We start from the raw sequence: 117,199 nt of genomic DNA on the forward strand, positions 1-117,199 counted from the left end.
ATTCAGCAAGCGAGAAGACAGAACCCTCAAAAGAAAAAGCCATAGTGGTCGAACAAAAGAAGGAAAAAACGGCCAAATCTGAACTTCTTGTTAATAAGCTAGTTAACGAAGATGGGGCTAATAAGTTTCTAGAATTTCTAAAGCATAGCGAATACAGTGTTGTTGAACAACTGCATAAACAACCAGCTTGTATCTCGATGCTGGCCTTGCTTTTAAGTTCGGAAGTCTATCGCAGCACGCTGATGAAAGTTTTGAATGAAACATATGGTTCCAATGATATCTCCGTCAACAAGCTAGACCGTTTGGTTAGCAACATAAGTGCCGATAACTTTATTTTCTGCAATGACGATGAGATACCACCCGGTGGCAGGGGGTCGACTAAAGCTTTACATATCACCACACGTTGTAAGAGATATACGCTACCAGGAGTACTGATTGACAACGGGTCGGCCTTAAATGTCCTACCATTATCCACACTAAGCAGATTACCTGTAGACACTCTCACATGAAAGAGTGCCAGAATATAGTGAAGGCATTCGATGGTACGGAGAAAAGGGTGATGGGCAAAATTGAGATACCTCTTCTGATCGGACCAAACACATATGAGGTGGATTTCCTGGTGATGGATATCAAGTCTTCATACAACTGCTTATTGGGGAGGCCCTGGATACATTCAGCCGGGGCAGTGCCTTCATCGTTGCATCAAAAGTTGAAGTTAGTATCAGAGGGGCGATTGATAACAATAAATGTTGAAGAGGATATCATTGCAGCTGTAAGCAGTGATGCACCCTATTTGGAGACAGATGACGAAGTAATCGAATGCTTGTTTCCGTCTTTAGAATTTGTTAACGCAACATTCATTACTGAGTGGAGCAGGATTCTGATACCGAAATTATCCAAAACTACAATGATGAGTCTACAGTTGATGGTTGGAAAAGGAGCTCTACCGGAAAGAGGACTCGGAAGACATCTCCAAGAAAGGGTTGAAACGCCAGACTTGAAAGACAAGAGAGACCGCTTCGGCTTAGGATTTAGGCAGGATATGAGACAAAGGAGAAAGGAACTGGAAAAGAAACACGAAAGAAGGAGAGCAAGGCTGAAGGGGGAGAAAATCAAATGGGAGCCAATGATATTCCCCCATATATTGAAAACTTTTATGTCCGGAGGAATCACTCATCCCGAGCGGGGCACGCCAAGAAAGGAAGCCATAGAAGAAAAGTTGGAAGACTTAGACATCAATGCCACATATGAAGAAGGGGTAGGAGGAAGAAATTTGTCGGGCATTGGCCCCTACATACCTGGAAGTGTTCTGGATAACTGGACTGCGGAAGAGATTCCTGTAGTCTTTAGAGCTGGCTCAGAGTAATGTCCAAAACACACTTATTGCTCTAGGCCTAGGAGTAATAAGAATCTTTTGTGAAATAGGCTTATGTTCAAGAACGTTATTTCAATAAAATGCACAGTTATTATCATTTTGACCAGATATTCTTTCATTCTTTCCATTTCATTTATAATCATACTATACAAATGATTACTTTTGGATTCTTTTGTCCTTCGGACATTCTTCTAAATATTTTTTCGTTCTTCATTCATAATCGCACTATACAGATAAGTATTCTTAAATTCTTTTGGTTATTTGTATCTTCCTTCATCCTCATAATAGGTCCCCAGATATCAATGATATCAGTGACACTGCTAGTGGCTCAGAGTCTCCTTTTGAGTGAGATATGTGTTTGGAGGATTATCAGGATTTCGAGGATGACCAAGGCTGTAACCTATCTCTTGATTTGTTGAGGATGGTAGAACAAGACAAGAAACAAATCCTGCCTCACAAAGAATCGATAGAAATTGTGAGCATAGGAGAAGGACAAGAGGTGAAGATCGAAACTTGTATCACCAAGGAGATGAAGCAAGACCATATCGAATTGCTTCAAGAATTCAAAGATGTCTTCGCATGGTCATGCCAAGATATGCCCAGGTTGAACACTGATATCGTGGTGCACCGACTCCCTATAAAGGAAGAATGTAAGCCAGTTTAGCAAAAACTTCGAAAAATGAGGCCCGACGTCTTGCTAAAAATAAAAGAAGAGGTTAGAAAGTAGTTTGACGTTGGATTTTTAAAGGTGGTAAAATACTCAGAATGGGTAGCCAACATCGTCCTTGTCCCTAAAAAGGATGGAAAAGTACGAATGTGTGTAGACTACAGAGATTTGAATAAAGCCAGCCCGAAAGATAATTTCCCACTGCATTACATCGACACCTTAGTGGACAACACGGCAGGACATTCACTGTTTTCCTTCGTGGATGGTTTCTCCGGATATAACCAGATCAAGATACATCCTGAAGACATGGAGAAGACCATATTTGTAACCATGTGGGGCACGTTCTGCTACAAGGTAATGCCATTTGGACTGAAAAATATAGGGGCAACATATCAAAGGGCCATGGTAACCCTATTCCACGACATCATGCACAAAGAAATCAAAATTTATGTCAATGATATGATCGCAAAGTCCCGAACAGAGAAGGAGCATGTACAAGTCTTGAGGAAGTTGTTCTTAAGGTTGAGGAAGTTTCAGCTAAAACTCAATCCGGCCAAATATACCTTCAGAGCCAAGTCTGGAAAGCTTCTCAGATTCGTGGTTAGTGAGAAAGGGATTGAGATTGATCCAGACAAAGTCAAAACCATACAAGAGTTATTCCGCCGCGTACCGAGAAAGAGGTTCGAAGCTTTCTAGGAAGATTAAATTACATCGCTCGGTTCATCTCACAACTAACAGAGAAATGTGAGCCTATTTTCTGCCTCATCAAGAAACACAACCCAGGTGTATGGATGAAGAATACCAAAGGGCTTTAGACAAGGTCAAATGATACTTATCCAACGCTTTAGTGCTGATGCCACCTAACCCTGATAAGCCATTGATACTGTACTTGGCAGTATTTGAGAATTCCATAGGATGCGTACTTGGTCAGCATGATGAGTTAGGAAGGAAAGAAAAAGCTATTTACTATCTTAGTAAAAAGTTCACTGAATATGAGACGAGATATCCGCCGATAGAAAATTTTTGTTGTGCCCTGGTTTGGAGAACCCGAAGGTTGATGCAGTATATGTTGTATCACACTACTTGGCTCATCTCAAAACTGGACCCTTTGAAGTACATGATGGAGTCAACAGTTTTGAATGGAAGGATGGCCCGATAGCAAATTCTGCTCTCTGAATTCGACATAGTCTATGTGAACCAGAAAGCAGTAAAAGGGAGTGCAATAGCAGATTTTCTAGCCAGTAGAGCTTTGGAAGATTACGAGCCTTTGAACTTCGATTTCTCAAATAAAGACTTGATGTGTGTTGCGACCACTGAAGAAGGTGCTCTGAAAGAACTTCCCTGGAAACTAAACTTCGATGGGGCATCAAATGCTGTGGGTAATGGAATCGGGGCAGTCTTGGTATCTTCAAACGAAGATCATTATCTATTTACTAGTAAATTGGATTTTGATTATACGAATAACATGACAGAATATGAAGCATGCATCATAGATATCCGTGCAGCCATAGAGCGCAAGATTAAAGTGCTAAAGGTGTATGGAGATTCTGCGCTAGTGATTTATCAACTCAAGGGAGAATGTGAAACCAGATATCCCAAGTTGATCGATTATCGAAAACTGGTCCTTGAATTGGTTAAAAAGTTCGATGACATTACCTTCCGCTACCTTCCACGAGATGAAAATCAGATTGCCGATGCTTTGGCCACCTTAGCTTTCATGATCAAGGTGAACAAAGAAAAAGATGCCAAACCCATCCGGATGAGCATCTTTGAAACTCCGACTCACTCTTACAATATTGAAGAAGACGAAAAAAAAGATGATCACCCTTGATATCACGATATATTGCAATACGTGAGGAATCGTGAGTACCCAGACCAGGCAAGCGAGAATGACTAAAGGACACTGAGAAGATTGGCCATTGACTATGTCTTAGATGGGGAGATCCTATACAAAAGAAGAAAGGATCAAGTGTTATTAAGATGCATAGATGCTGTAGAGGCTAAGAAAATCTTGGAAGAAGCCCATGAAGGCTTCTGTGGGACACACGCTAATGACTTTACGATGGCCAAACAAATTATGAGATTCAGGTATTATTGGTCCTTCATGGAAGGAGATTGTGTCAATTACGCCAAGAAATGTCATAAATGCCAAATCTATGGAGACAAAATTCATGTGCCTCTTTCACCGCTGCATGTCATAACTTCCCCATGACCTTTCTCTATGTGGGGTATGGATGTGATTGGACCAATATCGCCAAAAGCTTCCAATGGGCATCGGTTTGTTTTTGTAGTTATCGACTACTTCACCAAATGGGTAGAAGCCGCTTCATATGCCAATGTTACAAAGTCGGCAGTGAGCAAATTGCTAAAAAAGGAGATCATATATTGATATGGAATGCCAGAGAGAATTATATCTGACAATGCGTTAAACTTGAACAACAGTAAGATAGCAGAAGTCTGCAGTTGATTCAAGATTAGACACCACAACTCATCACCATATCGCCCGAAAATGAATGGGGTAGTGGAAGCGGCCAATAAAAACATTAAGAAGATTGTGGAGAAGATGACTAAGACCTACAAAGATTAGCACGAGAAGTTACCATTTGCCCTCTTCGCTTATCGAACATCAGTCAGAACCTCAACTGGGGCAACGCCTTTCTTTTTGGTCTACGGAATGGAAGCGATTTTGCCAATCGAAGTCGAGATTCCATCCCTTCTAGTGTTTTCGGAGCTAAAGTTAGATGAAATAGAATGGATCCAGTCTCGATACGATCAATTGAACTTGATTGAAGAAAAGAGGCTAAGAGTTATCCGTCATGGTCAGATGTACCAAAAATGAATGATGTGGGTTTATGACAAAAAAGGTCCGCCCAAGAGAGTTTCATGAGGGAGATCTAGTTCTGAAAAAGATCCTTCTTATATAAAAGGATTTTAGAAGAAAATAGATGCCCAATTGGGAGGGGCCTTACGTGGTGAAGAAAGCTTTATCCAAAGGAGCATTAATTCTAGCCAAAATGGATGGTAAAAACTTGCCCAATCCCGTGAATTCAGATTCCGTCAAAAAGTATTTTACCTAAAGAGGAAGAGGCCAAGGTGAAAACTCGCAAAGGGCGCTTTGGAAAAAAAATGGAAAGGCCAATGTGAAAACCCGCAAAGACACTTTGAGACCAAATGGGTTTTGAGATAAAAACCTGAAAACAGATCAAATCTTGAATACGGGACATGTGGTAGTCTTGTCCTCCCAAATTAACAAGAGGGAAGAACTGTACATCTTGGAGACGCAACAAAATACGCGGGATCTCCTGAATACATATTTAGCTCGAAATGGCCTTTGAAAAGTTGGAATAGTGAAGCTCGTGCTGTGATATCTGGGGCCAATTCTTCTCATCTTATTCTGTACCTTAGTAGATTTGCTATCTTGTTTAATTTATTCACTCTGAGTTTTGCTCTCAATAAAATTCCATCTTGTCTATTATGATGACCCCTTTCGAGCATTTTTGTTGAAATCACGATTTTTAGACTTATAATATTCACACAAAAGAAGTTATGCATATTACTCTGGAAGGTCTCTAAATAGTTCAAGGACCTGAAATAGAGCCACTAGTTAGGACTAACCAGATTCAAAAGTTGGAAACGTTGAAAAAGAATAGTCCAAATTGTGACTATTTCTTCAAATTTTCTATCAAAGATACCGGCTAAACAAGAAGAGACGATAGCACATCAATGATAGAACCCTGATGAACTATAAGTAATGATACCTTAAGTTTTTAAAAAGGAATCACTCTCATAACATTTCTACATTTATAATCATTCATCTAGTTAGGAGCATTTAACTCATTTTGATTATGGCATCCTAATTATTTGGCGTAAACATAGGTATAGGAAACCGATTCTAAAAATCATACCCTTAGAGGACGGTGTAGCATTTGGTGAATTCACAGATCTTGTCTCCCTAAAGTTGCAGTGGAACAGATCAAAGACGGCAAGCCTTAACCCCTTAAGTAGTAGGGTAACAGGCTGAAGATTACAGATCTTGTCTCCCTAAACAGTAGTGGAGCAAATCGAATAAGCAAGCCTTAACCCCCTAAGTAGTAGGGTAACAGGCTGAAGATTGTAGATCTTGTCTCCCTGAAGCAACAGTGGAATAGATCAAACAAAGTGATCCTTAACCCCCTAAGTAGTAGGGTAACAGGTTGTAGATCTTGTCTCTCTAAGCACTAGTGGAGCAAATCAAAGACGGTGAGCCTTAACCCCCTAAGTAGTAGGGTAACAGGCCGAAGATTAGCAGATTTTATCTTCCTGAAGTTGCAGTGGAGCGGATCAAAATCACAATCCTTATCTCTCTGAAGCTGCAGTAGAGCAGGATAAAATAGACAAACCATATCTCCCTGAAGTTGCAGTGGAGCAGTTGCAGTAGAGCAGACTGAAGTTGGCAGATCTTATCTCCCTGAACTTACAGTGGAGTAGATTGGAGCTACAATTCCTATACCCTTGAAGTTGCAAAAGGATTGGAACTAAGCTAATTCGAAGAAGAAGCGCTTCAAAGAAGTCATGATTTGATGAGACCGGGCAAAATTGGTCCTCTTTGAAGTCTTTGCTCTATTCTCATTACACGACACTGAGCAAAGAGGGGCAGCTGTAATGGGCCATTTTTGTCCGGGCCCGAAGAAGAACCAAAATAAAAAATAAAAACAATAAATAAAAAGACCAAATTATAAAGTCCATCAGCCCATCAATCCAACTACAGTCCATTTACACATTAAAAGGGCCCGGATTAAAACCCAAAACTAATCAGCTCAATTAACAAATCCCTAACCCAAAAAAATACATGGCCCAATGGCCCAAAATCTAGACCTAGGTTCGGCCAAATGGAACCCTAGGTCACCCCCCTTTGCGCCGCAACCAAACAGCAGCCCTCAGCCTCCTGGCGCCACAGCCACGCTCGCGCCTCCGTACGCCAGCGCATAATCACGTACAATGCTAGCAAACTCCGTACCTGCAAGCAAATGAAAAGACACCAGCACAACAAAGAAAAGAAAACAATTTTTTTCTTTTTCGTTTTTTCTCTGTTTTCGGCTATAAAAGCCATGTAATATTCTAAGTTTTTTTTAGACATGAACGCATACTGAATACAAAAAAAGGGCATTTCGAAAGCAAATCAGAAGAGGTGACTTTTAGTTTTTATTTCGATTTGATTTTTATTTTCTTTCTTCGTGTTTTTTTATTTAGTGTATAATAAAAAAGGAAGTATCTAACCTGTGTTTGGAAGCCTTTGAATCTATGCTTGTTTCGTCATAATTGAAACTTAGTAGCGATTTAGAGCTTGCGAGTAAGACTCGCAAACTTGTGGTTCAATATGAAGCCTTGATTGACCATCGAATGGGTCGAAAGGAAAGGTAAGAGAATCGTCGATGGAGGGCTTGTCGATTGGCCGAATATTGAAGGGAAAAGCTTTGTTTTCTTTCTCCTTTTTTGAAGCGGCTAGAGGATTTACTTAGGGTAGTTTTGCTTTTATGGGGATTTACTTAGGGTTTGTTTTGGCTGCTATGGGGAATATTAAGTGACACCGTTTCAGGCTAATAATAATAGCCTCAAAACGGCATTGCTTAAAAGGGAGGGGGTATTTACACGATAGGTCCTCCCTTTCGTGTGTGCACTCGATTGCACCTTGTTTACTTTGTTTTGTTTTTTTAATTTGGTTTGGTAAGTCGTATTCATTTTCAATTGGGTCCACGCCTCAACAAGGATCTGGAATAATTCCAGTTTTAGTCATTGTGCATTTGTGCACATTACACGCCGGTCCTTATTTTGGTTTCTTTTATTTAGAAATTATCCCTTTTATTTTTAAGTTTATTTCATTAAGCTTCCTATTTGAAATATTTATTATTTTAAAATTCATTTAATACTTTTATCTATTTTATTAACTTTGCTTTGTTTTTTATTTATTTATATTATTATTTTGAAGTTGGTTTTTTCATTTAGACATTTTTGTGTATATTCGTATATATATTATTTTGGTTAGATCATTATTTTAAAATTCATCTTTTGTTTATAAAATCATTATTTTGAAAGTCATTATATCGTATTCTTTTAGTATATTAGATAGTATCTCATTTAAATGTGTTTTTTTATATATACGTAGATATATAGTAATATTAATTTAATCTTGTATGCGTTTCCATGTTATTTTTTTTAAATAATTATTTTTAAATTTATATATGATTTATAAATCTATGATATGTATGGTTTATCTCCCTAGATTATATTTCATTATATATATTTTCATTATATTTTCATATTTTATACATTATTAAATTCTCCTTTATTGTATGTATTTTTTAAAATGTTTTTAACACCTTGTATATTATTTGACTTTAAAAATCTTCATTCTATAATACACATTTTAAATGATTATATATATCTCTAGTTTTTTTAAATCCATCAATTCATTACATAATATATATTATGTACTTATCATTGTTTTAAACATGTTTTATACCATATTGCTTCTTTGATTTGCATTTTGTTTTGTGCATCTTGTATTGATCATTTTATATTATGCCATGTATGTTATCGTTGCATATTATTTATTCATTTTATTGTTATATCAATTGTCCTCCATCCATGTTTAGAAGTTCGATTACATTCGTCTTAGGCTAGTCATACTTGATTATCATTTTGTTAATTGGCATTGCATCTTATGAAATATTGCTTTATAACTCCTAACTCCTTATAGTTAATTATTTCATCTTATTTCAAGTAAAATTAATACGTTTTAAGCTATTTCTATGATTGTTTATTTGAAGATTCGTTAAAACAAAGGCAATATTTGATGTTTGGAAATTCGGGGAATAGTGCCCTATCGTTCTGGGTTTCGATTTCCCGTTTGTTCAAAATAATCAAATATTCCTTTAGAATTTTACTCGTGTTTTTCCAAACGCTAAAACAAGGCAATATCAGATGTTTCAAAATTCGGGGAATAGTGCCTTATCGTGCTGGGTTTCAATTTCCCGTTTGTTCAAAATAATCGAATATCCCTTTGGAATTTCACTCGTGTTTTCTAAAGCAAGGCAATGTTTAATGTTTGGAAATTTGAGGAATCGTGCCCTACCGTGTTGAGTTTCGGTTTTTCGTTGGACTAAATAATTGAGCATCCTTTTGTAATTTACAACATATGAACTTTTGGAAGTCGAAATTTATCATGTTTTCGAGGGTATAAAGGATCGTGTCCTATCGTGCTGGATGTGATGCTATATTCCTCTGAAACAAGAGAATTTGGACGACCAACTTGAACTATTCAAATGTTTTCAAAGGAATCATATTTCAAAAACATTTTTAAATCTTAGACATAAGGACAGTATTTAATCGATTTGGTACCAATTTTGGGCGTAGTGAGGGTGCTAATCCTTCCTCATGCGTAACCGACTCCCGAAACCGTTTTCTCAAATTTACGTAGGCCAAAATTGGTTTAAATGGAGTAAAATATTTTATTAAGGTGATCCAATCACACTGAAACAATAGATTGTTGGCGAGTCCATATTTCGTTTTCAAAGTCGATCCACGTTTTTGTTTTCAAATTTAAAAGATGGTTTCGACACATATATTTAATATTAAATAGATATTTATTATTTTATAAAAGATATTTATTAATTAAATAATTATATTATAAGATTTTATATGATAAATATATTAAATAATGACAAATGTTTCGTTATAAATGGATACAAATGTACTAATAATATACACATGAATAAATAAATAATACTTATTATTTAAATATAAATACATGTGTGTATATATATAATAAAGAAATGAAGAACGAAAAAGAGAATAGAGATGAAGAAAAAGCAAACGAAACAGAGAGCAGGGGAAGGAAGGAAAGAAAAAAAAAGAGAAAGGAGAAAAGGGAAGATTAAAGGAGTGAAGCTTGGAAGTTTAATAGGTAAGTTAATTAAGTCATTTTCTTTTAATTTTGATGTTTTAAAAGTTTTGGAATAAGGTTTTGATGAAGTTAAGTTGATATTTTGAAAGTTATTAATTTTTAGATATATTCATGTTGAATGAAATGATTGAATTAGGGATTAAATTGATAGAATTTCAAGTTAGAAGTGAAATAAGGATTGAATTGTATGAACTGTGAAATTTGGGGCAAAATAGAAATTAACATTTTGCACTAAAACAGTTTTGGACAGCAGCAGTAGTCTAACTTTGAAAATTCACCAAAAATTATAGAGATCGAATTATAGGATGAATAAAATATGAAATTAAATCTTATTAAGTCTAGTTTCTTATAGAAGAAATGGTGTAAGCAATGAAACTGTAAATCATGAGATATAATAAATTTTGTGAGATAAGGTCAGAATGATTTTGGGTCCCCCTGTACTGATTTTGGAAAATCATCAAAAATTGGAGAAAAATAATTATGGGCTTAAATAGAAACAAACGGAAACATAATTTGAATTCTATACGAGGAGATAATTAATTTTTAGTGAAGAAGAGTCAGAACTATCAGACAGCAGAACAGGGGTAAATTTAAAGAATAAACTGTACTTATTGGCTAAACCAAAAATTCTGAAAATTTTATGGTAAAAAGATATATGAGTCTAGTTTCAGGGAAAATTAGCGGATCTTAATTTGGAGTTCTATATCTCCAGATATAAATAATTTAGTGACTATGACACTGATGGACAACTTGAATATTCATAAAAGTAAATAATAAAAATTATAGATGATGTTACTTACAAGTGTGTTATATACATTAAGGATGTGGAATGGAGAGGAGGAGGAGGAAAATATATATGATATCCAGCTAGCATGGATAACTTCCATGTTTTAGGCTTAAGGACTAAATTGAATAAAAGTAAAACTTCAGGGGGCAATTTTGTAAAACTGTCAAAAATGACCAAATTAAAGGGAATGAATTGTTTTATTATCTAAATTAATAAATTGAATAAAACTGTCAATTTAAGATCGAGTGAAAATTGATATATTTGATAAAATGGGAAGAAATCCCGGTTGAATAAAATGAAATTTCAATGGATCTCTGAAAAGGAATTGACGATAAAAATGATCTAGCCCGGACGGGTGATCCTATCCTGATGTAGCCCTCTCAAAGAATATGTGTAAAACGGATTTAGCCCGGACGGGTAATCCGAATTAGGGTTTGAATTTAGCCTGGACTGGTAATTCAGATCCAAGCTCATTAGAGTAATTGTCGTTGCAGGAGATTTAGCCCGGACTGGTAATCCCGACAATACTCTATGAGTTTATATTACAGGGGATTTAGCTTGGACTGGTAATCCCACTGTAAGGATGAGGTTCGCGGGAGTGTGCTCTCTGAAATGAAATGTGTAAGACCATAGTTGAAAGATACCATGGCAACCTAATATGAAATGTGTAAGACCATGGTTGAAAGATACCATGGCAACCTGATATAAAATGTGTAAGACCATGGTTGAAAGATACCATGGCAACATGAAATAAAATGTGTGAGACCATGGTTGAAAGATATCATGGCAACGTGACATGAAAAGAATAAGACTATGGTTGAAAGATACTATGGCAACATGACGGGAATGAATAAGACCATGGTTGAAAGATACCATGGCAATGTAATATGAAATGGATAAGACCATGGTTGAAAGATACCATGGTAACCTGACAGAAAATGAGTAAGACCATAGTTGAAAGACTATGGCATCATGTCGAAGATAAATAAGACCCTGAATGGGAGATACTATGACATCAGTTGAACAATTGATATTCAGGTAATATGTATCAGATGATGAAGGGTTATACGAAATGGTTCTGTGAAATGTTTACAAGAATTGGTTATATGGAAATATATGTACAAAATAGTTGTATGAAATAATTAAGAAGATAGATAAATGAAATAAGTATAGGTACATGGAATTTAATTTATATTAAGTTTAATATGAACTATTACCGAAATAAATATACATAAGATATAAGGAAATGATGGTGCATGAAATATTCATATAACGAAATGAATGATATATGCTTATGAAGAAACAATAAGAAATTAATATGTTTTGTGACATGTACATATATAATTATCTTTGATATGTTGATACAAAGAAATTATGTAAGTTGAGATTATTATTAAATTCAAGTGTGATATGTTGAGAAAATAGGGATATCAATGTTGAATTTATATGAAATATGTACTAGTATACTAACAATGTTGCTGTTTGATGCTTATACAAGTGCCAAGTTGTTGATTGAATGGTAATATATTTATTTATATGATGCATTGAATCGGTAAGTATTTAATTAAATTTTTTTAGGTGATCTGTAAATTCTAGTAATGCTCCGAAACCCTGTTTCAACGACGGATACGGGTTAAGGGTGTTACAATTCAAATGTTTTAAAATGAACCATATTTCAAAAATAGCTTTAAATCTTAGACATAAGGACAGTGCTTAATCAATTTGGTACCAATTTTAGGCGTAGTGAGGATGCTAATCCTTCCTCATACGTAACCAGCTCCCGAACCCGTTTTCTCAAATTTACGTAGACCAAAATTGATTTTAATAAAACAAAGTGTTTTATTAGGTGACCCAATCACACTTAAATAAAATATTGGTGGCGACTCCACATTTGGTTTTCAAAAAGTCGATCCCCGTTTTGTTTTCAAATAAAAATGGTTTCGACAACATCATCTATTTAACAAAATTTTTCCCTCATTTTCTTTCTTGCCAAACACTATTTTTCTTCTTCAAAACACAACATTCTTAAACATGTTCAGTCGTTCATTGATCTAACTTCAAAATTTCCATTCTTGAACATGAAGATTGATTAAACTTTTTCATCAGATATCATGCATGCATTAAAGAAATTCCAAAGCTCTGAGTATAGATTCCAGAAATTTTCCACAATCTAATAAGATACATTAGTCTTTCTTCTAAAAATAATAAAGGAAAAAAAATGCCTAAGCAAGTAGTAGACAACAACAAACAACAACAGAATTACCTTCGAATCAAACTCTTGAACTTCTTTGACCAAATTAAAACATGAAACCCAGCAAATAGGAAGTAGATCAGAAAAATCTTTCTCTGAAAAGCTTGCATCTTCAACATGTAAACACAAAAATCTGCAGGCAGCCAGCTAAAATAACATACAACATAGTGAGTGAGTACAACAACCTTCATAAATAGATTATTATTAAGGGGCAGAGAGAGGAGGGAAACATGATGAAAAAGGAAAAGCAAACTTCTAAAAGATACCCTCACAGATAGATCTTTGTCCTGTAACAACCGTATCAAGGCACAGTATATAGGCCTCTTTGTGTCATTCTTAATCTACATGAATGCAAATATCAGAAAAGAATCATTATGAGTAACTTCCCGCAGCAACCAAAGTAGAAATTTAAGAGGAATAACAAATAATACATAGTATTATATCGACATTCAAGAATGAAAAATTTGAAGATGAAGATCAATGAACGACAAAACATGTTCAAGAATGTTGTGTTTTGAAGAGAGAAAATGAGAGAAAAAAATGGCAGCCGATAGTTGGGGGAAAAAAACAATGAATTTAAGTCGAAACTTGAAAGTGTGGGGTGGGTTTACAAAAATTACACAAAAGCATGATTATAATCATGGTAATGGAGATTTCCATATGTTTTGAAGAAGAAAAATGGTGTTTGGCAAGAGAGGAAATGAGAGAAAAAAAATGGTAGCAACCATGTGTTTTGAAAAAAAAAGTGATGTTCGGCAAGAGAGAAAATGAGAGAAGAATTTTTGTTAAACAGGTGACGTCATTTATGACGTGTGCGCTTATGTGGCATGCCACATGGGCTACTATGTTGACCTACAATTTGATTAACGGTCAACTCACATTGACCGTTAAAAGTGGACTGATTTCTGAAAAAATCGTAACATTGAGAGTGTCAATCAAAAAATAAAAAGGTTAAGGGCACAAAACCAAAAGCCCTCAAATGTTGAGGGTTTTTTTTTGCAATTATGCCTTTATTTATTCTATTGTTGGAATTGAATTATTGTTGGAATTATAATATTGAATTGAATTTTGGATTGAATAGAACGCGAGATTTGAGTACATTCGTATTTTGGTGTATGATGGTATTGGAAGGAGACAACGCCATTTTTTCCAAGTAAATCAGGGTTAAGCATTTGTTGTGAACTCTCATGTTTTACTTTCTATTTAGCTCTTATGAGCTTATGTTCACGAGTTTCTGTTCATCTTTCGAGCTTTTATTGTGTATTCAGAAAGACTAGCTCTTATGAGCTTCTGTTAACGATGTACTCTTATGAGTAAGTCATTTTTCGAATGAAAAAATTTTGGTAAGATGATTTATCTAATGAATTTGAAAGACATGTTATTATTGATATGAAAATGGATGTATTTATTAATAGAAGTTATGAATGACAAGAAATTGTCAGTGAATGATAGGGAATTGATATGAATGATTTTATTTATTTTACTTGTTATGTTAGGTTCGGTAAGATTTTTGTTTAAATCGTCGAACTTACTAAGCTTCATTAAGCTTATTTGTATTGTCTAATATCTCTATAGATTTTTAGAAGGTTGGATGATTGGATCAGCACTCAAGTCACACTATCCAGCTTATCTCGGTAGTTTTTGAAACATTAAATACGGTTTATATAGCATGTATAGGCTTTTGTTCGATTTTGGTCAAAATTTAGCTTATGTCAATGTTATGAATAATATTTTGTTTATATAACCAACATACATATTGATATGAATATAAAGTATGAGTGTGATGTTAGTATAAGTGATATATATATAATTGAGTTAAAATGAACTTTGGTAACTTAGTTAGGTAAATTAAATAGGTAAGTTTGGTTATTGGTAGACTTATTTTCAGTTGTCATTAGAGGTACTTATGAGTATATTGGTTGTATATGGTAGTATTACATGTATCAGACTTGATTTTAGCTTGTGTTGAATGTCTTGTTATGGCTTATTGATTTGTAAATTGTTGAGACCAGGTTGGTATCAATTTGGGTGAGAAATGTGGCTTAGAAAATAACCTATTTTCGTCCACATAAGCAGAGATACGGGCGTGTGTCACAATTGTGTGTGACACACGGCCAAGTGACACGGCCGTGTGCCGTGTGTCCCCTATATCAAGTCAGTATGCACACATGGCTTAGCACACGGGCGTGTGGCTTGGCTGTGTGGCCCAAGTTTAAGAGTTATACAGGCACGAACACGGGCTGGTACACGACCATGTGTCCCTATTTCAAATGCCCACACGATTGTGTGTCCCCTGCAACTTTGAAAATTTTAATGTTTTCTGAAAAATTCTTTGAGTACCCGATTTAGTCCCGACTTGTTTTTAACACGTAATTTGGGCCCCAAAGGCTCATATAAGGGATAATATGTTTGATTTTGATTAATTTTTGACATGAATGTTATATTATATAAAATGTATGTTTATTTGATCTGTAATCTCTAGTAATGCTCCGTAACCTTGCTCCGGCGATAGATACCGGTTAGAGGTGTTACAACTTAGATCCCGCAAGAAAAATATAAAAATATAAAAGTAGGATGCATTGGATTTTGATTCAAATAATTTAAAATTCAAATAAAAAAGTTTATTGTAAATGAAATATAAATCTATCTCAAGATGTTTTATTTTGCTTTGCAAAACCAAACATTGACTATGAGATATGGCATTTTAACTATAACAAAAGACTTTTAAATATTGAAATAGCAAAAGGTTGAAACTCTTTACCATATTCATAACCCCAAAAGTTTCAAAAGTAATAATTGTGGCGACTTGATATTAAGTGGAAGAGTGGGCAATGATTGGTTTTCCTTTGAAGACCAACTTGTTAGTTTTGGATCAAAATAAAGAATGTAATCAATGTTAAACTGTGATTAGTGTGATGACTTGCCTAATCCACGCTTGAATACATATAAAGATTCAGTCAAGTATTGAAGAATGCATTTTACTTCTTTGGAGCATGCATAAACTTAAGAAGTTTGGTTCATTGGAAACAATCAAATTTTGTGAAGGAAAGAGATTAGAGTTTCCCAATAGTTTATCAATATATGGTGACATCAATATGGTCAAATGCTCTTGAAGTTTATAAGGATAAGAGGAACTAATTTAAGTACAAACTCATATACTGTATTGCATCCCTCTATCATTGATAACATGCTGAATGTATTTGCTTTGCGTCATTCGGTATAATCTTATCGAATGTGCATTTATATTTATAAAAAAGTTGGTAAGTAAAGCAAAACAAATTCAATTTGGAATTGAATAACTGGCTTGCGATATGGAGAAAGGTTCTTAACAGATTTCTTTCATCCTAATACTCATGCAAGGGAGGGATTTGCACGGTTAAAATCCAAAGAATATGACGACATGATCTTTAACATAGATCAATCTCTTAATAAACTTTGTTGGAATTATAGTCCCAGGTTGATGGTCTTAAAAACTTTGCTCTCTTCTCAGCGGTACAAAATAGACTGAAAGTTCTTTATTATTCTCAAATGACAAATGCATTACTATTAAAACCACACACTAATAGTAAACAAAACACTAGAAATCAGGCATCCTTTTCCATACGAGTGGTGGAATGATCAGAAGCAGGTATTCACAAGTTCCTACTGATCATATCTTTTCATTTTTCCTAAATCAAAGTACACCCGATGGTCCCAATAACTTCTTGATTCCAGATTTCTGCTCTGCAGTTAACCTTGTTGGGAACTTAATGTTGAACTTGATTCTGAGGTTCCCTTTTTTCGATGGGTCTTTGGGAATTGGCATACCTTCCTTCGGGACTACCTCCTCATAGTTTGGATGGATCACACTGTTGATGGGGATGTTCAAGCTCCTTCCATCCAATGTTGTAAGATGAACGGTGTAGCCTGTTAATGCTTCGGCCAGCGATATCTTTTGCGTGACAACCAGGTCATTGCCATCGCGTGTGAATGTGCTGTGAGGTTTTTCATCTATTATGAAAACAAGATCTGCAGGGATTGTGTTCGGTTGTTCGTTTCCTTTCTCAGGGAAGGTAATCTTTGTTCCCTTTTTCCAACCAGGTTTGATATCAATGGTCAGGATTTCCTGCACTGGCAATGTCTTCCTGCAACACAGACAAATTTTTAAGACAACCTTGTTAGCAAGGGAACCATCAGCAGCCATGAAAATAGTTGGCATTATCAGGCATGTTACGATCTTATCTCGGATAGGTATGTTATTTAGAAACATGTACGAAATATGATCAAGACAAACTCTTCAGCTCTCTTTTACTGCTTACTTATAGACTAAAACAGATCAATTAGGAAGTTAACAAATACGCTTCAATATATCATTGAAAACCAATAATTGAATGATTAATAGTACTGCAAACATATTTCAATAAATAGATACTTCTTGTTACTTCAGAAAGATATCAACCAAATTCAATGAACGTTCAGCTGGAAACTCGAAAACACATACAAAAAGGAAGATAAGAAGTCAAATTAGTAAAATGAAGCATACCCGCTAGCATCTGCAATTTCTCTAGAAATCTTCATCTTCTTTGTGGTTCCTTTATATAAATCTTCAAGGCTACAAGGCAACGTATTTTCAATAGGAGGAGGTTTACGAGGATTCTGACTCATTGGCCTTCCTTCACCAAACGAACTGAATATATCATCACCAAACATGCCACCAAATGACCTTGAGCTACCTCTCATCCCACTGCCGCCCATTCCCCCAAAGGGGCTAGAATACCCAAAGAACTCGGCAAAGATGTCATTAGCATTTCTGGGGTTGAATCTGAACACATTTGGACTGTCTCCGGTTTGGAAAAATGTTGCTCCACCAGGTCCGCCAGCATCTTGAGGTGGTACTTGGCCTTTTAGCCCTTCTTCACCATACTGGTCATAGATAGCTCTCTTTTGTGGGTCACTCAAAACCTGCAAACATGAAAGTTGGTCATATTTTCCTCTTAAATTTTGACTTCCTATATATGTAAAGATCAAATTTTCAATTGATGAGATGGGCAATCGCATAGTTTGAATTAAGGAGACCTAGGTGACAAGCATGTGATTTTGATACAGAGTCTCAATAAGCAAAGAGAAACCACCAAACTTGATTGATGATCATCCTAATTATTAAATAAAAGCAACCCAATTTTTCCTTTGAACTTTAAGAATCCACAAAATAAATGAATTTATAAAAAACGAAAAAGGGATAAGCTTACCTCATAAGCTTCAGAGATTTGCTTGAATTTGGCCTCAGCTTCCTTTTTGTTATTTGGGTTCTTATCAGGGTGCCACTTCATGGCAAGCTTCCTATAAGCTTTCTTCAAATCATCATCTTTTGCATTCTTGTCAACTTGTAGAATCTTGTAATAATCTACACCCATCTTCTTCTTACTCAACCTCTGCTTTTATCGCAGAGCTTCTTTATTCGTTGCTGTAGCTTTGCCGCAGAAAAGATTATAAAAAATGAAAAACTTGTGAGAACCTAGAAGATAGAGTTGTGTTTGAAGGGGTTTAGTGTTTGATTTAAGGGAAAAGAAGACGATATGTCTGGAAGGCAAATGAAAATGACGAGAAGGGTGTGGAAGTTTCCAGATAAGCCCAAGGGGCTACACGATTTCTCCCGATTTTGTGTTTCTAATTTCTAAAGCAAACAAAACTACCTCTCCCTCGCCTCATTGATTAGTTTTTACAGTTACAACCCCAGTAGTCGGACCTGTTCTTGGCCCTCGCCGCTCCCTCGGGTAGTAACTATTCTTACACCCCGACATTAATCTTTCTAATTTAAACATGATCTACTCAAATTAAATATAATTTCTAAAATAAAATTATAAAATAATGTAAATACTAAATACATATGGTACACCAACTTATGGTTAATAAGAAAATTTAAAAAATAAAATTTGATCAATGGATAGATTTTTTTTTTGTCAATTAAGAAGAGAGTAAATCTTAACAATAACACAACTAGTACAACTTGAATTTAAGTCACACTCTTTTTTCTTCAAGTCTTTTTTTTTATCCAATGATGGTGTCGACTTTCGAGTTAACTATCGTCCACTTTTTTTCCCTCACATCAATCCCTTTTCTTTTCATTCACACTATGTGTGTTTTCTCTTTTTAATTTGCTGATCTATTTGTGGTATATTTGCTCTCTTCACAAGTTGTGTTGGACAAATGACAATATTTATTGTCATTGAAAATCCATCGACTACTAACAATTTTTTTTGAAAGGTGAGTGACTCTCCGTCAATTTCAAAATAATAAATGATTTCACAAGTCGGTTTGAACCCATGGTGTCTTGAATTTTATATTTTTTTCGTTGTTTAAATAGTTTTCACTTTTAGAAGCTTTTGTTTGCTCTTATAGCACATTTTTTCCTGTTGCTTATGCATATAATCTTGCTTTTGGAAGTGATTTTAAGGATGGTTTTGTCATTGTCCTTTTCTATTTGGTGAATGCTTGGGTATTTTGTCGATTTTTGTCCGTTGCTTTGGACCATCCGGTTGATTTCCTTATTATATTAAGTGCTTAAAATCACAATCACTTCAAATATGTCGTAAAAGTTGTCAATTGTCAATGTGTCTATTGATGTTGATGTTAAAGCTTTTGTTGTATTGATGGAGCTTGTCCTTAATCATCTAATACCAATGTTTATTATTTTTTCCTTAATTGTATAATTCCATTTATTAAATGAATTAATAAAATTTCCTTAAAAAAATAAACTCGTTGATTTTTAAATATTTTTATTAAAAATTGATTTTATACTAATTTTAGGGAAAACTACACAAATAGTCACCTAACTATAAAAATTTTCATTTTGGGCATCCAAAATAAAAAAGTTTACAATTTAAGCACCCATGCTATATAGTTCAGTAATTTTGGTCACTCCCGTTAAAATCACAAACGACAAGCTAACTTAATTGTTAAAAAATCGGTATAATAATAAATTTAGCCCTCAACTTTTACATATTATATCGATTTAATCATAATTTCAAAAAAATTAACTCTCAAAATTTACAAATATTCTCAATTTGATCCTAATTCTAAAAATTTAAAAAATATATAAAATACATAAGTATTTTTTAAAAATATATAATAATAAATATATAGAAATAGAAAATTGATTATTGACAAAAAATGATATATAAAAATTAAAAATATATAAAAATACATAAATATTTTTCAAAAAATATAATAATAAATTTAAAATTTATATTAGCATTAATATTAAATAAAAATATTTATATTGATATTAAACAAAATTAAAAACCCTCCCTCACCCCATCATTCTTCCCCACACCCTTTGTACTCCACTTCTCTCTTCATTTTTTGTCCCTTTCCTTCGGATCTCTTTCCAGCAGTTGAAAAACAAATAATTTTCATGTTGGTTTTATTTTTTATTTTTTTTATTTTCTTCTTCTTCTTCTTTTAATCTTGAAAGGGTAATCTTTAGTTGGAGTCATTAGATTCCTATGTGTTCAACAAGTGCGGAAGGAAGGAAGGAAGAAAATGAACTAGTGATTGTAGAATTCAACTAAAAGTGTTATCTTGGGCGTTCATTAAATGTTCATTGTTAATATTCTTGGAATGATGCTTCATCTAAAGCCTGAAGCTTTGGATGAAGACCATCGTCTTCAAAGTCCTATTGTCCTAATAGTAATACCATTAATGACAAGGAGAATGAGAATTGCAATGGTGGTAATAATGAGGTTTTATTCTACCAATCAATTGGTATGTCTTTATTTAGTTTTTACTTCTTTATTTATGCTCATGTATTTTTTTTTTAGTTTTGTAATGGTGAATGCAATATGGTTGATAGTTTTGCAGTGGAAGCTCTATTAATAGATATTTATAATGAAAAAGTAGTAAGGTTTGGAGCAAGTCAATTTCACCTGGGGATGAATCTTGTAACTTTTGTTCTTAGTTGGAGGTAATTTGCAAAAACTAATTTTATGTTCCTTAATTTGCAGCAAAGAGAGAGAGAGGGGACGCTAGTAGAGCAAGGTTCAGGGGGAGAGGGGGAGGCGGATTTTTATTCTATTTAATATTAATATAAAATTTAAATTTATTATTATATTTAAAAAAATATTTATTTATGTATTACTTTTTCTTGTCAACAATTTAATTTTATATCTTTATATTTTTTAGAAAAAATATTTATGTATTTTTATAAAAATTAGAATAAAATTGATATCACTCGTAAATTTTGAGAGTTAATTTTTAAAATTATGACTAAATTGATATAATATGTAAAAATTGAAAGCTAAAATTTTTATTATATTAATTTTGTTAACTGCCACGTCAACTTGCCGTTTGTGATTTTAACAGAGTGACCAAAATGACAAAACTATATAACACGGGTGCTTAAGTTATAACCTTTTTACTTTGAGTGCTTAAAATAAATTATTGATAATTAAGTGACTATCTGTAGTTTGCCCTTATTTCTAAACACCAAATTAATCATTTTTTTTATCATAGAAGAAGAAACACATAAATAAAATAGTTACAATTTTTGGTGTCATAACACCAATAATATCAGCACCAAGTTGATCAGTAAGACAACAATAGAAAACACTTTGCAGTGTTTGTCTCCAATCCATCGATTCTAGGCCATCAGCAAGTTTATTACCCTCCCTGTAAATATGTTGGATAACCACATCCCATTCCTTCAAATAGTCCCGAGCTTTTCGAATGAAATTGATCTCCCCATCTTTAGCATTGTTGGTTAGTACGTTAATAACATCAATGCTGTCCACTTCGAGAATCAGTCGGTGTTGTCCACTCTTCCAAGCAAGCATTAGTCTTCAACCATACCCCACATCTCTGCTTCCCGTATTGAACATGAGCCAATGAGTTTAGAAAACCCAACAACCCATTCTCTCTTCCAATTCCGTATAACACCCTCACAAGCAGACACACCAGTAAAGGACTTATGAGCACCATCAATATTCAACTTGTACCATCCCAAATCAGGTTTCCTCCAGTTAGCTGACTTCACATTCCTCGAGCGACTGCTTATGATACTATTATCAGTATACTCCATCACACCAATACATTGTTGCTGCAGTCGCAAACTCCTTTCTGATACCAATTCAAGCTCTACAAAATTACCATAAAAAGTGAATCTAGTCATATACTTCCATAGGTTCCAACATAATACTCCAAAGAGAATATTCCAACTAGCACTATCTCGAGCAAAGTAACTGAGATTAGAAAGATTCCGGTTCACCTATTCAGGAATCTGCATAGTTATGAATTCAACAAGTTTCTTCTCCCAAACCAACCATTTCCAAATTACTGAAGCTACGATATATCCACGAAGCACATGGTCTAAAGTTTGATAGATGGGTCAACAACACGCTTCTTGTATTGATACCGAAGGTAAAGAGTCCAAAAATTGCCCATCAACTAAGGCCTATTAGTTTGTGCACAGTTCTGCACAAGATAATTACAAAGGTGATTGTGAATTGATTGAAATTGTTTATGTTGAAATGGGTGTTACCAAACCAAGTGAGTTTTGTGCCGGACAGGAACATTATAGATAATATTATTATTGCTCAGGAAATTATACACTCAATGATGAGTAAGTTTGGGAAGAGAGGATGGTTAGTGATAAAAGTTGACTTAGAAAAAGCCTATGACGAGTTAGAGTGGAGATTCATTGAGGATACTTTACTCAATATTAGGATTCCGACCAAGTTGAGAACTGTCATTATGCATTGTGCTAGCTTGGTCTCAACTTGGGTGGTATGGAATGGGAAGGTGACGGATTCTTTTGTTCTGTCTCGAGGTTTTTGACAAGGTGATTTGTTATCCCCTTACCTTTTTGTTTTATGTATGGAAAGGCTAGCTTAAACTATTTGTAAATCAATGGATTTAGGTCTGTGGAAATTAATTTTTTTTACTAGAAATAGCACGAGCATCTCATATTTATTGTTTGCAAATGATCTCATTTTGTTTGTTAAGGCCTCAATGGAACAAATGAGTATTATTTATCAAATTATCAATGATTTTTGTGCTTGCTCGGGCCATAGAGTGAGTGTGCAAAAGACTGAAATTTATTTCTCAAAGAATGTTGAAGATGACCTCAAACAACAATTGAGTGATATGGTTTTGCACGAGTGAATGATCTTGGAAAGTATTTGGGTGTCCCATTACTTCACCAAAAGGTGTTTAAAGGAATGTATCAATATATTATTCAAAAATTATAGTAGAAGTTATCAGGGTGGAAAGCCAAGACTTTCTCTTTAGCTGGATGCATCACCTTGGTTAAACCAATCTTGTCAGCTTTACCGATGTACACCATACAATTAACACGGTTACTAAAGGGTATTTGTAAGGAGTTGGAGAGGATAATACATCAATTCACTTGAGACAATCTACCAAATAAAAAAGGAATTAATTTAGTTAAGTGGGAGCAGGTTTGCATGCCTACATCGGGAAGAGGGCTTGGCATAAAATGTACCCAAAACAAAATGAAGCTTTTCTTATGAAAATTGGGTTCTAGGTGATGACACATGGGGACAACTTGTGGGTGTAAGTCCTGTGTATGAAATATAGATGGAACAAAATTTTGCAACTTTTTATCAAGCGAAATAATTGCTCAAGACTTTGGAAAGGAATAGGCCAAGTACGGGAGATGATTCATCAAAGAATGGTTTGGAATATTGGAAATGGTGAAAATTTTGATTTTTGAAGGGATGCATGGATGGTTGACATTAGGCCACTGATTGATTGATTAATTAAGTTGATAAGAAGAATAGTGGCAGAATCATACATGGGTCAGTGGTTTCAATCGTTACACCAAATGGTGATTGAAATTGGAGTTTATTGAAAGATGTTTTACCATACAATATTTTGCTTAAATTAGCAATAATGCTTTCGTCGGACAAGGAGTGTAACACCCCCTACCTGTATCTACTGCTGGAATAGGGTACGAGGTATTACCGGAGTTTACTGAACATTTTCAGATAATTCTGAGTCATTTATTATTCATATTTTGAAAATAATTATAACGTCTCTCTATTGGGCCCTCGAAGCCCCAAACATACATTAGAAACCAACCGGAATTAAATCGGGATCATAGAAAAAGATTTCGCAAAATCTTAAATTTTATTTTCATCTAAGTACTTACTATTTCAATGCTCCTTATAATTAAACATGTTACCATTCAATCAATAGCTTGGCACTTGTCTAAGCGTCAAACAACATCATTGTTAGTATACTTGCACATATTTCATCTAAATTCAACATTGATATACTTATTTTCTCGACATATCGCACTTGAGTTTAATAATTGTCTCAACTTACATAATTTCCTTGTATCAACATATCAAATATAATCATATATGTACATGTCATGAAACATATCATGCTCTTACCGTTTCTTCATAAGCATATATCATTCATTTCATTATATCAATATTTCATGCTCCATCATTTCCATATATTTTATGTATATTTATTCCGGTAATAGTTTATATCAAACTTAACATAAATTATATTCCATCTACTTATACTTATTTCGTTTATCTATCTTCATAATTATTTCATACAACTATTTTGTACATATATTTCCATATGACCAGTTCTTGTAAACATTTCACACAACCATTTCATATAACCATTCGTCATCTGATACGTATTACCTGAATATCAATTGTTCAATAGATGCCATAGCGTCTCCCATCCACGGTCTTATTTATCTTTGACATAATGCCATAGTGTCTTTCAACTATGGTCTTACTCATTTTCTATCATGTTGCCATGGTATCTTTCAACCATGGCCTTATTCTTTTCATGTCACGTTACCATGGTATCTTTCAACCATGGTCTTATTCATTTCATATCACGTTGCCATGGTATCTTTCAACCATGGTCTTACACATTTCATATCAGGTTGCCATGGTATCTTTCAACCATGGTCTTACACATTTCATATCAGAGAGCACACTCCTGCGAACCTCATCCTTATAGTGGGATTACCAGTCCAGGCTAAATCCCCTGTAATATAAACTCATAGAGTATTGTCGGGATTACCAGTCCAGCCTAATTTCAGACCCTAATTCGGATTACCCGTCCGGGCTAAATCCATTTTACACGTATTCTTTGGGAGGGCTATATCAGAATAGGATCACCCGTCCGGGCTAGATCCTTTTTACCGTCAATTCCTTTTCAGAGATCCATCGAATTTTCCTTTCATTCAACTGGGATTTATTTTCAATTTATATCGAGTATTAGCAATATTTCATCAATTATCATGAATTGAACATTCAAATCATATTTTTATCACATAACCACATTTTTCAAGTATTTAAAATACAATTCAGGTTACATAAACTTACCTCATTACTTGTTTGTGTTTATAACTTCATTAATCCGATCTTTTCTTTTCCACGATCAAGTCTCATATTTGAGTCGTCCGGATCTTTATAAATAAATTTGATCATCATTTTCATTCATTTCATATTCTAATGCATTTAATTAATGCTCTAGGAAAAATTACCATTTTGCCCCTAAACTTTTAATTAATGACGATTTCATCCTTAAGGTCAGGAAAATAAAATTCTTGCAATTTAATCCTTATTTCCAGCTACTATTCTCATACATATTGATAACAATCCATGAATTCTATAAAACATCAAAATTTACAATAATTTCAAAACTTTTCAATTTAATCCCTAAAACATGTTTTCCCCCTATCTTGAATTAAATTAATAATTTCATTCAATTTTATAATTTAAATAATAAAATTAATCCATTTCATGTAATTTGATCATTTCTAAAATTTTTACAAAATTACCCATAAAGTTTTACTTTTATTCAATTTAGTCCCTGAGCCTAAAATATGCAAATTAGCCATGCTAAATGAATATTCATATATGTTTTCCTCCTCCTCCACCCCATTCCACATCCTTAATGTATATAACACACTTGTAAGTAACATTATCTATATTTTTTTATTATTTACTTTTATGAATATTCAAGCTGTCCATCTATGTCATAGTCACTAAATTATTCATATCTGGAGATATAGAACTCCAAATTAAGATCCAATAATTTTCCCTGAAACTAGACTCATGTATCTTATTACCATAAAATTTTCAGAATTTTTGGTTTAGCCAATAAGTACACCTGTTCTGCTGTCTGATAGTTCTGACCCTTCTTCACTAAAAATTAATTATCTCCTCGTACAGAATTCAAATGATGTTTTCGTTTGTTTCTATTGAAAATAAACTCATTTAGGATTCTAACCATATAAATTTAAGCTCATAATTATTTTTTTCCAATTTTTTATGATTTTCCAAATTCAAAACAGGGGAACCCGAAATCATTCTGACCTTGTCTCACAAAATTTATTATATCTCATGATTTACAATTCCATTTCTTACATAATTTCTTCTATAAGAAACTAGACTTAATAAGATTTAATTTCATATTTTATTCATCCTATAATTAGATTTTTACAATTTTTGATGATTTTTCAAAGTTAGACTACTGCTGCTGTCCAAAACTATTTTAATACAAGATATTAATTACCATGTTATAACACCCTTATTTTCTTTTTCTACACCATTTCTCATCACTTTCTCTTATTTTATCTTCACTAACATATCAAGAACATAGGATCTTATGTAAGAAAACTCTACTATAACATTATTTCCATGCTTTGTCAATAATAACAAACTTAAAAACATATTGAAATCTTGATATACTTACCTTGTTCTATTGATACTAATCTTTAACTTGATTTTCTCTTTCCTCCAGCTTCTATTTCTTGAATTCAACTTGATATTCTAACTCCCCATGGTCTCCTTAACATTTTTCTCTCTTGGTAGCTATGGAAATTCTTTTGATTTTTGGGTGAAAATGGTGAATTTTTGGTAAAAGGACCAAATTGTAAAAAAAGTAAAATTTTCTTTCTTTCTCTCTTTCTCTCACGTTAGTGCATGAGAAATATGGATGAGAATTTCTTATCTTTCTTTCTTTATATACTAATAAAATAATAATAAAATATATTATTAAAATATTAATAAAATAATATTTATCTAATTAAAAAATTATAAAATATCAAAATGTCTCTAGCATCATTATTACTTTCTAGATTTCTCTCTCTTCCAATTGACCATTTTTCCCTTCATTATCTTTTAAAATTCCATCCTTGAGTCATCATTTAATTTGGTAAAATTGTAGTTTAGTCCCTCATAGTTATTATCTATTCAATTTGGTCCTAATTCATCCATTTTCCTTAGTTTCTAGATCATTCCACCCTTAAAATGTTTACACTATTGGTCCTTCAACTTTTTCATATTTACACTTTAACCCCTCAAATTTTGAGTATTTACTCTTGTGCAATAAAACTTTTCTCACTTTTACAATTTAGTCCTTTCTTGAATTAATATATTATAATATACTTCCCAATATTGACATAACTCAAAATTTCTCTTTTTGTCACTTTATTTCCTTATTTTACTATATCACGGATAATATTTTACTGTAAAAATTTTCGGAATATTACAAGAAGGGCAATGTGGATTCTTTGGCTTGGAGATAGGATGCTAATAGGAGATTCACTGTGAAATCGACCTACTTAGTGGCGTCAAATAATTTAATGGAGGGGTGTAAGAATGGTGGAAACCAGTATAGCATTTTAGAGGACCCTAAAGAATTTGAATTTTCCTATGATTAATGTGCTTGGATAATTTGTTAATAAACAATTAAAGGAAAAGAAGGCATATATGACCATCAAGGTGCGAAGTGTGCATAATCAATTTATTTTCTAATATAATATTAGATATAGATGCTATATCTATAAAAGAAATTATATATTTAATTTTATGTTCATATCAAAAATAAAAATGATAAAAACATAGGCCTAAACATCAATATATAATAAATTATAAAACAATTTACTACATTTATTATTAGTATTTAACAACAATTAAGGTAAAAAGAAATTCATTAATCTCTCATAGTAATAGCATCGTTGAATTCAGTGCGTCGTGATTATGGGCCAAATCCATCTATCTTGGATTGGATTACCCCCCCCCCCCAACACACATCACCAAAATTTGTTGGAAAAAGATAAAATGAAAAGTGGGCATGCAGTACACGTGATATTTCCACACCTGCGACAGTCTGGCTGAAGAACGAGTTAAAATGTTAAATTTGCTAACGTGGCGTATATTTAAACTAGATCTCACGGTTATCAACTCACCTCGTTTTCGCTTCCTGCCATTTTTACTACGTTTTCACGAATCTCTAATTTTAACTAATTTTCCTCCATCTTCTTCAATGATTATGTAAAAGCCTGCAAAATCTCAGTTGTCCAGTACAATGGCTACCCTCTCCTTTTCTTCCCTCAAACCAAACACGTTATTTTCTTCTTTTCTCTTCCCTTCTAAAAACATATCTTCCCGCCCAATTATCTATACCCTTCCTGATCGGAACACTCCTCCACTCACTTTCTCTGCTGCCAAACGCCCTCCCGCCGCATCCGCAACCAATTCATCCTCTTCCGTTACCGTCGAAACCGTCTCTCCTGAAAATGACGATAACTCAACCGTTTTCGTCATCCGTGCGCGTAACCGTACCGGTCTCCTCCAAGTTATCACGCGCGTCTTCAATATCCTCGGTCTAAGCGTCGAGAAGGCCACCGTAGATTTTGAAGAAGACTATTTTGTCATGACGTTCTTCGTAACTGATTCCCGCGGCAACAAGATCGATGATCAGAAGAGCTTGGAAAGTATCAACAAGGCCTTGATCGACGCAATCGACGGTGACGATGATGCCGCCTTGTCTGTGGCTCCGTCAGATAGAGGGGTCGTGGTTAGGAAGCCTCGGTTGGATTTTGGGGAGAGGAAAGGCCAAGCTGAGAGGATGCTTGGATTGATGGATGTTTTCTTGAAGAACGACCCGATTAGCTTACAAAAGGATATTTTACATCACGTTGAGTACACGGTGGCTCGATCGCGATTTAGTTTCGATGATTTTGAAGCTTATCAAGTAAGATAAAGTTTCGTTGTTGGGTTGAGAATGAATTTTGACTTTCTTTTTAAAAATTTGGCGGGAATGTATAGTATAACTTAAGTGCGATTGTTTAACAGGCTTTGGCGCACAGTGTAAGAGATCGGTTGATTGAACGTTGGCATGATACTCTGATACATTTCAAGAAGGAAGACCCAAAGCGAGTTTACTTTCTTTCGCTTGAGTTTCTTATGGGTATACTTCTTACCTTTATGAGCCTTATAATGTTTACTCTAATTAAAATGATGGATAAGTTTAAGAGCTCTCGAGAAGTTTGGTTATGCTTTCTATTACTCTCCTAGCACCTATAGTTTATCAAATCTAGAGGATCAGACTTCGGTTTCTATTACAAGTAGAACTAGTTTTTGAATTCACATGTTATTCTGGATTTTCTTCAGTGCTTTAAATATCATTCATGCTAAACAACTATTTGCAATTTATATTTTCAGGGCGTTCGTTGTCAAATATTGTCATCAACCTTGGAATTCGCGACCAATTTGCAGATGCTTTAAGCCAGCTTGGTTTTGATTTTGAAGTTTTAGCTGAACAGGTTAACTTGACATTTGATTTTCTTCTGTACTCCTTTATTGTCCTAATCTTAGATTATTATTACTAGCATATCACGATCAGGAAAAGTAATTGTTTGTTTGCGAGGAGAATTGAATACATCAAGTATATTTATTGGAGATCATGTTGTGTGGTAGTCGGAGATTTGAATCTAGGTGAATCCAATGGATGGCCATATTCTTGGGAGCCTAGAGCCAAAAAACTGTATGATGTTAAGGTGTGCTCATCCTTTCGAAACAGTCTCTCCTTGGAATTAGAGCTCAAGGGAGATCTCTGTTTGAACAAGTTAAAAACTGAATTCTTAATCATGTTGGAAGAAAGCTTTTCTTATATATATACATTGTACACTCAGATAATTATTTACTTTCCTCTTTATCTTATTCATTATGATATTCTAAGGAAGGAGATGCTTGCCTGGGTAATGGAGGCCTTGCTCGTCTTTCAGCATGTCAAATGGATTCTCTAGCAACTTTGGACTACCCTGCAGTGGGGTATGCCTCTATTGTATATTTTTCTTGTAAGATTTGTGGAAGCATTTCAAGTTAAAAGTAATACATATAAGTCTTCCATTAAGTAGGGGTACTGAATCATTATCCATACTGGCTTTGAAACCAAAAGGATTATGGGCCGTGAAGCTGACTTGCTTATCTTCTAATTAGTATCAGCTTATTTATAATCTATGCTAGTTTTCCTTTTTCAATATCATTTAGCGAATTCTTGCATCAAAATCATGTCATTTAGTTCATGCATAACTTGTATATCCTCAAACGAGAATTGGCTTTTATGTTTAATAATCTAATTCTAGGGGATTGTTTCTGCAGCTATGGATTACGCTACCAGTATGGGTTGTTCCGTCAAGTTATAGTGGATGGATTTCAACATGAACAGCCTGATTATTGGTTAAATTTTGGAAACCCTTGGGAGATTGAGCGGATTCACATAACATATCCTGTAAAGGTTTGTAAGCACTTAGATGTGTTCAATTATCTGTGGGAATATTGGATGTTTGACTTTATCTTTCTATTCTTTTGCAATTCTGTATTGTTTACTAAACTTCTGTTCACTATGATTTTGGATGGTAAAGTTCTATGGGACAGTCACAGATGAATTTTTGAATGGAGAGAAATGTAAAGTTTGGGTTCCTGGAGAAATGGTAAGGCTGTAATTCTTTTCATAAATTGAAGCCTAGACATTTGCATAAAATTCTTTACCCATTAGTTATACTCATGGGCGATGCATGATTTAAATGAGTGCTAAATTTAAGTGAATGTGGTTGGCGTTTTTTTAGCTTAGCAATATCTTCATGTTCATAGGTTGAAGCTGTGGCATATGACAATCCAATACCTGGTTATGGAACAAGGAATACCATTAATCTTCGCCTTTGGGCTGCGAAACCAAGTGATCAACATGATATGGTAATTTTGACAAATCCAATCAGTTATGCATGAGTTCTATGTACACTTAGGTGGATTAAACTAAAGTATGAAGATCTGGCACATAAAACTAATTCTTATGATCTAGATTCGCTAGAAATGCTATAGTTGGACTGAGCTAACAATGCTGATTTGGTAGCTTAAAACATAGTCATAAATGCAATCATGTGTTTTTTTTCTTTACGGATCTCTTCTATATCCTACCCATCAAGCTCTGCTTAGACAGCGAGGGATTTGGAAATCTTTTTGAATAATTTCTTTCAATTGTTTTGGCTTAATTGTTTTGAAACATGCTTAATCCAACTGAAGTGATATCAGTTATTTGCTGTTTCAATGTGCTCATTTCTTTTATCTTTCTCTTCTTTTTTTTTTATTTCACTATTTGCATTTCGGAGAATTATATTTTGGCTAGAGCTTATATTAGTAAGGTTAGCATCTATCCTGTCTTGTATAGTCTTTGAGGCAGGTATTTGATGTCGGTTCTAGAAAGATTTCTTAATTAGTAAGAATTTTGTATATTTCAGATATTTTGTTACTTTTATTTTTAGAGATTGTAATTTTCTGTAGGTGTTATTTTGGAAAATTCTTTAAGATTTTGATTTTTGGTTTTTTATGATATTTATTGCCATACATGCTTATGGATTCTTGTTAGTATGCGACCTTGTTATGTCTTAAATTCTTGGGTTTGGAGCATGGCAATGCAGGAGTCTTTTAACACTGGGGATTATGTTGATGCTGTAGTCAATAGACAGAGGGCTGAAAGTATTAGTAGCATACTATACCCCGACGATCGTTCTTATCAGGTGTGATTGTTACATCAAGATTATAGTCTGCCTCATCAATTTTTTCATGCTTCATCTTCTAAAGTTTTTACTGCAATTGTTTGATTTATGGGAAATTAAAGGTACTTAGTCGGAGATTATTAATGTTGCATTCACTGAAAACTTGGTTGAAATGTTTGCTAGGGGTTGAACAAATATGTTTCTTTGTCTTTCTTTAGATCTACATTCATATTTCTTTTTGGTGGTTTCTTTCAGGGCAAAGAATTGCGGTTGAAACAGCAGTATTTCTTTGTATCCGCATCAGTACAAGACATCTTCAGAAGATTCAAAGACACTCATAAAAAATTTGACGAGTTTCCAGAGAAGGTTCTTAGCTGCATGTTTCATGTGTCTATTAGTGCATAAGCATATGTAGAGACCCCTCGAATGGGATTAGTTTGTACTGATCTGATCATGTAGTGAGGTGACATGGCTTGGTTCTACCTCCTGAATCTTGTGTAACATAGCTGTTCTCAAGGTTCTCTCAGGTTCTCAATGTCACATCCTTGACAATTGATTTGCTTTCAGATGATGGCAGTAGTGAGAGTTGAGTGAGGAATCTTTCTCTTTACTGAGAAGATTTTCGTTCCACTTTTATTATCATCCCTAGGTTGAGTGCTGACTGCTGCTTGACTCGTGTTCTGTCAACTCCAATTGCATTTTATATAGGTTGCACTGCAGCTGAATGACACTCATCCATCTCTTGCAATAGCTGAGGTGATGAGAGTGCTTCTGGATGAAGAGCATTTAAGCTGGCATAGAGCATGGGACATCATATGCAAAATATTTTCGTTCACAACTCATACTGTGTCACCTGAAGGACTGGAGAAAATTCCTGTGGATCTACTGGGCAACCTTCTCCCTCGACATTTGCAGGTGTGTTTTGTTTGAATTTTGCAATGTACTTTCTGCTTTGATAAAGTTTACCCGTTTCTTTGAATTACTTTATGTGATTGAAAGCCTAAGTAATTCTACTGGACAAGCTTCATCTTACAATATTCTTTCATTTATATCTGATGTCATATGGTATAAGCTTCATCTTAATAATTTTCTTAACTACAGCATCGTGCCTCCAAGGTACAGAAGCATGCATGTGGTTAATTATTATTTTCCACGTAACTCTTTCCTGTATTACCACACTCCTTTAGATTGTAATTTATTAGTTTGATTGGTTGTCAACTTGTTTCCTAATATTTTAGAAAATTGCTCTTTTCAGATTATATATGACATAAACTTCAACTTTGTGGAAGAGTTAAAGAAGATGATTGGTTTAGATTATGATCGGCTGACCAGGATGTCAATTGTTGAGGAAGGTGCTGTGAAGGTATATATCTCAAATTTTATGGGTTTCTAAAATTTATGTTGTGTTGATGGATTGCTAGAATGTTATGAAAATTGAAGTTCATAACCATCCCTTTTGTCAGAATATTCGAATGGCAAATCTATCAGTTATTTGTTCTCATACCGTGAATGGTGTGTCCAGATTACATTCAGAGTTGTTGAGAACAAAATTATTCAAGGTAAAACTTATATTTGTTTTTTCCTGCTTAAACGTTGCCTTTCCTTGTAACAAGTTTGAAATAGAACTCAGCTACGATGAATGTCTTTAATTAGTTGATCTTAATTGTTGTCCATTAATGCTTTTCAGGACTTTTATGACCTATGGCCGCACAAGTTTCAATACAAGACTAATGGGGTGACACAGGTTTAAAATAAGTTACAGTTTTTCAGTACATTAACTTACTGATAGGTTAAGTTGTTTGCTACCTGTAAATAAATTTTAGACTTGTTACTGTGATGCTGTGATGCATCTTGCCCTGATAACTAAAAGTACGCGAATAATTTAAATTCACCCGCTGTGTAGTTATTTTGATCTCTTAATATTTGGTTTCTCAGCGTCGCTGGATTGTTGTTAGCAATCCTAGTTTATGCGCTCTTATCTCAAAATGGCTTGGAACAGAAGCTTGGATCCGTGATATTGACCTTTTAATAGGCTTGAGAGATTATGCAACTAATGCTGAATTGCATCAAGAATGGAAGATGGTACTTTCATAGTTGGCATGCTTCACCTTTGAAACAAAACATATCATTGGCTAACTCATTCATTTATTGTTAAATATTATCTCATAGGTTAAGAAGGTCAACAAAATAAGGCTTGCCGAGTACATTGAAGCGATGAGTGGTTTGAAGGTTTTGAAGAAAGCTATAGTTTTTGCACCTACATTTCTTTTTCCATTTTTAAGGAGCTCTGAAATGATGTAATGTTGGTGCATTATTTGTAACGGGCAGGTCAGCTTGGATGCAATGTTTGATGTGCAGACAAAGCGAATACATGAATATAAGCGGCAGTTGCTTAATATACTTGGCATTATCCATAGATATGATTGCATCAAGGTTAACACCATCTTTGGCTGAAAGAGCCATGAAAACTTGTGGAATTTATCAAATGCTTCTTTTTATATGTGCCTTTTTGAATTGTCCTTGTAGCAAACTAACAACATAGGTTTAAGTTATTACCATCCTGTTGCTGGATGTTTGCAAGACCAACAATTCCTTACTCATTGTAATATGAGTTGATTAACCATTTCCTTAACCATCATCTTTTTGGCTTTGCATAAAGATGTTTAAGTATTAAAAATTGTGCATATTTTCGAACTTTGTAAAATAAGTTAAAAGAATGTGTAACTCAGAGGTATCTTTGCTCATGCTATTCTCATTTGGTGCAGAATATGGACAAGAATGATAGGAAAAAAGTTGTACCACGGGTCTGCATAATTGGAGGAAAAGCTGCTCCAGGATATGAAATTGCAAAGAAGGTTATAAAACTCTGTCATGCTGTGGCTGAAAAGATCAACAATGATAATGATATTGGAGATCTTTTAAAGTTGGTAAGCTAGTATTTATTTTATCTAGAAGTTCAATGGAACTCTGAAGCGTGTATTGTTTACTAAGAAGGGTGAGTAATTTACCCTTAAAACAGATATAATCAGCAACCATGATGATGAATTAAAGCTGCAAGGACCTTTATATTTGTCTTCTAATAACATATCTGTCTTTCTAAGTCATTAAGTACTATTGCAGGTCTTTATCCCTGATTACAACGTTTCTGTTGCTGAGATGGTAATACCAGGGGCTGACCTTTCTCAACATCTAAGGTAGTATGCATAAGTTTTGCACATTAGATGATATTATTAATTTCGTTAGCAGTTACATTATGTTTTTTAGTGATTGCTGATTGTGATTTTTCTTTGTGTTTTTATGTGGTCAACTATTGGCTTCACTTATATAGATAGATCTATTTGTCACTCTAAAGTTGTATACCTCCATTTTACCATTTATTTGGGTCGAAATATTTTGGAATCTTTTAGTATTAATTGTCATTAAGCTTACGTATGAGCAGTTCAGAATCACTAGGTTGATGGAATAATATAATATAATATCCAAGTGATTAGTTGGGGCAGAATTAGTCTCTCCACCTTCTGAGCCCCTTTTTCCAGAATTAAAAAAAAAAAAATCCTCCTTCCACTCAACTTGTCTACTTCTGATGTATACTATTTTTATTTCCTGGTCCAGCACTGCAGGACATGAGGCATCAGGAACTGGCAGCATGAAATTCTTGATGAACGGATGTTTACTTTTAGCCACAGCAGACGGTTCTACAATTGAAATGGTTGAAGAAATAGGTCAGGATAACGTGGTAAGTGCTAAATCAACAGTCATACAAATGAATCAAGGTAAAAGTACCATAAAGTCCTCTATATTAGGAGTCAGATTGCATTTTACCTCCTCTACTCAAGAAATAAGCAAATTAGTCACTATACATTAGATCAAAGAGCAAACTGGTCTTTCTATAAAAAATTTCATCCATTTCTGCTTTTAAAAGTTGGTCTCTTTACGTTAACATGAGGTACACGAGGCACGTCATATGTCACTGTCTAGTTATTTCGTCAATCATGCCAGTTTTTAATAATACAAAAGAATGAAATTTTTAATAGAAAGTACCAATTTACTGTTTAATCTAATGTACAGGGGCTGGTAGAGCCTCCATGGTATTTTTATAATGAATTAACAATATTAGTAGGAGTAGATTTCTGATAACATTTCTTTCAGTTCCTGTTTGGAGCAAAAGCGCATGAAGTTGTTGCGTTGCGCAAGAAAGGACCCACTCTTAAAGTTCCTCTTCAGTTTTCGCGTGTTGTAAGGTATTATACCCCTTCATTCTACGTAATGTATAGCTTTATCAGTACGTTTATGTATCCTTGCTTTTCTTATACAGAGGTTGAGTTGATTTAGATATTCTTGGTTTAAATTTCCAGTGATTTGAGTGGCATTGTGTAACTATTATATGTAGGATGATCCGAGACGGTCATTTCGGGTTTGAAGACTATTTCAAATCTTTGTGCGACAAGATAGAGGGCACGAGTGACTATTTTCTTCTTGGTGCCGATTTTATGAGCTATCTAGAGGCCCAGGTAAATAGTTGGTTTTCCATCAGTTAGAAATAAGAATACCTTGTAAAAGGGAATTGCATTTTAATTGTGGACTGTGTTGAGATGAACAGGCAGCCGCTGATAAAGCGTTCGTTGATGAAGAGAGATGGACAAAAATGAGTATACTTAGTGCAGCTGGCTCTGGGAGATTTAGCAGTGATAGGACAATCCAAGAGTATGCTGAAAACACTTGGGACATTCAACCTTGCAGATGTCCCTTTTGATTTGGAAAGTGAGAGCTACTCGAAATAGAATGAAGCTCTCGCAATGTCATGTGCGGGGCTTTTTTATTTAATAATAAAATAAAACGAATTGAATCGAATAAAATTACAATGAATAATAACAATGTTTCTAAAATTAATAATAGAAAATAATCAAAGCAGAAACAAAATTAATAATAGAAAATAATCAAAGCATTCAAAAATATTTGAGTTGGAGCTTGAGATAAATATTGTTGTTGATAGGACGTTATAAATGTTTATTTAAAAAAATTCAGACGGAAACATATTGCAAACTTTTTTGCCCATTTCAAACAATTTTGATTTTGGACGAATTATAATAATATCTTCTCTTTTCCTTTACCAAAAAGATATATCTTGTCTTTTTCGTAAATAGAAATAACTTTATTCAACTGATTTTTGTTTGGTTGTTCATACTTCATGAAATAACAATTTTCTCCTGGATTCTACAAGCTTCGATTACCCGCCACTATTTCTGTTTACTTCTTCCGAGAAGAAAAAGGGAGAAAAGATAAAAATAAAAATAAAAAAGGTTGTTTAGAAGAGGCAGTAATGGCGGTTAATATGAATCTCCTTCCCTCCATTTTCAGTTTTTTCTTCTTCGTCTTCTTCTTCTTCTTCTTGTCACTCGCATCTCAAGATGAACAAAGTAACAACCACAATCTCTTGATCCTTGAATTGCGCGACGCCAAGCTCAAGATCTCTCGTTTGGGTAAAATTTCTTTTTTATTTCTTTACTGATAAATATATACCTTACTTAGAGTTTCCAAACAAACACTGATCTTAACCTCGATTCCTTGATTGTTGTAAAATATGGATGCAGAATCTGTTCTTGAAGAAAGAATTCAAGACCTTAATGCTAAAACCCTTTCTCTTAAGGAACACCCGAAATCCCTCGAGGACATGGCAAACAAGAGCACTTATCTGCAGTCTGCTCTATCTGATCTTAAGGTTCAATTCTTTCCTAAGAAGCTTTGCTTTTGTTTTTAGCTTTGTTTTCATTTGTATGTTACTCGGGTTTATTTGGATTGAATGCCTTCTCCCTATTGTTGTCTCAAAATGAAAAAAAAGGTGGGGGGTGCTTTTGAAAGCAGAAAATTGAATATTGGTAGGGTTTATTCACTTAGTAATCTTGTTCCAAAATTACATAGCATATTGACATGTAATTTTGCAATTTCTAAATGTAGATATCAAATTGAAATGTTATTTTGCAATTTCTAAATTGTAGGATCATTCGTTTCTTGCTGATGAAAAGCTTAACGCTCAAGAAGAGGAGGTTCGTTTTAAATGCTTCTATAAATATAATCGCTCTTTCAATTTTTTTTTCGTCCTATTTGATTCCTTGTCATGTTTGTAAGGGTGAGTGGCAAGAAATATTTGCTTTTGTGCAATTCAACTGACTTTAGTACCAGGCTTCATGATCCTAGGTACACGGCCTTTGGGCTGTTTCGAGAAAGAGCAGTTTCGATCTTTATGTTTTAGAGTTGAAGGTACAGGACGCTGAGGATAGACCGGAAGCTGTTACATAGTTGGAAAGGTTAGCATTTACATTCGTTAATTTTGTTTCTGTGTAGAGACTCTGCTTGTAAATGATGAGATCTTCGTCTTGTTGTTTTTTTTTTTTTTTGGGGGGGGGTACAATTATAATATGAGGTGAACCCTAAACCCTGGGGTGTCAACAAGAGAGCATCAATCACTGCTCCAAGGGGATGTTGGTGAGGGGTTTTTCTTGTTTGTCATACACCATGACCATCTAATGCTGAATGACTAAGTATTTCTTCATATTATAACGTTATATAATCTATAATAAACTTTAATGCCTCGTTTAGTTATCTAGTGTATTAACACAAGGAAAAGCTTACTACATAAGTATTAATATAGTTTGTCATAACATATAGTGTATATTTAAACTTGAAATTAGAAAGATAAGTAGAACTCTAGTAAAAAATAGGAACTCTAGTTAGTTTGTAACTCATGTACTAAGACATGAAGAAATAATATTCCTACCGAACGTAGCATAAGAGTTTCATCAATAACTGCAAGAATGCTTTAAGCACCTATTTGCTGCTGTTCCAATTATTGAAGTTTGTGTTGCCTCATTTCTAGATTTAAATATCCTTGTTGGGTTGGGAGAGGTTTTGTTGGGTTGGTTATCAGGTATTATGGTTTAGGTACCAGTCACTGGCTCAACGCTAAGCTGTATTTCTTTAAATGGAAGAGAATTATTATATCCTCATATTCTTTCTAAGTTGTTAATGAAAATGACCATATTTTATCAGAACTCTTTCTTGGTTATTTGAACTTTCTTTTGATTGTTGATGTGTAAAAGCCTTGAAAACTTGTTTATTGCCTTTTGATTTTATTATCTCTTGATATAACTAATATTGAAATAACTTGTATTTTACTCACTCAAAGTTTCATTCCCTTGCATTTTAGATGGCAGAAGTTGTTACAGAACAATGGGTTCAAATTCAACATCTTGAGCAGTTACTTCAAATTGCTAAAGTATGGTCTTAGGCCCTAATGATATCAGTTATTTGTTAAACTCGGGGAAATTTGAAAGAAAATGACGATAAAGGTTTTTCTCATTATAATTATCCTTTATTTGCATCATTTCTTTGTGTTACAGATGAGGGCATTGCAAGCTCAAAAGCAAAGGAATATGAGATGCACATTCTTAAAGGTAAGATAATAAGTTGACAGTCTTTCAGACCTCTTCTTTTCCTCAGTCTATGTCCCTTTAAATTACTGGAAATTTTATCTTTGTATATCAAAGCATCAGCAACAGTTATAACTTTTATAGTTCCTTTTAGTTAAGGCAAAAATACTTTGTCATATGCTCGTTTTTCATGTTAGTCATAAGATAATCTAATCTTGTATGTGAATAGTTCATAGATGGCATTTCTGGAAGACATCTACCGAAGCTGTTCAAGGCCTTGGATGCTTATTCATTGGGAAAAGGACCTATCATAAGATACTATGTGTCTCAAGCTCTGCAACAATTGAAAAGATTTTACTCAGCTATTAGAAGGTTTCACCCTGAGGTATGTTTGATACTGCATGACTTTCTAGATTCTTGTCTGAAAAATAGTGGTGTCACTCTTGAAGGTCTTCACATGTCAAAACTTACTTGACATTACCTTTGTGAAAGTTTCCATAAAAAAAAGTGGTCACGAAACATTTGAATTTCAGTATTGCGCTTGCCTCTATCAACACCTCTTCCACTTTCCTTAGCAATTTGACCCAGAAGACTGTAAGATATAATGGCTTCAAGATTGCAGAATCTCTTTCTTTTACTAAGTTCTGAAACTTATTATGGAAACTTTTGGTCTTTTCCAACCTAAAAAATGGAAAATCGGTGGGTTGATCGGTCATGTAAATAAGACTGAGTATTCGTGGAATTATAGTTCTATCAGCCAAGAAGAGTATATTATGAACCTTAAACTATGTACCTACATAGACTATGTACCTTAATTGGCCCTTTATTGTTGCCTTGAATGATATTAACCATACTCTAACTTTTATGACCAAGGCACTGAAATTGCTTGTAAGAGAAGGATAATAATTGTCTTGCACTTTCAACTTGAAATTCTCTGCGTACAATCATCTCTGTTGGATGTATGCAGACATTAATTCTGCAATCTTGTACTTTACTTCAGAATATTATTTAGTAACAATTCAATTTTCCTCCAATGCACAGAATTTGGCCTGCTTTACAATTGGAGTTAAATTTCTTCCATCTGTCTCCTTTGTGCTCATCAGAGGTTCCAGTTTACAAGTTAATATGTATTAGTTTTAGAAAATATTGACCAAGTACAAAGAAGTATATCCCTTCCCTAGGAACCTCTGGCTTTGCAAGAAATAAATGTTTTCTGTTTGTTTGCAGTTGCAAGCTTTCATCAAAGAGGAGATGCAAAGAAATGAACTTACTGCTGCTTTTGTCAATGATGAACTGGTATTCTTTCTGGTATGTTCTTGAGTACCAGCTGCCATCTTCTGTACATGAAGATTTACTTGAATTGCTGGTATAATTCTTTTTATGGTATTTCAGGCTTCTGCTTTCATTACCTTCCCTGTACTGGGTGCTTGGATGCTGCTTTTAACATAGTTCAGCTAGGTGAAGAAATTTTCTTTTAGGGGGTAGTGTCTTACCCTGAAATAGTAGGTGACATCCAAGCTGTTGTACTTTGTTTTCTCTGATCTCTTTTACAGATTGGTTTTTGATATTAAAAGGTGAAAGAAGAGTTAGACACATGTACAGCGTACAGCGCCTGGTCATTTTGCTGCCAATGAGTCAATTTTACATGGAAGTATTCCAGGGTCCAGATTAATACAGTATGATATTCATTGACCCAAATGTTGATTTTTGAGGCTTATGATATTTGCATATATTTGTAGCGTAATCAAAATTGGAGTCGATCATTGAATTGATTGTGTACAAATATACGTAGACATTAACACATTGGGAGCGTTTCACGTCCATGATAATTTTAATCATTTTTCTTTAAAAAAAATGTGGGGATTTTAATTTTAATTTTTTTTCTTAAAAAGCTGGTTCCGGTAACGCCGTTGATGAAACTAAAGAAGAGCCGTGGCATCCATGAGTGAAGAATAACTATTAAACAAAAACAAATGAGGAAAGTGGTGAGGAGGAATCGCAGATTTTTGTTAAAAAAAGGAAAACGTGAATTCATTGATGATTCATCATCTCTCTGTAGTCAGTCATCATGAAATCAACGTAAAGAAAGGCAAATGGCAGGCGATAAGGCAATTCCTTGATGAAGGTATTTCAAGTCTTGCAAAAAAACAAAAACCCTTCCTTTGTTTCTTTTTCTTTTTTTTGTCACCTTCCGAAGTCACAAGGCTAATCCATAGTTGAGACTAAAAAAAGAAAAAATGGAAGAGTCGACATGGGAGCAAAAGCTCCAGGCTCTAACCCACATCCTAACAAGCCCCACAACCTCACCGCCTCTCCACTCTCAACTCTTCATCTCCACACAAATCCCATGTTTCCTCAACTGGGATTTCCCTCCAATTCTCTGCAATAAACCCAACTCCCATACCTTCCCATCCCTCCACCTGAAATGGGGAATCTCTCTTTTCCTCAAAAGGGTCTCAAGATTGGGTGTCCCCGAAACTTCCTGGAGGTCCAAGTGCCCGTACTATCAGCCCCCACCACTGATTCTGGCCAAGGGAGTGGATGAAGCACAATGGGTCGATGCGCAAAAGCGAGAGTATGTTAGGAAGAGGCTGAGAAGGAAACGCCTAGAAAGCCATGTCCACCCTTTAATTCCGATTTTGATTCCCGATTTATTATTGTTCTCCCTGCTCTGGTTCAATCCATTTCCCCTTAATGATTCCTGACAATTTTCCTTGTCTCAGAATTGTGTAATAATAAGTACTTAACTCTTATGTCTTATCAGTTCTCTTGTCAACGTTGGATCATTTTATTTGCTTTGGTCGATTTCGGATTTCTTTCTCGGTAGCACTGTTGTTTGCCTTAACAAAATATCTACTCTCAGAAATTTTTCTTTCTTTTATAGAAGAAGAAGATGATGATGATGATGATGATGATGAAAAGGGGCTTAAATTGAGGCCCCAAGTAAATTAATTAGAAGCTCCAACAACATCATAAAGCAAAACCAGTAATAAAGAGTTCTGATTCACTTTGCTTAATATAGAATTTACCTTTGCCAGATAAGCCCGCCTGTAATTTTGGTTAACGTCTAAACATGCATTTATTTATTTATTTACAACTTACATCATCAATTTTCTCCCCATGTATAACCGACCAAACTCCAACTGCACTACCTGAAACTATTTATTCGGTTTAGTTAAATCTGGCCTCCACTTTACCACAACATAGTGGGGCGGGCCATCGCCTCCACTTTATTCAATACTTTCAGCTTCTAGAATTAAAAACAATACATCATGGTTTCTTTATTATGTTACTTTAATTTTTTCCCCTTTTCGTATAGTCTTGTTTTATATTAGCAATGTTCATAAAAGGTTGAAGTTTTGGATTTTAAATGTTTGAGTTTAAGTTTTACCATCTATAATTGCAATACGGGTCTCTGTCACTTAGTGTCTATGTTGTGTGTTTTACCTAATTGTTTTTTTTTTAGATTTTATCATGTTTTTGTTCAATTCTTTATCTATTATGAATTGTATCAGTTGAATTTTAAGTTATAATTTATTGAACATATATATTTTTTTTTGTCTTCTAATTGTACAGTTTTATACCAGTGAATTTTTTTAAAAAAAAATCATGTGATTATAGAATATATGACATATATTTATGAAATTTTTAGAAAAAAAAAAGAAATGTTAAGTATATATCATTTTCAGTCACATTAGAATCCTGATAATACATTATTTCTACGGCTTCTACTTCACTAAACTGATGATCACATTGGATACTACCTTTTCTTTTCTTTTTAACTTAATAGTTTTAATGCTTTTCGAGTTTGGCAAACATTTTTTTCAAAAATTGGGTAGGATTCGATGGCCAGATTGATACAATCTTTGTACGGCCGAAACGCTTCCCCACCGTTAATCAAGCAACTAAACTTCACTTAATCCAAGGAAAAGAAGAAAAGCAAAAAGTAAAAGCCAAAAGAAAAATTATTCAATTGATTGGTCAAACACTAACGTTGACAATAAAGCATTTTTCTTTTAACTCTCTACCATTGATTTTTTATTCCAACCCATCCTTACAGCTTTTTGTTATTGTTGTTTTCTAAAACAGAACCTCATAATATCAGACATATTGGGACTCCGAAAGTTCAACCTTCAGCGCGAAAAAAATCCTTCTTGTTTCCATTATGTTCATTTTGTTATAGATAGAGGCATCGGTGCTTGAATTTTGAATGCATAAGCACGAACCATAAAGTTCAATCAAGATATGAGGAGAATTTTCTTTTTCTTTTTCTTTTATCTTTGCTTTTCTGTTTTTCCTTTGTTGATGGCGCCAAACGTAGTCTTAAAGTATATTAGATACATCTGGTGATCAACATTCAATTACAATAAAGAGTATAGATAGATACATCAATACTATCCAGCCCTCTTTCATGATGATGTTGCAAGTTTTGCACTCCACCCCCATATTATTATGAAGAGGAGAAATTCCTGTTACAACATTAATTGAGCTTTATTTTCTAAGAAATGACTTCTAACATTAATAAATTTGAATCAATTTATAGCTATTTCTCGTACTCTTTCGTAGTATAGCTTTCTTTTTATGCTAAAACAGGAGATGATTATAAGACGTGAAGTTGTCTTAAGATTAACAAGGCAGTTAGATGCATTTAAATTGGTATTTAAGGATATGTCTGTATATAACTAGAACTAATTAAGATTACAATACACTGCAAAATGATTCCACCTTTTTTTTTTTTTTGGTTCTCTCTTTTATATGATCAAATACAATGTTGATATGAACAAGGTTTTGCAGTTGTAGAAAATCGTGGAGGACTTTTTTTTTAAAAAAAGAAAGATAAAATTCATAAAAAAATGTGAAGTTAAGCATATTTAGTGATGGGTGGGGTATGGGGTGGTTTGCTAACATGGAATGCGCATGGCAGATTGGCACTTTAAAGAAGGGATGGGGCCGAGGGGGCGGGAGTTGTTAAATCCTCGGCGTAGAAAAAGGTCAGTAAGCGTGTCCCTGGCATTAGACAAGGAGAGGGGGTAGCACATGCACAGCCCAACTATATCTCTTTATTTTATGTCCCACTCCACTCCCCCTCATCTCTGCCGCAACATTAAATACCTTATGCATCCTTACTATTCATAATGGTTTTTTTGTTGGGTTGATGTTACAAAATTAAATTTTTTATTATAGATGTATTAATATTTTTAAAAATATATAAGATTTTTTTTAAGTAGGAGTTTAATCTTTGGTGGTGATGTTGATTTTAGATATATTCCCCACCCGCAAGTAGATATCATACATTCTAATATAATTTAAAAAAAAGTATAACTAAAATATATTTTATATTTTTTTATATTTTTTTGAATTTTTAAATTTTAAAAAATTAATTAAATGTTCATGTGTCATCTACATGTATGCAACGTTAGCGAAGTTTAAAATATATTAATTTTTTCATTCGTGATTTGAAAAAAAAAAGGTAAGTTTAAAGGTTAAACAAGCATAAATCTAAATAAATAGTTAAAATAATTTTTTTTATAAAGTTAGAGAATTAAATAAATTATTATTTTATTTAAAAATAATTTTCAATAAATTACTAATTTAGTCACATAATCTAATATAATTTAAAAAATAATTATTAACATTTTAATTTGTATGAATTCTTGTTATGTATGGATTCAAACCCGTTCGTTCCATCAACAAATTGATCTGCATGAGACTTAAGGGTTAGAATTTTGTGTAACCCTTTTTCCTCCTAATTTTTACTTTTAAAAAGAAATTGCAATACAATTTTTTTTTTATAGAATTCTCCTATTTTTATTTATTTATTTGCTTAGGAAGTTTTACTGACACTGCTTTTATTTTTCCATCAATCAAATTTAAGAGACAATTCACTTTTTATAATTAACAAAAAAAAACAAAAAGAAAATAAAAGAAATTACTTTTTTCTTTTTCGTGTTCGATACAAGATAGATGAAATATGAAAAATAAAATGAAATGAAAATATATTACTAGTGATATATGACCTCCATTATGTAGGGGAAAGAAATAAAAATTATATTAATTTATGATACTTCCATAATGTGGTTAAAAATAATTATCTAGTATTTTTTTGTAAAAAAAAAAAAAGTTGATATCTATGCTACTAATGAGGTTTCTTAGTGAGTTTGTTACTACTAATAAAGTTTATTTGCATGGTTGAGACCTTATGCTTTTCAAATACCCATATTTGAATTTTAAAAATTGTGAATTTTTATTATATTTAAAAAACAAGTTATTTATATAACTAGTAATGTATTATTTTGACTTTTTTTTAATCGAGTTAATGTTGGTTATTTCGTTATACCAATTCAATAAAATATTTTATTTATATTAAATTATAGCATACTCACGATGTGGGTGAAGTAAAATTATTTAACAAATATATTTTGAAAAATTGATAAAAATACTAAATGAGGTTTTGGTTGAATAGTAAGATATAATTATTACAAATTATAAATATGTAGGTTCAAAATCTATCATGTGTATATTTGTACTATTATTCTATATAAATTGATAACCTTATAAAAGTATCTAATTTAGTTTATGGTTGATTGATCGATAATACCAAATTTATTAAAAATTAATATTAGTAAAGATATATAGTACAAAACTAAACATAAAATTTTATATGTTAAGGAAATAGCGGAAAAAATATCATATTTGTAGAACTGTTTAGCAGTGTGGGAGAATGGGATCATTACAAGGAAAAATGAAATATATATCATTAATACCAAACATAAAAGAAAGCGTCTTTTGATAAAGTTGTTATTGGTGTAATGTGAAGGGACCACAATCATCACCATTCACCACTTGCTCCTAATTGAGTTGAAATCTTTTTACAACATAGAAAACTAGAAGATCGCCCTTTCTTGCTTCATATATATAGATTTTGTATCATCGCAATTTCACATCACACACACAAGTAAAGCATTAGCAACCATAGCCATGGCTTCCTCACCAAAACTCTTCTCTATGTCTATCCTCTTCCTTTTTGCCCTCTTCTCCATGCAAATCCATGCTAGAGAGTACTTCAGCAAATTCCCAAGAGTTAACATCAATGAGAAAGAGACAACAACCAGAGAGCAAAAGCACGAGACCTTCGTTCCCCAGACCACCCAAAAGCCAGAAGAACAAGAGCCAAGGTTCATTCCTGAAACCCAAAATGGTTATGGCCTTTACGGCCACGAGTCAGGCTCAGGCTCAGGCTCAGGCTCAGGCTCAAGCCGGCCCAGTTTCACCACCAAAGAAACCTATGAACCCTATGTCACCCCTGTTAGATTCCACCCTGATGAGCCCTATAACAGCATCCCCGAATCCTCCAACAATAAAGACACTTACTACTACAACAAGAATGCCTACGAGTCCACTAAGCAGCAAAACTTGGGCGAGGCCATTTTCACCGAGAAAGGATGGAGCACCAAGGAAAACCAGAACAACAACTACTACAACGGCAACAATGGTTACAACAATGGCGAGAAGCAAGGCATGAGCGATACTAGGTACTTGGAGAATGGAAAGTACTACTATGACGTCAAGAGTGAGAACAACTATTATCCAAACCGGTTCGACAACTCAAGAGGAGTTGCTTCGAGGAACGAGTTCAATGAGAATCGTTACAACAACATGGGAAGGTACCACCAGAACCAAGAGGAGTTCGAGGAAAGCGAGGAAGAGTTCGAACCCTGATCACCTGTCGTACAGTATTTCTACATTTGATGTGTGATTTGTGAAGAACATCAAACAAAACAAGCACTGGCTTTAATATGATGATAAGTATTATGGTAATTAATTAATTGGCAAAAACAACAATGAAGCTAAAATTTTATTTATTGAGCCTTGCGGTTAATTTCTTGTGATGATCTTTTTTTTTATTTTCTAATTATATATAGTTTCCTTTGCTTTGAAATGCTAAAGGTTTGAGAGAGTTATGCTCTTTTTTTCTTCCTCTTTCTTTTTTAACTTTATCATACAAATTTTGAATAAAAATGTGAGTACATTGTAACACTAGCTGTCTATATTCCCCTACCGAAAAAATCTACTTAAAAGATCAGTAAAAAACGCAAAGAGAAAATGAAAATGAAATACAACAATTCTTTAGCTTTTCTATATATTAACATTGATGTTCCATGCATACAAGGACAATAATCATGACAGCCTCAAAATGATTGGATTTTTTTAATGATCTTGTTTTGTAGTCGATGATCCCCCTTCACCAAACCATGCACGCGTATATAAAAGAATCTAATTAATTAAAAAGTTAATTTTGAACAAGTTAGGGAGGTCTTGTTGGTGAAAACATAGAGCTGATAGGATTGGAACAATGATTATATATGGCGTCTCGTATGCATCTAGCTCATAGATCATATGCATAAAAACGAGTTCTCAATAGTCATAAACCAAATAAAAGTGTGTAGCTTGCTAGTTGTGTACCACTTCCATGTGATGATATAAATGGCCCCCTCCTTCATCACTATCTTTGCAAGTGATAGCATCATGCTTTGAGGTCAGCAGTTGAGCACTTCTGAAGATAAATTTTTCTCTAACAATGAAATTTTTTCGTTACTTTTAATTAATTTTTTATTAATAAAAATCAATGGAATTAATCAATATAATTTTAATTAGTTCAAATAAATCTGTTGGCTAAATAATAAATTCAATCGTACCAAGTTATAGTTTGGGTTGAGAGTAAAGTTCATTTCTTAACCATATCAGGCTCGTAGTACTATTTATTGGAACATTAATTAAGAAAGGTAATCCTAGTCGATCAAGTTAATGGTCAAGAGTTAAGTATGCTAGTTGGTAAACAACAAGCAACGTAAAATAAGTAGGACCACCTTAGCCATTAAAGTAAAAGCAGGTAATCAATTTAAAATATATAATCAAAAAAATAATAAAAAAGAGAGAGGAAAATGATGAATTTCAATTGGATTATCCGTGAATGCCGGATAGACTGTGGTTTGTCTCTTCTTCTTTTTTTCAACTTTATTTGTGTTCTCAAGCTTTAGCCTTTAGAGACCCTCAAGTCTCTTTGACTTGTATATATACACATATGAACTCAATGAATCCAAAGACTTGTATATCTTGTAGGTGTATATCATATGTTATGTCAGTGTAGAATGTTTATAATATTATAGATAACTGCTAGGGTTAGTTTCTGTCGACTCTTAACAAAATGAAGATAATGATAAGAAGTTAAAGTTGGAGACCGGCAAACCCAACTAAATGGGACCGGAGAGGGTGCTCTACCAGAATAATGTGTGGGTACTGAATACAGTGTCTTTTTATATGGAACCCCATTTCAACAAGGGAAGAATTTATTGACCCCCAAAAATAGGAGCAAAATAATTGTGGGAGTACTCATCATGCTGGGTATTGAATGGTTCTAATTTAAAAAAAAAAAAATTGGACCATTTGGAGGGATATAATATTAGTGATACTGATCCAGTTTTTTATTTGTCTCTGAATAACTCTCCTCCCATATCTTTGTAAAAAAATAATAGCAGTACCATAACTTTAACAAATAGATAGATAATTACATTCATCAATTCAGGATAATTGGTGATCAAATCTGAACAATGCATCTCTTACTCTCCAACATTGCCTCCAATCTTTTCATCCCGAAACATTTTTCGAGTGTTGACATGCAAATATTATAACTAAGTTCCATTGGAGAAAGATAAAGAACAATGGCCCAAATGGCCAGGTATACTTCGACCACAGGACCTACTAGCATCAGTACCCATCTTTTTTGGGCCTTTAAACATCCTTATTGCCCAACTAACATTTTATTTATAAAAGGCTTTTAATAAAAAAAATTTAAATGTTGATAGACAGTTCACCACTGGGTATATATGTCTTGTTTTAGTTGGTGTAATGACGAACATTTATGATTTTTTGTTTACGTGTAATTTAAGTAATTAAAAATTTAAACCTAAATTTTAAAAAATATTCTATATTTTAGAATAATTTTAAAACTTCAAAAGATAATGCCACCAATAACAAATTATGAAAAAGAAAATTCCAATTCAGGTCTTTGTCGAGTTTCTACTTTTTACTATTTTCTTGATCTTTCATTTGGGACAAAAATCATAAAAGCTAATTAATTTGCAAATCACGGTTGATTTTCCTTTTTTTTCTTAATCACCAAAATGAAATTCAGAAATTGCGCAGAATTTATCTAATTTTCTTTTAGGATACTGTATTTCAAAAATAAATTATTGAATGTTTTCTAAAGTGATAAAGTAGGTCATTATCTCTTTCTTTCTTTCTTTTTTAATTTCAAATAAATTGACTTCAAAATTTATTATCTAACACATTGAAAACTTCCAATAGCTTTATTATGTATATTTTTAATGTAAAACTTCCTAGTTTAATTTTAATATGTAGTTCTATATTCTATTCCTTTTTTATAACAACTTCAAGATTTATGCTTAGTTTACTATACATTTGGGAATTTTATTTTATTTTATTTGTATATTTTTATTATACATTTTAAGAAAGGCCTAACCAAACTGAATTATTCCACTTTTTCTATTATTCTTTTCCTGAATAGTCTGGGAGTGGATGCTGGCACTTACTTTTGGGAGGCTTAAGAATTTTGAGCTTTTTAATGAGAATTTCTAAATATTTAATTAAAATTTTAAAAAATTTCCAGAAACTTAATGAAAATGTAGAAAAAAATTTGAGAGCTATTAGGGTCCACCTCTGTGAATATTCCACTTTAATCTAATTTGGACAAAATGAAATTCCAACATCTTACAAGGAGCGCCACGTATCCTTTTCTCCATGCGGGCGGTTCAACAATCAACAATAGGAGGAGTTCAAATCTTTTATATACGTTTCCACGCAAAAGTCAACATGTAAAACGCCTTTCAATTTCCCAAGCGATTTGTTTATGACACCTCCTCCATTAATCCCCATCTTGTAAAACTAAGCACACAGACTGCAAAAACAAACAAAACCAGCGGAGTTTTAATTAATTTCAGAATCCCACCTTCAATCTTTTTGGTTTGGTACTATTAATGTCTGAAATTTTCGAGCTGGAATCATTAACGTGAAAGTTAAATAACAAATCAAGAAAGAAAGCAGAGGGTGTGAAGTTAATGATTCTAACAACCCTGAAATTGATTGATTTCAACTTTTTAACTCCAAATTACTCTGTGCTTTTAAGTTTGTTTGCTGAAAACAATGTTACAAATGAACTTTCCCCCTGAAATATGAACCATTACCCTTTTTTTTTAGGTCTTATATTCCTGTCATGAACTGTCTCTCTTTAAGTTTTCACCTGTCACCAATGCTTGCCCATTTACTTCTAAATTAAACACCCCTGAACTTAAATTTAAAGGAAATTAATCAATCAATGCCATACTTTAAAAAATTTGGGTGACAAGTAAAGAACCCTTTTTTCTTTTTTGTTATTTAATGGTGTTGGTTCCTTTCAGAATGCAGTTGTTCTAATTCGAGGGGAAGTAAATGCAGGTTTAAGGGAAGTATGAATTGTACAAAATTCATCAATTTCTGTAAATTTGTATACCCCCCCCCCAAAAAAATGTTGAACAGAGTAAGTTGCATCAAATAGAAAATGTGTTATAGTTATGAATAGACAAGCCAACAAGAATCCCATTTTCTTTTGTTTTCTAGCTTGTTTAGATAGTATGATTACTCCATTTGAGTGAACCTAATGAAATATTGAAACAAACCCATTTCTTTTCTCTTGAAACGAAAGAAACTTAAATGTAATATGAGAATAGGAGGCTAACAGCATTGATTCTCTTGCTGTCTTCAAAGATTTCGATTACTCGTTTTGTTTGAGTAATCATTTAGCAGAAAACAGAGTTGAGTATCACCTCCTCCAATTCCCTATATATGAGGTGTCCCGTTTCTTTAATGCATGGGAGGAAGAACTGTTAGCCAAATTCTATTCATGATAAGACATATCATATTATGAAATAATTACATAATTATTCATGATAAGACATACCTTTGCTGGTCCATAGATTAAAAAGAAAATGAGATTTTTGAAATATGGCGGTAAGTTGATGGTGAAAGTGTTGTTGTTCAATGTCTAAACGGGTGTGATTATGTGACCAAATTAAGATAATGAAATAGAAAATTGGTTATATTAATCAACTCTCTCTTGTGATTTGCAAAGCTGAAACTCCTCTCCCCTGGGACCCATATCATTAATTGTTCCTTGTTTAAGGAAGAATCTGTCAGATGAGCCAATCCAAGACAGGCGCTCTTATTGACCACCTCTTGTACTTTTAACACTAGCAGCGATTTTGTGTTCCGGTTGCGATATCTTGTGATCCTCATCTTCATTTGTTCACTTGCCATTCTCGTTTCATTTGTTTCTTGCTGTTGGAGCTCTCAACCCATGGCTGCTGAGGTAAATAATTCTTCTTCTTATTGGTTGTTTTCTGTTGATCATGAATGTGAACCATTTTTTTTCGTGAATTTATGTTTTGATTTTCTGGTAACCAAGAATCGTTTCTGGTTTAGTTCCTTTATGTTCTTGGTTTCTTGCTCATATATTTGGTTTGATAGTAACTGAAAGATTTTGGCCCCTGGTTATGCTGAATGTCACCGCTGTCGCGGTAATAGTAACTTGCTGTTTACTAATGATAGAATAATCTAAATTTGAAAGCTTTTCACAATTCATATTATTTTCTTTGGAGACTTAAAAGTGTTATCATGGCTTTTTCCTCTTCCTGATTCATGGGTTTCTAGAGAGAACCTAATTGAGGTATGCTTAAAATTATGGTGTTTTAAGTAGAATTACAACCAGGACTTTATCTCAGTGCCTTTCTCTGGTTAGCACTTACTGATCTGTGCCGACAGTCTTCTCTGGTTACCACTTACTGTGTCGTTGGTCGTAGCTTAGATTTTAATCCATTCTTTTGATGTTCTTACAGCATCAAATGTAGTCAAAACAGAAAAAATCTCCGGACCCTGTGTTTATTACGTATCTAGTTAGAAATAAATTTGTTAGCATTTGATGCAAGAGAAAAGGGATGATGAATGTTCATTTGATATTAACTAGCATGTTTGATTACAAAGGAAGGTCCTTAAGTAACATTGATGCCTCTGTTTCATCAGAATGGGCTCTTTGGCTTGTGTTTGAAGGGTGAAACTGACATTTATGATTTATGTGTGATAAGGAATTTGACACTAAAATATCATAAAAAACTTTTCGAGTTTGCTATCCCCCGCATGGCTTTTGCCAAACTTCCTTTGTTCAATCTCTTTCAGTATTTTGAATCGATCACCTTTTCCCCAGAATCATGAAACGTCCAATGGTTGGCCACTTGGGCTACAGATAATGAATATGAGGCTTGGGTTACAACAAAGGTTACAGGCTGCGGCTCCAGCTGTGGAACCATACTTTTTGCACATTCCCTCTAGCAGTTTTTCCTCATTCTCCTCTTCCAACCTTGACACCGAGGTAACCAACCTTTTCTTTCCCCATTTGCTGGCTCAACATTCAAGCCTTGCAACAAATATATATATATTTATTTACCAATACATGCTATTTCTTGCATTGCTGCCAGTCCTCAGCATCATTTTTCCAAGATAACAGCGTATCCCTGGGGAAGCTAATTGGATATGGACCAGGTGAAAGAGAATCGTTGTATTTACAGAACTCAATCCATACTGATCAAAGCTGTAGGCTACCTGTAAGAGGTGCCTGCAACTGCAAGAATAAAGGACGCAGTGCAGATGCGTCTCACTCTCAGGGGATTTGTATTCCTCTCCTACTTGGAGCTCTACTAAAGATTACCGGAAACAAGATCAAGTCAAGGCGATTGGAATGAATTCCATTCCTCTTCTCCCAAATTCTTTTCTCCTGTGTTTCATAAGTTAGTCATTAATACTGCCGTTAACCGTCCAACAGCACTATCCAATTAACATAGGAGTTTGAGAAACTGGAAACTCGAATGTTATTTTCATTTTAAGATGATCAAGTTCGACATTGATTTCAGGCAAATGATTCAAAAACAAAAGGCTAGCTATGTTCTTGCTTAGCACAAATGTTTGCGTTTTGCCTTTTGTTCCAGAAAGCAATGGCTTCCTCAAATCACCACACAATCCAAGTAAAACCAGAATGCCAAAGGTTCAAATGAATACCATTAAGCTCGACATCACTTGGAAGCAAATATTTGAAGAACAAACGAGATTCAATAAAGCATTTAAAGCAACGAACAACTCGATTTAGAAAGATCTTACTATCAACACTTAAATTTCCAGAAGCAATTTGTTCACTAGAAAGCAGTCTTGTACATATTCCACTAGTACTTAACCTAGACCATTAGATGTTAAAAAGTATGATGCAGAAGACCAACCATCAGCAAGATTTTGTATACCAAACCCAACACGTTCACAATGAAAATTGTACCATAATAGCATCTCGCCAACATTATGAAGAGTAAACCAGAATCATCGGGCCAATCCATAAGAACTCTTTCGGTATCCAGCAGCTTAGGTCTCAGCAATCTCGTCATTTTCAAGCACACTAACCAACTCATACTCGACAAGAGATAGATTGTTATCCTCTTTAACAACAAATTTGGCAGGGTCAGTGACCTCGATGCGGCCCCATTTGTCGACAGCCAGCCTCATAGAACCCTTAAACATATCAATCTTCGCATTACGAAGAATTACAGTGTCATCGGGCTTCATCAAGTCAACTGCAAAATGATTAAAGCATCATCATGGAGTTTAAGACTGAGCAGTTTAAATGAATAACCTCTGTAAAAGTGAAAACCAAAAACCAAAGCAAAATACATTCACAATTTTTGCAATTGTGAGAACGCGACAATTTCACAGATAGGCCATCAAGTTTTACTATGATTAACAAATTAAGGATTTGAACGCCAATTAAATCCAATGTTTGGTTCTTGATTAATTTACCATATCTCTTCGAGAGTTTCTTAAAAAGTTTCATATTGAGAAATAGAATTAAAAACATTAACAACATGGCAAATCAAGGATTAATCAAGAAACTCAATTCGTGTAACATCGCAATACTAAATAAACCTTAATTAACAGCTAGATCCTAGATCATATCAAATCCACACTAGCACCAACAAAACAACGAACAAAAAATAAAAGCTTCTGAATGCCACTGTGTTTCACATAAACAAGCCAAAAAAAAAATAAGAAGAACGGAAAGATCATAGCTTTTGGAATTAAGGATGAAATAAAACGTACCCTTTTGAGAGAAATTAAGATCCGATCGGTAGAGCATAAAACTTTTTTTAAGAAACAGAAAAAAAAAAAAGGAAGGGTTAGAAAATTGGACCTTGTTCATTACGAGCAGTGAAGAGGACAGTGCCGGTCTCGTCTCCAACAAGGCACTCAGAGATGCGGGTTTGGCGGAGATTTCGAGAAGCGGCTCGACCCTTTTGAAGGACCATGTTAGAGGACAATACCTTGGCGACTAAGGTGTGGCCTTTGGTCCCTGGTTTTAGCTGATCTACTTTCACAAACACTGGCTTTCTCTTCTCCGTCGTTTTATTTTGTTGTTGCTGCTGCTGCTGCTGCTGTTGTCCTTGTCGTTTTGGCTGCCCTGTCGTCGCCATTGTTTCAAATTGACAAAACCTCTTCTCTTCTCTTCTCTTCTCTGCTTTTCTTACTTTTTTCAGAGCTTGTGGGAGAAAGAGAAATGGGGTAGCCCTAGAAGTAGAACAGAAATTGAAGCATTCCTGCTTTTCTCTCGATGGGCAAGTAAACGATGGCGTTTTAGCCACTTTAAAAAGATTGACTTTGAAGCCATTTTTCTTTCCATGGATTTGTCTTAATATTATTTCTAAAATACAACTAATGAAAATGACTCTACAAATCCTTTTTTACATGATTGATGAAAATAATCAATTATGGTATTTTCCATCAATAATTAAACGTTATTGTTTCTACGAATAACTGCAACTTTTTCATTCTTGAAATATGGAAGTGGGTATGGCATGAATTATGAAACAATCCAACACCCAATACTCCTCTGAATAATAATCAGCAATCATCATTTTATTACATAATTATCAGTTATCTGTCGCTTTAAGATCAAAGTCCAATTATGAGCATTTAGAGGGTGCTCTGCTCCTGTCCTGTACCAAGAAAAACACTGCATTCATATTCATTTGTCGAATGAATGGCCTTTGGCCAAGTGATATATCTATCCATTATTCAAGGTAATAATTCAAATAAATGATGTACAGTATATGATAACATTTACTTACAGAGCGATACAAATAATGCGAAAATTTCTCACATCAACATCAGACTTTCTTCTGAAATAACTGTTAGCAATGAATACTTAGCTTTGATCGAAATTCTGCCACCTTCTACACAGAGTTTGGCTCCAGTTACCACCCAATATCCAGGTGTATCCTGAGGTCCTCTAACTATCTCCTTTGTGTCCACGAAGTTTGTCATTTTGGGTGCTTTGGTTGGTGAAGGTGGACCACCTGGAAAAACTGCTGAATTTAAGTCCACTTTGGTCGGCTTCTCATTTGGATTCAGTCCTGAACTGAACCTCGTGCTGATCAACATTGAGAACATTCCAGATTTCCGTGACAATGTTGAGGGTCCATCCCATTCTGATCTACGAAGCCTAGCAGAGGCCACCATGGAGAACCCAAGCCTCAGGAACAGAACTTTCCTCATCCCAACAACCTTCACCTCGAACCAAGCTTTGGTCACGATAGGAGCAGTACATTCAAAGTGGGTTCCGTTGTAGTGTACAGGGGCAGTGCATACATGCGAGAATATGCTCCACTTGACAGGTTCCAAATACCCACGTTCGGGCTCATCGATCGACTCATAGCTGTGATCATCTGAGAGCGGGAGGATTGTAGGGAGGGTTGAGAGATGCTGGAGATGGATTGCTAGATGGTCACTCTTCTTACCCTCCAAATATAGGCGTATTCCTGTCACCGGTCGTTTTCCAGTATCAACCTGCAATTACGGATTTGGAACTTGAGAATCGGGGAAATAAGAATAGTAATCACATGCATGAGTTATGCAGATTATTTTTGCAATTATAGCCATTTTAATCCATGGCAATTATCCTGCATATTGGAACCCACCCATTGTTTGAAAAGTCAAAAAGGGTGGGCACCGGAAGTAGAAAGTAAAGTTGGTTGGCAAGTTGGGTTAAAAGTTGGCATGAGATAATTGCAATTTTGGTCCCTAATTGTATAGGGACATTGCAAGTTGATCCTTAAACCTCAACTATAAATAGGCCTAACCATTTCTTACTTTCTTCATCCCATAATTGTCATTCTCTACTTAAGGCATTATTCTCTCTCTCTATTTGTAAATTTCACTTGTAATTTTTGGAGTGAAATATATTTGGTAGTGCCCGAGGACGTAGGCAAAATTTGCTGAACCTCGTTAAAATTCTGGTGTTCTTTATTATTTGTTTTGCATATTTTGTGAATGTGATTGTAGTGATTTATTGTGCTATTAAATTACGATAGAGGGATATTCTGGCTAGGAAAGACTTGGTATTTAAGTGATCTTCGTGATCTACCTCTCTTTCCTGGGAATTGAACTTAGTGTGATTTTTCAGTACAATAATTTTACTCTTTCACACGCTTCCGCGCAACACTGCAACATCATTATTTTGGTTCTAACAAAATTATTTGACCCCATTTTAGTGTTACATTGGTAAAAAAGGGAAACCAGTCGATTGTATTATGAGCTCAAAAAGCAAGCACTTTATCAGCATGCTCAGAAGCTTAGATGACATTAAATAAAACGACAAGTCAATCAACAATCCAAAATCAACATTGCATCTACAATGGTAAAAATGTTAAGCATGGCTAAGCAAGCAGTCCACCATGGAGTTCATGTAGAGTTGATGAGGAATTCGGGTAGATGCATTTATAAATTTTCAGACACAATCATTCCAAGTATCAACTATTACGGAACTTCACTTAAGCAGCAAACAATCATAAATAACTACTAAAATGTCAAAAGAAATGGCGCAAGTAAAACTGTGTGCTGCGAAATGATACCCGTGCAGTATTAACATAAAGCTTAGGCCCCATAAAAGTGAACTGAAGTGATGGGGATGATTGTTTTCTGTGCTTGAGACCAAGAGGCAGATCACTGTACACGGGAGCCCATTGTCGAGGTATTTGAAATTCGAGAAATACATGGAGTTCCTCTATCGGTGGTTTATCTGCATGATATTAACAATCATTAGAAGCCAAAATCAGAGCACACATAAGCACCATATGAACAAAGAAGGATGCAGTTATATGATTTGCGAAAACAATGAGCTTTCATATACACCAACATTCATTCAAAATGAAACAACTAGGAAATCACTGTCCGCAAAAACTTTGAATTTAATGTACCTTATAATTTATTATAGATCTTCAAGGAGCATCATTTTTTACAAGAGTAGTACAATGTGCCAAAGTATGAATAAATTGTAATTCAAAATAAAAATATTGCATTTGTGAAGTATTAATATGTAAATGAACTAATTAAACCCCAGCTGACAGGGAAAAATCCAGTTTACAGAAATTGCCCTTATGTAATCTAGTGCCATCAAGACATTTAGCCTCGGAAAAAACCAAACTAATGGTATAACAAGTATGCAAACTCACATCGTAGGTACAAGTTCACTGCATGGCTTAAAAATCCATTTCCCCGGGCACAGCTCAGTAGAGAAGTAATAGGCACAAGGGACATTGATATCACATTCGGTGACTGCGATATTGTTGACAGCCACTGGCTATGACTTTGACCGAAATCAATGCCTCCCCTACGAATATAGATATTCATAATGTCCTGCAACAAGTACAAAAATCAAATGGAGTCGTCACCTCTACTAAAAGCGGGTTGCAGGTGCAATTCCTAAACAACAGTTAAAATAAAAACCATCGAACTTACATTATTCTTTGAGCAAGTGACAACAGGTGGCCTCATTGATCCAGCGAGCACCCCTTGATGAAGTTGCCCGGGAATATAATGCTCTCCCTAAAGCAAATCGATGGAAACAAATTAGTGAGAAACAATTATTTCCAAAGCCTTGCCAACAGTGTTCTTCCATGAACTAATATGTAGAAGAGGTCAAGTAATAATTAGTTTGAATTGTAATCCTTCTATCTCGTATATGGCAGTATCGTTACCTTGATTACTTATTGCCAAGGAAATTTTACAGTGCATACTGAACATTCCCCCCGCAATTATCTAAAAACTGTAATTTTGCCTACCTACCCTAGAATGCAAAAGTGAATAGAATAATAGGCATGCACAATTCATTCAGATTTTTAAGATTAAATGCACCTTTGGTTTTTCCGAGAATGGAGAAGTTCCTATATTTTCTGAAAATCTCTCATCAGCTAATTGCTTTAAAGTTTTCTGCACTTCATTGGGCTGAAGATTTGAATTTTGTAATTGTTTTACATGTATAACATCTTTACCTCCCATTTTAACCCCAACAACAACGTGAGTACCATATTTTTCAATGAACCTGGGAAAAACCATGATCAGAACGGGTTTAGTACAAATTGTCAATACTACTAACACACACGGTTAATGTCAATGGGAGCACTAAAGTTATAAGTGCAATTGCTTTGCACATGTTATAATCAGATTCATCAAAAACAAAGTAATCATAATTCTTTCCCGGGGAAGTTTTTTACTCCAAAAGGTTACGTATATGAAGAACTTACTCAGCAATGGCAGCAGGGTCCCATGTAGTAGGCACCTCTTGTTTCACACGCTCGGACAAAGTTATGTTTGTTCTTTCCAACTCAACATTGTACAGTGTTAAGAACCAACCATCATAGGCAAGACCTTTTGCGGCACAGGCATCCTTCTGCCAGCAGCCTTTGAACTCGAACATGGCATTGAATAAGCCGGAAGGAATCTTGCCGGATAATGATAGATCCCGATTGAACTTCTCTGACATCTAGCATAAAATGACCTCCAATTTAATTTCAAACAAGTCAAGCGAAGTCTAAAGAAAAAAGAAAAAACTCTCCGGGGCTTTCTTTTTCTTCCTGATTTTCTATTTTCTAATCTTGAAGCATAGCGATGCCATTTTGTTATTTCTTTGTGGACAAGTTTAGTTGCAAAACAACTTCCAAAGAATAAAGATATGCAAGAACCAGCAAAAAGAGCATAAGCAAGAAAAGATGATCATAGGAGCTCTATTGAATACTTTGGAACTTTACATTATAAATAATACAAATTGTGGACTCTGAATATTGAAGCATATTCAAATTTGCGAAAATTTTTCCCTCAAATAGAAAACAAAGCACAAACAAAAATTAGCAAACAAAAAGCAAAACTTCCCTATAATTCTAATATTATTAGTACTAGTAACTCTTTTTTTTTTAACAGTACTAAACCTGCAAAATAAACACAAATATACCAAAGGAAAAGGTCAAAAACTTACCTGACTAAAAGAAAGAACATCAGAACGAAACCTGGTACGCTCGCCTTTATCATATTTAATCGAATTGGGGACATCTTTTACAACAACTCCATCAGGAAAAACCAGGTCCCGAGTCGCTGCTGAGTCAAGTTCGATCAATCTGGAGCCAGAAGGGCCAGGCAGGCAGGCGGATAGCCTGACATCCCTGCACAAGTCGAATCCGAAACCGATAACTGAAACGGCCTTTTCAGCCGCCGATTGCGGGTCCATTTGATAGAGATTCCCGGGCATGGATTCCTAATGAGACGGTAGCTGGAGTTGCGTGTGGGTTTTAGTGAAACTGGGTATGTATTATGGGGTATTACCCACTGCTGAAGAAGGAGATGGCCCATTGAAATGGTCTTCGGTCCGAGTTATTATATCGATTTTTTATTTTTATTTAAAAAAAATATTGCCTGTTTCGGGGGGGAAACACAGATATGAAGGTGACGTTGGAAACTATGACGTTTGACTTGAGAGTTCAGACAGGCAGAAGCTAATGTAAACAAGGGAAGTTTACCAGTCGGCTGGCGTGGAAACTAACTGAAACTGCATACTTGTTTCCAGGTGCAAACGTGTTTGGTATAGTTTGGCTTTTTGAATGTTCAAAAGAAACTATAAATTGATTAAAAAGAAAAAAGATTGAAAAGTCATTAATAAAGAAGTCAAATGCAAGGAGCAAATTTCTTTCGGTACCCTGCGTTACATATAGACTTGACTTTGGGGATGCTTCCGATGGCGCTTTCAGGAAGTTCAAACGAACTTGTGTCGAGAATAATCAAGATAAGCGTTTTTAACACTCCCAATTTTCAACTTGTGGAATAGTTAATCTATGATGGGATCCATCTGAGAAATTTTCACCCCCCTCGAAACTTGGAATGAGGCAGTCCCTTTCCTAACTAGCTAGTCCCAATAAATCAATATACTCTTAACGTAAGCTGTAACTAAAATCCACCCCCAACCCCCAAAAAAAAAAATTCACACGCTTGTTAATATGTTGGACAGAAGTATTAAATTTAATAATAAGAGAGCCTGGCCATGGATTTTGACGCTCAAGCCTGCCAAATCTATTATAATCCAATGATTTGTAGTAGCTTTAAACTTAATGATGGGATAGAATGCAGGATGCTTTAGATTCTATTGATATTGTATGTATTCTTTTAACAACACAGACGTAAATATTATTTGATTACATGTATTGATTTAACATCAAGGTTTAATTCATTATCCTTGATAATTAGTTTTTTTTTTAATTATAAAAAAATAAAGTCTAAGTCACATCTAGAAGGTGAATACCCTGATGATCAGGCTAGCACAAAAGGTTCGATAATTGATATTATCAGCATCCTCAATATTTATTGGTACATTTTATTTATCAAGAGAGTTCTCTTGTAATTATATGAGAGGAATATCAATGATTAATTAATCACAATAAATTCACTGATAAATTTTACCAATATTTGGATGGATATTGAAAATAGTTTCTGTGAATATAAAAACAATCATAACAGTGAGATTAATTACTTTAGCAAGATGTTAAATAACGTAGCAGTAATATTAAAATTAATAGATATATATATAAATATTTGGATTTAAATGCAAGGATGAGATAATAATAATAATAAATTATTAATTTTTCGTCAACATATTATAAATATGCCGTTATAAATAAAATTTTCAATAAAATAAAATATATTAATCCGATTTAAAAATAAATGCATGTATTTATTTGTTAAAATGTGTTCAATTGAACCAAAATCAAAATTTCACATACACATATGAACCACAATTCAAGTTTCATGTGTCTAATTGCACCATATAAAAGTTCAAGTATCAAATTGCACATTAGACCAAAATTTATGTATAAGTTTGATATTTATCTATTTATTTTAATAATTTTTTACATTATTCTAAGTATATAAATAATTATTTATAAATGTTTGCATTGAAATTTAACAAATAAAATTTCAATAACTTCGTTTTATAAACTTATATAAATATTTTAGTTATTTATTTATTTTAGATTGTTGCAGTAGAAAATATAAAAGGTTTAAAAAAGAAAAACATATAATTTAAAAGTCCAATATTTTTGTCACTAAAGAAATTAATAAACTCACTGTCTCCCATCGGAGACTTGAGCTCCACTGAAAAATATGAGATGAGTTTGCTCAATCACAGCTCACTAATATTATTCAAACACCATACGATGGTTGATTTGTAAATTTTTTGTCTTGAAAATTAAGACAGCTTCAGTTGTATCCAAATGGAGCTTGACTGCGTCATCCCAAGACCTTTTAGGTTTGTTTTTGTCATCTTTAAGAGTGGTTCTTTCCTTTTCCGTTGCCAAGTCTTAAAAGTGATCAAAGAGTTGGAGTTTTACTCGCTTGCATTGCCAATAAGGTGCTTGACTTCTTTGATGCTACTTCAAAGTATGACATGCAATAACATAAAAACATTTGTTCTTGGTTTTCCGAATTAAGAACAAGACAGATAGTGTATATAGTTAAAAGAAGTTAAGATTCGAGTATTTAGTTATCCTATATAGAAAGCCTTTTCCCAGTGCTCAGCAGATGTAACCATATATGGTTTCTACTCTAAGCATGCTCTCTCTCTCTTTTGTCTGCTCTACTTATATTCTATTATTTGCAAGAAAAAAAACATTTTTTTTATCCATGTATCCATAGTAAACGTGTCTTTCTGGGAGCGTTTTGAGAGAGTTTGGCAACAACCGTTGGCCTTATGAAATCTTGATTTTTTCTTTATATGCAAATATTAAGATTTCATTTTATTCAGCCTTGACCATCAAAAAAGTTAATGCGTTCATCAATTAAAGCTTTGTTTGCCAAGAACGTCGCTGGGAGTAGTATTAGCTGATTCAGACTTGGATCAAATTAGCTTTTCAGTGCCCAAGTGCTGAAGTCACACGTTTCTGATAAAACAGTAAGAACTCCATCGCTTGCTGTGTTGAGCCTTTTAACAGTTGGATTCCATCCGGTAGTGTTTCGACACAATCGTCATGCAAGTGCAAAGCAAATAAATCTAATTCAAATTAACTACTAATGGCCAACTAGGTGGAAGTACCAAATCAATAAAGTAGATAATATTCGCTTAAATAAATTTATCCAATATTTGATAAAGGAGCATCCTCAAGCAGACAACAATAGACCTGTGAAAAACTCTTCCTGCACTGACATGAAAAAAAAAATCGGGGGATAACTCGAAAAACATTAATGATTGTTTCAGCCACTCAAGTGCTATAGTACTGCACTCTTTCCTGCAAAAGAAATTAAATTTCAAGGTCATATCATAGAAATCCTAAGGATCAACCCATGCCAAGATGTGAGATGAAAGATCAGCCACCGAGCCAATTATATAACTTCAAAAAATGTTAGAAGCCTCTTGTGATTAGATGAGTTAATTATTAGCTTCCTTAGTTGTTCTTGATTCCGAGAAACTTCATGGCTATCTCCCAGGTAACGATTGCAGCTGCATTAGCAGGAAAAGCTCTCAGTATAGTAGGACCCAGGCCTGTGTAGCATCCTCTAAGTCCAGACATCCGATATATCTACAAGGCAAGGAAACAATTAGAATATCCTCCTTTCCTTTCAATATTATTTTGATTGTTATAAAACCTCCACCATGCTGCTATCCATCTTATTGTGCTAGGAAAGGCACATTCAGATCATCTTACCGAATTTAAAACTTGAAACGGATTTGTCGGAGAGCTTTTATCTGGAGCGGTCTGGATAATCGTTTTTGCCACATCCAAAGGTAAAACAGTAGACCAGAACTAAGAAAAAACAAATAAAGAATAAAATTAGATATAAATAGACCATATCGTAACTCAAAATTGAAAAATCAATATGCAAGGATGTCAGAATGCTTACAGCTACACCACCCAGACCACCACTCAGAATTCCAATTCCCATATCAACCAAATTGTTGTGGTCAGATGAACCAGATTTTAGTTGTAAGTGCATATAATAACGGACATATTCATACACACTAAAAAATACTGCATTTCCAATAGATTCCCTTAAAAATGTTGTAGAGCCACCACGAAAGGCGCCTGTAACCTGTAACCTGAAAGGTGTTCCATTAGTTTAAATCACGTACAAATTAAGTTGCCAAAACGCAGAGTATTTCTCACCCCATCACTTTTTATGGTTTTTAGTGCGCAATCAAGAGAACTACTGTAGCCACTGCACTTTGGAACCAAAGAGTCAGTACCTTGAATTTGCATCCTACACTGGAGAAGCACAATGTCAAAAGCATGCTTTGGGAGAAACAAACAGTGATCTGCTATCAATTATCAAAGAGCAAGTACTAGCAGGGCATAGAAACTAATTCTTACCTTCACTAGCTCTGACGGACATAGAACAAAACTGATAATAGCTCCAGCGAAAGCAGCAGAAGGAATTATTACTTGGGGCCGGGGCCTGCTACTCTGAACTCCTCCCTTAATTGGCACAAAAAATCTTTTTTTAAAATAATTTACAACATTACAATGTGTTGGAAACATGCCTATGATATTATTAAAACAACCAGTTCCCAATCTAGTTTCAGCAATAGGAGTTTCATGGATGGGTATATCACCTCCAATTCCCTGAAATACAAACCTGCAGTGACTGTTTTGTTTGCGAATAAATGCCAAAAAGAAGTGAACTTTCAAAAGCCATCCCAACAAAAGATGGCGTTGCCCCTATATAAAGTCCTCTAACCTGCCAAAGCTAATTATGAGTTCTCCAAAAAAGAAAAAATTCAAATATGTCAAGAGTAAGGGAGAGAGTAACAACCATGTATAACATATACAGCCAAAAAAGTGAACCAATGATTTCTATTCCACAGACAACCTTGTAAATGCTGAAGTATCCTCTCAACTTATGTAGTAGACCAAAATCTTGGTTCTAGAATTGCAGCTATAGATATTGAGAATTTGTAAGAATATTTCTTTATTCTTTCTTTTCCCTTTTGGACATATACAAATTGCAAATTCTCTCTATCTTCACAGATTCATGGATAACTTCAATTACTTTTTCCAATATTTACATTTACATTTTTAGATTTTAGGACATTAGCAGCCAAGATCCATTTTAGGAATAAACACATAACAAGCTTGTCCGTGCAAAATGTTTAAATCTGAGACAGCAGAACATTTAGGTCATTATATCCTACTGATTCATTTTGCATTTGAACAGAAAGAATCCCTATAATCAAAATCAATAGGCCTTTGAGTTCAAGAATGACCAAAAGTCATAAACAAATAACATGATCTCTTTCCACCGCATGTATTTATCTAGATGTCAGTGGTCTAAACTCTCAACAAAGGTAGCATTTGGTATGATGGAAAGTAGTCACTTTCCTAGGAATTTAATAAGCTGGAAAATGATTCCAACGTTTGGTATGTTAGATTTTATTTACTTTTCTTGGAATCTAACTTTCCCTTAAGAATTACTTTCCCATAGACATGGCAATATGATTCCCATGATAAAAAGGTGGGAAAATTACTTTCCCATTCCCATGTAGATTGAAAAGTTAAAAAAATATTAAGACAAAATTAACCCTATTTTATATTGGAAAAACTATTGTCTTCTTCCTTTGTCCTACCACTTGATTTTCTCTATTACTTCCACCAGATTCTTCCTACGATTTTAATCAATGCCTTCCAATGTATTAACTTCCTCAGTAATCACATTCCCAGCAATCATATTCCAGTGAATCACATTCCATTGGAATCATATCATAGAAAAGCACCAAACGCTACCGACGAGCAAATTTACGAACAGGGCTCTTGATGGTGAAAAGAAAAGAACAAAGATTAAGGAGCATACCCCTTCAGTTGCGAGTATCCTAGCAGTGCAATGGAAGCCATTCCTATATGTAATCCCCTGCACATTAGTATTGTGTTTCTGCAACTTAACCTGACCAAACAACCGTAGATACAAAAGAAGCTTTACTAATTGTAATGTTGTCAACAAAACCAGGAAGCAATAAATAGAACTTATCTTAAAGGAAACTAATCAACATTTACATGTTCCCAAAGAGGAATTTTTCCGATTTTTAAATTCGATGATTGAACCCACATTCCTAGCAACACTAACAACCTAGTTAATTTGGTAATTGTTACAACTTAACAAACATAATCCTTCAAAAATTTCCACACCCATATCCAAAAAAAAAAAAAAGTTTTATTTTCCAAATTTTTTTGGATGAAAAATGAAAAAGAAGTTATACCTTGACAGTATCGAAGGGGTGACCGACGACCACAGTCGCAACACCGGCGAACAAGCCCGCGACGTACTCTTTGTAACCGGAAGGTTTGCGACTGTCTTCCATGACCATGTTTTGGTAAATGTCTAAAGCCTTCTTTTAGTTTGAAAGTAAAAAGAACATCGGAGATTCGGTCCACTCCGCGCCAGATCCTATAGTGTGATTGTGCGAGGGAGAGCTTCAGCGAAATCCTCGTCAAAATCTCTAGTATCAATAATCTAGAACTAAATTACTACTATATGTTCTATCTTTTTTTATTATTATTTTAAATAAAATATATATTTCAAATTAAAAAAAATCAGTTGATAATTCATTATGTTTTGTTTTTGTTTTTTATTCTTTTTATTATTTGTAATCAAATTTCATGTAAAATATGATAAAAAATTTAAACATAATTTAAAGTAAAAATATGAAAATAAAAATACATGAAATGATATTTTAATCATCAAAATAAATTTTGTAATATTGGATTTCTTACATGAAATATTAACTTGTTAATTGAAGTTGTAAACACTAGTAAGGAAGACAATAAAAGGAATTTAAGTTCGACAACCAACTTTCCAAAGTCATCATTCAAGGATAAAACCGAGGTTGGAAGTAGAGGTGTGCATAGCCGAGCTACTCTATTTGGCCCGAAGGTTCGCCCGAAATGTAAGAGGGTTTAGGTAAAAAATATAGGCCCAAAAAATGGGTTTGAACAAAAAAATAATGCCCGTTTAAAAAATAGGCCGGGTCTCGGGCAAGGTATTTTTAGCCCGGGCCCAGCCCGGCCTGAATCACTAAAGGACAAAAAAATCTGCATATTTTTTTTATTTTTGAATGTTATTTTCTTGTTGTTTTCTCCCTATTTTGCTACCATTTTACAATTATGTTGCTATTATTTTATTGTTTGGATATTATATAAAATTTATTTTATTGTTAATTTTTTTATTATTTTAAAGACATTTGTTAATTTTTTTATTATTTTAGAAGCATTTGCTTGTTAAGTTGCATTTATCTTAGTGTTATTTAAGTTTACATATTTTTTAAATTTTATTTTTAATTTGTTGAGAAATATTTATTTTGATATTTTTTGTATTTTTGATGTATTATATATATTTAAAAATAATATAAAAAATTAATACAGCCGGGCCGGGCCGGACCCGAGTTTTAGTACTTTTATTCGAATCGGACTTGAACAAAATTTTAAGCCCATTTTTTAGGCCCAATTCGAGCCTAATAAATGAACATGATTTTTTAGTTGAGCCCGGCCTGAACCCAGTCCGGCCAGGCCCATGAACACCTCTAGTTAGAAGAGACTCCAACGAAAGTAGATGTTGATCAGGCTTTGGTTTTACCACAGAGATAGTGGTTGAACATACAGGTGATCTACCAGACACATTAATGACAGAAGTTAAATAGGCAAAAGGACAAGATAGTGAGTTAACTTTGTTAGCATTGCAAGGGGGTCCCATTCTACGGGTGAATGATTCTTCAAATTAAAATTTTTGACGCTCAAAAGTTTGATCCATCCCTATTTACAAAACATTTTATCAAGAAAGAATAAATAAAATAACAAAAAAAAATAAAAGGAGAAAATTAATCTAAAAATTAGAAAAATCTAAAAATATGGAAAGTAAAGAAAATGTTCAAGCCTCAAAAATTCACTTCCAAAAGTTTATAAAATAATATTTATAATCTACTAACATTTAGCTCAACTTTAATAACTATGTCCTTAAATGAAAAGTAAAATGAGATTGTTTGGGCATAAAATTGCCCTTACAATTTTTCTTCACACGTCAAACTTTAGTGTCGCAACATCATTGGAAGAGGACACAATATTGGGTGTTGCGACCTTAACAACAGTAGGCACAAGCTTGGTTTGGGGCACTTGGTATCACGACACAGCCTTATTGGTGTCGCGACTTCAATGATAGTGACACTGAGTTCCTTCACTTCAACCATTGGCTTGAAATCACAACCTCGAGCACTTGTAATTGAGACTTTGAAGTTCAGTATCGCAACACAACATATCTAATGTCGCAATTGTAGTGGCAGATTGTTCCAGGTTAATTTTTCGTTGAAGTTTACTTCCTTAAAGTGATGGAGGGTCGATGTTGTGACACACATGCACCAGTGTTGCAACCCCTACAATAGATGAGATCCTCCTTAATGTTTGGCCTTAGTCATCTTTCTATAGAAGCTCAAATCAATCATTAGACTCACAATGTTATAGTTTTGTCAATTTAGTTATTAAAAGAGGTAAAATATGATAAATGTTATCATTAACACTAAAATATAATAATCAATAAAAAATATTCAAAAAACTAGTAAACTACTTGAAAACAAACTTATTAAATACTTAAGAGAATTTAATTTATCATATCAGATTACAACAGATTAATAACATAATTTTCTACCTTGTTTGATTTTTTTCATACCATTGTTATTGTAGGTTAGATATAAAAAATCTATAAGAGATTTTAATAATAATTAAATTATGGTATTATGTAAATAGTTTAATTAGAATTTGATTAAAACGATAAAATTCAAGTTTTTTTGAAGATTTTGGTACCATAAAATTCTATTATATATGAGTTTTTTTTAATTTAAGTTTTTATATATATTTATATAGAATATAAAAAACATCATTATAATAATACTTGTCACAATATTTTAAAAAATATATATTTTAAGTCATTTTTTAATGAGTTGGTACTCAATTAATTTATGATATTAACTTTATCAAATCTTAATAATAGTATAAATATTGATATTAATATGATAAGGTCGATTAAATTTATAATCACAAAATAATAAAATATCAACTTGACTTTTGGGATAAATTTTAAAATTATACATAATTTTTATATTAATTTAAAATTCATGAATCAGCTTATATACTTAACGAAAATTCATGTGAAATTTTAAAAAGGGTTAAATATTATTTCGGGTCTAGACTTGGCAACAACTTTCACATTGGGGTTTAATTATTTTTTCAAATTAGTCCTTAAGTTTGGTAATTATTCTCATATTGGGACGTGGACTAAACAATTGTTCCTACATTAGGGATTGGAATTTTTTTTTGTCTAAGTTATTCCCTAAGCTTAAAAATTAATCCCACATTGACGGCTTGAACTTTAAAGTTTTCAAAGAAATATTAGGCACTACTTGTACAAAAAAGTTTAAGTCCTAATGCAAAAACAATTGCCAAGTTCAAAAATTAGCTTAGACAAAGAAAAGTTCAAAACTTAGTGTAGCAACAATTACCAAATTCAAAAATTAAATTAGACAAAAATATATTCAAATTTCAAAATGAAAATAATTATTAAATTAAGAACTCAAAAAATAATTTAACCCTGTTAAAAGATAAACCCAACAACATCAAGGTTGCCGGCAGCTTTATAAGACGAGAACATGATGCTACACATTGCTTTTTACAAAGTAAATATTCTATCACTCAAAGAATCTTGTGTCCATTTAGTTTTTAACTTTTTTTTGGGGGGGGGGGGGGACTTATCACATACGAAATGAAGAAATTTAGGACATCCTAGTTAATTTAATAGAATTAGAGAAATTCTATCTAGTGTATCAATATTAAAATGAGTTGTTATAATATCATTCTCTAATATTTGGTAGACTCAAAAATTGAGTCAATTAAATCAAAGTATTCCCGTATGAAATATGAGTTTTGTTTTTAATGAAAAATTTTAATTATTGAAATAATCTTCTCTCCTTCCCTGTCTTGATAAAAAAATAGATATAGTCCCTACTTTCAATTTTTTAAAATGATATATATTCAAATATATTATTTTTATAAAAATTATATGTTAAATTTTGATTTTGCCGTCTTTATGAAATAAAATTAATTCAAATATGTATTTTTAAATGACAATGTTTTGTTAAATAAAAAAATTGTAAAATAAAACTCCAATAAAATTGGTGTATAATTTTACAAGACTAATATATTTTGCAAGATTGAAAGTTTAGATTTTCAAAATAAAATATTTTACAAAGAATTGTTTGTAATTTTAAATAATTGCAACAAAATAAAGTACATTTGCCAGAAATAGAATTAGAGTACATGAAGGAGGAAAAAAAAAACTAGTTATAATTTTATCTTTTGAGTAAGCACAGCCTTTTTAAGTTTTAACTAATGTAATAAAGATTAGGTTGGTTTTTACAGTTAAACTAGTTTTAACTAACATGCTGACTTCAAAGTAAATAACCCACTTATATTTGTTAAATTTGCGTCTCTTATTTTTGTTTAATTGCAACTACACAATTTCACTAACAATTATAAATTTAATTTCAATTCTAACCAGACGAAGTTACACGTATACAAAATTTATTTAAAATTTATCCACTATAATCAACAAGTATATGATTTAAGCGAGTGAAAATTTTTTATTACATTGAAATTTTTGACTAGTTCTTTGATTTGATTGTTGTATGACATATCTTTAATAATGAATTACTAAAAATATTCAAATGTATTTGATAAAAAACTCAAGTCAAAATATCTCAAGTTATATTGATTTAATGAAACGATTATTAAAACTTTTATCAAATATTTATTTGGTATGAATTCAAACCATGTTATTCACGTTCCTATCCTAATATTGTATGAAAAGAAATATATATCCCAATTAAATATGATAAATTACAATAACCTATCAAATATTCGTTGAATTGTAACTACCATTCTACCAAGCGCTATTAACAGTCATATCATGTCATACTAGCTATCTCAATGCTTAAAGGAAAAAAAAAATACCAACAAAGGGGAAAAATTAAAATCGTTAAAATTTTGAATTTTGATCTTTAAACAACGGGCTGTTAATAATAGGAATATATATATAATATTTATTTTACGATCTATATTTAATATTTATAATTATCTCTTTCAATAATATCATTTTCTTTTAAAAATATAATGTGCAAAAATGAAGTTAAAACAATTTTTTAAGGAAACCGAATAAAATTTTAATTTTTTATAATTTTTAAAAAATTAAATTAAATTTTTATAATTTTAAAAATTAATATTTAATTTTATCTTAAAAAAATTAGATAACTTAAATAACAATTTTTCATTTTAAAAAGTCAATGCCCATACCAACCCCTAAATTTGCATATGATAATGTATCTTAGCTTTTTTTCAAAAAAAAAAATAATGTATCTTAGCATAGTAAGCAACCCAATCACTTATTGATAACTTACGGGTACCTTTATGGTATTCTTGATTCTAGGTCTTGAGTCTTATTATCACTTCAAATCTACTTGAAAAATGTGCACTAGCCATTTTACAAAGTACCCAGTTCTAATGGTAAGAAATAGGTCCCCCATCACACCATTTTCGTAACCATTCCTTGTCTAACATAGGTGGGTCCAAAAAATGTACCATGGGAGCGAAACCCTTATCCTCTTCTCACCTCAATAATTGACCTTAAAAAAAATTAAAAGATAAATGGAGATGAACCCCAAAATTAATTAAGTATTATTAATGCTTTGATTAAATTAAAATAACATACTTATGCACATCATTACACATACCCCATTAATCTCTTTATTTATTTATGTAATATATCCGCCGCTCACGGTGGCAGCTTGAATGACAAAGCATCAATAACCACCGTGGGCTAGCGCACCCTTGGCCAACATTACTTACAAAAAGACAAGGGCTAACTAAAGCTTTAGTCAGCTCTTAAAACACCTTCTACGGTTACTCGAGACATCAAAATAGCATCAAGAGACAAAGACAGACAAAATAGAACATTGAAAAAGAAAAGAAAAGAGAAGACACACTATTTACATGCAGCCCTGGCTCACGAGAGCAGCCTGCTAGCCGCCTGTCAGTCGCCACCCTCTCAGCGATGCTTGCTCCTGGTCTCCCCACTGTAAAGCCTGTCATCGCATGCAACCCAAGTGCTTTCAATATCTTGGTACACAGTTTAGTTTTCATACCCAGAAATTAGATTCAGCCCCTTTGATCCAGAATCGTCGTGAAATTGATTAAAAAAAGTCTATATATCTAAATATTTCTTTTGAAATATCTAATCTTTACTTATTTTAAGCAAGTCATCTAATTTTCGTTTGTTATAAAATAATTAAAGTTAATAATAAGAAACAACTAGTGTTATACCATAAATGCGTATAAGAGTGTATACTGATCAAAAGGAATTATTTCCACGCAGCGACCAAACAAATAGCCAAGTTTTCCTTCATGCTCTGTCTCTGAGCCTCCGTTTGGTTGCTGAGAAAACGTTAGAAAAAAAAAACAAAAAAATAGGAAAATCCTTGAGGCTTGTGTTCTAAAATATCTTGATTTCATTATATATTTATATTTAGTGATTATCTGGTTAACCGTTGCTATCACCCTTGCCATGATTAATTAGATTTCATTTTCCTCAGCAACCAAATAGATAGATTAGTGAATGATCAAAGCCCAAAAACCAAAAAACCAAGTGGCTAAAGAAGTAGCAGCCAGACAAAATCCATGCATGCATGGTACGAGGTATACGCACCAGTCATAGACGGTAGGAGAGTTGGGTTGTGGCTTGTCGAAAACATCAGAACCTATACTTTTGGTGGCTAGGTTGCTACCCGGATGGAACACACTCCTCCACACGTTCTCCTTACGCGCCGTCGGAGTCGTCGGTGTCACGGGTGTCGGACCTGACACTGGACTATTCGGCAGCGACAACGACCTCTGGTACTTTTTCTTTTCTCCTTCATCTAACCAAAACATATTAAATCTCAGTCAGTCACTCAACAGTCAACAAAAAAAAAATCAAATCCATGCATAGTATTGAGATTTTTACCTTTGATGGACAAAGGCTGGGTGGTGATCTTCCTAAGCCTGCCGAGACCACGTTCAGGTTGAGGCCCAGCTACTACATCGTCCCACATTTTGTCTAGCAGAACCATTTTTTCTTTCTTTTTTTTCTCTCTCTGGTTTCTCTTTTCTGTAATGTAATGTTTCTTATGGGTATATGGTGATATTATATATAGGTAAAGTTTTAGCTAAAAAATATCTCTCCCTCTCTCTTCCTACAAGGAAAAGGGGTTTCTTTTTGCTATTTCCAAATTTATAATAGTTTGTAGGAAATTAAATTTAAAGGCAATTAATGACGAGTGAATATTGGCAATAGAAGAATGAGGAGTGGGCATGATATTTCGTCCAAAGGAGATGGATAAGGATGAGAAGATGACTGAGTAAAGGGAAGGGGGCCCGCAAAACAATATCTACTCTTTATTTAATTCTAATCTGATGAGAGTGTTCAAGAGAGTAGGTTGATATATTGATTCACAAGTGTAACATATACAATTGTTTGTCCTATTCGTTAGATCTATTATCGGGGGTCCACAAAAAAAAAATAGAAGTCATGTGTTTGGATTGACACCTGGGTCCCATTCCCTTTGATCACGCCATTTCCTTCATTTTTCTTTTAGTTAAAGAATTAAGATGCTTCACAGGGATCTTAGGTGTAAGTTATGCTGTAAATATCTCTTTTAACTCACTGGATTAAAATATAAAAATGACGAAAAAAAACTTTTCTAGAAATCTAAAGATAAATCATATTTCTTTACTGAAGGTGATGATCTAACATTTGAATAATGCAAGTTGAGGTGACCAAAGCTAAAGGTTTGTCTATTGTCAAAGGGGAGTTAGGCAGTGGAAGGATCTGGAAAATGGACACTAAATCTTAAGATCAGATTTTTATTAGAATTATTGTTTGTCTATTTTATGCATGTTAAAATCCAGCAACTAGGGGGCAACTTTTCTTAGTGGGATGTCAATTTTTTAGACCAAAGCATTCTAAAATTTATTTTTAAAAAATATAAAAAATGCCAATAATACAAGAGAGCCATGGTTAAGCTTTTCATTTGACACTCCAGTGTGATTAGAATTCAAACCTTATTAATATAGTCCCCTCTCTCAATTTATAGTGTACCAAAAAAGGCAAGATTTTTTGGGCTAAAATTGCAAGGAAAAAAGTCCAATAGTTCTAACAAATGACAATAGCTTAATAATATAGCCATACTCTTAAAATATACTAAATTTAAAAAAAAAATTAAAAGTAAAAATTTGACAATCGGAATTTATTTACGTAAGAAATTTAAGGCCCAAAAAGAAAGGAGGACGAACGCAACGTAGCCCATATCGTTATTATTCTAGGAAACTTGAAGTTGCAACTGTTTATGCCATTATTTTGTTGGATTAATGACGCAAATACGAGATTGTTCTCGATACTTGGGAAAATAAGCATCAAAATCAGGCAAGTTTTTTTCGGCAAATATTAAATGAACCAATCGAACATACCACTAATTGAAAGCAATGGATACGGTTACGCTCGTTGGCATCAGAAGCTCATGCAATGATTGAAAGATTTGTCTCCTGATCAAATAACAGCAAAATATAATCATTAGATTCCACTAAAATCTAAAAATAAGAGAGCTGCTTCATTGTTTTACTTCACCAGCTTCATTGGTAAATCCACCCAACAAAAATAAGAAGATCAAATTGCCGTCGAGCCTCCATAGTCCATAGATCCCCGCAAGTTTTAACCGATGAAAATTGATAACGCCCCTTTCTGTCTGTTTTATCTCAGAACTGCCAATCCTGAAGCAAAATGTGGAGGATTTTCTTTAATCACAAAAAACTAACCTATGCGTTATGAAGTCAGTCCTATACTCCTATGATGATGTAATGCCGTAACATGATTCTAATAAAAAAAACCATCAGAGGAAAGGGCAAAAGCAACTGCTTAGGAATGTCTAGTATCAAATCATTGAAGGAAAGGTATGCCTTAAGCAAAATGAGGTAAGTGCCTCACCCCCTATAAATTCTGCTACAAGCAAGATGACGGATGTTATCTGTAAGCACGCAAATCTGAAAACTAGAGCTAACAGAACAAGGTCAAAAAGATGATCAAATAGCAGTGAACCTACGTAAAAACTGTCATGTATTTTACACCAGTTTGAACCATAAGAGACCATAAATATCAACACTCCCTATAACCATAAACATGAAGCTTAAGCTTCATATTACAACTCATGTAGCCTGATAGTTTTCACAAAACTGCAGGGTACTACGAAATAAAGCCAAACTGTTTTAGAACTCGTGACTTACATCCATAGAAAATGTTGAAAAGGCCATGAGTTCAGAACAAGCCAAGGGAGTCCCATTTATACAAAACATTTTAACTGATCTTACATAATCCTAACAGAAAGTTTAGGTTAAACTCCTTAGGAGATTTCCTGGCATGCAAGCTAAGATGATAAACATACTTAGAATCATACCAACTATTGATAAGCTACATAAACTGTAAAGGAAAAAGGAAATTAAATATGAAAAGATTTCATGAGAAAATTCCTAATACTGCCATGGTTATCAGTTTAATATATTAAAAACATCATTGTTAGGAATTCCCTTAGTAAAGGGCACAAAACCGTACAAATACATAAGCACTCTGCCTCTCAAGATTTTCCGTATTTCTCGATATATCCCTGCAAAACAGTGGTGGGGAAATCTCAGTTTGATAAATGAATTATATTAAAAAGTAGACTAGTAAATAATAGTAAACCTAACTGATGGAGAAAAAAATATCCACACTTAAAAAATCTAATCTTTGTTTAGAGGGAATATCGGGGTTGGTAGAAGTAATAGCACACCTATTCTAGATCATGCTAGTATATACCATAACAACTCTCAAATCAAAAACGCTCACCTGAACAAGCCTTGCTATTTTTGATTGGGATGCTGAAAGATACTGCTTAACTGATTCAAAGGTAAGTGGAATTTGATGAGGTTGCATGGTGCCAATAACCTTGTTAACTGCTTTTTTGACTATTCTATTATGAGCATCTTTACTGAGATGACCCTCACGCCAAGTTGGTTTCAAAAGTTCTTTAATTAAATCTACAAGAGCAGCATGGAAATGCCTCATTGCTTTAGACTCTTTGAGTGCCTCCCCATCTGCCTTATGCTCAATATCTATTTCATTCTTTTCTCTAACTCTATCTACTTTCAAGTCCTTTTTGCATCTAAACCCATCCCTTCGATGTCTAGCATCACGATCAGTATCAGTTTTGCTTGTCTTTGAAATGTCTTTGACATGAGAAGCAACCGAGGAAATCTCTTCTTTAACCAGTGTTCCATTTTGCATGTCAGCAGCAGAGGTCCCATCATTTGCATCAGTTGTTGAATCTTTTCCAGAAGTGTGGTAATTGTTATTGACCAAATTTTCAACATATCTACCATGGCAAGATGCAATTATTTTATCAGCATTACATGCAGGGACCAGTGGCCCTGCTGATGTAGAATCATCATATGTTGGTGGATATGCTACATCCAGGAGGGATGGACCTTGACTAGAGAAAGAAAATTTAAGAGACCTCTCCCCTACATTGGACAAATCAATGCTATCACAAAGAGGATCATACTGGCGTCGAGGGGATGATGAGCCAAAAGTGATAAAAAAGGATGGTCGAAAGGGTACTGATGGTTCCCAATCATCTGAAGAAATTTTTATTCTATATTCGGTGAAGTGCAATGGATCCTTAGCAATATCAGTTGCAGGAAAGTTTTCTGGTTCAAAACCAGAGAAGGGGGAAGAGCCTTGCAGCAAAGAAGATGGATGGGAAGTATGGTGTTCTCTGTCATTCTTCAACATCTTTTGAGCATCAACAGAGCATGCACTTGAAGAAGAACTAAAAGGTAATGATGCTAGCCATGTTGAGACACGATATTTTTGGTTCTCTTTATATGTATTGCCCAGAGATGTAACCGAGCCACTTAAATAAGGTATATGCTTAGGAAGAAAACCATTCCTGAAGGTAGAACTACCTCTATCACTCAGCAGACCAGGCTTGACATAATTGTCCGCAGGTAAACTCTGACCTATACTGGTTTGTCTTACATCCTTAGATGGCTCGGAATCATCTGTAGATGCTTGAAACTGTTGAGATCCAAGGGAAGTGCCAATAGATTTATCCTTACTATGGATTAAAGGAGATGATGCTGTCCCATTTCTAGCTGATGAAGGCAATCTGTCAGAAGAACCAGGTGAGTGTGGCCTTGATTTTTCAGCAGTATTTTGAATACCTGATGCATAAAGTTCTTGTAAGATATCACAGTAGAGAAGGTTCTGGATCATCCTTAATGCAGAAAATTAGTTGTACCTTCATCAAGCTGAACAGCTATTTTCTCATCTGCTACAGCTGCATCTTCCTCAGATTGTTGTCTAGGATTAGTACCACTATCTTTTATGTGAATAAATTTACATGAACTTCCTTTGACACACCACCCTCTAGCAAAGAAGTCACAAATAAGTGCAGGGCGTTTGTTCTCGCTATTAAACTCAGCACCAGGGTACAGACTTCCAGTACTAGTTTGCGGAGCAGAAGATCTGTAAAACCTATTTGTTAGTAAAATAATGGACAACTAGTCTTGGGAAGGTAGAAATTTACTAGCAAAAAGGACACAATAAGAAGCTTGGGTTCAATCTACGTTACAGAAGGCATATATCACTAACCTTGACTTTATACTCCGTTTATTATTCTCTGTTTGCATGCCCATTTGCTCGCTTTTTTGCTCAAAACCATGACTACTAACTCCGACACCTGAGTGATATCTGCCCAGTATTGAAATAACATCATTGATAGCTATCTCTTTGCCATCAACACTTATTAGATTAGTAGCCTCATACATAATCTCATTGACCTTGCTTCTAGTATGCTGTTCATGGTGGTCTTCATGGGCCTTTCTTTCAAAAATGACTCGAGCATCTTGTCCATTAACCCCATATTCTTGGATTGCCTTTTCATTTGCAGGCCATTTTCCAGATATTGGATACTTTGAACCGTTGTAGTTTTTGCATAGATCCTCCCTTTGAGTTGCCCATGGCTCATCTGGAAGACTACATAAGTTGAAACTAGCACTACTCTCTCCTACATAAAGGGTTTTAGATGGTATTCTCATTTCAGACCTTCCAGGAGCACTTAACGGATCTGATCCCAAGTGTCCACCATGCCCCTTGGACTCCATAATATTACTACCATCTGCATTGAAGAAAAACTCAATCAAAATGACAAGAAATAACCATCATTTCCGGTCAGACTATGAAATAGCCTTTAATTTGGACTCCAAAATATTACTACCATCTGCATTGAAGAAAAACTCAATCAAAATGACAAGAAATAACCATCATTTCTGGTCAGACTATGAAATAGCCTTTAATCAGATCTATAAAAGATGAGGTCTTTCCATTTTGTTTTCTTATAATCTGGACCCTAAAAGTAGTTACCAAGCCAAAGTAAAGGAAGATTAAATAGGAGCACCTGCACGGCTGCTTCATTGCAGTACTACAGGAACAAGTTAAAGATGTATCAATTCACCTGATGCTAACATAACAAGCATCAAGCACCTAAGAAAAAGACCTGTCAGCAGCATTATATACAAGTATTTTTTTCTTTTTTTTTGAATATAACATACAATTATGTTAAAACTAAAAAAATGGGTGCTAAATTTCTTGGAATACTAAGGTACTTAGGCTCAGTTAAAAACATGCAAGTCTATAAACCTTTCTCCCCACGATGAGAAATTATGCTTATTTTATTTCTTTTGCACCTCGAACACTACAATCTTCTAAGGCCCATTCAAGTTACGGCATAAAAATTATAACTTTAAACATCTTCAAATATTTAATCTCCTTTCAGAAAATTCAAATGTCATAAAGATGAAACGATGTTATCATCATACATAAATTATCAACGTTCCGAATTAAGTCAATGAAAATTGATTGAACGATGTTTTATTTTTGAATAACCGTTTCGTTTTGAAGACACTTGCAACTCCTCTCCTCTTTCTTCCTCATCATCGTCGTCGATTTCCATATCGGAGCTGTTGAATTCTGGCTTGGTGGTCAACGCGGTGCGTCTTTCATCGTCCTTATCAGCGCCTGGAACAGCGGCGGGGGTTGACAGAGGCATTGCAGCTGAGTGCAGTATTTTGAACGAGGTCGTGAATCGGAGGGGATGGGGGTTGCGGAGCTGCGCACTCAAAAGATTGTGATCTTTATTCATTCATCTTTTGCCGTCTGGATGTCGATGATCATCAACGGGTGAGGACCCAAGTACTTTATTCTCCACGCGCTTCTCTTAGAGCGTGCTTAGAGGGTCAGTGATTAGGCTCCAGCTACAGTTTGGGCCATAATCTTGTATTGTGAAGGAAAGTGAGTTACCTTTTAAACAATTTTCTACATTTCTTTAATATCAAAGTATAAGGATAATTTAATCTTTTTCTAATTAACTTTTTAGGCTTTTTTTTTTAATTAGGTCGATCTTGGAGAGAGTGTAAAAGCGCATCCTTGCAATTTTTTAAATATTTTGTTAGGTTTAGGATAAAAGTTTTTAGGAATTAGGGTTTAAGATTTTAAAAGTGAAACTATGAAAGTTTATAAGTAAATTTGAGGAATCGGGAATGCGATAACATATTTTAAAACACATACATTTCATATGTCATGCAAGAATAAGACCATTACCTCAGAAACTCATCATATGAAAGTTAGGTTTTGGGGTGACCGTGCTTGATACAATCACGAGTCGAAGTGTAAGTGGAGGTCCCAATCAGTGGTCGTGATGCGGTTATGAGTTCGAATATAACCGGGGGCCAGTTGACGGTAGTTATGCAGTCACTAGTTTAAGCTTTTTGGATACCTACAAATGATGATTTATATATACCATACATAAGATTGAAGTCATATTCATAAGGGAAAATGATGAGATTTTTCAATGTAATTAACGTAATTTTTTGCTCTATTTCCAGTCAGTCAGTATCATTAACATTTTATTTTTATCCGAAGGCTAACATCGAGATGGACACAAGGGGGCTCTCAGGCGGAGAGCGGGTGTTCTGTCAAAGTAGAGGTCAAACTTGAGTCGGTATAACAATGGTTGTAGTTATTAATGAGTTGTTTAATAACGACAATCGTTGTCGTCCTCAAAGGAGTATAACTTTTACTCTAATGTCACAGCCATTTCCCACTTGAGAGTCCTCTTGTGTCCACAATAGTGCCGACCTTCGGATAAGAAAGAAGGTTAAAGATATTAGCTGTGTGGAAATAGAGAAAAAAAAAATTACATTGATTGTAGCAAGAAGCCCCACAGTTTTTCCCTATGGTTATTCCTTCAAACTTCTGTATGGTATTTATAAAGCAACATCTCCGGGTATCCGAAAAGTTTTAAGTTTGTGCTCGTATAACGAATGTTAACTGACTCTTCCGTTATACTCTGATCCATGATCTTATAACGACTGTTGATCGATACCTTTACATAGACTTCCACCCATGACCGTATAAAGCAAAATCACCTTGGAATTCGACTTCCACAAGATAAGTTTCTGAGATAATAGTTTTATTTTGGAAAGATATATGAAATGTGTTCGTCTCAAGGTGATATCGCATCATCGATGACTTAATAATACCAAAAATTGAAAATTTTATTGGCGACGAAAATTTTTAACACATCGCAGGACCAACATTTTCATCGAATATCTTCAAAATGTGCTTCAAATCTTATCCTGGATTCTCGAGATCAAGATACTCTTTTGGCAGACTTTAGTGGAAATGGTAAGAAAATTCGTTCAACTGAGCGAGCTTTCTTGCTGACATGATAGGAAAACAGGTCTAGCTAGATGCACTTTCCACTATATACAAGAATAAATGGAGTGAACTGCCCGAGATATGGTGTAGACATCAGTGGCGCTTATTGGGTTGATGCCGAGGACAAACACGTTGCAGCACCACTTCTGGACCTATGCTGCTAGGGCGGTTATTGTGGCCTCTTCTGAATAAGTTGCCTACTCCTCACCTCCATCAATAGCATATATGGCTTCCCGACGACTTCGAACCACGGCATGTGCTCCAAACAGACCGCCGTGTCTAATGAGAAAAAAAGGTTCGCGGATGGGTAAGAATTTCATCCTACGATCCCAAATGCTGAGTATTTCTTGTGGTAATCTCACCAATTTTCGTTGGTCTTCCCCCAGAGATCGAGCTTGTGTAGTGCTTCCATGTCTCGCAGTGGCAGCGAAATTTTTTGCCTCCACCCGAACTGTTGCATCACTTGATCTGATTATACATTTCTATTGTCATGTACACTATCAATAGAACATTCATGACCTACATACTCTGAAAGGCTAAAAATTTCAGCGGGATGCATTCTATGATATCCGAATCGGTGCATAGTATCCATTCAAACTGCAGTGCACAATTGTAAATTTTGTTATGTACGGAATTTTAAATTACAAATCATTGTATGATTATTATAAGTTTGAAAAAATCAGTAACTAACCTCGATTTTTAAGTGTTGATCTAACAGCAATCGAATATTTTCGAGCTGCTCCGGTAGTCCCACGTAACTCGACTCATGGTTCCACTTATTCAAGCGATATATTAATTCAAACATATAATAAATAAACAACATTTATTATATTAACTACATATTATTGTCAAATGATTTTTACCTTGTCACAAATGGGAACGTATTAGGGACGTAAAAATAATAGTCGCCACCATGCCCATGACTATAGTAGGAGCAGGCAACCATCGATTGGCATCCACCTTATGTGTACCAATTTTGAGATTTATTAGGCACTAGAATGCCTTTGATTAGGCATTAGAATGCCTCTGATTGGGGCGTAAAAAAGAATCCTCGGGCGTAATATTCTTTGATGACATTGGGCACGTTTGAAGGAAGTTCTTTGAAATTAGTTTACAATCACTTCATATCTATCCGACCACCTTGAAACTTGTTGGGCACTTTCCCCAAAAATGCATCTGAAAGGTCCTTTTTACCAGGAACAATCGTTGATCCCGAACGACTAGCCCATCCATCGATAAACTGAGTCGTCAAGCTACGTCCTCGAGTGCGATTGTACACTTGTCGCATGGAAGATGGAATGTGTGTGTCTCGAGTCTCCATATTTTCGTCAATCTGCTAATGAGTGTAGGATCCAATTTGCAGCCCACGAGCATACGAGACACATATAAGAATCCCGCTTCTTGCAAATAACCATGAATTTTAGTGTCTGGGCTCTTTGACAAATTATGAATGAACCCCTCAAAAACACGATCATCCACCTATTTATATCGGCAAAATAAAATATTTTAATATATTTTAATAATTAAAAAACTTTAAATTTAACTTAATTGAAAAAATAAAATTTAAAATTTCTTTTTATCATTATCGCTTGAGGAGCGAAAATGTGCTTGTCGTCGAAACGAATTAGAAAGCTTGTCATTCATGAAAAATTAATCGAAATGAATATGTGAAATAATTAAATAAAACTATGGTATTTTTAAACAAAGTGTATAGGAAAATTTTGAACAAAAATCGAGAGAATTGAGAGTTTAGAGAAAACAGAAAGAGTTGGCTTTAAGTGAAAAGAATAAAAAATGACTTGGTATTTATAGGAAAAAAATTACCGTTGGCCATTTTAAAAATTTTTACTGTTGTTAACGTTTAAAAAGCTATTAGGGAGAATGATTGTTGATAGAAAGCACGTCCAACTGGACACGTTTTCACATACGCTCTCCAAAAATGATATATTTCCCTAAATTTTTTTTAAATGACTTAAAAGACTAATTAAAAAAAAACCTTGATATTGGAGTTCCCTATCAAAATTACTAACAAGTTTTGAAATTCTTCAATATATTTACCTAAATAAGTAAATTGAATTTTAAAATTTTGAAAACCTTGATATAAATAAAATCTCTCTTACAAAACCATCCTTCAAACACACTCTAAAAATGTATTAGAATTTTTATTAATTTTTTCAATAAAAAATATTAATTTTTTATGAGTTAAATTTTGTATTCAAATTTTCACTAGTTTAAATTTAGTATTTTATATTTTATATTTATATTTTAATTTGACTTAATTTGATATATATATTTATAAAATTATCAATTGATTCAAATAATTAACATTAATAACTATCCAATTAAATTATAAATGCGATTTTTTTAGAAGCATTTTTTTCTTTTCACCTTAATATGTTGATTAAGTCTTAAATCATTTGATACGGTTGTTATTGTAATAGTTAAAAAATAAGAGTTTAAATATATTTAAATATATTTTTCTCATTTTAAATATTAAAGAACAACTTTTTTTCTCCAAGTCATTTGTTTATTATCTTTTGTTTTGTTTAGTGGCAAACCTGTTTTTAAATTATCAAGCTCCAAATATTTCGCTATGAGCTCTGATTATGAGTTATTAAAAGGTAAAGTGATGAATAAAAATTCACAATTTTGGGGGCTGTTCTTAAAGGACCCAATAAATTATTTATTGGAATTAGATGATCTTTTTTAATTGATTGTTTTATCACATTGTGATATTTTACATCGTTGAATAGGCCCATGAAAAAACAATTAGATGATGACAAAATTATCAAAAATTGAGATTCCTTATTTCTGTTCAAGAGCGTATGAATAGTTCCATGATTTTGGCTTAACGATTGTTGAATCCTTGCATTGGAATAAATAGAATAAAATGGATTTTTATTGGTACGACCTGACCTATTATCAGAAATCAATTCTGAACTTGACGGATCATTTCTTTTTCTGATATTAAAAATATGAGATTTCATTAAGTCGATTCTTAGGATGTCTCGAATCAGACCATTTGTCTGTGTCAACGTCTATGCTGGTTATCACCCGCCTTTTTCCTCTCATCTTTTGTGGGTATTTTTGTTGTCTTTACAAGTTGTGCTGGACAGACAACGATGCTTATCGTTCGCTAAAACTCCACCGGCCACTAGTAGTTTTTCTTGGAAATTGGATGGCTCTTTGTCAACTTCTTAATATATTTCTGTTTTGAGAGTATTGTAAAATAATAAATGATTTCACGTATCGATTTAGATTCATGTTGTCTTAAATATTATATGTTTTTTATTTGTTTTTCCATTGTTTAATAAGTCTTTAGTTTTTTAAGTTTTTATCTGTTATTGTAGCACGTTTTTTAGTTGTGCTTATGCTAATATTAGTTTTACAAGTGATTTTAAGGATGATTTTGTTGTCGTCCTCTCTAGTTTGGTTAATGCTCAATTCTTTTATCGATTTTTGCTCGCCGCTTTGGATCATCCAAGTTTGATTTCCTTATCGTATTAAGTGTTTGCAATCACTCTAGATACGTCGTACCTGAGTTGTGACAAAGCTAATTATCAACGTGTCATAATATTTTATCGATGTTGAGGCTAAATCCTTTATTATATTGATGGAGCTTGTCATTTACTATCTACAACAAATATTTACTATTTTTTTCTTTGAATTGTATGATTTTATTTATTAAATGAATTAATGAATTAAACTAAGTATTAAGGAAAAGCTTTATATATAAAGATAATAATTTCACGTCAATATGAATTTTTTAATATTGAAAAAATTATTTTAAGAAAAATTCATATCAAAGCAAGTAATTAACGATTTTAATTATTTCAACTAATGAATGATATAAAAAATAAAAAAGAGATAAGGTTAAATTCTCAATTTGAGCTATAGGAGGAGTATTTCTTTGTTTTGAGTTTTTCTTTTAACCATAAGTGAATTAGTCAAAAATTTAACCATATGGAGAGTGGTATATATATGAAATAGTGACAGAATGGAGGGTAGCCCAAAATCTGAAAACGCCGACCAGAGCAGAGCAGAGAGAGAACGAGCGAGAGAATGGGGAAGCCACTTGGATCAACAGGGGAATTCTTCAAGAGGAGGGACGAGTGGAGGAAGCATCCGATGCTCAGCAATCAGCTCCGCCACGCCACCCCTGGCCTAGGCATCGCCCTCGTTGCCTTTGGCATTTATCTGGTCGGGGAGCAGGTCTACAACAGGATTTATGCTCCTTCCTCCTCTCATCATCACCAACAACAATCTTCTTCTCACTCCCATTGAGATCAGGTCTTCCCTTTGTCCCCTTTCTATCGCTTCTTCCTTCCCTCTATCATTATACTTTGGGATTGAGATCAGGTCTACTCACTAGATTCGACTCGGATGCTCTACGGTTTGATAATCGAATTTGTTATCCAGATTTGGGTTTTTATCCTTTAGATGAAAGATCTATGCTTTTGCAATTTTTACATTTGATGGTGGATAAAAAAAAACGTTCTCTCAATTTTATGTTCTGGAACTAGCTATAATCGTTTTCTTTCTTAAAAAAAATATTGTATTGATTTTGCTATTTATGTAAAATTTGAGCCATTTTCACCTCTTCACTTTGAATCTTAACCTAATTCAACCTATTCCATGTGTGAGAATTATGTGGTTCTTAAAATATTAGGGCATTAGGTTATTGCAATCATGTAAACCGGTTCATGGTTTTGAAACTTTGGAAATATATTAATGGCCAATACCACAGCGTAGGTGTTTTCTTCTTAGTTTATATTTCTGTCACCATTAGACAATGAGTTTGATGCTTACGTTTTGGGGTCTAGAGTGATTTTGGAATCTAAATAGGGAAATTCGTTGCTGCAACTGGTTGTCTGTTGGTAGTGTTACTTCTTCTAAAATTGTATAATTTGTGTAAGCTATATTGCATATTTAATTCACAGAAAGCTTTGTCTAATATGTTGTTTGCCATTGAAGGCATTGACACTAAACTTGTTCTTAAAAGCCACTGCTACTTTCCCCAGTGTTTGAAATGGCTGTTTAATCCATAGTCCATGGATGGCTGATCTGGGATATCTGTTAGGGTTCTGTAAAGTTAGTATAAGAGTGAAATTATTATCATCCTAATTAAAATGATTAATTACACTGAAGCCTGTCAAACTTAGAATAATTTCATTTTCATCCCTGACCTTTCAAAATTTCACTTGTTGCAATTTTCATCTTGAACATTGAGTAGATGTGACAATGTTATCTTGTCATAATAAAATTTCATGTGCTATGGATGAAATTGCCCATGTTACTGCAATGTAGCACCACCTGTTTTTTCGGTGTTGAAAAATTAAAGTGGAAAATGTAAATTGTCTTATTTGCTGCTGTTTTTATTGTTATAGTTGGTCTTTAAATTGTTACTTTTTCCATCTCATAATTCTGTTAAGCTGTTATGTAGAGAATCAAATGTTATTATAATAGGACTCCTTGAAGTGTAACCCAAGTTATGCAGTGAGGGGAAGTAGGAAGAATAAAAGGAAAATCGAAGCAGTCCAAAAAAAAAAAAAAAAAAAGACAGAGCAAAGCTAAAGTGATGTTAAATGGAAGTTAGAGCAAAAAAGAAAGTAGGCTTTAGTTTTTGTAGAGCCTCTAACCGTAGTGTCCAAGCCTAAAGTATCTAATTACTATTTATACTAGGTTTATGGCTGCTATTAATAGTTTATATTTACCTAAAACAATTTACCCGTTCAAAAAAGTTGATGCCAATAAAAAAGTTGTGTTCATTAGGTCTAAGGAGAATGCTAAAGGGGAATTGATGATCATGATAATCTTATTGAAGGTTCAGTTTCTTTTGTTTTGTTTTCTTTAATTCTTTTCCAATTTTTTGTTTTCTTTTTAAGATGTAAGCCGATGGTTATCAATATGTGATTGGATATTATTTATGGTTTTCTTTCATGATTGCAATATTAACACATTTTATTTAATTTATTTGTATTAAAGATGATTTGTTTTGGAAGTAAATTAGCAAATAACAATAATAATTTCAAAACTTCAAATGTGTTTCACAATATCTCCAAAACAACAAAATGTTTCATGTGGCATCACCCAAACACTATAAGATATTAGCTTCAAGTGGAATACTCTTCACAAAAGTTGTATTCTCCAGGAGCCTAGTTAACGAAACAAACAGAGCCTAATAACCAAGGAAATTTCATGTACCAAGGCTAACATTATCTTTGGCTGTGGCTTTTATTCCCGTGCTCTGCCCAACTTTCTACCAAATGGAATCATGTCAAATATGTTATTAGCTTTTATGATGTTTTGTTGAAACGGAACTAATTTTACATGTTGATGCCTTTTATATTTTTGTGCCAAGGCCTCGAGTTTTTGTTTTAGAACACTAGGTAGAGTTGGTGATATATCCAAAATGATAGCCAGAAGTGCTCTTTTTTTTGAACTTTGCTTATATACTTTGTTTGCAAACTGATTTCCATCAGAAAATCAATATTGCAGGTAGATGCTCTATGGAAAGAACACAGTTTGGACATGGTCATGTTTCAGTTTCCCTCTATAGTTTGCTGTAATAAACTTCGTACTGACATAAAACGGACTTGCTTCAAGTTTGATTACTGAACCTTGTATTGGAGCTATGCTATGGATGCTTTATCTGTTTCCTCCTCATGTTGGTATGTTTAATGGACTCGTTAATGTCATATCATCTTTCTTTGAAGTTTATTTATCATATCTTTCGAACTTAAAAAATCTTATAGTAAGTGAATACCAGTCGAACTGCGTAGTTTGCTATGCTTAAGAATACCGGAATCCACTTTCTTTTAGAAGCTTTACGTCCTTGGTAGAATATTGATCATTGATATTTTCTGCACGTCTCTGTTTTAATGTGGGTTAAACTGCATAGCAAGCGGTGGTTTGATTTGTTTACTAGTTTATATCCCACGTTAAGTTATTAAAGGCATTTTAAGGAAATATATGATACTGAAGAAAATATTTAAATTAAATAACACAAGGAAAAAGACTTGTGCATAAATAAAAAATTGTGATGAACTATTAATGCGTTAAAATTAATCTAAATACATAATACTTTGTATTAGATCTATCGATTAAACAGGTTGGATTGATTAATTTTGAGTTGGATCATTTAAGTTAATATGAATTAAAATTTTTTAATCAATCTCGATTTTAGATCATTCCTCATTAATCTAGATTAGATAAACATAATAGTAAAAAATATATATTTAAGAAACATGAAACGGATAATCGACATCCATAAAGACTGATCTCTCAACACACATGCAAAAGGGGCAGAAGCACAATTACCCTCCCCCGCCTTACGCCACTATTCAGAGTTTCCAACTATGACGTCATCCATGCATGAAAGATTGACAAGAACAATGTGAAGCTCAATCCCGTCTTTGTAACTTAACCATGTTTCCGTGAAAAGTAATGGAGCCCATTACTGTAATCTTAACCGTATTTAAGTAAAACTAACGGAGCCCATTACTGTAATCTCAACCATATTTACGTAAAACTAACGGAGCCAATTACTGATTTTAACAGGTTAAAACTACTCATACAACGACCAGCACCGAAATCATTGAAAAACTGACCACTGTTTAATTAGACTTATCCGTCATTTCTCTTGGTATTATTAAATCTACCAAACCATTTTATGAAACAAAATATCAATAAAAGATAATCCACAATACCTAAAACATGGCAAATTTTATTGCGATAGCTCAACTTCTGAACAAATCGGCGTCCGCGTTTACAAGTAATTTCCCCAGTAAATTATTAAAAAAAACGAAACAGCTTGCCGTTGACCATGTAGGTAGCTGCTCCACTCATCACAAGACCAATCCTTGTGAGAAATTATTATGCTAATTAATTCATCCACCGATTTTAGGCTGCTTTAGCTTTCTTGCAATAATTTTCAAGCCAATCCATTGTAACACTTTTTGGCCTTTCGAGGGGCAATCCTAGTGCTCGGTCCCATATTAGCTGTACCAACAGAAAACAACATATATAAACTGAAGCAACACCTGGTGATCCAAAAAAATGCAGATAAAATATAGCAGCAAAACAAACCTGAGAGCAAATTCCAATACTCCTTGATACACCAAAAAGAACGGTATAGTATCTGCACATAAAGTTGGAAAAAAAAATTATCTTTTGGAAAATGAAGATTTACTAGATCAGTAACAGCTGTTCATGCTACTGAAAAAATGAAACGTGTTTATACTATCTGAAAGAAAAGCTTCAGATGGTACCTAGCTTCAGTTAAACCAAAATGGTTCAGCAGCACTCCACTGTGTGCATCAACATTGGGCCAAGGGTTTTTAACCTACAAGCATCCCAAAATTCCACAGTCCAATTTAACATAATAGAAATGATGTATCTCTTGTGCTAATCTATTCACGTTGAAGTTTTAGTTTAGTTGCCAAATAATAACCTAGTATTCAACAAAACAATATAAAATTGTAATTAAAATTCGCAACTCGTAACTTTTCTTGAAGAACCCATGTCTATCAAATATATGGATAAGGGCATGGAGGTATGGGAAAAAAAAAACTCATGGCAAACACATACCCATATCTAAATGTCACTTAAGTGACATAGGCTTTAATGACTACAGCAAAGAGACCATGAGGATTCCTACCTTCCCTTTATCCTATTTCCCCAATTTTACCATTCATATCAAATAATAAACCAAGCTAGCAAGGATTTCAGATTCTATCCATCAAATATTAAATTTTACACGGTCTTCTGAACTTTACCACTGCACTCAATGTCATTCTTTTGTGATTTTTTAGAAAAGGCAACATCTGCAATTTCGTCAAAAGATTTCTGCTCAAACCTCAAAGAATGTAAATAAGAAATTACCTTGCCTAACTCAGTAAGAATAGGAGGCACCACTTCATAAAGCTGTGAAACCTGCAATGATGAAAATTATGTATCCTTAGCAATTAAGTAGAAGTGTAAACAGTGGAGGACAAATGACAATCATTAACATTCTCTCATTAAGGCATAAGTGAGAACCAGCTTGAACAGCGGATCATCAGGCAAGTGCTTTAAAGCAAACTCCCTTTGACACATGTATCTTGGATCAGTTTTACGCAATACTCCATGACCAAATCCTGGGACAACCTGCAAACGTAAAGTACATCAAATTAAGACATATAAAGGCAATCGAATTGAGCTTCTAATAAGAACTGAAAACAAAATGTGCTATTGGGCATCCAAAGATGTTAAACCCAGCTTTTTAGCTCAACTCCAAAACTGAGGACCTTGAAAGGTAAAATGCAATCTCAAACAACAGTTTCAAAGGAAGGCAGCAAAAGAGCTCAAAACAAATAGAAATTTCTAAGCAACCAAAAGATGCTTATAAGCACTGAATCCCTTTCCTCCCGAGTTCAATAGGAGTATTAGATCAGATGCAACAAAACAAAATGATTATAATGAGGCAGGAACGAAATTTACACATCTATCAAGAGTTACAAACGTAAGGTGTCACTAGATAAGCAGGTGCTATAATAAATGTTCAAGGCATAAGAATTTTCATAAATAATAGCTAAACTAAATCTTATATTCAAATAAACTTCAGACGATACCTTTCCACCGTTCAGTGTTTTCCAGACATAGTCTTTCAGCTGTTCTTTGGTTATGTTCTCTCCACATTCTTCTACCACAGATTTTATCCAAAGTAGCACTTCCTGCAATGAAACATGTAGCAACAATCACCAGGATGCAAACTTGTTCATAATTTTAGATTCAGAATCCCTACTACTCAGTGATGGTACATTAACCAAATTAAATGGGTAAAGATTATTATGATGGCAATAAAAAGAAATCAGGGGATGTCCATGCTCGTAGTTCATTGTTTTCTTCTAGGGAATTAGATGATCCCAAGCTGCAATAGTGGCTTTGCAAAGATCAACAGATTTAGAAAGTGCTGATTGAATTGGGAGTAGCAAGACACGCAAACTATGTAAACATTTGAAGCAAGATATCTCTTTTTCTATGAGTAATGTAAGGCATGGAAAGCACCTAGGAACAACCAGACTCGAAAAAAGATGAATGAAAACCTATTGTAGGCCATGGTGACACATTACCTATTCATGCACTTTTTTCTATTAGTGAATGGCGGGAGGGATTTGAGACAGAATGAACCCATCTACAAAAATTTGGTAGAATCATATGATAGGAAGTCTATGAATAACCGATATCACTACTTTCTTCCAGTCAAGAACTTTCGGCTGCAGTAAACATTCAAATACAAGCAGTGACTAAATTTTAACCATTGGCTAAAAAGACTCCATAAAGTCAAACTCACTTGAAATTTAGAATCATTACCATCAGCTAAATACCTATAAAGCTTAAGGAAGTTATGGACCAAAGCTTAACACAAATAAGTTTTAGAAGCAAAAAAGCATATTGCTCTATATAACACGTAATATTTGCTAAAACCTAGTAATAGAAAATAAATTGCAATAATGATAGGAAACTCAATTAAGGAAGATCTAATACCTGATTAGCCAGACCATGAAGCGGCCCAGCTAACCCATTCAATGCAGCCGCAAAGGAAAGATAAGGATCTGAAAGTGCACTACCCACCTAAATACAGATCATCAATAAGAAAAATAAAAAACCAAGCATCAGTTAGATTGGCATAAGCTGGAAAATTTTCAATTTGTTTGATAACTTGAACAGATGACCTCGGTATGAGATGGTTATAACCAGAGATCAGAGATACTGAAAACTCATGGCAACTTAAAATAGTTATAACCATAACAATAACCATTTGTAACTTACCAAGTGACCGGTATGGGCACTAACATTTCCACCTTCATGATCACTGGAGCACAAAATTGAAACTGGATCAATATAGTGACACATTATTTGACCAAAAAGATGATGGATATTTTAGAAGATATCATACTGGTAAAATTAAAAGTAAAATACACAACTTAAATTCTGTATCTCATAAATCTTATGCTCTATAGAAGATTAACAAAAACAAACCTATGTATGGTGACATAAAGCCTCATAAGCTCGTGCATTTGGTGACTGCTGAATCCCAACATGTGCGAAAAATTCCCCCCATAGTCCAATGAGTCATCCATGGGAATAAATTTTCCATCCTTGTACATCCTTCAAAACCAAAGAGAACACGATTTAAAAAACATAATTTTATGAAACAAGGATTACAAGGCAATGTAGCTGTGTGATCAGATGGGCCACCTAACATGTCAGTACAGTTGGTTCATAAGATTGAAATAGCATCCTTATTAGGGATGGCAAAAAAACCTGAAACCGACGGATTCCAACTCAATAGGGTAGGGTTTTTTCTCTCCTGAAATCAGGTTTGGGTTGGATCGGTTTAATTTTAAAAAAATAGTCTGGTTAGGTTTAGGATAAACACACCCACACCAGAGTATTTACAAAATTACCCCTCTTTAGATTTTTATTTACAATTTAACCCCTTAAGTGATTTTAATACTAAAACTTTCTCGAGCCAGTGGCTACTGGCTACAGCCGCCTCTTTTTAAGCTTTAGTACCTTGAAACCCTAAAAATTCCCAACAATCCCTAAAATTATCAGTGATTTGATTTTTATTCTCCTTTGATCCTTTCGCCATATCTGTCTTCAGTATTCACCATCTCTGCAACAATCGACATCTGTTGGGGCTTGGGGGTTTTGTTTCTCCCTCCAAACCGACAGTGAAAGTAGGTTCTTTGCTTTGCATTCTCTTTTCAGTTTTTTTTTGCATAAATTTCTTTGAATTTCTCAGGTGAATTTCTTTTATTTTTGTTCCTCTCATGAAGCCAACATTTTTGGGGTTAAGAAGTAGAGAGAAAGTTTTATTAACATTTTATTATATCGTTCATTGAACTTTGAATAATCTTGAGCTAGTTTCATTCTAAAACTTTGGATAATTTTCAAATGTTTGTAAAGCCACCACCCACAGACAACTTGAAATCCACATTATTTTTTGTCTAAGTTTCTTTGAGAAACTAGTGGCTGCCAGAAATAAAATGAAATAAATTTGGGACGGGTCAGTGTTGGTGTTGGGTTTTTTATAAAATTTCGGGGTCGGGACAGATTTATTCTTTTAATGCTGGGTTGGGTTGGAATTTCAGGGCAGGCAAAAATCCGCCCCGCCTGCCCCATTGCCATCCCTAATCCTTATTGATAGGCCAGGCCAAACTGAATTAAACAGACCGTCAGATCAACACATTGATGAAGGACCACTGCAGACGGTTAGTTACTTGGAATCACAAATTTATGCCAAGTGTTACAAACTCTTTCTATAAATTTGTTCGGTGTATTTTTAACAGAGATTTGAGTTATAGAATTTTTTTTGCTTTCAGATTTCCTGTCTACTCCCTCAGGTTAACTTGTTTCTCACTTTTCTCTATTTGCTGTTGTCTCCCTAAAGTTCCTAGACTCAATATTTTCTGTCTCTTTAACTCTTCTTGCTCTCCATCACTCAGAAGTACACAAACAAATTGCTGCAGGTTTTCGGAACACTAAAAGAAGATTTCACAAACAAAAGTCCTCCAATAACTTATCTGTGCTATAGACAAGGTTTTATCATATATGTCACTAACCTTCTATAAACATACGAAGCTACCAATGGCACACGAGCTATCAAACTAAGAGCATCTTCATATGTCGGCTCCCAATACCTGAAAGCAAAGTAATATCACAAAGGATCCATGACCACAAGATAATTATGCCATCATAGTATAAATGCTTAGAAAGCCTTACTTTAACTTTGAAATCCCTTTCTCATATGCTTTCTGAAATTCACTTTGAACCTGAAAGATTAAAGTTGTTAACTCAGATACATGAAAAAGAAACTTAACAACACAAGCTTGAAATTGGATATGCCCTGTTTACGCCTACAGATGCCACTATAGATTTAAAACATAACATTAACGCTTGGAGGTACTTCTAAAAATGAAGCTACTTACATAAATAATGATAGGATAAAGAAGTCCATATCCTATAAAGTCTATAATGCATAGGAGAGAATAAGGAAAAAAAAAAGAAAAAGGAAAGGAAATGATAGCACCAGAACAGCAAATATAGACATCTACTAGAGCAACTCAAAAACGTAACCATAAAGATTATCAAGTTAATTCTCAGATGCTATCTAGTTATTAGAAAGAGGTTTTCTGATTACCAAGAGATGAGAACTGAGAGCATAAAATAACAATTTGTGGTTTAAAGAATACAAAAAGGGATCTTCAAATATATAGTAGTTTAAAGCCAGGTAATCAGTCTTAAAATACTAAAATTGAATGCATTTAAACTCCAGAGCAACCTTGCCATTTGCTAGTTAACTTTTGAAGAACAACAGCTACTGTCAAAATTGTATCTTATCATGAAACTGAAGAACACAGAACATCAACGTTTACAACTAAAACCAAATGCATGATTAAGCATAGCAACCTGGAGTGCCATAACACCAGTTGCAAATTGAGTCATTGGATGAGCTGAAACAGGTAGAGCATCAATGGCCTTGAAAACGTAATCTATAACCAAACAGAGAAATCCAAGTAAGAATTGCACAGCTTGAACCAAGTGAGAGGTAAAAGTTGTTTAAGGTTTACACTTGCAAGGAATAATCCAGAAGCTACAAACCTGGAACAACAGCACGGTCACGCAATTCCTGAGATAAAGCATCAACCTGAGCTTTGCTTGGCATCTGAGGCGGAGGAGGAAAAGGGCACGTCATCAACCACTACAGGCCAAAATAGGTATCCAGTTATTATTAGAACCTCATACACAATTACACACCTTTCCAGTCAAAAGAAGCCATAAAAGACCCTCAGGTAAAGGCTCTCCATCAGGCTTTGCAGCTGGTAATAGTTTTTGACATTCGGGAATTGACAAGCCCCTAAAGCGAATTCCCTGGAAAAAGAAAAACACCTTTCAGATCTACCAAATAAATGTCACTTTATCTTCCAGTAATTATAGTAACTTAGCACAATAGTCTGGTCAAAACGCTGTTTCTAATGGTAAGTGAGTGAACCATACCTCATCTGGGTCAAGTAATGAGGTTTCCCAAAGCAACCCTGTCATTCCTCTCATTCCACCAATGACCTTTCAAACACAGTGCAGAAATCAGCTAATGAGAAAACCAAACATATACTCACAAGCCATTCAAAATTTTCCAACTTTGAATTGAGAAACAAAACACAAAAGAAATTTTCACTAGTAAAACACTAGAAACATATAATATGTTTTACCATATCAACAGTAATATTCCCAAGTTGCACTTTTCCATGTTCTGCCCTCAGTTTCTTCAGGCGCTCCTGGAAAAAACTAAGAAGCCATTTAGTGAAGGCAATTTTGATACAAGCTATGATCTTGCATATGATCATTGGCAGAATCACACAGATGATAGATTATACACTAGCTGGATAAACTTGTGAGGATTAAAAGTTAACAATGAGCCTCTTCAACAACTTATCAGTGGAGTGGCATAGATAAAAAGTGGTTATAAATTTTAAGCAGCACTGGCTAAAATAGTAACTACATCTGCAGCTATCCCTTAAGGACAAATGGAACCCCATTGAGACAAATAAGACAAACCTGTTGTTCAGGAATCAATTCCTTCAACTGCGAATGAAGATCCTGCAATGACCCCAAATAAGTTAATTTACAAATATAAGCAAGGGTGAATACAAGTAAAAGCTAAAAAGACCAAATGGGAAAACCAAGTAGCAAATGAACCATTTTGAAGTCCAAATATATAACTAAATAGTAATGCAAATAAAAGATTGTCACTTTCAGGCTAGGATTTAAATACAGCGACAAGGTGTCATTGTGGCCACTATTTGGCGGTTTCGGCTCTTCCTGTGACCAACATTCATCAGAATTGGGTTGTGATAAGTTAACAATCAATAGCTTTAAGCTCATGACTGTGAACTAAATAGTAAATAGATTCAATTTACAACTCGTGAATAGTTTTTGGGTAAATAAAATATCCTAGTATGCATAAATGATTTTAAAAATCATTAATAAAGAATTTTTTAAATTATAATTACTGTGCATTATAATAAGATGTGCAAAATCTTTCACAACAGCAATAATTGAAATGGCCGTAATAGCATCCACTATATTACAGGTAAACTCGACATGACCAAAACTTTACGCGTGTTAAGTGAAGCCCACTATCATATGCCAAACAGACGGTGCTACTGCAACATACAAGTGTATACTGCTGATCCAACGTAGGAGTTTCTTCTTTTCAGAGAATAGCGTGTCTTTCATGTACAACTTATACAAGAATTTTCAAAAAGAAAAAAAAAGTAGGAAGAGAATAGATAACTCACAAGATCGGAAGAGGACTGCATTTGAAGCCATCTAACAGAGTTGCTGAGACTGGAATGCTGTTTCTGCAGCACAAATAAATTCAATATATAAGACCTTACGCACACAGCCTACTAGGGAAAAAAAGGTATATGGTAAATCAGAGTCACATCGAACTTACAACACGTGACCTTAGCCTGGATAGCGCTGATACTCCCTTCAAAAACACCATCGCGCACTGCAAAAAAAAAAAGTAAATAAATAAAATAGAAAACTCGAGCATAGCGACGGTTATTGGATATTCATTAGGTTAGGTACTAATTGATTTCCGATTATTTGTCAAAAGTAAAAGAATCAATAATAACTAAATAAAGAAAAATATACAAAATAGAATGTGTATCTATATGATCAAAAACTTGTTCTGTAAAATATAGCACCTCCGGTAACAAATGTTACGCTCTACAAAGATCTATGAATAGCAATTAAATACAACAACAACTCAAAGGCAGAAGAAACGGAGATGATACAGAATTAGCTGGTAATTACAGTACTTAAAAGAGTAAACAACAAACAAATCAAACAGAACAGGGTAATCGAATGAATATTGAAGTTATGAGAAGGAAGCGTACCCGGTCAGAGAAATACTGCAGAGAGGGGAAAGTGATATGCGCAAATTTTGTAGATCTTTTTCGCTTTTTGCTTTGTATTTTCAATTCCGTGAATTTATTCGGTGTTTTCTTATTCTTTTTTGGCCCAAAGACCTCATGTGTTTATCGAATTCCATTTGTACCCTCCTTAGGCCCTTGTTGGGTAGTTGTCCGGAATGGCTGCTCAAGAAACCAAATGGTCAACACATTACAGCCATTTTCGGTTTTTCTAGAAAATTGTAACTTGAAATACCAAAAGAGTGAACTACAAAAATAGTTACTTTTGTTTACTTCATATTATATTTTAGTCATTTATGTTTGAAATGTTACGTTTTAGTCACTTATGTTATCATTTTGTTACAAAGTGGTCACTCTATCGTTAAGGTCTGTTACCTCCCTAACGGCGGTCCTACGTGGTAGTCTAAATGAGTTTTAAATACCTACTTGGATGTTTAATTGTTGGGACAAAAATAGGTTTTTAATTAAATAAATTTAATTTAGACTGTCACATAAGACATCCAAGTTGGCATTTAAAATCCATTTAAACTGCCACGTAGGACCGCCGTTAGAGAGGTAATGGAGCTTAACCGTAAAGTGACTATTTCGTAACAAAACGATAACATAAGTGACTAAAAATAACATTTCAAACATAAGTGACTAAAATGTAATGTGAAGTAAACAAAAGTGGCTATTTTTGTAGTTTACCCATATCAAAATTATTAAACAGAATTTTTAGATTGTACTAAATATTGCACATTCAACAGGTAAAATGAAAAGGTATATATATTATACTTTTTGAAATTTAAGGTATAAATTATGTGAAATTTTAAAGTATATTGGTTTAATTGTTTATTTATACTATTTTATAGAGTAAAATTTTGAAGGTTAAAATCTGCTCTAAACTCTTATACGCTTTAAATTTTTAGAATTTAGTTTTTTTATTTTTATTTTCAGGAATGTAACCTTTTATTTTTCAAATTTAAGTTTAAATCTAATTGTTATCACCGTTGAAATTCTTTTATGAAATTTTTTGGTGCGATGTTTTGAAATTTAGAAGAAAATAATATTTACTTTATAACCATGTAACAATAATGTTGAAAATATTAATTGTGATTTTTTCTTGAACACGCATATTCAAAATGGTCATGATAAGATAAATTTTTTAGTTAGAATACTCTTGTGGAGAAAAATTGATGTCAACATTTTAATTGGAATAGTTAACAATATTAACTATTTAGATTAATTAATGACATTATAAAAGTAAAAAGACTGAATTATGTTAAAAATTAAAATATATAGATTAAATATCAAGTTTTAGCATAGTTTATGAGCCAAATTAAAATTTGACCATTGTTTTATAATGTAAACAAAAGAGACCAAAACGTAAAAGAAATGGAAAGCCATATGTCAATATCTAAGACTTTGGTGTATTGAAATTATATATAGTCACATAATCTTTTAATCAAGAAGTTAATGTAATAACCAAATTATATTAAAAATTAAATGATAGAGATTAAATCTCAAAATCTAAGCATGTTAGAGGGATCAAAATTGATATTTAATATTTTAAAAAATGTAAAAAAGAAAAAAGAAAAAAAGAGAAAACATGTGGTTGAGAGTGCTATGTCTCAACTAAACCTATTCATAAGTCAAGCCACCCACTTAGTTTTGAAGGCTCACCTAAAAGGTGAGAGAGTTTGAACAAAAATATAGATCCAAAAAATAGATTTGGACAAAAAAATAATGTCTATTTTCTAAACTGGTCAGGAATTAGGTAAAATTTTTGGCTTGGGTTCGACTCGACCCAAATTTACCTAAAAAAAATTCATTGTTTTGTTGCTATTTGCTGTTATTTTGTTGTTGTCTTTTGCGATTTTGATGTTATTTTGCTGCCGTTTTACTATTATATTACTACTATTTTGTTGTTCTTGTGCATTCACTTGCTAAGTCATAACTATCTTAGTATTATTTAAGTATAATTTTTTAATGTATTTTCAAGGGAAACATTTTTTTTAATTTATTTAATGTATTATATTTTTTAAATTTATTGTTATATAAAAAATTTTAATACGGTCGAATTGAATCGAGTTTAAATTTAATATTTTTTATATAGGTCGAACTTATATAAAAATTTAAATTTTTTTTAAACCTAAAAATAAATATAAAATTTTGTATTAAACCGAAACTACTACGATAAGATTTATTCTTTAACACATTCATTTTATGCATAAGTAACGTAAACGGAAGATGTGCAATAGGTTTCTTTAAAAGGTTAAAATAATTTATGCATTTATACCAATAATGATAGTAATAATTTTTTTGGTACATATAGTACTTTATGCACTCATCCTCGGTACAATTTATGCATGTGACCAATCTTCAGTATTTATGGAAATATAGCCAAATTAACAGGTTTCTTTAAAAGATCGAAATAACCATGCTTGTGACCAATCAAATTGGTTAACTTTATGAATTTATGATTACTGAATTTAGTTCAGTTTAGTATCACAATCAAACTGTCAACTTTTTAATAATATTTACATTATATACCTTTATATTTATATTTTTAATTTTCTTTTTTATATTTCAAATTTTTAGGATTAATTATTAATGTTGTTAATTTCTTTTTCAAGTTAAATATATTACAACGTCAATTTTTAGTTATATAATTATTAAGTGAATTTTTTATTTTAAAATATTATATCAACTGATTTAATAAAAAAATTAATCAAATTAATAATTGAATCTGAATCTTGAATTTTAAAAATAAAAATAAATAAATTTTTTGAAATAAAAATATAAAATTTTAAATTTAAATTTATAAAAAAATACATTATCTTATATTAACCTACTGGTTATTTTCTCTTTTCTTTATTATTTTTTTTTTGCTAAACCTACCGGCTATTTTCGGTATATGTGTTATAATAAGAAAAAAGTACATTATCTTATATTAAATGTATTATACTTTTCTTTGCTAATTCCCCATGATGAAAATGCGTGAGGCATGACCGTTTAATTCTTCTTATTATAACACATTTAATTAATTCTGAATCCCAAATTTATCAAACATCAGCTTAATTAGAAAAAAGAAAAACTATATTTATTTTTTAGAGACGATATAGGGATAACTATATACTTTATAATTTTATGCAATACTCCTTTTTTTCTTTTAAATCAACCTATTCCACTCCTTTAAATCTGCCGATTATCATGACTTCTCTCCAGTACATACTCTTCTTTAAAATTCATTATTTCTAAAAATGTAAAATTTATGTTTTTTTATAAACTATACTAATAGTCACTCAACTTTTAGAAAATTTATTTTTATCACCTAACTATAAAAAGATATAAAATAACTACCTGACTATTAGTTTTTTTTTTACTACTAGTTCGCTGACGGTGACAACTTTTAAATTTAGCATAATAACAACTCCAACTTTCAACATTTATATATCATGTCAATTTAGTATTGATTTTAAAAATCAAACCCTCAACATTTACATGTTATGTAATTTATTGAACATATTAAATATGACTTCTATTTTCAGTCAAATTTGAGAAATAATCTTTTAGTTAAACTCTGTTTACTTGTTTCAATCAAAAACTAATTAGTTTAGATTATTTTATTATTATTTGACCTATGAATTTAGCCTATAAATTGGCTCTTTTATAACCTTGGAAATATACACCCATTAGAGATTAGAACTCATAACACATTTAGAGAATTTTGTGTTTACGTTTTAAGGGTTCTTTGTTTTCGGGTTTTCGGGTTTTCGGGGATTAGTCTTTATCTCCATCTTTTGTACTTTTCGTTCTTTTGCCATTATAGTAAAATTATCTTTGCCCGAGATTTTTTTATACTCTTTGGAGGGGCTTTTCCACGTCAAACTTGTGTGTTCAATTTCTCAAATTATTCCTCTATTTTTCTTGTTCGTTACTTAATCGGGTTGATCCTAACAAGTGGTATCAGAGTTAGTTTAATTTTCATAAATCAGCCTATTGAGATATGGCAGCAACAATGTTTGAAATTGAGAAGTTTGATGGTGAGACAAATTTCAATTTGTGGCAAGTTCGGATGATGGCAATTCTAGTACAATCCAATTTGAAAAAGATTGTTACTGGGAAAAAGCTTGAGAATCTAAATAAAACAGAATGGGAAGAGCTTGATGAAAAGGCTTTGTCTACAATCCAGTTGTGCCTCGCGAATACGGTATTGCAGGAGGTATTGATGGAGAAAATGTAATATCCTAATTTTGGGCCTAGTCGAAATAGTGGTTTCGAGACCACAAATCTGAGATAGAAAGAATTTTTTTTATAATTATTTTGAGGTCTATGATATGATTGCATGATTGTGTGAAAATTTCATGAAGAAATTCTATGCATAAAGTGTTTAATTTGAAATTAGGGACTAAATTGAATAAATTGCAAAACTTGTGTTCTAGAAGCATTTTGCATAAAATTGAATTAGATTATTAATTAGAGGTCCTTACAGAGCAATTTGACCAAATTGTAAGTCTATGGACAAAAATTGGACATGGATGGAATTTTTGGAAAGTTTAGTAGTAAGGGCATTTTGGTCATTTGGATATTAAATGAAATTATGTAGTATAGGAAGTTGTAGATAAAACGGAATAAAACGAGGTATTGAGACCTCGAATTCATAAACCGAGCCATAAATATTTTTAGAAATATTTATGGAGTGTAAATAAGTTAGTATTAAAGTTTCGTCAAGAAATTTTAAGGTTTCGGTAATTAATTGGTGAAAAGGACTAAATTGAACTAAGTGCAAAATTTGTGAGATGTGATTAAATAGCTTAAGTATTTAAAAAGATGGATTTAAAGAGCAATTAGACCCAAAGGTTAATGGCTGGACGGTTTGGGTATGAAATAAGCAAGAAAACAATGTGAACAAGGGGCAAAATTAGAAATAGCATAAAAGTTAGTAATTAAATAATGATGTAATTGAAAAATCTAGACATTTCTTCATCTTTCTCAGCCAGAAATGCCGTAGCAGGTCTCCTATGCTGGTTTTTCATATTTTTGCACCATGTAAGTTCAATTTTTACTTTTTCTTAGTAATTTTTATGTTTTTGTGACTTTTACAATTAGGTCCAATCATCTAATTCATTAGTTTTTGATTTGGTGGATGAAATTGGAAGTTCCCCTGGATGAGTAAGGGCATTTTATGATGAATTATTATGAAATTGAAGTTCTAATTTCATATTAAGGTTGTTTTATTAAGTCATTTTGATAGAAAATGGTATTTAGGACCTAATTGTGAAAAAAATTGTGAATTAGATGTTGGTGTTGAAATTCAGAATATCAAAGGTTGTGAAATAGTTTATAATGATAAAATAAAGAGTTAATTGAGAAAAATTAGTTCAATTTATGGGTGAATTGAGTAGGGACTAAATTGTAAAAATTGTAAATTTTGGGGTAAAAGTGCAATTTCAAAATTTGAACAGCATAAATTGTGAAGTGAAATAGAAATAAAATAAATGCTAATGAGTAGAAATAATTTATATTATAGATCAAGAGAAACGAGATTCAAGTCGTGATCGAGGGAAAAATAAAGTTTACGAGGAATAGGCTCGATTGCTAATATTTTATATCGAGGTAAGTTCATATGATTTTTAATAATGCAATGTGTAATTTAATGTTTTGAAATGAAAATTTCATGAATGATATAGTATATTATTGCATATAAAATGTCATTAAACTGTGATAATTGTAAAATGATATTTGAATAAAAGTACAAATTAAATGGAACAACGGACTTCAGTACTTTCATTCAGTGGCTAAGAAGAATTGACGGAAAAGACCATGGTTGGACCATGGCAACATGTGAAATGTGATTTCCGTATAAGACCATAGTTGGGCTATGGCTTCGGAGAAATGTGATATGTGCTTCCGTATAAGACCATATCCGGGATATGGCATCGGTGTGATATGTGCTACTATATAAGACCATATCTGGGATATGGCATCAGTGTGATACGTGATCCGTGTAAGACCATGGCTGGGCTATGGCCTCGGTATGTGATATGTGACTATGTGCAAGACCATAGTTTTACTATGGCATTGTGATAATGAGGTACTCAATTCCGTAATCGTTCCCTAATTTGATTATGAACGAAAATGTAAAATGGCCCGAAAAGATTAAGAATTGGTGAATACTATGAAAATGACACGATTTGGAATAAGTTCTTGATACTTGATGACATTGAGATTATGGATCTATGCTTATGAAGCATAATTATGTGTTCTTACCACGATGGATGAAATGATATTGTATGGATTTAGTGAATAATAGTGGTGAATGAATAAATATGGCCTTGGCAGTTTTGGGTTACTGCAGTAGTGTAACTTTTGAAATTCACCATAAATTGTGGAAATTGAGTTACGGGCTGAGTAAAATATGAGATTAAAGCCTGATGAGTCTAGTTTCTTATAGAGGAAATGGTATATGCAATTGGATTTTATGTTATGAGATATTTAAATTGTTGTGAGACAGAGTTTGAATGACTTTGAGATCCCCTGTTCTGATTTTAGAAAATCATTAGAAATTGTAAAAAAATAATTATGAGTTTTAATTTATATATTTAAAATCCTTATCGAGTCTATTTTCAAGATGGATAGACGGGAACATCATCCAAGTCCCGAATTATGAGATAAATAATTTTTAGTGAAGAGAGATCAGAACTGTTTGACAGCGAAACAGGGGAAACTTTAATGAATAAACTGTACTAAATGGCTAAACCAAAAATTCTGGAAATTTTATGGCAGAAAGGTATATGAATCTAGTTTCAAGGAAAATTAACGAAACTTAATTTGAAGTTTCGTAGCTCCAGAAATAAATTATTTAGTAAATGTATCTTGATAAAACAGTTTAAGCTAAGTATGTATAATTGTACAATTGTGGTGTTTTATCTTAAAAGCATGTTGGTAATTGCTTATTAATTTCATATGGACTTACTAAGCATTTATGCTTGCTCCCTCCTTTTCATTCCTTGTAGTTTTGATAAGCCAGCTCGGAAATCGGGAATGGTCGGAGGCCCACTCACACTATCCGTATACCATCTTGGCGTAATGGCTTGTATATTTTGAGTATGGCATGTATAGCATTATAATCATTTTGTATATATGGTCTTATGATATGGATATTGAGTGGTATGGAAATGTTTGGTAATGATTAGCCATTGGAATGGCTAATCATGATCATATTTGGTGTTATATATGCTAAATTGCTAGCTAATCCATGGAAACCATGAAATAGGCAAAATTTACCATAAAATAGATCCAGGCAGCAGCAGTGATGTGAGTTTGAAAAATCATTAAAAATAGTAGAGATACAATTAGATGATGAATAAAATATGGAATTGAAGAATTATTAGTCTATTTTCATATGGATGGAACAAAACAGGTATATGAGTTAAATTATATGAGAAGTTTAAATTTTTGTGAAATAGGGCCAGAGCGATTTCTGGATCCCCTATTTTGACTTTGGAAATTCACCATAAATTGTACAATGATAATTAGAAGTTATGCTTTATATTTATAGATTCCTTATTGAGTCTAGTTTTATTAGACACAAACGGCATAGTCATTGAAACTCTGTACAGGGAGATATCTGATTCGTAATACACAGAGGTCAGAGTACTCGAACCCTAAAACAGGGGAGACTTTAACTAATAAACTGTACTAATTGGCCCGACAAAAAAAATAGTAGATAGATATATGAGTCTAGTTTAAGGGAAAATTTACAGAATTTGATTTCGAGTTTCGGAACTCAAGATATGAATTTTTAAGCAACTATGACTCAGTTGGACAGCTTGTCCGAATTTGTTTAAGTGCTCAAATAAGTTTAGTAATGCCTCGTGCTCGACTCTGGCGACGGTCTCGGGTAAGGGGGCGTTACAGAAAACCTCATCTGCCTTGTGGAAAAGGTTAGAAACTTTTTATGCGACTAAGTTTCTAGCTAACCGTCTAATATTGAAATAACGTCTATTTACGTTTCTCATGAACGAAGGTGAGCTTCTTAGAGATCACATCAGTCAATTCATTACTCTTTTAAACGATTTAAAGAACATTGAGGTTCATATTGATGATGAAGTTTAAATTGAGAAGTTTGATGGTGAGACAAATTTCAATTTGTGGCAAGTTCGGATGATGACAATTCTAGTACAATTCAATTTGAAAAAGGTTGTTACTGGAAAAAAGCCTGAGAATCTAAATAAAACAGAATGGGAAGAGCTTGATGAAAAGGCTTTGTCTACAATCCAGTTGTGCCTCGCGACTACGGTATTGCAGGAGGTATTGATGGAGAAAACCTCATTGCCTTGTGGAAAAGGTTAGAAACTTTTTATGCGACTAAGTTTCTAGCTAACCGTCTAATATTGAAACAACATCTATTTACGTTTCTCATGAACGAAGGTGAGCTTCTTAGAGATCACATCAGTCAATTCATTACTCTTTTAAACGATTTAAAGAACATTGAGGTTCATATTGATGATGAAGATCAAGCTATGTTATTATTGTGTTCTTTACCTCCTTCATACAAGTCTTTTAGGGAGAACCTGATTTATGGTAGAGACAAACTCTCGTTTGAAGATGTGAAAAGTCATTTGTTGAGTAGAGACAATATAACATCCCCATACCCGAGACCGTCGCCGGAGTCGAGCAGGAGACATTACAAAACTTATCTTAGCACTTAAACAGTTTTTGTAGTAAACTATCCATCTGCGTCATGGTCGCTAAAAAAATAATATCTCAAGTTACGAAACTCAAAATCTAATTTCGTAAATTTTCCCTGAAACTAGACTCATATATCTACTTACTAATTTTTTTCTAGAATTTTTGGTCAGGCCAATTAGTACAGTTTATTAGAGAAAGTCTCCCCTATTTCAGGGTTCGGTTACTTTGACCCTTGTGCACTATGAATCAAATTTATTCCTGTACAGAAATCCAATGACTATGCCATTTGTTTCAATTAAAAACAGACTCAATAAAGAACCCATACAAATAAAGTTTGAGTCCTAATTCTTAATACACAATTTATGGTGAATTTATAAAGTCAGAATAGGGAATCTAGAAATTGTTCTAACCCTGTTTCACCAAAACGTAAATATCTCATAAAATACAACTCTGTTACCTATTTTATTTCTTCCATATAAAAATAGATTCATTAAGCTTCAATTAGAAATTTTATTCATTATCTAATTCACTTTATACTATTTTTGGTATATTTTCAAAGTTGGACTACCGCTACTGTCCAAATCTGTTTTAGTATAAAATGTTGATAACTAAGTTTATAACATCTTCATTTCTTCTCTCTACAATATTTACCAACACTTCCTCTTATTACTCTTCACTAACATATCAAAACATACCATACTTAAGGTTTTGGTAACATTTACAAAACATACCAAAATATCACTTAACAACTTAGATACTTTCAAAATGACCAAAAGACATCCTAGGTACAATGTCATTTTCCAAAAAGATAGAAACTTCACCAATTTGAGTTCGGGGATCGGCTTGTATGCTGAGTCCTTATACTTTCGTACCTAGCCTGCGCACGGAAACAAACCGTACGCTGAGAATGCTCTCAGTGGTATTTCTATAAACAATAGCTTAATCAACTTTAAAACATGATAATTCAAACACATTATTGCTATTATTCAATATCAATCAGTACTTTAATAACCTTTACTTTATTTACCCTTATTAACATAACTCGGACACTGACGGATACACGGATCCAACCCACAGTCCGGGATAAGCACATAGTGCTTCATCGGAATAAATCCGGAACTTTAACATTATAGTACACAAAGTACTTCATCGGAACAAATCCGAAACTTTAACAGTAGTCGACACATAGTGTCTCATCGACTCAATGTCGGAATATCCCAATACTTCCAATTCCTATGACATGTCTACTATATTCGACTAGCCCGACACTGTTAATAGGGTATTCAAAATCACATTCATTTCAACATGGTAAAAATACTTACCTCATTCACATTTTCATACAATATAAATATCAAATATATCAATAACGATTAAGCTCGATTTATAAAAATACAAACCACTATTTATCGAATTTAATCGATATCTTTGTTCACTTTTTCTTTTCCCTTCTTTGATGACGTATCCGGTGCTACGTTTGCTACCAACGATCATACAATTAAAAAATCATCAATATACTAATTCATAAAACACATTTTCACTTTCTACCAAACTTTTACAAAAATTTCAATTTCGTCCTTTTTCCATTACTAATCTTTTTTTCTTTAACTTAAGCTTCATATTCTCTTTTAATCAACTCATTAACAATTTCTAACTCATAAAATTCATTATAAAACATAAATTTTGAGCTCTATTCAACTTAGTCCCTATTTAAACCTAACTTAGAAATTCCTTTAACTAATCACTTCTAACTTCAATTTCTATCAATTTAACCCATAAAACCTCAATTTATTCAACTAAATCAATATCTAAAAATTCTCTATTTTTCTTCATTTTAACCTCATACATGTAGAACTTTGAATTAGGCATCTATAAACATAAAAATCATAAGAAAATGAGCTAAAACAACTTACCAATCAAACTTTAGGGCCTTAATCCTGAAATTTCCCTTTTTTATTTCTTTCTTTCTTTCTTCTTTCTTTCACGTTTGCTCTCTGTTAGTCTTTCTATCTTCTTTTTCTATTTTATCAATTTTACTTATTATACTATTATTAACCTATAATAAATATAAAACTAACATGTGTAATAGCTATAACATAAAATATCTTATAGCTATTACACATATATACCAACTATTACACACGTTATTCAATATTAACACACACATGGCACTTAGGGTCTAATTACTAGATTAGTCCCTTTTACTTCTTTAATCTATAATTAAACTTTTATTCCTTATGCAATTTAGCCCTTTAAACTAAATTCAAGCTACTTCACTTAATTAAACACTAAATAACCATTCAACTATAATTCATAAATATTTCTAATAAATATTCATGAATAAAGTTCACGAAAACAGTACTCAAGACTCAATTTCCGATACTGTAACTTTCGGTTCATTACAGACTAGCTCGACAATAAGCTTCATTTGGATAGCAAGACAGATACGCAAGCTTCCGTTTTGGTAGCATAAAAAAACGACACAAAATGTGTCGCTATTGTAAAAAGTTAGGTCAAGTCAAAGCAGATTGTTGTAAACTGCGAAATAAAAGAGCTGCTGAGATTAACGAGGAAGATGTAGTTGATGCTAATTTGTCTAATGAAAATGGTGATGATTTCTTGTTAGTGTCAACAAGCGATAACTCCAAGCTCACGTCCGAGTGGATCCTAAATTCAGGATTTTCTTTCCACATGTGTCCCAATAGAGAATGATTCTCTACATACAACTTGATTGAAGGTGGAATTGTGCACATGGGAAACGATTCATCTAGTAAGGTAATTGGTATTGGTACTATTAAAATTAAGATGCACGATGGGACGACTAGGACACTCTCAGATGCTAGGTTTGTACCTGATTTACGAATGAATCTCATCTCCTTGAGTATTTTAGACTTGAAAGGATGCAAAATTAATATCGAGTTGAGTGACATTAAAGTATCTTGTGGAGCTCTCGTTTTGTTAAAAGGTAAAAGAACCGATAGTCTTTATACTCTGAAAGGTTCTACAGTGACCAGTGAAATCGGATGTCTCTCGTCTGTTACGGAGTTGAAGTCAACTCGTTTGGAGCGGAGGCAACTTGGTCATAGGAGGGAAAATGTATGACCATTTCGTTGAAGAGAGGTTTTCTTTTGGATGCAGGTTTGAAAAGTTAGAGCACTGTGTTTGTGAAAATCAGACCCGGGTTAGTTTTGATTTGACAGTGTACAAGTCGAAGGCTAGAAGTCTTCCAGTTTTTAAGCACAAATTCGACTTAGTTAATTCCCTACATAGTTCAATATAGGCTCGTGGCGGGCTTTGGAAAAGATGGCGTTGTGGAAATATGAGTCAATGTGGAGATTTGTTAAATATGACTCCTATTTTCAGTCAAATTTGAGAAACAATCTTTCAGTTCTGTTTACTTGTTTCAATCAAATACTGATTAGTTTAGATTATTTTATTATTATCTGACCTATGAATTTAGCCTATAAATAGGCTTTTTTACAACATCAGAAATATACATCCATTAGAGATTAGAACTCATAACACATTTAGAGAATTTTGTATTTACGTTTTGAGGGTTCTTTATTTTTGGGTTTTCGGGTTTACTCTTTATCTCCATCTTTTGTACTCTTCGTTCTTTTGCCATTATAGTAAAATTATCTTTGCCCGTGGTTTTTTATCCTCTTTGGAGGGGTTTTTCCATTTTAAATTTGTGTGTTCAATTTCTCAATTTATTCCATTATTTTTCTTGTTCGTTGCTTAATCGGGTCGATCCTAACAGAACATTTGTGTTTTCTTGTGATCCTAAGTAGCCAAAAAAACAGATTTATTAGCTAAATTTTATTGAAAATATTCAAAAAAAATAGAAACACCAAAAAGTCCACCATAATAATTTTCATCTTTTCTCATTCTTTTACAATAAACCCTCATGTTACAAAGAAAAGCAAAACTAAAAAAAAAAAAAAGAAGAAAATTAAATTACATAATGTGTAAATGTTAAGTGTTAATATTTTTATAACTAAGATTAAATTGATATAATTTATAAATATTGAGGGTTAAAGTTGTTATTATGTCAATTATAAAATCTGCCACTATTAGTCAGCTAGTAACAAAAAATAAAATAAAATTGAATAGTTGGATTATTAAAGTAGAAATTTACTAATAATTAGATAACCAAAAAAGAAACTTACTAATAATTGGATGACTACTAATGCAGTTTATTTTTTTTTTCATACAATCAATTTTTTTAATTAAAATTAGCTTGACGAATTTATAAAATAGATATATTTTTTGCTTTTCAAAAATACATGTTTTTATTATAAAAAAAAGCAATAGTTTTCAATGGAATTTTTTATGCGATTAATCAACTACTGGATCACTTTTATAAACAAAACATTGAAAATCTTTTTAAAAGGAAGAATTGTGGGTTTACATTGAAAACCATAATAAAAAAAAAGTTTGGCAGTTAGTTACGTTCAATGAAGGTTTTAAGGCTCAAAATTAGTATATTGTCGTTATTTTTTATATCATTGAATTAACATTTATGTTAGTTCTATTATTTATAAATACTAATTATTTTGGGGTTTATGTATGTCATTCTCAATAATGTGAATGATGCCTTATGTTTATGAAAATTATTGTAGTATGCACTCAACATTTGTTAATAAAAATAGTACATTGTTTAAACATAAATTGTCATCAATTTTGATGATTAAAACTTAAAAGAAAAAAAGTAGATATATAATTATCATTCCTTGAAAGTTTAGAAATGAGAAATTAATCGTCAAACTCATAAAATTTCAAAGTATTAATTGTTTTTCTTAGAAAAAAAAAACACTCCATGATGGACTTTATGTTTATATGTCATCCTATGCGGATCGAAGTCCATGACGAATGCACACAGAATATTCCATAAATGTCAAATGATTAAATGAGACATATTTGATCCATTTAAACCGACCCGATTTGTGGAACATGTGGAAAAGCCCATCTCTATTTGTCCAATGAAATACTCCAATAAAATTAAAGTTACCATACTTAATATTGTAAATCCTAAGGGATAAAATTGTATGAAGTTTAAATCTCTTAGGATTCTTATCTTGTAGATAGGCTTTGATATCAACTGTTGATGTAATTTAAACTATACCATTGGATTTGGGAGAGCTCAACTATAAATAGAGGCCTTCCCTATCTGTTGTAAATTTTCAAAGTAATAGAAACACTTTAAGAGCATTTACTAAAACACTTAGGTTGTTTAGTTTTTTTTATGGCTTTTTTGTTTGCTTTTTTACTTATTTGCTTGAGAGATTAGTTCCGCTTTATTTCGGTGCCTTGGAGAATTTTCTTTGTAAATTCTTACTTTCAAAAGTTAAACTAACTTAGGCAGATTTGAATCTAAGTGCCTAAGCCCGTGCAGTTTGTAAGACTGTAATTTTAGCCCCATGACAGTTGGTATCAAGAGCCAGTGTTAGGTAAAGCACCAGTTGAGATAATGAAATGAGTAGACGTGCAGATTGAGCCTAAGGAGACCTATGGGAGGAGTAGGAAAGATAGCAGGTCAAGAGATATGTTATCGACTTTAGAAGGTCGAATGACCAATCTTGAGAAATTCGTGGATGGTATAATGGATGCACCACAGAGTTAGATTTAAGGTACGATTAGCTCAGAGAATAGGTGTTGGGTTCCATCAACGCTAGTGCAAAAGAGATGCAATAGGTTCTCAAATCCACTAATAAGAAGCAGACTAAGAGGAATGATGCTCTTGAAGCTATGATTATGGTTTTGAAGGAGGAAACTAAAGTCATGGTCACAAAAATTTAGGAGCTCGAGAGAGATCTCATTGTGTGCAGAGCTGTTTTGGGAAAAGGGATGCTGAGAGCGACACTTAAATGTAAGAATGATGTTCCCAAACTGAAATAATTTAAGGGACTAGGTCCGCAAGGGATGTAGACAACTTCTTATGAAGGAATTGAATAATATTTTCGTACAATGGGTATTGAGGATAATGCCACTAAGGTAAACATAGCTCTAATTTATTTTGCCGATATCGTTCTTTTATGATGGCGTCGTAAGTCTATAGCTGAGAGACAGTGTGGTACTGCTATTGAGACTTGGGTTGATTTCCAAAATAAGTTTAAGAAATAGTTTTACCCTGAATATGTTAAGGAAGAAGCTCGGGCTAAGTTGCATCGACTTACGCAACAAGGAACAATTCAAAAGCATGTTTGGAAATTCTTGAGTTGTTACTCCCAATCCCTGATTAAGTGAGAAAGAGGCATTCTACTGGTTCAATGATGAGTTGAAACCTTAGGAAAAGCAAGAGTTGCCTCAACTAGGGGTTAAAAAGTTAACAAAATCATAATTGAGGTGAAGTGCTTTGTCAAGCTTGGTTCAAGGAAAGACAAGTTTAAATCTTCCAGACCCAAAGAGATGAACAAGGGTGGAGAAAACCGTGAGGAAGAACATGATAAAAATGGTTATGATGGCAATAGTACGAATGGTGGTAATAGGAAACTACAAAATTGGAAAAGGAAACCCAACAATAATCCGATGGGAAAAAAGAATGAAAATAAGTTAATACAATACTTCTTATGTTGTGGTTCGCACATGATGCATGACTATTTAAAGCGTTCTAAGAGATTCGTAATCAGTAAAGAAAAGAAAGCGAAGCTCGATGATGAAAGGGTATTAAGACTTGGATCAATGATACTCAATTTTGCGAAAGCGAATAGGGATAGTGTAATGAGCCGATAATCACAGATATCAAAAAGTGCATTTCTAGGACTTCGTTCCCATAAATCAAACTCGTAAATATTTTTAATAAATATTTACGAAGTTAGTTGTGTAGTTAATTAGGTTTCGGTTAAGTGAATTTACTTGAATTAAAAGTAATTAGGTATAAGGACTAAATTGCATAAAGGGTCAAAGTTGAATTATAGATTAAAATAAATTAAATGGACTAAAGAAGCAATTTTACCATTATTTCTTTAGTGGGTCGAAATTAGGCAAATTTATATGTAAATTTATTATATATATTATAATAATTAAAGTTATCTTAAGTATTAAATAAATATATATTATATAATAGTAAAACAAATAAGTAAAATAAAAAGAAATAAAAAGCCAAAACAAAATTTGAAAGAAAAAGAAAGAAAAAGAGAAAGAAGAAAAAGAAAGAGACCCGTGGCCTAAGGGCTTCAAAAGTTCAAAGTTCAATTGGTTAGTCAATTTAGTCTATTTTTCTTGTAATTTACATTTTTCTGGAATCCCGGTACCTAGGGTTACTCGACCCATGTCAAAATTTTAACAATTATTAAGTTTTTAAGTGTTGTTAATGTTGAATAATTTTAGTATTAGGGATTAAATTGATAGATTTTTAAACTAGAAATGAAAAATGATTAAATTGTAAAATAAATTGTAAATTTTGAATATTAGGGACTAAATTGTAAAAAATTCAAAATTTAAGGTTTTAAGTGAAAATAGGGAGTTAAATTTAGTTTAAAGTAGAATTTGTATAAAAATGTAGAATTAAATGTGAAGAATAAAAATTAGTCTTAGTTTAGGAATTAAATTAGAATTTAGGCAAATATTGAGTAAAAATTATACCAGAATCCTCGACTAAAAAGGGGAAGGATAAAATGACATTTTGTTAATTGATTGAAATGGATTGAATTGGTAGACGCATAATGAATGTATTGATTGTTGAATTGAAATGAATATATGTGTTAATGTGAAAGTTGGATATTGATTATTATAGATTGAATTTAATTTATGTGTATATATGTGATTATATGAAAAATTAGTATTGAATATTGGTTGTATTTGGAAAGTAAATTGGAACCCTATTAATTGTATTAGGCTGAGTCGGATATAGATGGCATGTCATGGGGTAGGAAGAGCATAGGGATTTCTTCGGCTTCGAGTCGATGAGGCACTGGGTGCCAATTTACTTTGGTTTAACCGATGAGCCACTGTGTGTCAAATTTATATAGCGCTAGGCGCAGTTAATACTTTAGATTTATCCGATTAGGCACTGGGTGCCAAACTGGTGTGTTGGTTGGATCCGTGTATCCATCCGAGTCCGAGTCATGTTAATAGGGGTAAATAAATAATAAAGTTCTATAATTGATATTGAAATGACATGGTATGAGAAATGGAAGTGATATATTGAATTGAAAATATAAAGTGAAATATGTTGTAATTACATGGATTATATGAGTTATATACTCACGAATTGAATATGAAATGGATAATGCCATTGTTTAAATGAAATGTGAATCAAATTGTGGAAAGCTATTTTATATAGCAAGTATGAGAATAGGGATATTTGTGAAACAAATGAAATATGATAGCATGTGTAAGTTGATTATAGTATGAAATGATATGCTATTATGTATGAATTTAAATAATTGGCATATGGTAGTTGTGATTTATAAATATTAATATTTGCTTATATTTCAATTATACATTTGTAATCTTTTGTATTTAAATATTCAGATTATAGAAATACCACTGAGTTTTACTCAGCATATGGTTTTGTTTTTTCCATGAGCAGGTTAGGTACTTAACTTTTAATCACCGATACTTAACTTTTAATCACCGATTCAGCATCCAACAATGATCCCGAACTCAAATGTGGTGATGTTTATCTTTTGTGTCGGCATGTACGTAGGATGTCTAAATGATAATTATTTTGTAGATGGATTGTAAATAAGGTTATAAGTGTAATGTTAGTTTGGTATAGACATATAAATATGTGTTTGTGTTTGAAGCCATATTATGGCATGGTAAATTGAACTAAAATCTAGATAGGTACATATGAATTTAAGTTGATGTTTAAGTGCTCATAAACTAGGCAAAATGAATTGAATTTGGTATGTTTATAATTTGGATTTGAATGATACTTTGATGATATGAATTAGGGATATAAATGTGGTACCAATGAGGGTACATTGGTTAGGCACCTAGGATGATTGTTTTGACATGTTTTGATTATATTTGATCGTGTTTTGAACTAGTTAAACGAATGGTTTTTGAGTTGTTTAATGTCCAAAATTGCAAGGAATGATAAATTATTATTTAAGGCACCTTTTAGGTCTACACGGCCAGACACACGGGTGTGTGACTTGGCTGTATGAGACACATGGCTAGCACATGGGTGTGCAAGGCCGCTTGGGACACGGGCGTGTAGCTTGGTCGTGTGACCTAAGTCAGGGAGTTACACTGGCATAGACACGGGCTGGGACACGGCCATGTGTCCTTAATTTGAATGCCCACACAATAAGACACACGGGTGTGTAACTTGGCCGTGTGAACCCTATAGCTAAAAAATTTCTAACTTTTTCTAAAAAAAATTTCAAATATTTTTGATTTAGTCTCAAATCATTTCTAAAGTGTTTTCAAACCCTCAAAGACTTAATATGAGATTTTATACATGTTAATGATGCATCATTTTATGATTTTTTTGAAATGTTTGAAATGAATGATTAGATTACGATTATTCGGTAATGTCCCAAAACCCTATTCAGGCGACGAACAAGGGTTAGGGGTATCACAGATTGCAAGCATAATGAGTTGATGTTGTGGACATTGTCATCCCAGGCTGAATGATAAGTGCTATTGTTGATTTAAGGGCATATGATTTGTTTATATAGGAGAAAGTCGAGAGTAAACTTGGTTTCTCAATTAGCAAATCGACTAAGAATATCAGTACTATAAATTTCAAAGAGGTCCTAGCTGTGGGAGTAGCACAAGATGTTGAGCTACAAATCAATTAGTGGAAAGAAAATGAAGACTTTGAGGTAATTTATTTAGATGATTGTGACTTCGTTCTTGGCTTGAATTTCCTTGACAAGATTAATGCTCTGTGGTTCCTTTTTCCGATTGCATATGTATCTTGAATACTTGCCAACGACAATTCGTTGTGTCGATGAGTCGTGCTAAGATAGGTGGAACCAAGGTATTATCAACAATCCAATTAGCCGAGGATGTTCATTGTGGTAAGAACATTGACTCAGTAGACTGAAGTGTTAATGAGACCCCCTTGGAAATGCTAGAGGTGTGACAAACCAATGTGAAGCCTGTTGAGTTATCAGTGGGGCTACCATTTATGAGAGATGTGAGTTGTGCATCAAACTTTTGTGGGAAAAATAGTGATGCAAACTAGGCAGTTAAACATAGTAAATGTTATGAGTAAGGTACATCTTAAAGACTTTCCTAGTGTTTTTCATTATAACTTGCCATTGACTTAACAGAGACATAGGGGCTCTTTTAGAGTTTTGAAACGGGTAAGCCGAAAGGTTTACAAATTGGAGTTAGTGACAATATTCAAAGTTAACTTAGTGTTCAATGTGGGCATGTCTAGCCTATTTGTGAGGATTAAACGGATTCGAATTGAGGCAAGTCACAATGGGGACAAGTAAGAGCGGTGGGCTTTTGCAAACGAGATGTACAAATGAGAGAAACAGTTTGAGTTAGATGATGACAAAGACATAAGTTGAGACAAATGTTTTGAGGGGCAAAACTACCTAACAAAAAGAATGGTTGGGAATCAGCCTAGACGTCGTGGCGGTTCTGAGACGAGTTAGACCAATTTCATTCTGAGGACGCGATGAGGGCATCACGAGAATGGGTGAGGGAGAATGTCACGGGTCGTGAGCTGAAGCCTGTGACGAGTGCACACAGAATGTCCGTTGGTGATCAATTGATTAAATGGAGCTCATTTGACCCACTTGAATTGATCCGATTTGTGGAACATGTGGAGAAACTCATCTATTTAAAGCCTTGGTGTCCCGGTGGAACACTCCAGTAAGAATGGAGTTACCATGATGAATATTGTAAATCTTTATGGATAAGATTGTATAAAGTTTAAATATTTTAGTACTGTCATATTGTAGATAGACTTTGATCTTGACGGTCAATGTAATTTAAACTGTACCATTAGAACTGGGGGAGCTCAACTATGAATAGATGTCTTTGCTCTCATTTGTAATCACCCAGTTGTAATTATTCAAAGTACTAGAAGCACTTTAATGGCATTTACTCAAACATTTTGGTGTGCTTGGTTTTCTTATGATTTTTCTATTCATTTTTTGCTTATTTGCTTGAAAGTCATTTTATTTTATTTCGATGCTTTAGAGAATTTTTTTTTTTGTAAATTCTCGCTTTCAAGAATTAGATTAACTTAAATGAATTTAAAACTAGCAGAACACGTGACATTCTTATGCTCCTCCTGCTGTGAGAGATTTTTTAGCTAGAGATGCTAATTTCACAAACCGTGTTTCGTGCACTTCTGCTACTTGCAGATTAGAGTAGGAAAGGCCATTTTATTTTCTAAGAAAATACTTATATCAAAAAAGATATTTTATTATTAAAAATAATTAACAATTAGTATTCCAATAATTTTAACAACGATATATCTTATTTATATATATAAAATTAAAAATAAAATTTTGTAAGTATACACTCATGAATAAAAAAAATACAAACCCATAAATTCGTTAATAAATAAATACAAGTCAACGATGTTATGCTATTAAATCTATCAAATTATACAATCACATAACAATATTAAACCAAAAACTTATTAAACCGTACATTTGAACTTTATAAATTTAGAATTTTTAGAATCAATTAGCACCTATCGTATGTATATATTATTTTTGTGTATTAAATAACAATTACAATCCCATGCGAATGTTTAACATCACCCATCAACGACATTATAAATTATTCAGTAAACATACGTATATTATTTGAGGTTTACGCATGTACTTATGTTTACAACTTGAGAATTTAATAATGGATTAAATCGGCATAATGTCAATAATGAAATGCATTTTCTAATAAGTACTCGACGTCACCATAAGCCATAAGCCATTTTCATCTTATATCAATAACACAAGGCATAGC

At 33.3% G+C, this 117,199-nt stretch overlaps 13 protein-coding genes across 30 annotated transcripts; 6 read left to right on the forward strand and 7 right to left on the reverse strand.

Annotated features, from left to right (window-relative positions):
• Positions 1 to 16,522: 16,522 nt before the first annotated feature.
• On the reverse strand, positions 16,523 to 18,716 carry LOC107913941 (dnaJ homolog subfamily B member 13). The gene is made up of 3 exons (XM_016842618.2): positions 18,251 to 18,716; positions 17,545 to 17,963; positions 16,523 to 17,146 (listed from the first exon to the last, which is right to left on the reverse strand). Exons 1-3 carry the CDS (start codon positions 18,413 to 18,415, stop codon positions 16,696 to 16,698), a joined length of 1,035 nt encoding a protein of 344 aa, XP_016698107.1. The 5' UTR covers positions 18,416 to 18,716; the 3' UTR covers positions 16,523 to 16,695.
• Positions 18,717 to 28,246: 9,530 nt separating this feature from the next.
• LOC107913942 (glycogen phosphorylase 1) lies at positions 28,247 to 36,698 on the forward strand. Of its 2 annotated transcripts, XM_041113603.1 has the most exons (22): positions 28,247 to 29,039; positions 29,141 to 29,255; positions 29,510 to 29,610; positions 30,027 to 30,118; positions 30,449 to 30,584; positions 30,712 to 30,780; positions 30,941 to 31,042; positions 31,765 to 31,863; positions 32,098 to 32,208; positions 32,551 to 32,757; positions 33,098 to 33,205; positions 33,306 to 33,401; positions 33,530 to 33,586; positions 33,778 to 33,924; positions 34,012 to 34,071; positions 34,171 to 34,275; positions 34,608 to 34,769; positions 34,963 to 35,036; positions 35,455 to 35,578; positions 35,992 to 36,083; positions 36,233 to 36,353; positions 36,443 to 36,698. In XM_041113603.1, the coding sequence occupies exons 1-22, from the start codon at positions 28,371 to 28,373 to the stop codon at positions 36,593 to 36,595; spliced, it is 3,000 nt and encodes a 999-aa protein (XP_040969537.1). In that variant the 5' UTR covers positions 28,247 to 28,370; the 3' UTR covers positions 36,596 to 36,698. The 2 variants fall into 2 exon arrangements, with proteins under 2 accessions (XP_040969537.1, XP_040969538.1); XM_041113604.1 differs by lacking the exon at positions 32,098 to 32,208.
• Positions 36,699 to 36,941: 243 nt separating this feature from the next.
• On the forward strand, positions 36,942 to 42,029 carry LOC107913944 (uncharacterized). 9 transcript variants are annotated; one of them, XR_005927134.1, is made up of 12 exons: positions 36,942 to 37,322; positions 37,434 to 37,561; positions 37,839 to 37,886; positions 38,023 to 38,147; positions 39,047 to 39,115; positions 39,240 to 39,293; positions 39,499 to 39,654; positions 40,311 to 40,388; positions 40,497 to 40,577; positions 40,662 to 40,727; positions 40,844 to 40,945; positions 41,162 to 42,029. XR_005927134.1 is itself a non-coding variant. In XM_016842622.2 (11 exons), exons 5-10 carry the CDS (start codon positions 39,047 to 39,049, stop codon positions 40,716 to 40,718), a joined length of 495 nt encoding a protein of 164 aa, XP_016698111.1. In that variant the 5' UTR covers positions 36,942 to 37,322; positions 37,434 to 37,561; positions 37,839 to 37,886; positions 38,023 to 38,147; the 3' UTR covers positions 40,719 to 40,727; positions 40,844 to 41,072. The 9 variants fall into 9 exon arrangements, 7 of the variants coding, with proteins under 7 accessions (XP_016698111.1, XP_016698109.1, XP_040969539.1 ...); XR_005927133.1 differs by having other exon boundaries at positions 40,662 to 40,945; XM_016842622.2 differs by lacking the exon at positions 41,162 to 42,029 and having other exon boundaries at positions 40,844 to 41,072.
• On the forward strand, positions 37,163 to 38,139 carry LOC107915251 (uncharacterized). The gene is made up of 4 exons (XM_016844412.1): positions 37,163 to 37,322; positions 37,434 to 37,561; positions 37,839 to 37,886; positions 38,038 to 38,139. The coding sequence occupies exons 1-4, from the start codon at positions 37,163 to 37,165 to the stop codon at positions 38,137 to 38,139; spliced, it is 438 nt and encodes a 145-aa protein (XP_016699901.1).
• A 4,170-nt stretch (positions 42,030 to 46,199) lies between the features above and the next one.
• LOC107913945 (protein E6) lies at positions 46,200 to 47,190 on the forward strand. The gene has a single exon (NM_001327094.2). It carries the CDS (start codon positions 46,248 to 46,250, stop codon positions 46,986 to 46,988), a length of 741 nt encoding a protein of 246 aa, NP_001314023.1. The 5' UTR covers positions 46,200 to 46,247; the 3' UTR covers positions 46,989 to 47,190.
• A 3,770-nt stretch (positions 47,191 to 50,960) lies between these two features.
• LOC107913948 (uncharacterized) lies at positions 50,961 to 53,453 on the forward strand. Its single transcript, XM_016842629.2, has 3 exons — positions 50,961 to 51,690; positions 52,582 to 52,746; positions 52,853 to 53,453. The coding sequence occupies exons 1-3, from the start codon at positions 51,679 to 51,681 to the stop codon at positions 53,114 to 53,116; spliced, it is 441 nt and encodes a 146-aa protein (XP_016698118.2). The 5' UTR covers positions 50,961 to 51,678; the 3' UTR covers positions 53,117 to 53,453.
• A 37-nt stretch (positions 53,454 to 53,490) lies between these two features.
• On the reverse strand, positions 53,491 to 54,926 carry LOC107913947 (uncharacterized protein At4g28440). Its single transcript, XM_016842628.2, has 2 exons — positions 54,604 to 54,926; positions 53,491 to 53,989 (listed from the first exon to the last, which is right to left on the reverse strand). The coding sequence occupies exons 1-2, from the start codon at positions 54,881 to 54,883 to the stop codon at positions 53,781 to 53,783; spliced, it is 489 nt and encodes a 162-aa protein (XP_016698117.1). The 5' UTR covers positions 54,884 to 54,926; the 3' UTR covers positions 53,491 to 53,780.
• LOC107913946 (MACPF domain-containing protein NSL1) lies at positions 54,848 to 60,527 on the reverse strand. Its single transcript, XM_016842627.2, has 8 exons — positions 59,719 to 60,527; positions 58,991 to 59,229; positions 58,602 to 58,788; positions 58,206 to 58,292; positions 57,920 to 58,103; positions 57,320 to 57,486; positions 55,538 to 56,255; positions 54,848 to 55,405 (listed from the first exon to the last, which is right to left on the reverse strand). The coding sequence occupies exons 1-7, from the start codon at positions 59,986 to 59,988 to the stop codon at positions 55,566 to 55,568; spliced, it is 1,824 nt and encodes a 607-aa protein (XP_016698116.2). The 5' UTR covers positions 59,989 to 60,527; the 3' UTR covers positions 54,848 to 55,405; positions 55,538 to 55,565.
• A 2,303-nt stretch (positions 60,528 to 62,830) lies between these two features.
• On the reverse strand, positions 62,831 to 66,247 carry LOC107913949 (mitochondrial arginine transporter BAC1). 2 transcript variants are annotated; one of them, XM_041113610.1, is made up of 8 exons: positions 65,971 to 66,247; positions 65,568 to 65,657; positions 64,356 to 64,457; positions 64,091 to 64,195; positions 63,887 to 63,985; positions 63,624 to 63,812; positions 63,428 to 63,526; positions 62,831 to 63,301 (listed from the first exon to the last, which is right to left on the reverse strand). In XM_041113610.1, exons 1-8 carry the CDS (start codon positions 66,076 to 66,078, stop codon positions 63,167 to 63,169), a joined length of 927 nt encoding a protein of 308 aa, XP_040969544.1. In that variant the 5' UTR covers positions 66,079 to 66,247; the 3' UTR covers positions 62,831 to 63,166. The 2 variants fall into 2 exon arrangements, with proteins under 2 accessions (XP_040969544.1, XP_040969545.1); XM_041113611.1 differs by lacking the exon at positions 64,356 to 64,457.
• A 5,288-nt stretch (positions 66,248 to 71,535) lies between these two features.
• On the reverse strand, positions 71,536 to 74,194 carry LOC107913952 (auxin-repressed 12.5 kDa protein). Of its 2 annotated transcripts, XM_016842633.2 has the most exons (4): positions 72,807 to 74,194; positions 72,510 to 72,720; positions 72,128 to 72,238; positions 71,662 to 71,889 (listed from the first exon to the last, which is right to left on the reverse strand). In XM_016842633.2, exons 1-3 carry the CDS (start codon positions 72,910 to 72,912, stop codon positions 72,166 to 72,168), a joined length of 390 nt encoding a protein of 129 aa, XP_016698122.1. In that variant the 5' UTR covers positions 72,913 to 74,194; the 3' UTR covers positions 71,662 to 71,889; positions 72,128 to 72,165. The 2 variants fall into 2 exon arrangements, with proteins under 2 accessions (XP_016698123.1, XP_016698122.1); XM_016842634.2 differs by lacking the exon at positions 72,128 to 72,238 and having other exon boundaries at positions 71,536 to 71,889.
• Positions 72,806 to 79,202, reverse strand: LOC107913951 (protein FRIGIDA-ESSENTIAL 1). 5 transcript variants are annotated; one of them, XR_005927135.1, is made up of 7 exons: positions 78,816 to 79,186; positions 77,523 to 78,048; positions 77,170 to 77,396; positions 75,717 to 77,092; positions 75,444 to 75,495; positions 74,466 to 74,608; positions 72,806 to 74,383 (listed from the first exon to the last, which is right to left on the reverse strand). XR_005927135.1 is itself a non-coding variant. In XM_016842632.2 (6 exons), the coding sequence occupies exons 1-5, from the start codon at positions 79,069 to 79,071 to the stop codon at positions 75,466 to 75,468; spliced, it is 2,415 nt and encodes an 804-aa protein (XP_016698121.1). In that variant the 5' UTR covers positions 79,072 to 79,186; the 3' UTR covers positions 72,806 to 74,608; positions 75,444 to 75,465. The 5 variants fall into 5 exon arrangements, 1 of the variants encoding a protein (XP_016698121.1); XR_001688670.2 differs by having other exon boundaries at positions 74,823 to 75,495; XR_005927136.1 differs by having other exon boundaries at positions 74,461 to 74,608; positions 74,823 to 75,495.
• A 5,431-nt stretch (positions 79,203 to 84,633) lies between these two features.
• On the forward strand, positions 84,634 to 87,363 carry LOC107913954 (NADH dehydrogenase [ubiquinone] 1 beta subcomplex subunit 3-B). Of its 2 annotated transcripts, none has more exons than XM_016842636.2 (2): positions 84,634 to 84,938; positions 87,131 to 87,363. In XM_016842636.2, exon 1 carries the CDS (start codon positions 84,711 to 84,713, stop codon positions 84,930 to 84,932), a length of 222 nt encoding a protein of 73 aa, XP_016698125.1. In that variant the 5' UTR covers positions 84,634 to 84,710; the 3' UTR covers positions 84,933 to 84,938; positions 87,131 to 87,363. The 2 variants fall into 2 exon arrangements, with proteins under 2 accessions (XP_016698125.1, XP_016698126.1); XM_016842637.2 differs by having other exon boundaries at positions 84,645 to 84,938; positions 87,147 to 87,363.
• Positions 87,364 to 88,354: 991 nt separating this feature from the next.
• On the reverse strand, positions 88,355 to 96,749 carry LOC107913953 (citrate synthase, mitochondrial). Of its 2 annotated transcripts, none has more exons than XM_041113614.1 (20): positions 96,602 to 96,749; positions 96,154 to 96,210; positions 95,996 to 96,058; positions 95,253 to 95,294; positions 94,907 to 94,972; positions 94,695 to 94,760; positions 94,455 to 94,568; positions 94,299 to 94,362; positions 94,107 to 94,189; positions 93,420 to 93,469; positions 93,260 to 93,337; positions 91,671 to 91,799; positions 91,461 to 91,503; positions 91,176 to 91,262; positions 90,260 to 90,361; positions 89,688 to 89,795; positions 89,532 to 89,582; positions 88,919 to 88,992; positions 88,737 to 88,788; positions 88,355 to 88,649 (listed from the first exon to the last, which is right to left on the reverse strand). In XM_041113614.1, exons 2-20 carry the CDS (start codon positions 96,202 to 96,204, stop codon positions 88,551 to 88,553), a joined length of 1,422 nt encoding a protein of 473 aa, XP_040969548.1. In that variant the 5' UTR covers positions 96,205 to 96,210; positions 96,602 to 96,749; the 3' UTR covers positions 88,355 to 88,550. The 2 variants fall into 2 exon arrangements, with proteins under 2 accessions (XP_040969548.1, XP_040969549.1); XM_041113615.1 differs by lacking the exon at positions 96,602 to 96,749 and adding an exon at positions 96,410 to 96,579.
• Positions 96,750 to 117,199: the final 20,450 nt, after the last annotated feature.

The sequence above is a fragment of the Gossypium hirsutum genome, chromosome A05 (genome assembly GCF_007990345.1).
Source record: "Gossypium hirsutum isolate 1008001.06 chromosome A05, Gossypium_hirsutum_v2.1, whole genome shotgun sequence".
NCBI lineage: Eukaryota > Viridiplantae > Streptophyta > Magnoliopsida > Malvales > Malvaceae > Gossypium > Gossypium hirsutum.

Bases quoted from the DNA above. Each gene is read 5' to 3' on its own strand.
- LOC107913941 (XM_016842618.2), bottom strand. From the start codon at position 18,415: ATGGGTGTAGATTATTACAAGATTCTACAAGTTGACAAGAATGCAAAA. The intron at 17,964-18,250 runs GTAAGCTTATCC...TCATGTTTGCAG, and splicing joins AAATCTCTGAAGCTTATGAG to GTTTTGAGTGACCCACAAAA. The intron at 17,147-17,544 runs GTATGCTTCATT...TCTGTGTTGCAG, and splicing joins GAAATTGCAGATGCTAGCGG to GAAGACATTGCCAGTGCAGG.
- LOC107913942 (XM_041113603.1), top strand. From the start codon at position 28,371: ATGGCTACCCTCTCCTTTTCTTCCCTCAAACCAAACACGTTATTTTCT. The intron at 34,276-34,607 runs GTTAACACCATC...CATTTGGTGCAG, and splicing joins ATAGATATGATTGCATCAAG to AATATGGACAAGAATGATAG. The intron at 35,037-35,454 runs GTAGTATGCATA...TTCCTGGTCCAG, and splicing joins GACCTTTCTCAACATCTAAG to CACTGCAGGACATGAGGCAT.
- LOC107915251 (XM_016844412.1), top strand. From the start codon at position 37,163: ATGGCGGTTAATATGAATCTCCTTCCCTCCATTTTCAGTTTTTTCTTC. The intron at 37,323-37,433 runs GTAAAATTTCTT...ATATGGATGCAG, and splicing joins GCTCAAGATCTCTCGTTTGG to AATCTGTTCTTGAAGAAAGA. The intron at 37,887-38,037 runs GTTCGTTTTAAA...TCATGATCCTAG, and splicing joins TTAACGCTCAAGAAGAGGAG to GTACACGGCCTTTGGGCTGT.
- LOC107913944 (XM_016842620.2), top strand. From the start codon at position 39,047: ATGGCAGAAGTTGTTACAGAACAATGGGTTCAAATTCAACATCTTGAG. The intron at 39,294-39,498 runs GTAAGATAATAA...GTATGTGAATAG, and splicing joins TGAGATGCACATTCTTAAAG to TTCATAGATGGCATTTCTGG. The intron at 40,389-40,496 runs GTTAATATGTAT...GTTTGTTTGCAG, and splicing joins TCAGAGGTTCCAGTTTACAA to TTGCAAGCTTTCATCAAAGA.
- LOC107913945 (NM_001327094.2), top strand. From the start codon at position 46,248: ATGGCTTCCTCACCAAAACTCTTCTCTATGTCTATCCTCTTCCTTTTT.
- LOC107913948 (XM_016842629.2), top strand. The intron at 52,747-52,852 runs GTAACCAACCTT...CATTGCTGCCAG, and splicing joins CTTCCAACCTTGACACCGAG to TCCTCAGCATCATTTTTCCA.
- LOC107913947 (XM_016842628.2), bottom strand. From the start codon at position 54,883: ATGGCGACGACAGGGCAGCCAAAACGACAAGGACAACAGCAGCAGCAG. The intron at 53,990-54,603 runs GTCCAATTTTCT...ATCATTTTGCAG, and splicing joins CACTGCTCGTAATGAACAAG to TTGACTTGATGAAGCCCGAT.
- LOC107913946 (XM_016842627.2), bottom strand. From the start codon at position 59,988: ATGCCCGGGAATCTCTATCAAATGGACCCGCAATCGGCGGCTGAAAAG. The intron at 58,293-58,601 runs GTGCATTTAATC...GATTTGCTTTAG, and splicing joins CATTCTCGGAAAAACCAAAG to GGAGAGCATTATATTCCCGG. The intron at 57,487-57,919 runs GTGAGTTTGCAT...AATATCATGCAG, and splicing joins AGTGAACTTGTACCTACGAT to ATAAACCACCGATAGAGGAA.
- LOC107913949 (XM_041113610.1), bottom strand. From the start codon at position 66,078: ATGGTCATGGAAGACAGTCGCAAACCTTCCGGTTACAAAGAGTACGTC. The intron at 64,196-64,355 runs GTTTGTATTTCA...GTGCCAATTAAG, and splicing joins AAACAAAACAGTCACTGCAG to GGAGGAGTTCAGAGTAGCAG. The intron at 63,302-63,427 runs GTAAGATGATCT...CTTGCCTTGTAG, and splicing joins CGTTTCAAGTTTTAAATTCG to ATATATCGGATGTCTGGACT.
- LOC107913952 (XM_016842633.2), bottom strand. From the start codon at position 72,912: ATGGTTCTGCTAGACAAAATGTGGGACGATGTAGTAGCTGGGCCTCAA. The intron at 72,721-72,806 runs GTAAAAATCTCA...TGTTTTGGTTAG, and splicing joins CCAGCCTTTGTCCATCAAAG to ATGAAGGAGAAAAGAAAAAG. The intron at 72,239-72,509 runs GTGCGTATACCT...ACGTTTTCTCAG, and splicing joins TCTCCTACCGTCTATGACTG to CAACCAAACGGAGGCTCAGA.
- LOC107913951 (XM_016842632.2), bottom strand. From the start codon at position 79,071: ATGAATAAAGATCACAATCTTTTGAGTGCGCAGCTCCGCAACCCCCAT. The intron at 77,397-77,522 runs GTTAGTGATATA...TAGGTTTTACAG, and splicing joins AAACGGAGTATAAAGTCAAG to ATCTTCTGCTCCGCAAACTA. The intron at 77,093-77,169 runs GTACAACTAATT...TTTATGCATCAG, and splicing joins AGCTGTTCAGCTTGATGAAG to GTATTCAAAATACTGCTGAA.
- LOC107913954 (XM_016842636.2), top strand. From the start codon at position 84,711: ATGGGGAAGCCACTTGGATCAACAGGGGAATTCTTCAAGAGGAGGGAC.
- LOC107913953 (XM_041113614.1), bottom strand. From the start codon at position 96,204: ATGGTGTTTTTGAAGGGAGTATCAGCGCTATCCAGGCTAAGGTCACGT. The intron at 91,504-91,670 runs GTTTGTTTTTGT...TTTGTGCTCCAG, and splicing joins CTTTATGTCACCATACATAG to TGATCATGAAGGTGGAAATG. The intron at 88,789-88,918 runs GTACCATCTGAA...CTTTATGTGCAG, and splicing joins TTTGGTTTAACTGAAGCTAG to ATACTATACCGTTCTTTTTG.